The sequence below is a fragment of the Diabrotica undecimpunctata genome, chromosome 6 (genome assembly GCF_040954645.1).
Source record: "Diabrotica undecimpunctata isolate CICGRU chromosome 6, icDiaUnde3, whole genome shotgun sequence".
NCBI lineage: Eukaryota > Metazoa > Arthropoda > Insecta > Coleoptera > Chrysomelidae > Diabrotica > Diabrotica undecimpunctata.
The window spans coordinates 157,358,102-157,502,280 of NC_092808.1; the positions used below are offsets into that span (position 1 = coordinate 157,358,102).

General features: G+C 33.0%; 6 protein-coding genes across 8 annotated transcripts; 2 read left to right on the forward strand and 4 right to left on the reverse strand.

Moving 5' to 3' along the window:
- The first annotated feature begins 5,977 nt into the window (after positions 1-5,977).
- Positions 5,978-34,115, forward strand: LOC140444193 (uncharacterized). 3 transcript variants are annotated; one of them, XM_072535920.1, is made up of 6 exons: positions 5,987-6,052; positions 7,063-7,255; positions 8,819-8,938; positions 12,486-12,700; positions 21,655-21,768; positions 27,365-32,443. In XM_072535920.1, the coding sequence occupies exons 3-6, from the start codon at positions 8,819-8,821 to the stop codon at positions 27,531-27,533; spliced, it is 618 nt and encodes a 205-aa protein (XP_072392021.1). In that variant the 5' UTR covers positions 5,987-6,052; positions 7,063-7,255; the 3' UTR covers positions 27,534-32,443. The 3 variants fall into 3 exon arrangements, with proteins under 3 accessions (XP_072392022.1, XP_072392020.1, XP_072392021.1); XM_072535921.1 differs by lacking the exons at positions 7,063-7,255; positions 27,365-32,443 and adding an exon at positions 33,982-34,115 and having other exon boundaries at positions 5,978-6,052; XM_072535919.1 differs by lacking the exon at positions 7,063-7,255 and having other exon boundaries at positions 5,978-6,052.
- A 2,872-nt stretch (positions 34,116-36,987) lies between these two features.
- LOC140444194 (chymotrypsin-1-like) lies at positions 36,988-45,035 on the reverse strand. Its single transcript, XM_072535922.1, has 5 exons — positions 44,950-45,035; positions 44,594-44,772; positions 39,207-39,298; positions 37,670-37,884; positions 36,988-37,334 (listed from the first exon to the last, which is right to left on the reverse strand). Exons 1-5 carry the CDS (start codon positions 44,990-44,992, stop codon positions 37,066-37,068), a joined length of 798 nt encoding a protein of 265 aa, XP_072392023.1. The 5' UTR covers positions 44,993-45,035; the 3' UTR covers positions 36,988-37,065.
- Positions 45,036-52,090: 7,055 nt separating this feature from the next.
- On the reverse strand, positions 52,091-59,454 carry LOC140442930 (glandular kallikrein, prostatic-like). The gene is made up of 5 exons (XM_072533891.1): positions 59,333-59,454; positions 59,026-59,201; positions 57,064-57,155; positions 52,870-53,084; positions 52,091-52,401 (listed from the first exon to the last, which is right to left on the reverse strand). Exons 1-5 carry the CDS (start codon positions 59,373-59,375, stop codon positions 52,136-52,138), a joined length of 792 nt encoding a protein of 263 aa, XP_072389992.1. The 5' UTR covers positions 59,376-59,454; the 3' UTR covers positions 52,091-52,135.
- Positions 59,455-60,901: 1,447 nt separating this feature from the next.
- On the forward strand, positions 60,902-62,524 carry LOC140444686 (ATP-dependent DNA helicase pif1-like). The gene has a single exon (XM_072536449.1). It carries the CDS (start codon positions 60,902-60,904, stop codon positions 62,522-62,524), a length of 1,623 nt encoding a protein of 540 aa, XP_072392550.1.
- Positions 62,525-64,032: 1,508 nt separating this feature from the next.
- On the reverse strand, positions 64,033-74,593 carry LOC140444195 (kallikrein 1-related peptidase b5-like). The gene is made up of 5 exons (XM_072535923.1): positions 74,470-74,593; positions 74,122-74,297; positions 70,311-70,402; positions 65,918-66,132; positions 64,033-64,342 (listed from the first exon to the last, which is right to left on the reverse strand). The coding sequence occupies exons 1-5, from the start codon at positions 74,510-74,512 to the stop codon at positions 64,074-64,076; spliced, it is 795 nt and encodes a 264-aa protein (XP_072392024.1). The 5' UTR covers positions 74,513-74,593; the 3' UTR covers positions 64,033-64,073.
- Positions 74,594-78,146: 3,553 nt separating this feature from the next.
- On the reverse strand, positions 78,147-89,664 carry LOC140444196 (glandular kallikrein, prostatic-like). The gene is made up of 5 exons (XM_072535924.1): positions 89,572-89,664; positions 86,519-86,694; positions 81,992-82,083; positions 78,828-79,042; positions 78,147-78,455 (listed from the first exon to the last, which is right to left on the reverse strand). The coding sequence occupies exons 1-5, from the start codon at positions 89,612-89,614 to the stop codon at positions 78,187-78,189; spliced, it is 795 nt and encodes a 264-aa protein (XP_072392025.1). The 5' UTR covers positions 89,615-89,664; the 3' UTR covers positions 78,147-78,186.
- Positions 89,665-144,179: the final 54,515 nt, after the last annotated feature.

The following is a 144,179-nucleotide window of genomic DNA, read 5'->3' on the forward strand; positions in this document are numbered from 1 at the left end:
AAAAAAACATGTGCAAGACATATGGTACACGTAGATACACTGTCTTATATATGCAGAAGATCAGAAGTTCACTTTTTATTAACCTTTCAAGCTTCGGGTAAGGTGAACTCTCAACCCAGGCTAAAGTTTTTCCCTGTATTTTTTGTTATAGTCGATAGTTCCTATTTGTACCAAGTTACTTTAGTTTTGTACTTGTTCTTTGTACTTTTTGGTACTTCAAAAAATACATAAAATACTTCATAAAACATTACTAATGTTTGTATTTTGAGATCGATTTCCGAAGTGAAAATTGAAACGTCAATAAACGTACTTTAACCTTTAATTAACGCTTATTCCCATTTAAATAGTAATTAATATTTTAGAAATCAAAATAGCTGATGGTTTTTATACTTTTTTATTGATAATTGGGTCCACTTACCGGCTCAGAGTGACTGTTGTAAAAATAACCTCTTTATAATATTGTAATCGTAGTATAGTTATTTTATCAAACTGTACGCTCAAATCGTCAGCTATCGTGTTAACGTGTGTGCGACTGACTCCCTACATCAGAAACTCACTCCTCACCGCGTTATATAACTTAGGACAGTCTCAGTACTAACTTACCTCTCGGCAAGTAAGGACCGGGTGTGTTGTCGAAAAGTGCGTGGTCCGTAAGTGATAAATGCGCTTGTAAACCCGGTGTTTTGTGTTAAACCGTATACCTGTTTGTATCTCTCAATTTTATGTATCTCTGTTACTGCCTCCTAGCACTTAAAGCTAATGATATTTTTATAACTATCAGAATTGCGATAATTGTCAATGTTGAATCAGCCCTTAAGTTCACTATAAGTAAATCAAAGGAAAAATACATATTAAGTGTTTTATTGCTTCAGTGGTCCTTAATAAATATTTTGAAGCAATCAGGTGTTCAACTACGCTTCTCTTAAAGGTGGAAAGTTTGGTAATAAAGTTACCCTCTCCAGTGACTATAAACCAAACGGAAAACTCAAAAACACACAAACCAAAACTTTCTTCAACTTCTCTTCTTCCCAAAAAAATTTAATATTCTTAAAACAAATTCTAGCGCATCTCTGACCGCGTACTAAGTTAAACCAAACTTTTCTTCCCCGAAGTCAAAACAAGAGTGACCACTCGTTGCTAGTCGGTTAAGCATGTCTGCCAAAACTGCCGCTTGGAGTCGCTGCTTAAAACCAAATTAGAAATTACAAATTACTAAGAGATATCGACTGAATATTGATTTATAGGTTTTATTTAAAGTAATGCCAGGATTATTGAAGTGACAAGACCCAAGTAGATAATTGTTAACTACTTCTATCCAGACTTTTATGCTAAACCTACGCTGATGCTTAAATTATTAAACAACGTGCGGATTGTCACCAACGTACGAATAGTATTGTGCATTATGCACATTAAAAATTCCATTTTTTAGCTTTGTCGCAAAACAAATTGTATCTGAAAAAACCTTTATTATGATTTTTCTGATTTTGTAACCATCTAGCGAATTTTTCAAGAACAGGAAATCTCCTTGTAGTAGTGCTTGTACCTTTGTAAAATGAAAACTATTATATATTTTCGTTGTGTAAAATATTTCCTACGGAAGATTTTAAAATTGTGGTATACATGGCAGATAGTCTTAGAAACGCTAATTTCTTGATTTTTCTTAACTTCCATTAATCATGTCGCCCTCTTTTCTTACTTTTGGGACCACTGAACCTGTTTCTCTTAATCGTTGATGAAGAACTAATAAATGAACAAATGATCAGTGCGCGGGATCACAATTGGGAAATTTTTCGGGGTATCAACGTTATGCTGCTCGAGCATTATACCTCATTTCATCATAAACTAAAGCATATCAGCGTATTCCTCATTAGTAAAAACCCATTTCTGTTGAAATTGAAATTGTTATATTTTAATGCTATAAAGTAAAAAACTAAAAGATGAACTTCGCGAACTGACCAGAATTTGTCAATAAAAAAACGTAGGTTATATTTTTGTTGACAAGTTTACAGCCAATTAGTTAAAGAAATATTCATTTAGCTTTCATCACAAAAACAAGCAAAATAAAAAGTACCTTTTAGTACTAGATTACTTAAAAATTTAATAATCTAGTTTCACGAATGCTCAAAAGGTAAATACAAAAGAGATATGCGTTAAAATAACAGTTGGCCTACCCAAAAGAGACGCCTATGATCGGTACTAGAAATTACCAGTTGATAAAATTAATTCAATTTTAGAGGATAAATAAATATACCAGTTTTCGTTTTCCTAAATAAAAGTTTTCTAAAGGTATTTCCGTCAGGCGCCATCTTCAAAGAGCTCTAACTCCATTAGGAAGTATTTTTGGACTAGCTGGTGAATTGGGTTAAATTGTCTAAAAACTATCTGAGGAATCTCCAGTCTTCGTTTGTCAGGAGAGTTTATGGACACCCCCTTTTTTTTTTATTAGTTCGATGGCCTTGGCCGAGCCAATTAGCCAGACAAATTTAAAGACAAACAATTTTTACAATCAGAGGAATTTTTTACAATTAGAGGAATAAACATACAATCATCCGTACAATCTAACATGCAATTAGTAATAAATTACAACTTATTTTTTAATTCTTTTTTTTTTCTTTTTTTTTCCTGTGCTAAGACATAACCCGATTCAACATCTCGGAGGTTTACATCTTCCTTTTTATTTTTTAATTATTTATAATTTTTTTTTTTATTTTATATATTTTTTTTAAATATATAATTTTTTTTCTAATTTTTTTTATTTTTAATTTTTAAAAATTTTTTTTTTATTAATTTATTTTTTTTTCTGCTATAATACAATATTCACTTAAATATAAGGGTTAGTTTTAAGCTACAATTTATATTTACAGTTTTTGATATGTTCGTAAATCGTTTTTAATATATTGATATCTCTAGAGAAAATCAAATTGTTCAGGTAGACGGGAAGTGGAATTTTTAATATAATAAGATTATCATAAAATTTGTTTATGTTTACTGATTCGTGGGAACATTCAAGAAAAATATGTAATAGGTTACCTTCTTTTCCACACTTGCAATTAGGTGACTCCGCGAGACCCAACTTGTACATATGAAGGAGGGTAATAGCATGATTAGATCTTAATCTGTTTATAATTCTTATAAAATGGCGATTTGATAGAGTATGAAACCATCTTTTTATGAGTATTTCAGGCTGCATTTGTTTGTAATTATTTCCAGTTCTCGTGTTTCGATAATATGTTTGCCATTTTTCTTTTTGATGCTGTTTACTAATTATATCAATGTCTGAAAAGGGGAGTAAGTTCAAGGGAGCTTCTTGGGCTATATCTAGGGCAGATTTGGCTAGGCTATCTGCTATTTCATTGCCCTTAATGCCCGCGTGTCCCTTTATCCATGATATAATAATGCTTTTCCCTAAATTTGTAATTTTATTGTAAATAGTCATAATTTCTAGTTCTATATGATTTAGTTGTTTGGACCTATGTACGTTTGTTAGTCTATCGACGACACTCTTACTGTCTGTAAATATTATGCAATTGTAGGGTTCTTTACTATGTATATGCCTTAATGCAAGAAGAATCGCTGTCATTTCAGCAGTGTATATCGATGATTCAGCTGGCAATTTAAATAATTTTTTAAATCCACTTTGAATATTAAATAATGCACATCCTACTTTGTTTTGTACTTTAGATCCGTCTGTAAAGTAAAACTGATAATTTGGCCATTTATGCCTTGTAAATGATTGAAAAGCGACTATTTCTAAATTACTGTCCATAAAAAGGTATTAATATGTTTTGAGAAAAGCTCTTCTAATATATGGGAATACATAGGTGAAACTTGATTTTCGTACGTATAGAAAGTATGTCGGTATTGAGATATCCTCAGGTAACTATTTACCAGAAGAGAACATTTTTTTTTCTGGACACCCTGTAGATGAAAATAAGTAGTGATGCGCTGATGGGATGAGAACTCACCAGACTTGCTATTAGACGATAATATATTCCTATCGGATATTGTTTAGTCAAGATTTTCAAATATTCCTTTTTGCGATTTCCTTATATGAAAACCAAATAGCAGTTTAACTTATTGTGATATTTTCTGTGTACGGTTATTAGCAGTTAGCAGATGTTAGCAAAAGGTTACTAATTACATATCCGAAGTGCAATTTTTTAGGCAACAATTCCTCCACACAAATTTATGAAAATTTTCAGTTATATGCGATTGGAAAATACAAACACAAAAACACAAGATTAGAGAAAATAACAACAGGTCAAATGGTACCTGTACGAGATATATCTAAAATTTTTATAAAAAAAAACTGTCAACTGTCCTAAAACTGGAAATCACACATGATAATAGACAAGCAGCTAATAATGTTCTGCGGTAGATGTCCTTGTAGGGTCTACCTTAAAAGTAAGCCTACCAAGTAGGAAAAAATTTGGATTCTTGCTGACTTAGAGACTTGCTATTTGGTTTCATGTTTTATGTTCTGGATAGGGGATCATATCAAACAATCTTTTTACTTTTTTTGATTTTTCTGAAGACATTCTTGTCCGAGAGTTTATCGTGTGTCAAATATTAAAGAAAAATAAAGCATTAAATCCTAAAGAACTCTTGTCTTGTTAGCAATGCCTTGTGCATTCATCTATTTTTGTATATCAGCCAGAAGTTAACAAGGTATTATATGTTCCAAAGACAAAAACTAAGGCGTTATTCTGAACATCTATTTCCCACTATAATGCCATAAAGGGCAGTTGATATCCTAGAGATAACAACAGGCAATTCATTAGATGGCCAGATGTTCCCTTTATGAGTTTTATGGACGTTTCTGAAGTAAATGTCTTTGCTTTATGGAAATATCTACATTCAAATTGGAAATTATAAAGCCGTCACAAAAGACGATTGTTACTGTTAGAATTAAGGAAGAAATTGGTAGAAACTGGTAAGGACAAATTTTGTTCGGAGTCGCGACCTAAAAATTGTCCGTTCAGCAGACGTTTCCATTGTGGAGTGGTGTCCGTTAACAGAAGTTTTACTGTACTAGAAATCAGTTCGCGATAGGTTTTGCCTAGATGAGTTATTGAATGCAATTTTTAGATTCTTTATGTTAGGATTTCTATTGGTTTTTACAAACAATAATATAATATGAAAAAACAACCAAATAATTAACAAAATCAAATTAGTCATTTAACGAATCTATTATTATATACGAATTATATACTAAAACGCGAAGCCTTTTTCTTGTCCACCACTTTACTCAAAAACCATATTAGATAATTAAAATATTTTTTCGGAATATTATTAGTATTACGTATGAGATTATCAAGATATACTTTTTGTACAAAAATTCACTTCCGGTTTTGAGATGACCGGAAGTTAAAATTTACTTTAAGTTTTAGACCCCACAATGTATATATGGATCGAAAGGTCTCGTAGAGACGAATCTAAATATGTACTTCCGGTTGCGATCCGACACCGGAAGTGACCCGAAACGCGTATAAAACGTCAAGATAGAGCAAATCTGACACCGGATTCGTGATCAACATGCAAAATTAACTGCTAAATGATATCCATGTCGACATTTGATGAACTAAAAATTGCATTCCGGTTTTGAGGTCGACTTCCGGTTTCGTTTTTATTAGTCAAATCAATAGAGAATTCAACGTAGAGTTCAAAAATGTAAGTTCACGAAATTATCATTTATTATAGTTTTTGAGTTATTGATAAAAATATGTTTACTTCCGGTCATTGTATATATTGTATATTTTTCTCGCAAAATAAAAATTTCATTTAAAAAACTCGATGTCGAGTTGGTCCGCTAGTTGAATTTATATTTTTTAACTTCCAAGTGTACTAGCTCCCTACCTATTTTAATCTACCTGGTTACAAATTTTTGTTTAGACAACGTAGTGTACATAACCGTTTAACTGTATATTGTTGTATTCATTGATTTACCGAAATATCTATACGAAATTAACATTACATTATCTAAGTAGTTCATAAGAGTTCTTAAGATTTTATGAGATCTTTGACATAAAATAAATAATAAAAAAATAACATGGTGAGTTTTTGTTTTATAAATTCTTTTATATTTAAACACTAATCATTGCCTATACTTTACTCTTTTTAGAGGGCATATTTAACAAATTATTGTAAATTTTAGCCTCAACTCCAATCAATAAACCTTGTAGGTTCTGTCTACAAGATAACAATTATTCTTCTGTTACAGTTCGTTTTTTTTACTTCTTCGCATCATTCAGAAAGATGCACATGTTTATACAGTTATTAAACAGTCAGAGTCGAATCGTTTAAAATGCTTGTACCAAATCAATTGGTGTCTTTTTATATCCTTACTATGCGAGATATCTCTCCCTAACATTCTTTTTATTTTTTTATTTCTTATTATATTTCTACATGACATTTCTGCCGGACTCCATTAGTCCAAAACTCTAGATCCTTTCTCATTACAAATGATCTAAATCCCTTCAATAGAGTCATCTAGATTTTTATTAACTGTAACTGAATTTGAGATGCGCAAAAGTGCATAATAGTAACTCAAAAATTTTCCCAACTAAGGAAATTTGATAGTTCACTGAACAAATTGTCATTAGTATTTAAAACTATTTAGGTTGTCACAGATTTAGTATGTGTTATCACCTAGGTATATTTCCTTTTACAAACCCTTTGTGGTTGGTGGAATATTTGATGATGTAGATAATTTTGATTTCTTTTAAGGCTATAAAGATTAAACTGACAGGTATTATTCTATGAAGCGGTACAGATATAGTGATATATATTCCTTTGTTAGAAATTGATTTCAGAAGTTTGCTTTATAATACACTTATACTCTAACGCTTAGAAAATTATAAAATAGCGACTTTATGGCATATTTTACTTCATATAGCCAGCGGCGGCCAGGCAGGTTAAGTAGGTGAAGGTGAGGTTCGCTAAAAAATATAACTAAATTGAGACAAATAGATAAAAAATGAAAACAACATTATTATAACCAAAATTCTGAAATCAATTATTTATTCTCCTTTAATTAATCTAAAAATTAAAAAAGACAACTAGCTTTATTAGCGGTACGTACTTGACGGTCAAGTCCTGACCTGTGTCACTAGCCATGTATAAGGAAGATGATAAGAGGAGTGATTCAGGAAAAGATGAATATCATTTTGGAAATGCGAAATCCATCTGCATAAGTGTTCACGGTTGCCATGGCAACGTGACGTCAGCATATCCTTAGTGATAGCTGAGAAAACTGGTGAGTGCAGTTCCGCCTAAAAATATATTATTTGTCTTCACCCACTGTTGGATGTGTATTTGGTGATTCTATTTTTCGGAAATTGCTCTCAGCGACAATATTTTGAAATTTAGTCTATTATATAGATATTTTTTATATAGTATAGTATTTATTAGTTTAGTTTAGTCACAGTATTAATTTTATTTGTTTAGTGCACTTTATTAATACATTTCTCTGTAGTTTGTTTCGGATTTCGGATATAAAGTGTTCTCGTGGATTTCGTTTGGACAAAAATAATTTTAGATAGACATGAATCCAATTAATGACTTCTTCTTCCTAGGCCGTCTCCATTAACGGAGGTTAGCGACCACATTTCTAAAAGTTTCTCTGTCTTTTGAAACGTGGAATAATTCGTCTACAGTCATCTTTGTTTAGTCTCGAATATTTCGCAGCCATGATTACTTCTTTTTACCTATTCCCTTTTTGCCATCGACTCTACCCTGCATGATGACCTGCAGAAGACTATAATAAATAGTGGTTAAATTAATGACTTGGTGTGTCATATATTAGAGACTCCGTTTAGGCATTGGAAAAATGAAGATAAAAGGGATTTTCTTTTACATGGTCGACCAACCAGTATTTTAAACATCTGCGTCTGAACCAGAGTGGGCGGCTGAATCGAAACACAGCAACCCGTTTTAGCAGACGTGGTGTTTTAATCAGCAAAAAACCCTCAATGAAATGTCAAGGTTCAGAACCAAAATACTCCAGGCAAGCAGAACGAATCGTATCTAGTATAAGTGCCCTAAAAAACTGTTTTCAAGTTTTTAAGGCCCTAAACTCTATACATTTTTTTAACGAATTTTTAGTGAGATATTGGCGCGAAGTAGGTACCAAAACTCCTTTTGACTCCGGCAAACTTTCCTCATTTTCACCACTTTTTTAGGCCACGAGCCGCCGCTGCATATAGCAGTAGAGTGAGCTTTTGGTTATACAGGTACTCAAACGATCACAACCCTTTTGTTTTTATAAGGATCTTCACAATAGTTTGCCATGTTTCTTGTATTTTATAAATCTCTTTCTGTAGATTCCTTAATTTATCTGCCACGGCCCATGTTTTTTATGTTTGTGGGCAAAATATTATTCTTTAATTTCCGCCAATATTTGGGACATAAAATCTATATATCTTTTTTTTTCTTTACGAAACAGATGTTCTATTCTTTTCAAAATTGTGTTGTTTTCACCGTCCTACCTAGATCTAACTAATAATTGTGTTCTTTTTTGCGTTGATTTATACTCTAAGTACCGACAGTGAACAATTGTTGACCTTTTGTGGTAGTCATGTGTTTTTCCTGCAGAACACAAGTCAAACCTTGATATTCAGTATTAAAGGTTGCTGATGATTTCCTTTGTGATATAATTATATAAACATAAACTTGACAAAATTAACGTATATAATCTCTACCATATACCGAATTTATTGTACTCTATCATATTTGTATTGCATTTTGAAAATTTATTTTATCTAACATAAATATTAACTTTTGTTTTACATTTAAAAAACATTAATTTTTTTATTTTTAGATGCGTGTCTTCTACATTATTATTTTAATGTTTTTGATACAATTTTACGATATAAATAGTCTCAAACACAAACACCGCAGTAAAAGGTATTTAGTTTATCCATTTGGAGGTAGTTTTAAGGTAAGATTTTCAACTTATACTTTCTAGCTCGTTTTAGGTGGAAAGTTTTAATTTGTAAGATTGTGTAAGGAAGGTTATTTTAAATGTTTAGTAGCTAAAAGACAATAAGAACACATCTTTTCTGGACGATTTGTAGATCAATGTTAAGAAGATTATCCAAAGCAGATCTTCAGCAGAAAGGGTGCCGTTTAAATAACCATATTACTTCAGTTTTCAAAATATAAACAATTATCTACATACCCACTCTCATCATTATCATACCTTCCCTCTGACAGTTTCATATTTAGAATTTTTTTTTTATTATTGATTTTAGAACATGAAAAAAACCTGCAAATAAATATTTTTTTACTGCCAACCGTCATTAAAGTCATTTATTATTGTCCTTATTTGCGGCATTAAAAAAGCCATTTATTTTAACAACAGAAGAAGAAATTTATCTGCCGTAAACATAATTAATCCAGTCGTGAAAGACTAAACAATTTACCAAGAATCTAGCTTCTTCTAATCTAATCTAGCTAAGATAATTTTAAACAAAATGTTGTGTAAGCATTTTTTATGTAGAATGAACCATTCTCTTAGTGTTCGCGACTAGTACGCACTCCGCGCATAGCCCCGCCTCGAATTTTCCCTTTCGTTCTTGACCTGTAAATCCCTATTTATCGCTAAAAAATAACTCTGTGGCTGAGAGTTATTTTTCTGACATCCAATTTCGCCAGTCACTTCAAGCTTTGTTTCCGAGAGAACGTTGATTATATGCAAAAAGTGCTAATAAAACTTTTTGTTCAAAATGATCTTAGCTACATTTTTTTTTCTACATTTCTTAGTAAATCAATTTTTTTTCGTTTTTACACGAACAGCCCCTGGGATTAACTTGGTAAACTTTTATGCTTTTTTTGGTCCAAAAATTGATATTCTCGGCAAAATTCAGTTTGTTTGAATAATTTTTAGGCATCAAATCTCCAGTGACGTACCAGTATCTTGTCCGTATAAATACAAGAACCGTCAAACGGCACTGGGGTCTCAATCTGCCTACCCCTTAGTATCGAGTGACACTCACATTGTACATTGTACAGTGTTTAAGATTCATGGTTTTTGGCAGCGAAGCAAAGGTTAATAGTAGCTATTCTGTAGGTATCTCACCAGATTTATATATGTTGTTAAAGAGGATAGTTACTGCGATAGAATTGTCTTGATCTAAAAGTTTATCCAGCTTAATGTAAATTTCATCTGTCCTAGGGGACTGCTAGATTTTAAGCTATTTATATCATGTTGAACTTTAGATTTTACTTATTGGGGCTTCAGATTTTATTTATTATTGGAGCTTCCTCGCTATCAATTTGTGTTCTTCTCTTCTTATGTTCATAAAAAGATCTTCAACATATACAGGGTGAGTCATAACTATTGGGACATAGATTAAGGACAGGTTATTTGGACCAAAATATGGCTATTGGGCCAAATATGCCTTAATAAAAGGTTGCTGAGAAAAAAAGATACAGGGTGTTAAAGTTAATTTTTGTTTTTCGTTTTTTGCTAATAGTTTCCCTGTATATTTAAAAATTCCTATCAAAATTGGCACAGAGGCATAATCTTAGACAAGAAATAGTATTTTATTTACAATTCCACTATCAAATACCAAACTAATAAACAAAGTTGCAACTAACGTAAGGTTTCCGTTTTGACGATAAATCAAAACTAAACACACTTTAACTTAAAAGAACTCACAAAAACTCAAACCAAATGTTCTACGTGGTCTCCTCCGATTTCTATGCCTTTTCTAATTCTTTTTATAAAGGATTTTCGGACGTTAAAAAAATATTATTCTGTCCCCTTATAAGATTAGCTGCATTTTGAATGTATTTCCAAAGTTCGTCTCGTGTATTAATTTCATTGGCATAAACTAAGGACTTCATATGTCCCCAAAAATAAAAATCTAGCAGGTTGTACTCAGGACTTCTTGGTGGCCATTGAAAATCACTGCCTCTGCCAATCCATTGTTGAGGAAATACGTCGTTAACATGATTTCTAACAGCTAATGAAAAATGAGGTGGCGCTCCATCCTGCATAAACCACATTTTTCTTCTTACATCCAGTGACAGATCATTTAAAATATCACTAAGAGTATTTTCCAAAAAGAATAAATAAGAATCTCCATTCAAATTCTGAGGAAGAACATAAGGCCCTAGTAGTTGGTCGCCTATAATGCCACACCAAATATTCAATTTAAAGTCATGCTGAAAATGTCTAGCTTTAATAGCGGGTTGTCTTCTTCACAATAATGACTATTTCGCCAATTAAAAACTCCTCGTCTGGTAAAAGTTGCTTCGTCGGTGAACATAATATTCTTAATTAAGTGTCTGTCATTGCGATGTTTATTCATAATACGTTGGCAAAACTGTAACCGTCGTGGAAGATCTGTTGGAAATAAATTTTGAACAGGAGTGAAGTGATAAGGATGAAGGTTCACTTTTTTTAGAATTCTAACAATAGACTACTGACTTAATCCTGTTGCTGCTTATAGATGTCGTGAACTTATTTCATGATTTTCATCTACTCGAACCAAAAGTTCATCTTCTTGATTAGGTGTGACTTGTTTCGGTCGACCACCCCGATTTTTAGTGTGAAATGACCCAGTTTCACCTAAACTACGATATAATCTTGCAAAAGTTTTGTGATTTGGTTGCCTTCTGTTTGCGAATAACATTCCATACCTTCTGGCTGCCGAGCGAACGCAAAAATTTTCTTGTGCGTATACGCAAATCATACCTCGCATTTCTTCATTAGTAAAATGATTGCGACGAGGCATTTCAATCAAAAAAAGTAATGATTACTTTTAAAAAATGCAACATTACACTACACTGTCACATCAAAAATAATTTACTCTAAACAAATGACATTTCCCAACAACAATTATCTGACAGTCCAAAGCATACTTTTCATAAATGAAATAATATTTGAAATCGTTTTTTAAGACTCTAAGCAGTTCGACTGCGTTTTTATCGAAAACGGTTGAAATTATCATGTTTAAACAAGAGTACTAATTTTACGTAAAAATGATGTTTACGTTATATTTTTTAATAAAAATTACTAAAAAGTTTCATCAGAAAAAGTTTAGACTCAATTTGATCATTGGGAATGATCCACGTGGCGCCCTCTATGACAAAACGGAAAATTGTAAATAAAATACTATTTCTTGTCTAAGATTATGCCTCTGTGCCAATTTTGATAGCAATTTATAAATATACAGGGAAACTATTAGCAAAAAACGAAAAACAAAAATTAACTTTAACACCCTGTATCTTTTTTCTCGGCAACATTTTATTAAGGCATATTTGGCCCAATAGCCATATTTTGGTCCAAATAACCTGTCCTTAGTCTATGTCCCAATAGTTACGACTCACCCTGTATATTTACTTTACATTTAGCTTAACATTAATTTATTTTATATTTAAAATAGCAATGTAGGTAGAAAAAAGTTTAAGGATATTTTTTTGTGGACAATCTTCGAGCAAATTTAGATATTTAAGTAAGTTTTTTTTGTCTCTTCTAGATTGTCATCGGTATTGGTATCCCAGTAAAACTTGGATCTAAACAATCGATGGCAATTGGTTGGAACCTCCAAATGCAGTATGCAGTTGCTCAAAATGTATCGCAATTACTGACTTATCCTCAAATTTACACGAGAAAGAGATCTGTTGACTTTCCACCAGCTCCCAAAAGCGATAGAGCCATCTTGTATTCAGCTTTTGAAGAACTCTTCGACAGGTATGTAAATACTTATATCTTTTTGAGTGTTGCTGGTTACTGTTTTTTCATTTTACTTACACTTTTAAGGTTTGTAGCTTTTATATCCGACTGTGTAGGTCTCAATAATTTTCCTGGTAATAATTTCTCAATTTTATATCCATGTTTTTTGTTTTCTGTGTTTTTGCTCTATTTCTTGTAGATTTAGCATTTTTTCTTTAATCTTTCAGGTGTAACTTTCTTCTAATATAGACAATAACTTATAAATAATTGTTGTTCTTGTAATTAACGTTTGATTATGCTTCTTTTTATTATAACAATTTTATTAAAACTTCCTCGAAATTTTCCAGAAAACAAGCAATACTCTAAAAAGTTACCCCGTCCTTATTGTAATAAAATAATAAATTAACCTATCCCCATATCGCATCTGTTGATCTCATTTTTACTAATTTCGTACCATCTGCTCTAAGAGTTCGGTCTTTAGTGATCTGTTCATTTTCAAAATTCGCTCGTTGGCTTAATTGCTGACCCTTTTCAGCAACATTACACCTGCAGCAGACAGCAGACACTGAAAATTAATTCAACCTCCGGTATTGATAGCTCCAATAAAGGGATTTCTGAAATAAAAATGTTGTTTAACGCTTCCGGGTATTAACTAAGACAATGCAAGCGTTTTATGGGACTGACATACAAGTCATGGGTGGCACGTCACATAAAAGTAAATTTTCTTACTTAATTTTATCACTATTTTAATATAAATTCTAAGACGAAAACGTTAATGTAACAAATAATACATTTAACAAACCAGTTTATTATGTCGGATATGCTTATACTCCCCGTATCAACAATTTCAAATAATTAGTAAGTAACTATCGACAAATTACTGGTACATTAACTCTCTCATGCATTGAGTCCACTCCAGTGGACAGATTTTTTAAATTCCAAAAAATATATTTTTTGGAGTTAAAAAGAGTTAAAAGTTTTGGAGACACGTACGAGCACGTCAAACACAGCATAAAAAAGGCGACATTAGAAGCTTTGGGGAAACTTGAGAAAATAAATACCCAACACAAAGTAAAAATAAACAGAGAAACCAAAAAATGTATTGAGGAGAAGAAAATTCTATATATGAAAAGTATGAGCGCCCAATCCCCAGAAGACACACAGAAGTACAAAGAGAAAAACAGAGAAGTAAAACGAAGAAGAGCAAAAAAAAAGAATGAATAATGGAAAGAAACGTGTGCATAAATTGACCAATGCATGGGAGGAACAAGGAATTCGGAATCCTGGAAAATACTGAAATCTGTAAGGAAGAATAACAACGAAAAGATCCAAATACAATACATATCAAAAAAGAGTGGGAAGACTACTATAAAGAACTACTCACAGAAAACCGCTCAGATTTCATAGAGACAGACACAGAACAGGAACAACAACAAAATCAGAATGAAGAACAGATTGAGATAACATTAATCGAAGTAAAGAATGCCATAAAGACTTTAAAGAATAAAAAATCAGGGGGACCAGGATGAATCGTTAATGAACTAATTAAGTACGGAACGGACAAACTACACAGAATTATACACGAAATGTTCAGTAACACAATAAACCTGAACGAAATTCCAGATGAATGGTCCAAAGCATATATAACCTCGATACATAAAAAGAAAGATAAGAAGAAATGATGAATGAAAAGAACTACAGAGGCATCAGTGTGATAGCATGTATGGGCAGGTTATATGGAAAAATACTGAAAGAAAAACTGGAAAAATCTATTTCAAATAAAATCGGAGAAGATCAAGCGGGTTTCACGGCAGGAAGATCTTGCATAGACCACATATATACACTCCAACAATTAATTGAAAAAAAAATGGCAAAAAATAGACCAGTACACATGGCATTCATAGATTTAAAAAAGGCGTATGACACGGTCCCCAGAAAACAACTATGGAACACGATGAAGGAAATTGGAATAAATCTGAGGTTAAAAGAAGCCGCAAAAAAACCTTTATAAGAACAAGGTAAGAATTAAAACCGGAAATAAATACTCCAACGAATTTAAGACCACAAAAGGCTTATTGCAGGGATGCTCTACATCTCCGACACTGTTCAAGATATTCCTCGAACAAATATTAGTACCATGGAAAAGGAAATGTGAAGGGATGGGAATACCAATCCAGGACAACTTCTTTTACTCATTAAGCTTTGCAGATGATCAACTGGTAACGGCTAAGATGAAAACGATCTGTGCTATATGCTCCGAAAATTAGAAAAGGTATACACAAAAAATGGACTGGAAATAAATCTAGAAAAGACCGAATATTTAACAACAGAGCAAGAACTATTGAGAAACTTGGAAATGGACGATAATAGGGAAATTAACGGCACTGACAAATTCAAATATTTAGAATTCATACTTTTAAAAAATGGAACCACCGAGCAAGAGATAACCAGCAGATTAGCACAGACAAGAACATGTATTAAACAAATGAACGGGGTACTGTGGGATAGACAGATTACCAGAAATACAAAAAAGAGAATTTATAACACCTTGGTACGCAGTATAATGACCTATGGAGCAGAGAATTAGGTAATAAATAAACGAAACAGGTCCAAAATCTACTAAAATAAAGTTCATGATAAGAAGCTGCAAAGTGACAAAAATGGATCGCATCAGAAATGAGGAGATAAAACGAAGAATGGTAGTAGAACAAGACATACTGAGCTACATCGAAGAAAAACGTTTAATTTGGTATGGACATGTGATAAGAACAGATAATACAAGGTGGATAGCAAAGATTTCGGATTGGAGTCCAATAGGAAGGAGAAAAAGAGGTAGACCCCGAAGATCATGGAGGGATAAGGGGGACGAAGCCAAGAAAAGACGAAACCTTAGAGATGGAGAATGGCAGAACAGAAAGGACTGGAGACGTTGGCTGAAATATATTTTACTTCTGTGAAACTTGTGCAAAATGCATGAAATCCCTTTCAGTGGAATATAATCAAGTATTTACTACCGCCATCTACAATATTTATTTTGAAAGTCATAGTTTGTTTATGTTAAAGATAGAGCAAACACTCCTGACCATGGAGCTGCGAAGGCGGAGTCAAAGTTCAAGTAAAGGAAGTGGGGACTAAACCTAATTTTGTCTACAGCGCCGTGGTCAGGAGTGTTTGCATTATCTCTATTATCTATAAATCACCTAACCGCGATGGCCACCTGTGAATTGCCTGAAATAAGTGTCCGTAGTTTTTATGGAAAAGTAAAAAAAAAGGCAAGAAATTTTTTTTCTTATAGAATTATGTATTTGATACAATTACCCTTTGTTATAATTTCAAAGTAAAGTCATGAATGGCAAATGACAAGTAAAGTAAACAAACTTACTGATTATGGAGCACAGAATCCAAGATCTGGCAGGGGAGGAATAACTGTTGATCACAGGGCCTCCCAGGTCGTAAACCAAAGAAATCCCTGTGCACTTAAGACATTGATAATAGCAACCTGGAATGTCAGAAGTCTATAAGCAAGTCGTAAATTAGCGAACGTACTGCTTGAAATGGAAAACCTTAAAATTGATGTTTTAGATATAAGTGACGTACAGTGGCCAGTTTCAGGCAAACAAATTACAAATAATGGAACCATGTATTATTCAGGTAACAACGAGGTCAATCATCGCTATGGTGTTGCTATCTTAGTTACAAAAAAAAGTCAATTACTCTGTGAGAAGTTTTACTCCTTATTCTGATAGGATCTTATCAATACAACTTCAGTCTAAAAAAGGTATAGTGAATTTTATTTAAGTTTATGCTCCTACGGCAGATAAAGATGACGACGATATCGAACTATTTTACCATGATTTGAAACAAGTTTTAAAATCAATAAAGAAACATCACACTACAATAGTAATGGGCGACTTCAATGCCAAAGTTGGCCAGGGAAGAGTGGATGGATATGTGGGGGAATATGGTCTAGGAAATAGAAATGAACGTGGTGACCGTTTGATACAATTTTGCCAGACGAAAGACTTTGTAATAGCTAATACACTTTTTAAGCTACCAAAAAGAAGATTGAGAAGATTGTATACATGTAAATCTCCCGGTGACACAACGAATAGAATAATCCGAAATCAAATTGACTTTGTCCTCATTAGACAAAGATTTCGTAATTCTATACTGTCTGCCAAAACTTACCCTGGAGCAGACATTGGTTCAGACCATAACCCTATAGTAGTCACATTACGAACCAAATTGAAACTGGTTAAAAAACTCACACAAAGTAGAATTGATATTAAGAGATAAGAAGGGAATCACAAACAAAGGAACAAACTGTAAAAACTCTTACTGAAAATCTACGTAATGCCCAAGAACTGAATAAGAGTTGGTATAACATTGAAAATGGGAAATTGAAATGGGAAAATATAAAAGTAGCAATAATTAAAACAGCAAATGAAAACTTAAAACCAAATAAAAGAAAACATAAAGACTGGATGACTGAAGAAATACTACTATTAACGAATGAAAGAAAATTATTCAAAACAAAAAATCCAATTAAATATAATGAAACTGATCGATTAATTAAAAAGAGAATAAAAGAAGCTAAAGAGAGAATGTTACATGAGCAGTGCCAAGAACTAGAAGAAATTGAGAAAAAATATGATTTTTTTAACATGCATAAAAGAATTATTAGAGAATTAACAGGAATGAGAAAAACACTTCAAACTAGGCAACTAAGAGATTCCACTAGCTTAGCGTATTTTGGCATTTTCATACTGACAGCATGTTTAAACTAGCAACATTGCTACAGTTAAAAAGAACAGAAAATATTCATGTTCAAAGAAACATACATTGATTATTTTTTATCACTCTTCACCGCAGACATAATGGATTATATCGTCTTTTAGACCAATTTATATGCTGGCCAAAATAAGAATTAAATTTTGGTTTTACAAAACATGAGTTATACGCTTTCTTGGGCGCAAATTTAGTATGGCGTACATCAGATTTCTCAGAATAGGGCTTTACTGGTTAAGTAATAATGGCGTGAGGATGCATCTTATTGGAGATGATATGCCAGTTATAAGATTTAAATTTATTTTGAGGTTTGTACATTTCGTAAATAATGATAATGCAAATCAAAATAACACGGACAAATTGCGAAAAATCCAACGATTTTTGGATAAAATTTAGAAAAACTTCTTAGGTGCCACAGATCCAGAGGTATACCAATCAGTTGATGAGCAAATTATTTCCACTAAAAGGAAAATTGGATATAAAGCAATACTTACCAAAAAAACCTTAAAAGTGGGAAGTAAAAGTTTGGTTAAAAGCTGGAATTAGTGGATATATGTATCGTTTTCAGATTTACCAAGGAGCTTCAAAAGACAGAAGTCAAATTAGCAAACTTGGAGCGTGCGTTTATGTAGTTTTCCATCTAACTGATGACTTAAAGAGAATAAGTCTTTTTTGATAATTTATTTCGCTTACTTCCCCTTATCAAAGAATTGCATAAAAGAGGTATATGGGTGACAGGAACTCTCCGATTGAATTGACTACAAAATTGTAATTCTGTTATGAAAACAGATAGACAAATTAAACAAAAGGGTAGGGAACTTTATCCGTTGCAAGTACTGAAGGTGGCAATATAATTGTATCTAAATGTCCAGACAACTAGACCCTTTACATTGTTTCTAATTGTGCTGTAATAGAACCTCAGAATAAAATAAAACGCTAGTGTAAATCTGCTAAGACTATTTTAGAAGTAAACAGACCTTTTTCTGTTCAGTTTTATAGCAAAAACATGGGAGGAGTAGACCTGGTGAACCAGTTTTTGGCCCCGTATCCTCTTAGGAAAAGAAACAAACTAGTTTATTTATTTGTTTGTAATAAATAATCTGTTAGTATCTGCAATCAATGTATTTCTGCAGCCTTATTTGTTCTTCTTGGCGATTATTTATTCAAGTCTATGCTGAAAACCGTTTACCTATTTATCATTGGTATTTGTTATATAGTATATCTGCATAATTTTTCTTCATCATCATCATCATCATCACTGGCTCGACAACCCTTTTTGGGTCTTGGCCTGTTCCAGGATTCTTCTCCATTCTGATCTATTTCGTGCTTTTTTTCTTCAGTTTTTTATTTTTAAGGTTGTTATATCATTTTCTATTTGTTCTAAGTATCTCAGTTTTGGTCTTCCTCTTGTTCTTTTTCCTACTGGCATCTGTTTGAATATTTTGTTTGGTATTTTGCATTCTTCCATTCTTTCTACATGTCCTATCCAACGCAGCCGTCCTATTTTAATGAATGTTATAATATCCAGATCCTGGTATATTTTGTATAGTTCAGAGTTGTATCGTCTTCGCCATATTCCGTATTGTTTTGTACCCTTATATTATGTGTCGCAAGATTTTTCTTTCGAAGGTGGCTAACAACGTTTCCTCTCTTTTAGTGAGTGTCCAGGTTTCTAAGCCATATGTGAGTACCGGTCTTATTAGGGTTTTATATATTTGGCATTTTGTCTTTCTTGCGACGTTATCTGATCTTAGGTGTCTAATTAAGCCATGGTAACATTTATTTGCAATAAATATTCGCCTCTTCACTTCCTCCGTAACGTTATTATCAGACGTGACTAGGGATCCCAAGTATATAAAGTTTTTTACCCCCTCTATGTTGTATTCTCCTATTGTTATATTTTGTGGCTGCCTTATATCTGCGTTTTTACTTACCTGCATATATTTTGTTTTGGTCTGATTGATTTTAAGACCACTATTTTGTGCAGCTCGTTCTATTTGGTTGTATGCCTCTATCATTTCTCTTCTTGATCTTGCGATTATGTCAACATCATCTGCAAATGCTTGTATTTGCACGCTTTTATTAATGATTGTTCCTCGTGTATTGACTGTTGTGTCCCTCAGTATTTTCTCGAGTACGATGTTGAACAAGATGCATGATAGAGCGTCTCCCTGGCGTAGTCCCTTTTTCACATCTATTGTTTCCGTTAATTCATTTTGTATCCGGATTCTACTTTCTACTTTTAGAGATTCTTTTATCAGTTCTATTAGTTGTGTTGATATATTAAATTCTTTCATTGCTTTTATTAAGAATTCTCGGTTTATATTGTCATATGCGCTTTCAAAGTCTATGAAGAGATGATGTGTGTCGATGTTATATTCACTTGTGTTTTCGAGGATCTGTCGCAGAACAAATATCTGGTCTATTGTTGATTTCTGTCTACAGAAGCCACTTTGGTATTTGCCAACTATTTTTTCAGCGTGTGGTCTAAGTCTTTAATAAATGACATTGGACATTATTTTGTATGCTGCATTCAGCAGCGTGATTCCACGGTAGTTTACACATTCTAACTGATTTCCTTTTTTATGTAATGGTACAATAATACCGCTATTCCACTCCGTTGGTAGCTGTTTATTCGACCATATCTTTGTTATCAATTCATGTTTTTTTTTTGTAGTGCGTCGCCTCCTTCCTTTAGTAACTCCGATGCTATTTGGTCCGATCCCGGTGCTTTATTTTTCTTTAATTTTTCTGCTGCTGCTCTAATCTCGGCTATTGTTGGTGGAGTCTTTTCTCTGTTATCTGCTTGGTCTAATGGTATATCAGGGGTCGTCTCTCTCCGATCTCCTTCAAACTTTTCCGTAAAATGTTTTGTCCATCTACTTAGTATCTCTTGCTGTTCTGTCAATATATTACCTTCCTTATCTCTACACATCGTTGTTCTCGGTTTGAAGTCTTTTCTGCTTTTGTTTAGTCTCTGATAAAATTTTCTTGTCTTTGTTGATTTACTTAGTTCTTGTAGTTCTTGAAGTTCTTTGTTCATATATTCTCTCTTTTTTCTTCGGTGAGTTTTCTTTTCTTCCTTGCGTAGTCGTTTATATTCTTCCTCTGCTTGTCAGGTTCTGTGCCCCTGTTGCATCAGTAAATATGCTCTGTTTTTTCTGTCTGTGATGATCTGACATTCTTCGTCAAACCAGTCATTCGTTCTTGTTTTTCTTTCTCTACCTTTTATGCCTAGTACTTCTTTAGCTTCCTCTTTTATGATGTCTCTGCATTCTTCCCACTCTTTATTTAGGTTTTCATGTTATTCTGTTTTCTAGTTTGTTGTTTATCCTTTTCTTTATACTTTTTATTTTTGTTTGTTTCTTTGAGACTTTCTACCTTGTATCGTTCATTTTTAGAGCTTTTTTTCTTTTTGATGTTTGAAATTCTAGCCCTTACCCTACTTTCGACCAGGTAGTGATCAGAATCCGCATTTGCCCCTCTTCTGGTGCGGACGTTTGTTATGTTCGATTGGTGTCTCGAGTCTACAATAACATGATCTATCATATTTACTGTAAGTCCATCCGGGGATTTCCAGGTACCTTTGTGTATATCTTTGCGAGCGAAGTACGTGCTGGCAATCACCATGTTAAGTGATCTTGCCAGGTTTATTAACCTATTTGATTGCTCATGGAGACTGTGCCTACCTATTGTGGTTTGGAATTGCTGTTCTTTTCCAACTTTGGCGTTTAGGTCTCTATAGATTATTTTTATATCATTTTTTGGGCATAACTGATATGCGGACGACGCATAATTTTTCTTAACCAATATATAATTATAATTTCTGTTTGAAATTTAAACAGCTAAATAGGCACGCCATTGCCTCAATTCTCTATGGAATTTATGGTATACATTGTGTCTAATCTATAAAATCTGGGTTTTACTACGCCAACTTTGTAGATGCATTGAGCTCATTTAAGCGAGTTCATTTCAACAATTTTGTAACTTTTAACTAATTTTGACTTTTAGATGAGAGCAAAGTTGTTGTTTTCTAATTTAGCCTAAAAAATAAGATGAAAACAACATAATATTAAATAAGAGATTGTTATCGTTGTCATTATATAAAAAACTATGTCAAATTATGACAAAATTCTTCTTATAGATCTTCATTGAATTATAATTTAGCATGACTTTTATTTTAGTGAAGGCCTAAACGGGCGACAGTGTCTGTTACGAAGCATCTGTGAAAATGCCATGGATTCACTGGCCCACGAGGCCAACGGCCTGTACGGAAAACTGTTCAACATCGTTTTAACGTAAGAATCATGTATTTACTTTTCTTATTAGAGTCGTTACCACACATTTCTTAACATAAAAACAATTTCGTTTAAATTGCTAAATATCGTAAATCAATATGTATTTAAAGATTTATTCTGTTCGTTAAATATTATGTTAAGATAAATTTGTGTGTCAGTATAGTTATATAGTTGGAAAGATGGATTTTCGCACCAATGATATTTCTCATAAAGCTGAAAGATATTACAAGACTTTAGAAACAGATAAATAAAGACGGATGACAAAAAGTAAATATCTGGAATATTAAAAAAAAACAAGTAATAAAAAACTTTTAATAAGCGAATATTAAATTACAAGCTAAAATGAAAAGCAAGTACAGGGACGTCCTTTAAAATATAAATCCAAGTTAATTCCAGAACAGAAAACTACTTCTTTATTTTTGAAATTAAGCAAAAAAAGGAAATATTGTCTCCTGGGTTCTGTGATTTTTATTTTACTCTTAATATATTGATTCGGTTCTTATAGGTCTCTGGTAAGTCCTCTGATCCTTGTTTTACGATTTTTTTGACAAGGATTTTTATAGGTCAGTATTTAGTTTTAAGAAATATGCTTCATCGTAAATCTCCTCAACGATCCACAAGATTTTTCTTCTACCCATTTTTTTTTCTTTCTTAATTTTGTTAATATCGATGTATCACCAGTGTAACTACTACCCTTAGTAAATTTTACACAAAAGTTTTAAAATCATGACTTGAAGAAGAATACGAACTTCTAAAAAAGAAAACAAGCAAGTTTTCTTTCCTAATGTTTTTATACAAATCATATCATTACACCAACACATATCAATGAGAAAGAATTAGCTAGATACATACAAACTCATCTGCTTTTCGTAGATTTAACAAAGGCATATGACACTATACCATTATACAAACAGTGGCAAGTTCTACAAAATACCGCAATGAATATAAAAGTTCTCTCTATACAACGATTGTACCATAATCTGCAGTCAAAGATAAAAATGAATAAACAAGTGGTTTCATAGGGTTTGTGGTAAATATAGGTTGAAGACAGGTCTAAAATATGTTCACAACACTCTAATACTAGAACAATCCAGCACAAGATATTTCTAAGAAAAGATTTTTTCGTGCGATGGAAAGGCCAATCGCCTCCACCTCCAATCCTACTGAATATAGAAGATTTCTGTAGAGGCTTTCAATCCTAAGCCGAGTGACTCCAGTTTTTGTTATTTTGTGTTGGACATTATTTACTAGACATTCCTATCCTAGGTATCTGCAAGACGAAAAGGATAGGGGGCAAACATATTCGACAGCAATGGATACATTGTCTACCACTGGGGAAAGGCAGAAGGACCCAGACGTAACGTCGTAATTATTGTCAAAGAAGAAATTCGTAACTGTATTAGAAACTTCGTTCCTTTCAATCATCGCATCATGATGATACAGCTGCAAAACAAATTATTGAATATTAATATAATACAAGTCTACGCACCAACAGCTGACAAACCAGATGAAGAAATTGAAAATTCTATAACCAAATTAAACAAATTCTCCAGAGCACAAAAAAACATGAAGCTACGATTATTACGGGAGACTTCAACTCAAAAGTTGGTGCCGAAATAACACAAGATATAACCAGCAAGTATAGACTTAGAGAAAGGAACGAAAGAGTCCAAAGACTAATACAGTTCTGCCAAGAAGAAAATTTCCTTATAACAAATACTTTGATACAGCAACCTAAAAGACCACTATATACCTGGAAAACTCCAGCTGATCAAGAAGGAAAGGTAGTCAGAAATCAAATCGACTACATTATCATTAACAGAAGGTTTAGAAACATTATTACATCTGCAGATGTAAGCAGGTGAAGTTTTGAAATCAGAAAAAGAGCCAGTAAAGAAAAAGAATTGGATGATCGATAACATACTAGACCTTATTTAGCAAAGAAGAAATTGTAAAAATAAAAATGAGAAATATATATCGACAAATAAGATACGAGGTTAAGCGAACAAAAGAGGCCTGGATTGAATAGAGATATTGTGAGATGGAAGAACTACAAAGATACATTTAATATATATACAAAAAACTTAAAGAAATTACCTACATTCAGAAAAAAAGAACTCCTCACTTTATGAGAAACTTCAAAGGTAAAATTATTCTCGACTTGAAAGACTCGATTAAAAACGAAAAAAAGGAAGAATAAACCAACTACATAAAGCTCTTCCTGGATACAAGGGCACCACTTAACACCACAAAGTATACGAATACTGGTCCTAGTATTTTAAAATCAGAAGTAGAGAAAGTCATCAAACAAAGCAAAAATAGGAAATCTCCAGGCCCTGACCAAATATCATCAGACTGGCTCAAACTTCTAGACGACGACAATGTCTCAGAACTAACAAACATTTATAACCACATATACGAAACTGGAAACTGCCACGAATATGGTTGGAGTCTACATTTATCCCACTTCCAAAAAAAACCTAATACATCATCATGTGAAGACTATAGACTAATTAGTCTCATAAGACACTCTCTCAAGCTACTTCTTAAGATAATTCTTAATAGAATCAAGCAGAAATGTGAACACACAATGGGAAATAAATAATTCTTTGTTCTTAATGCTTACATTATTTCAACGATCATGGGAAGTACAGAAACCAATTTACGTCTGTTTTATAGATTTTGAGAAAGCGTTTGATAGGGTTCAACATGGTAGGCTGTTCGAATATTTAGAAATAACTGAAATAGATGATAAAGATCTGATACTTTTACAACTATATTGGAATCAAGAAGCTTCTATTCTGGTAGACGGCAAAAAATAGACAAAATTTGTATTCAAAGAGGTGTTAGACAGGGTTGTGTGTTGTCCCTAACTTTGTTTAACATTTACTCAGAAATAATTTTTAACGATGCCTTGGAAGGGCAATGTGAAGTTCGAATCGGGGGAGAAACTATTAATAACATCAGATATGCAGATGACAATGCGATCATGGCTGACATTATCGAAGATCTTTAATTCCTTATAGATCGAGTCACTGGATAATGCTCTAATAACGAACTAAGCATAAATACAACAAAGGCAAAGTTATATGTGGTTAGTAAACAAGACCTGTGGACATGTGGACCATGTCACCAACGTTGAGGTCCTACAGCGCATGACAAAAGAAAAAGAAGTGCTTAATTTAATTAAACAACGTAAGCTTGAGTACCTCGGCCACGTGATGCGGAACGAAGAAAAATATCGAATTCTTCAACTCGTTATGCAGGGTAAAGTATTTGGCAGAAGACGACCGGGACGCCGTTGTATCTCGTGGTTGAAAAATCTCCGATAATGGTTTGTTTGCAGCGGAGCTGTTTCGCAGAGCAGTGAACAAAACCATGATAGCCTTGATGATCGCCAACATCCGGACCGGATAAGGCACTGAAGAAGAAGAAACAAGACCTTGGCGCTATACAACTAATTATCAATAATGAACCGATAACAAAAGTTAACCATTTTAAATACCTATGTTGTTGGATAAACGAGACACTAAATCCGGATGAAGAAATTAAAACTCGTATAAAAATTGCAAGAGGAGCATTTATGAAACTTAGATCTATTCTGAGCAATTCTCTTCTAAACTTACAGCTGAGAATTAAGTTGCTTATAATATTATGTGTATCCTGTATTACTATATGGATGTGAAATCTGCATTATGAAGACATGATGAACAAATTAGAAGCCTTCGAGATGTGGTTATATCGTAGAATGCTCAGAAGATCATGGGCTCAACACATTTCAAACAGAGAAGTCTTAAACAGAGTAGCTCAAGGTGAAGACGACTTAACAAAGTAAATAAAAAAGAAAAAACTTTAATATCTGAGGCATGTAATGAAAGGACGCAGATACATGATAATGCAGTTGATACTCAACGGAAAGAGAGAACGATATCGGCAAATCGTCATGGAAGTTATCCACGACTAAAACTTGGGCACGGTACTCAAAGAAGAAGAAGATTATTTACTCGTCTTTGGGAATCTTAAATTTCAGCTTTCCAAGTTTCTTACAATATATGGTGCCTAATGGAAGACTTCCTATGTACAAAGGGGGAGACAAACGACTCTGCAAAAATTATAGGGGCATAACAGTTTTAAATGTCATCTACAAGATATTATCAGGAATTATATATAGCCGCCTGGAATCGTTTTCGGAGGAGATTATTGGTGAATACCAATGTGGCTTCAGACCAAAGAGGTCAACTATTGACCAAATACATATGTTAAGAGGTATATATGAAAAATGTGTTGAATATAACATACCTATTTACAACTTGTATATCGATTTCAAACAGGCGTTTGATGGAGTAGATCGACAAAAGATGTTAAAGCAACTATCTATGTTAGGGATACCCAATAAGTTGGTTAAACTTATACGAATGACTCTGGAGGGTTCCAAAGCTATGGTGAAAATAGATGGAGATATGACGCAGGCCTTTGATATTGAAAATGGAGTTAGACAAGGGGATGCCTTATCAACAACACTTTTTAATCTAACTTTAGAAGCTGTTGTTAGAAAACTGGATATAAACGGCTGTATTAATACAAGATCTATGCAAATATGCGCATATGCGGATGATGTTGCCATAATAAGCCGCAACAAAAGTGTATTAAGCGAAAAAGTTATAGAACTGAAACGAGAAGCTGCTACGTTTGGTCTATATAAAAATGAAAGCAAAACAAAATATATGGAGTGCACAAAATCGAATGAACATGAGAATCTGAAGGTAGACAACCATACCTACAAATATGCCTCCACTTTTCCCTACCTAGGCTCAATAATAAATGACAACAACAACATCAGTCAAGAAATACAAGCACGGATTCTTAGCGGTAATAAGTGCTTTTATGCATACAAAGACTTAATGAAAAGTAAGTTACTGAATCGTGAGTCTAAGCTGAGAATCTACAAAACAGTAATTAGACCAGTGGTCACATATGGATGTGAAACGTGGACCCTTTCAACCACTGATGAAAATCAACTGAGAATATTTGAGCGCAAAATACTAAGGAAGATATTTGGACCAACCCAATGCAGCGATGGTTCGTAGAGAATTAAAATGAATCACGAGCTGGATGAACTAATGCAGAGCGCAGATACTGTCAGATTTGTAAAGTCACAAAGACTAAACTGGCTTGGTCACCTAGAAAGAATGCCAGATAATCGAGCTGTAAAAGTAGTCCAGAGATGGAAGCCCCAAGGAAACAGAACAAGAGGAAGGCCCCGTAAAAGATGGATAGACGACGTAGAGAGGGATCTTAAAACCATGAACATCAGGCAGTGGCGAAGGAAAGTATCCGACAGGGCAGAATGGAAGAACATTGTTAAGCAGGCCAAGACTCACAAAGGGTTGTAGCGCCATTAGAAGAAGAAGAAGAAGAATGGAAGACTTTTTAGCGGAATAAGCTGCAATAGTAAGTCCATTAAGGCAATAGGGTCTGCTATAAAATGAAACATTTTAAATCTTTTGCTATTGAGTAGAATGTAAATTGATAGTGATAATAAGTAAAAACGAATAGTGTTGGTTTTTGTTGTCTAATATTAATTATTAATTTTTAGTCCTAATTATGGAGATGGAGAAGTTAGTCCTGATTTGGACCCTTCCTACTTGGATGCGCAAAAGGCAGGAGAATATGGTGTGGAATGTAAAACATTATATACCAATTGTGCGCTTAAGGATGGACTGTTAAATTTGTTTTCAATTTTAGATAATACATTAGCATACTAAAGAGTTTATTATTTACGAATTTATTAGACTGATTATAAAATTTATTAGCAGCAATTGAAGACACAAGTGGATAAAGGTGTCATGTAACAATTTTTGAAAAAATTGTTTTTTGTCAAAAATGTTCCCTAAATATACTGTATTTTCATTCCGTAAGGGTTTTGTGCATGTATTTTAAACAATTAATGAGATTTCTAAAAGATAAAGGTGTCATGTGTCATACTAGGGTGCCTTCTGTAGTGAATAAAGGTGACAAGGTAACATGACACCTTCATCCACGAGAAAAAATTTACTTTTGATTTAGGTGCCACCCAACTTGACACCTTAATTTGAGGTTGTTATATTTTTATTTCACGAAAGTGATAGGAGTTTATCTTGCTTTGTATAGTTTTTATAGTTTAAAATGATGTCAAAATGGCCCAGAGGATTATTTCTATGTTCCTTAGTAAAACTGCAAACAGAAACGTGTTTGCAACAAAAAGGTAGGTAAAATTATTAGTTTTTTAATTAAATGCAGAATGTTGAGGTTATGCAACAAAACTAAAAAAGAAATAATATTAAATCAAATCAATAAAACTAGTAACAAGTGTACATTTAAGTGTTAAGTTTTAAAACAAGTTAAATTTCTCTATTAATAGTCTAGTAATTAGTTAACTTGTGTTTAATATTGCAGATTCTAATTAAGCAAAACATTGTGACGTTGTTGCTAAAACGAACATTTTCTTTAATAGCTTTTAAAATGAATGCAGTTAGGCTTCTATTGCGTTGCTCGATACTGTTGCTATATTTTATTAATATTAAAAATAGATTTGTAGATACTGCTGATCAGCCTGTAAGCGGTAAGTAAACTATACTAATATTGCAAACTAGTTCATAAGGAATAGGGTTTCTTCTCATAGATAAAACGTTTGTATTTTGTTTTAGATGACGTGTATGCAGTATTTGACGACTCTCTATATGATAGAGACATAAACTCTGGTAGTGAGTATAACCCTGAAAGCAGTGGAAACTCATCATCAAACGAATCAGATAACGAAACTTTCACTCACATTACTGCAGATAGTTCGTTTCAACAAAGGACTGTAGCCCACATTTTTGAATAAACAAGAGAAATCGTTAAAAGGAAAGTATTTGAATTAAAAGAAAAAACGTCAAAAATTCGTCCGAGAAATTCTAAGATGGAAAAAAAGAAAAGCGGCAATTGCTAGAGAGAGGGGAGAAGAATATAGCTCTCAAACGGCAAAGATTGTGGCAAAGAAGGAAGCTAATACAGGACTATTATGTACAGAGAAATGTCGACTCAACTGTCATGTTAAATTTGACACAGAAGCTAGGAAGGCTATTTTACAAAAATATTATTCACTGGATTGCAATGCAAAAAATGCTTTGTTATTTAAAAGCCTAGTTATAAAACCAGTTGCGCGACATAGGACAAAAGCAAAGACGTACTCTTTTACTTACTCAGTAACTTTCAATAAGAAAACTAAAGTAATTTGTCGAGATGCATTGTGTTCCCTTTACCAAATTGGCAAAAAAAGATTGAACAAACAACAAACAACGATTCAACAAACGTTAAAAAAGGGACTAAATGCTCCATCGCCTGATAGCAGGGGTCGCCATACAAATCGGCCTCATAAGTTAAAGGAAGAAGTAGTGACGTTTATTGTAGAACACATTAAAAAATTTCCAGCAGAACAGTCCCATTACTCGCGTAACAAAAATGGACACAAAAAATATCTCTCGCCTCTCTTGAATGTTACACAGATGTACACGATGTACTTAAAAGAGTATGAGCAAAATTAACTGGATAAGGCATATAGAGTAACCCTTTCGTCTTACGTAAAAATATTTTTAACTAAATTTAACTTGTTCTTTGGGCAACCCAGAAGTGACACTTGTAGTGTCTGTGACTCGGGACAAAATACAGTAATTCACAGAGAGAAGTACAAATCGGCATTTGATTCTCAAAAACTGGATCGAAAAAAACCAGCTATCCAACCTAACACCTGCTATGTTACTATGGATCTTCAGCAAACAATGCCTCTTCCAAAACTGACAACAAATAAGGCGTTTTGTTTGCGTCAAATGTGGTATTATAATTTTGGGATTCACTGCATAACTTCTGAGCAAGCACAACCATTTTTCTTTAATTGGACGGAAAATATGGCCAATCGAGGCAGTCTTGAAGCTTGCTTAGGTTTTGTCAATTGCTCAAAGAAAGCCAAAAAAATATTGATCACCTTATTATCTGGTCAGACTCGTGCGCAGGACAAAACAAAAACTTTACGCTTATCAGTCTCTATCAGTTTTTGGTATTAAAGGGTATGTTTAGGGTTATCGACCATAAATTCCCTGAGGTGGGTCATTCATACCTCGATTTAGACCGAAATTTCGGGCGAATAGAAAAAAAAATACGGAAAGTTGAAAACACCTATGTGCCTGAAAAATATAGTGATCTTATCAAGTCATCGAGCACTAAAAATAGTGTTGTTGTCAATATGGAAAATTACTTTTATGATTTTGAAGAGTTACCAGCAAAGATATACATATCTGTTTAACATCAAAACAAACCTGACAGGAGATAAAGTCAATTTTAGGAACGACATTAAGTGGATAAGACTAGACGAAATTGGTAGCTACCTGTACAAAACTTCTGTAGATAAATTTTCACCTTTTCAAAAGGTAGACCTATTAATAACAAATGAAGATAACGTCACACTGAGAAGAATTAAAGAAAAAAGGGGCAGTATTAGTTCCGAAAAAAGAAACAACTTGCGCGAGCAGCTTGCATTTGTTAAGGATGAATATAAGTGGTTTCACGAAAATATTATAGGAGATAGTTAAGAAAACACAAAGAAAATGAGAAAACATAAATATTAATTATTAGTAAATGTAGCATAGAATTTTCTTTTACAATGTACTGTTTTTGAAAATACAATATTTTTTGGTACATAGCCTCTTTTTTCATTTCCCACCTATACTACCACCGTTTGATTTTTGCTGGATAAAGGTGTTATGTACATTCAAAGTCTATTTTTATCAAAATTATAATGCCTTTTTCAAATTTTATAGTTACTTCAGAAAACTACAACCATACATACAAAAACACCTTGATATAATTTTAAATCAGAAACAGAGCAAGAAAGTTCCAGTTAATAAACTTTAAACTCATTTTTCTGGAAATAATGATTTTAGTACATGACACCTTTATCCACTTGTGTCTTCAATTATGTAATAAATGAGAAGACAATTTAGGTTATGAAGTAAACTAATGTAATGTGTTCTAATTACCACCCCTACTAACTAATGTAATGTGTAAGAAATTATGTGACATTTTTAGCTGAGTTTGTATTATTTTTCTATTACGCCTGGTATATTCATCTCCGGCCAGCTATGCCCTGCTCACCGATTTGTCTAGTCACCTCCACCACTAAGTTGAATTGAAATTAACGAATACTATTTGCTCAATGCGCTATGAAGCTCGTCCGTGTCGAGATGTTAGAATTTGAAATAGTATTATATCTAAAATACTGTTTATGAACTGGACCAAATCCGAACATTGTTGTTGTTTGTGATGGCATATAGCATATGATGAAAGAGGAAATAGTAACGTTTACCATCCCTCCTTTGTAAGAGTGTAGAAGATGAGCTGCAATAAGATAAAATCGATCAGTCGGACACATAATTTTCAGAAAGTAGAAGAGCATCATGTACAAAGCCTAGCCTCTACGCAAACAAATGTGGGAAATGTTTTTCAAAATTTAAAAATATCTGATATAAGTGGGAAAATCAGACCTCAGAAGATTATTACACAGTTACCAGGTGTAAAATGTGTTGTCAAGGAAGCCAAAATAGTATTGGATTGTTGGAAACTTTTTTTCTTCAATCAAATCATTTAGTTTTTTAAAGACGTAGAGGGCACAACCTTTAAATACTTCAGAACTTTGAAGTACCTTCGAAACTGCCCTAGAATACTTTGCTACCATACCAAAACCAATGAAAAATGTGTGGATGCTATCTAAAATAATAACCTAGCAAATAATCTAGCAAAAGGAGCTGTTGATGTGGTGGAGAGGATGAAGGCAGAATATTCGACTACAAGTGTAAACATCCGTTAGCATTTAACTATTTTTTGCTCTTTACTTAATATTGCTAAAATAAATTCACAAATTATTTAATACAGCAATAAAAAACCAAGCTTAAATGAAGAACATATCTAACAAAAATCTTGTAAAGCAACTTACGAAGCCCCATAATATTCACCGTCAATTCCGCTAAGGCAAAAAATTGGAAATGTTTTGAGAATTGAAGCCCTTTCAGTTGAAGCTTTCGAACGAAATGCTTTAAATGCAAAACCTCGTTGTTTCGTTCACGTGATCACGTGATGTAGGATTGTCGAGCAAAAATCGTACAATAAACTAATGTAAAAGCATGCACAAAATCAACGTAACTGAATTTGTTATGCAAAACTTTTTTTATATAGATCAACGATATTTTTTGCCATAACAAGTAATTTTAAACAATATTTACGAACTTTGTTTTAACCCTTTCACTCCTATAGGGATATATTATATTGTCATACTTCTCTTTCTTAGGCAAATAGAAAAATAAAAATTAATAAATAGACCATTTAAATAAATTTTCAAGACATCCTTGTAAACAAAATTTATGTATTAGATTAAGATAAGATTAGATTAACAGAAAGTTTTGCCTTTCAACAACTGATTTTTAAACACTCGCAGGTAAAATCCTTTTATATAGAATTAGAAAGCCCATACTCATTATAATCTTTTCATTGTTTGTATATGACCTAGGATTAAGATATTGTAATTAACCTTTTGTTATAGGAATGAATTATGTATTTGTAACCACAGGGAAAGCCAGTTTTAAAGCAAAAATTTTAGGTTCTCTGGAAACAGTAATAGTGTTTTTTCTTAATGATTGTAAACAAAATAAAGCTTTTTGATTGGACAGTTTTTTTTAATGGGAGAATTAATAGTCGATGTATGAGAGAAAGTGGCAGTTGTCATTTTTGATCATCGGAAAGGAAAGCTCGCGTCTCGATAGAGGGTGTGTTCATGAGTTTGGATACCGGCATTGTGAAAGGAAGTTAGCAGAATTATGGAAGGAGATTACAAGTCGATAAAAAGATATCCTTGGATATAAAGTGGGCAGTTTCTGGAACATGTAGGAAATAGTTTGGCGGTACCAAGTTGACAGAAAGAGGTTCTTGTGTCATTGAGAAGCAGCTGAGTGTTTTGAATAATTAAATTTCAAGTGTTCATTGTTGGAAAATTGAGTCTGGTGTTTCGAACAGTCGCTGCAGTAGGATTGCAGATACGAGAAGAAAAAAGCTGAGGCGAATAGTGACAGATCACATTGCTGTGGAGCGTGGACGATTCTGGGTATGGTCTGCTGCTCAGTACAAAATTTATCGTAATGGGCAATAAATTTTTAATGGGATTATATATCCCAACAGGTGTTTTTACTGGGAAATATTATCCCGACAGGTATAAACAACTTTCTTTTTTTAGCATGGATTGAAAGAAACAAAAACTTACCGAAGATAAACTTGATTATTTGTAAAGTTTCAATCAACCAATTAAACGTGATACCAAGCACCGCTTGCTACTTGTCCCCCGTACTATATTATTTCAAAGCGACCTTACTAAATTATAAATATTTTTAGTAGCCGTTTTATCCTATATAAGCCGATACAAATTTTTATTCGCGCTCTTTTCAATCATATTACTACAACCATTCTACAATAAAACTTTAGTCACACAAATTGGTTAGTGTCTTAGCCATTACCGTGGGGAGCAAGCAATAGCCAACCACACTACAGTAGGAAGCAAACAACAGCCAACCACACTACCTTGAGGAAACAATCAGCAACCACCCATACTAACTTAAATTCACTGATGCATCAGAATATAATTTGAAACCAATTTACCAACATGGGGAAAAATGATTGCTCTAATCTAGACCCACAACCCCCTTAGCCCAACCAGCAACCACCGGCAGCGACTAACTTCCACAAAGTGTCGTCTCCGGTATAATTAATAAACGTATGAAAAACTGATTGCAACTTGGTGCAAAATTTCATGTTTATTAATCTGTCCAACTATTGCGCAATATGGTGTTATATTGCGTAGTTAACCGGTACGCTCTTATTGTGGCATTATCTTGAAGGGACAATGCCATTGTGGTTTTATTAGGTGGTTGAAATAAAACACATTCTTTCTAAGAAGAAAAAAACTCAGCTTCAGAGTCTTAGAAAGAAACAGAGCCCTTCGAGCAAAGTGCTCTAGGGAGCTACCCTACACGGGTAAAACCATGAGTTAGATACTACTGACCTGAGATCCGAAAATGTCCCATATTTAAAGATAAATTAACTTTTATATGAAACTTTTTCATTTCTCAACCAATTAAATTTAATTATATGTTCCAGAAGGAAGGGCGATGAACATCGAAATGCGTGATTAGTGGCACTTGATGACAAAAGATCGAAACCCTTCCTGGAGAACTGAACGACTCCTTCAGAACTAACTAAAGCTGAGTACTTTTTAATACTTTAATTATTTTATACCGGCAACCGACAGAATCTTTTAGTCTCAGTTTAAAAATTTATTTTTGTTTCACATTCATAATAATATGAATTATGTTTATTATTATTTAATAAATATAAAATATATACCTTTACTATGACTTCGTAAGTTTTTTTTTTATTTCCTGTACCTTTTAGGGATTGGTGTGTGGAGAGAATGAACAGGGAACGAACCAAGGGCTGAGCAGTCGGGCAGAGCACCATTCTGATGGATGGAGCGGTGGGAATTTTTCTCTTGAATCTCCTTAGGGATATTCGAAGAATTTCTTCCCTCGTTTCTTCCAGCAGTGTGATGCTACTTAACGCTCTGGTCTTAATAGGAATAGATATTACATACTATGCTAATAACGTTGATGAAATTGAAATTATAGACTAAAGTAGTGATGATAGTATGGTGGATAAGGACTTCGTTTTGTCATCAGATGAACTAAGTGAGAGAAGTTCACTTAAAAGTGAAGTGAATATAGGTAATGAAACTGAGAACGCAGCTCAAATTTCAGATCAGGAATCCTCTGACGATGAAGATATCCAAGATGCCGACGAGGTTATGCAACCTTTGCCGCCAACTAGTACAGAATACATTCTTAGTTCTTTTAAATGCTCTAAAATCAACAAAATCCAGACAAATATATCAAATTAAAAAAAAACAAATTTGGACTGAAAGGGTTAAAGAAATAAACAACTTGAAGATTGAGTGAAAAAACTAAACTGTCTGTATAGCTTTAACAACTTTTTAAGTTACTAATTATTGTCTGTATTATCTATATTATTTATTAGTATCTGTATTAGTAAACTCTAAAAAAAATTCGAAAGATCCCAAAAAATAACGAAATCATAACATCAAATTAATTATATATATTTACGGTGACAAAGGGAAATTTACACTAGCCTAGGGCTCTTAAAACAGCCATGGCAGTAATCTGATATATGGTAAAACGTGCCGTTATCCCTACAAAGGGTTATAATTAAAATTAATTGGAAAGACTGCTACATTCCTTATCGATTTATAGCCGAAATCGAAATTGAAAATAGAGAGATGTGAGAGAAAAATAAAAAAAATTGTTTTTTTTTTGTTACACCAATCAATTGTTGAGTGTTTACGTGATGTATGGAAGCTTAACTGGATTTTAATACCAGTACATTTTGTTACGTTTTTGTGTATTTATATATCTATTTATTTATTGTGTATTTTGTATATAGGGTAAGTCCAAGAGAGATGGACCAGTCCATTATTTCCGAACTGTGACGCTCCAGCGCTACTATCGTTTGTTGTGAATATTCTTCAGTTACAGTGAAGACATGCTGTTAGTTGTATGGTGTTGTTGTTAATATTTGTCGAGAAAAACATCATTGTCTGTTTTGGTAAGTCCAAAAATTTTTTAACGTAGTAACATAGTTTTAGTTTTCAGTTTAAATTTACGTGATATCGACGTAGGATTCTTATAGCGATGTCAATAAACATGTAGGTAGTAACCTAACCTAAAAAAGCCGCCATGTGTACGTTAAAAATGCGAATTATGAGGTGGTCCATCCCACCCGGACTTTTGGGAGAGATGGACCAGTACGTTTTGGTAGAGATGGGCCACGTATTTCAATACGGGAGAGATGGACCAGTACCAACGTTTTTAAATGTTACTTTTAATAAAACGACTTATAGTGTAATTAATAACTAAGTAGCTGATATTTTTCTGTTTTAGTAAAATGCCAACTAACTACGTAAGAAAGGATTCCAGTAGAGGGGCGTGGACGGAAGATGGATTAATACAAGAGGTTAATGTGATGGAAAATAAAGAAATGGGTGTCAATGCTGCTGCTAAAGCTTATCAAATTCCTAAGAGCACTCCTAAAAGAAGGATTAAAAAACAAAAGTTTACGAAGAACAGCTTAGGGTATTCCTCCATTTTAGGAAGACTAAATGAACAGAAGATTGTAGGCCACATAAAAAAGTTACAAGCTCATGGTTTGACTCTTTGCAGGGATTCACTGAAAAGCATAGCGTTTGAACTTGCTAAAGAGCTAAAACTACCTCACAAATTCAACAAGGAAGCTAGAAAAGCTGGTTATGATTGGCTAAACTCTTTTCTCTTAACAAATCGTACTCTTACTATTAGTAAATCAGAAGGTGTATCTGTATCCCGAGCTAAGGGAATAAACACGAGGTGTGTGGAGGAGTACTTTAAGTTACTCGAACGTGTTAATATGGAAAACAATTTGGTTGAAAAGCCTGGGCACATTTTTAACATCGACGAAACCGGGCTTCAACTGAACAAGAAGCCAGGAAATGTTGCAATTAAAGGTTCCAAAAATGTAACTTCAATTACGTCAGGGAAAATGGGTGAAACCGTTTCTGTTCTAGCTTGTGCAAGCGCTGAAGGTACTTGTGCTGCTCACAAATTTTAAAGATACAGGAATGTTAAGATCAAATTTTAAAGCTTAATATTTTTTAAACAACATTTTACTGGTTCTTATAACCGTCCATTCTGTTTTCTTGGTACTTAATTTATAACAGACTTTTTTAAAGAGTTTTATGTCATAGTAATCTTTCTGGTCTCTTTGTGCAGCATTGGTAAAACTGTCGAGTTTTTAGTTATTCTGTAAAGAAGAGATGAATTTTTTTCTTATTCTACTCTAAAGTAAGACAAGTCAGGGACTAGGTTTTGGCTTTTTCGCTGTCCTGACACTAAATTTTAAGGTTTTGGATTTTAATCAAATTTTGTGTAAAGTAGTTGACTGGTTTGCTCTTCTACTCTTCTCATATTTGTGACTTATCATGGAGCAGGAACTTTTTTCGTACCGGTTGTTTGATGTATTTGTTAAGATGTTCAAAAATAAAAAAAAACTGACGCCTGGTCTAATAATAGGGATGTTTATTGAAAGCAGGAAAATGATATTATTTATTACATTTTATATAAAATAAAGTATACATTTTTAGGCTAGTCTTATATTGTCGTCAATATTTTCCTGAATCCACGATACATAAGGTCCAGTTTTGAGACTTAATATAGCTGATCCCATTACTCCACAACCCAAGGTTGTAAAATAATGAAAACCTACTACGACTCCATCTTGAATGGTTGGGGAACCGGCATTAATAAAACATAAATCTTCGCGTCCAGTAAAATCTCCAGTACAAAACAATGTTTGTGCAAAGTCAGGAAATTTGTATTCCATCGATGGTTCTACTATGGCCATACACACTAAAAGAAAAAAAAACTATAATTAATTTAAAAGTTATTTCGGTGATTATTACAGAATAGATATTTTTAAAAATGAGTAAAGTTCACGTGGTCTAAGGAATGAGTACATATTCGTCTTAATAAACGATTTTAAGAAGCTGCAAACAACTGCAACTGCAGCTCTTCAATCAGTCTGTACAACGATACTGGTTAGCAAGATTGGTCTCACAGCAAGGACAAGTACTTTATCTTCAACTGATAGCTGAAGATCATACCGTTACCGAAGATCATGCCACAAACAAATAATTTATTATTTCCAAAATATTTTGGACGGACGTCTTTGAAAGCACACTTACCATCATAGTCAATCATACCCGTTTCTGCAGTCTCCAAGTTTTCTACACTGACTGGTCTATCGTGACTATCTTTATTAACAAACCATCCTAGTTGCGTTACTTTGCCGAGTGGTACATCTGATCCTTGCTTTGGCAGTACTCCTGGTTGAACCGAGTCTCCCAAATCTAGAGGTGTTTTTAGTTTCAGTAGACCAATGTTGTTTGGGGAAAAGGGTCTAAAAAGAAATACTCCTTTAGAATTTAAATAATAAATTTAAAATCAGATAAATGAAAAAAGAGCGACAATGCCAAAAGTACAGACAAAATATGATGTTTTTCTTTTATTAAGTAAGCTACATTATCCCTCATTGCAAAAAAATAATATAAGAAAAGGATACCAAGAAGAATATTACTAACAAATGAGTGATATATTGGGTTTAGTGTAAAGGTACGTTTTTACTGAGCGTCGGTTGTGATTATCGTTGGGCGATCGTCGCTGAGCAATGATCGCTAAGCGATAATTACAAGCGGAGTGTTTTTACGGAAGCAATGATTTTATTAGTGAGTTGTCCGTTGTCTAATGAACAAGTGGTTTTGTTGCATCGATGGGCCTATCTAAAAGAAAAAAATTATTGTTAAAATAACTGCTGGCAGAAGAAATAGAGGATAAAGAAATGTTAAGTGTTCCAAGATTTGAAAAAAATGCAATATTTAAAAGAAGACAAGAAGAAGGATACTTCAAAACTATTTATTAAGAGATAGTGTTAAGTTTTCACAGTTCTTGTGTCGTCTACAAACTGTATTCCCTATGCAGTGTCTCCAGAAGAGAATCTGTCAAATAAAAACTCTCAAAATCACATACATAAGCCACTATAGTCACTCAGCGATTGCGACTGTGTCTGACAGACACAGACACAGAGTCTGTGACTCAAGCGACAGACGCTTTGGTCTAAACGGCGCCGTAATAGACCATACAAACTGAACACCGCGATCATCGCTCAGTGACGATGCGATGGCTTAGCGATAATCGCAACAGACACTCCAGTAAAAACGTACCTTAAAGCTAAATCACAAACGCCAAAAACCCAACACTTCATGAGATATTTTTTAAATAGATCATCTTTGAACAAAAAAACTGAATTAGAAAACTTGACACAACTGTAAAAACGATATCTGCAAAAGCCAATATTTATTTTTCCTACTAGGCCGTCCAGCTCGTATATCGAGCCACCCTAAATGCTTAATTATGTTTTGTATTTTATTTCCATCTTTCTTTGTCATCTGTAACTTAAAAGCAATGGATTAGTGAGACTTCAACTTCATTTGTAATGCGGTTGAAACGGATGTGATTTAAAAAATTGATAGAAATACACCAACATTGCTGTGAAGTGTTGGTGATATCATATAATAAAATCAAAAAGGTATGGTTCTGGTTAAACTACGGTGGTAGTTATGATGGCCACGATTATAATAAATCAGATAATATAAAAAGGATTTTAGGAAGAAAATCCAAACTCAATTAAACATTTTTTGTATATTAGTCTATAATTTAACTTACTGAAAATAGTCGAATTCTGGATGTAGTACAGCTGTTTCGATCTCTCTAAGTTGTGCGGCTGGACTGGTGACATTGACAACTCCTGCGTTTATCTGTAAACAGGAAACATACATTTGAAAAAGTACTTATCTATTGGTATTTCAGTGGTACTGGACAATAAATTTAACATATATGCTGCCATGAATACATACAATACAGTATCTGGGCTAAAAAGGTAGAACTACGATCGGTTCACACTAGAGCCAAAAATATAATTTCTCAATTGCCTCGAGTGAAACGACGCGATAAAGAAGCTAAAACTGCAATTGATTGTTGGAAGCTTTTCATGGGCGACATACTAATTGCTGATATTGTAAAACATACTAATGAGAAAATCAATTCAGTAAGTGAATTTTTGCAACGATGATCACCAATACGTAGTAAAAGTGACCTCCGAGCAAGAAAAAGAAATCAAGGCTTTATTTGGATTACTTTATTTAGCAGGAATTCATAGTCCCTTCTTATCATTAGTCATTACATGAAGTAGTCAATAATAAGAAATAATAAGTACCAATATGCCCAACTTATAGTGAAAGGAAAAATCGAGGGAAAGAGAGGCCTAGGAAGGAAAAGACTATCGTGGCTCAGAAACATCCGACAATGGACAGGGCTAAATTTTGAACAGCTAATAAGAACAGCTGAAGATAGAGAAGATTTTAAAATTGTAGTAGCCAACCTCCATTGAGGAGAGGGCACTTTAAGAAGAAGAAGTCAATAATAACATTTTATTCATTTGAAACAAAATTAAAAATTGTGTGTGTTTATTTTTACAGCCTTTTTTTCTATTGACAACCCCTTTAAAAAAATAATAAACCTTATATTAGTCATAATAAAACTAAACCCTTATCATGGTATAGAACGTAATCATTAATGAAAAAAGGGATAATATAAAACACTATGACACAGATTATAGAAACCTATGGTTAGAAAATTCTAAAATTAACAATAAAATACAAGTTGAATAAAAAATTAAATGATTGTATGGTCATGATAGAGCCTCTGTATAAACACTGAATAGAAAAAATGTAGATCAAGAAACGTATAGAACCGAAGCAGCAAAAAAAGCGAAGAAAGTCGTGAAACAAGACTATTTCAAGGTGGAGATTGACAGTACAGAAAGAGATGAAAACTTCGCTTAATAATTTATGTTAAAAGTCGTAAAGAATAACTAAAAATGGAAAATATTACCAGAATACTGGTAGATACCACGACCATATGATAAATCGAACATAAAACAGTTGATAAAAACACAATTTATTAGAGAAATTTCACAAAGGAACAAAAAATTTGATAGAGAAACAGGTAAATAAAAATTTAACATATACCTATATTCTCTTACGGTGCCCTCTACATTACTGAAGATTGGCCATAACTACAGCAAATTGCTTTCTATCTTGAGCTGTTCTTATTATCAAATGCGTGTCCATGCCTGTCCAGTCTCTTTTATTTTTCAGCCAGGAGCATTTTCTTCTTCCTGGATCTCTTCTTCCTTTCACTTTCCCTTATATTATCAGTCGTAGAAAGTTTTATTTTTCTACTCTGTAAATATGTCTTAGATAACTCGTTTTTCTGATTTTTACAATATTTAGGAGTTCCCTCTCAGTCCCCATTCTTCTCAGTACCTCGTCGTTGGTCACGTGCTCTGTCCAAGAGATCTTCAGCATCCTTCGAAAAACCCACATCTCAAAGGCTTCTACACGTCTCATACTTGTGATTCCGAGAGTCCATGTTTCCACTTCGTATAGAAATATGGAATAAATGAATGTTTTTACAAATTGGTATCGGATATCTAACGATAAGGTAGGGTTTATTAGGCATTTTTTTATTTTTTTAAAAGCGGACCTAGCATACTCTATACAAGCACGTATTTCAACTTCGTAGTCAAGATCGTTTATTGTTCAGCAACCAAGATACTGGAATTTTTGTACAAATTCTATCTGTTTTTTGTAGATACGAATATTAACGTCGGCATTTGGTGCACGTGTAACGGCTATTAGTTTTGTTTTATTTATGTTTATGTTCAGTTCCAAGCTATCTCCCTCTCTGGTTATGGCATTTAACCCTGCGTTGGTGTGGTGTGGTGTGATACACCCCACGCATGCAAAAAATGGAATTTCTCTTAAAAACAGCATCTTATCGCCCTCTACTGTTCAGTAGCTGTTACTATAACATCACTCTATCAAGTAGCATTGCTACTTTCATAATTTCTTCAATACCCACTTACATAGATGTCAGAATATGCCGCAGGGGTATGTCACACCCCACCACACCTCTGGCGTCAGTCAGTTAATCATTGTTGATGCCTGGACATTTTTTCCGAACTTCACGTGATTTTTTTGTTTTTACTCTGGTTGTTGTGCTCAAAATTTGTTATGAATATATGTAGTTATGAACAAGAGCAAGCAAGGTTGCTAAGATTCTGGGAAGAGGTACAAAGTGATGAAGATGAGGCTATTCCTGATTCCGAAGACGAAGTGCAGCTCGACCATGTTACTGAAAGTTCTCATGACACAGACACAGAACAAGATGGCGAGGAAGATGAAAGTGAACAAGAGAATGGAGATGATGCGAGTACATTTGCTAGATATTATTGGGGTAGAGATAAAGTGACGAAATGGGCTAAAAAGGTAGAACTACGATCGGTTCACACTAGAGCCAAAAATATAATTTCTCAATTGCCTCGAGTGAAACGACGCGATAAAGAAGCTAAAACTGCAATTGATTGTTGGAAGCTTTTCATGGGCGACATACTAATTGCTGATATTGTAAAACATACTAATGAGAAAATCAATTCAGTAAGTGAATTTTTGCAACGATGATCACCAATACGTAGTAAAAGTGACCTCCGAGCAAGAAAAAGAAATCAAGGCTTTATTTGGATTACTTTATTTAGCAGGAATTCATAGTCCCGGCGGAAGCTTTAAAGATTTCTGGACAAATGAAGGCACAGAAATGCCAATATTCAAGAAAACTATGTCTCTAAAACGCTTTCAATTGCTGCTAATGTGCTTGCAGTTTGACAATGGAGCTGCACGCGTAGATAGAATCAAAGAGTAGTTGACAATTTTCAGTCTGCCTATACACCTGGCATGTATCTCACTGTTAATGAAAAATTGGAGGCATTTCGTGGCAGGTGCCCTTTTTGGCAATATATTCCAAATAAACCGGCTCGTTATGGAATCAAAATCTTTGCTTTAGTCGATTCAATATGTTATTATACTACAAACTTGGAAATTTATTGTGGTTCTCAACCGGATGGTCCTTTCAAACTGAGTATGAAGCCTACAGATGTAGTTTTACGATTGATTTCACCAGTGTCTGGCAGCAAACGAAATATCACATTTAATAATTGGTTCACAAATTGTCCATTAATGCAACAACTTCTTGAAGAACACCAATTAACATCTGTGGGTACTGTCCGAAAGAACAAGAAGCAAATTTCTTCCACAATGGTCAACACAAAAAATCAAGAACAGTATTCTACACTTTTTGGGTTTCCAAAAAAATACAACCTTAGTATCCTATATCCCACAGAAAAACAAAAATGTTCTGTTGTTATAAACACTACACCATGATGACAGAATAGACTCATCTACAGGAAACGCTAGGAAGCCAGAAATAGTCACATTCTACAATGTTACTAAAGGACGGGTTGACACCGTTGACCAGTTATCAGGTACATACGACGTTTCCCGAAACAGCAGAAGGTGGCCGTTGACGGTATTCTATGCGCTCTTGAATATGTATGGAATTAACTCCCAAGTAATCTACAAGATCAACAATAATGACTATATTCTGAAGCGCCAAAAATATAATAAGTATGAAATATCTTAGTTTGTCACTGATAGCAGATTATTTGGAAGAAAGACAACACAATCCTCGGTTGCCGAGAAAACTGCGTGAGACACCGGGCTATAAGACTGCAGATTGTGATGAACCGTTGCCTAAACGTCAGAAAGTACAAGGTAGATGTGTAGTGTGTCCCAGAACAAGAGACAGAAAAAGTCGCTACGTGTGGTATGATTGCAGACATTTTGTTTGTTTAGAACACGCATGTTTCAAATGCGATACGTGCATCAACGAGGAAAGTCAGTAAATGATGTAACTTTTGTTGATGTATGTATTATTCTTTATAATGTTTATTTGTTTATAAGTCAATAAAGAAAATTGTGTTGTGTTTTGTGTTCAGAAGTCTTTAGTTCTTTTATTTCATTTCAGAAAAATGTAATGATTTTAAGTTGCTATTTCTGCTATTTTTGAACTGTGCAATAAATTGTTTGAGCTGATAATACTTTTTTAATTTTTTTAATAATACGCACTATTTCAAACGAAAAGTATATACTTTTGATGCAGATACTCAAGTATTGAGTTTTCCAAGACGTATTTTGCTATGGGGTATGTCACACCCCACCACACCAGACACGTAAGTTTTAGACACCACACAAATGCAGGGTTAAAAGTCGTTGCAAACCCCTTAGCACTATTCGCGATAATGACGGTGTCGTCTGCGTATCTTAAGTTATTTACATATTCTCCGTTGATTTTTATTCCTTTTTCAATAATTTTGAGGGCATTTTGAAGATATTTTCGGAATATATATTAAACAATAGTGGATAAAGTACACAGACCTGGCGAACTCCTCTTTTGATTGACTTTTCTGCTGTCATACGATTGTCTATTTTAATCGACGCCATTTGATCCCAATATACGTTTTAATAAGGGCCACCGTGTTATGGTCTATACCATGTTGTGTTAGGATTGCTATAAGTTCTATGTGTTTTACTCGATCAATATTTCTATAACGCTTGTCAATTAACATATACTCAATCTGGTTTCTTATTATGTGGTTTTGATTATCTCCAGGTGCTTTCCATGTCCATAACCTTCTTTCTGGTAGTTTAAACCAGGTGTTTGCAAAATTGGACCAATATTTCTCTTCTGTCATTTCTTTGGCCCAAACTAAAGTTTCCGGCTACGTCTTCGATCCGCCGTTCACCTACTTTGCAATAAAATCTCTTATATTAATGTTTACAGCATTTTTCTTTGCGATCTTCATTAGCTGTTTGACCTCTTAGAATTCTCGTATTTATTTTTCTGGTTTTTCTCCTGTAGAAGCATATACTTGAATAAAGTTCAAATTTCGACGAGTGGTATCAATTTGTAGCATAGCTACTCTATCAGATACAGGTATAAAGTTCTTGTATGTGTGACGGTAAAGTAATAATTACTGAAAAACTTGCATTAAGAAAACTAGATTGGGTCTAAAAGTTATTTGTTATCTCTATTTCTACTACGCTATAACGCTAACCTTATTGCTTTGCTATATCTCCGCCATTTTTATAACTTACCCTGAAATTATTGTAGGTACTCGCACCATACGCACAGCCACCAAGTGTGAGGATCCAATTTTTGGAAAGAACCACTCCAGCACATTGTGGATAACAAACCGGAAAATCGCATGATTCCACTCCTACGATAAATGGATACTCATTTTGATCAGCGTCTCGACCCAAGATTGGAGAAGATGCTAAATATTTAACAATATTAGAAAAAAAGTAGCAATTAATAACTTATATAACGCAGACCGAAACAAATAAGAAAATAGAGTTTTTTGTTTTACAATTCTATTAAAGTTGTGATAAACTATTTAAAAATATCAAAGTCAGCATTTCATTTTTATTAGTAATTTTATTTATTTACTCACCTAAAGTTTGTAGAACTAAACTAAAAAGTATGAAGGCAATCATATTGTATGACGGCAAGATACAAAATAATACGTTTGATTTTAAGATATTTATACATAGATGAAATCTTAAGTGTCGAACATTTTTTTATTGATAAAATTTTGTAAGTACCGTACCAAAAGTACAATTTTAAATATCTGGAGTATTCCATATTTTTAAACTAAGATTAAAATTGTATTCAACGGAAATGAAAAATACAAAAAATCTTTGATAATCCAAAACTATCTCGTTATGATCATTAATAGTGAAGGAGCTTTTAAACTTAAAGAACTTCCTTAGAGATTTTAAAACACGGACCAAACTTGATACTAAACCATTTAGTCTTGGTTGCTGGCTGAAAGGCGAAGAGAAACTATTTTATATTTTGGTTATAGAGACATGGTTACTGGTTACAAACCCGCAATTGATGTGGTTAGTAGACTCGTTTAGCCAATTAGTAGATCTAATCGAAATATAACCACCTGATAACTGATTAACCGGTATTGAACTATGCGAAAGACTATCCAATGAGCATAAATTAACATTGTTAGGCACAATACGAACAAAAAAGAAACAGCTACCTACCTAGTTCACTGAATATCAAGGTAGATTAATTCTATTACGTATGTTCTTTAGAATCACACGTTCCAAAAACCCAAGAAAAACGTTCTTTTGGTATCTTCTATGCATGAAGATGACGGCATCGATGGAACTACATAAAAGGATGATTATTGACTATAAAAAAACGGATTTAACATGGTAGATTAGTTATCATCAAAATACATGAAAGGTCGCAATACTAGAAGATAGCCGGTGGTGGTCTTTTACGTCCTACTAAATGTGACAGTCTGGACCTTCTGACTGACTATCTTGAACTTACTGAACAACTGACTTCACTAACTGTAACTAACTGTGTCTGTCTTCTTACTAATTGTCTGACTGCTTACTGACTGACTGACTGGCAACTGACTGACTTCATAGTAATTGTCCTACTAACTTTCTGACTAACTCACTGCTCCTTTGAATCCAAATCACCTAGTATTTATATCTTTTCAATGTTCCAGAACCATCTGGCAAGAAATCATATTCGAATTGTTCTATATATGAATGTTCTCGAAAAAGTATATCTTCGATCCACAGACATAACCATATTCGCGAAGGTTCTACCGTAAACAAAGGTTAAATTCTGTATTCTAGAGAATTCTTTACTTTTCTATCGAGAATTTTATTGAGGCTTTTTATATATTTATATTTTATTTATAGGCTTTTCAGATCAGAATATAAACTTATATGTAAATTAAACATTTTAAATTAACAAATAGCCCCATTTTTACATTCGCAACTATTTTTATCTGTCACTTATTCAGAGTAGGTATTTTTGGTTGCCTATGCACATGGCTCACTTAAATATATTTACAATATTATAATTATTAAAAAACAACTTTTTACACTTATTATATGCTAATTTCTCAAGAATACCCTCATATAAATAATTTTTATATTATATAACTTATTAAAATAACCAAATACTTTTTATATCTAACATTATCTAGTGTGTAACCATCTCAATATATATATATATATATATATATATATATATATATATATATATATATATATATATATATATATATATATACAGATTGAACGAATTTAAAACGGAACATACGAAATCAATGTATTTCGGCTCAACTCCGCTCTAGGTGGTTGGCCAACAAAAGGTTGTCAAATAATTATATTATAAAAATCCAATACTTCAGCGGGCTGCTGGATTCGGAACTCATTCAAGAACAAGTCAAAACTCCACCCAAAAAAACTAGACTAAACAAGCAGTTATTATGCTGTCAAACCACTTATCGCTTCCTTATAGTCCAAGAGATAGAGCCGAAATTTTGAACTGATCAGTAATATGACATTTCTCTATTGGAATATATTCATTGTAACTGGGTTAAGACTTTGCCTTACAGGCGGAAGCCCCTCTTGGTACAGGGGGTGGCTATACAGGGATAAAGTTGTCATTTTTTTCGGAAAAATTAACGATCGATAATATGGCTGAAAATTTGCCCAGAATAAGATCTTGGTATAACTAGACGAAATCCCAAAGGGCGGACGCGAGAGTAGATACATAAGGTGTGGCGGACAGGGGTGAAATTGCAATTTTTTGGGGAAAAATTAACGATAAGTAATATGTCCGCCATTTTCGTGGATCATTATTTAGCCCCTAAAAACTTTAAATCCAAAAGGACGGACAGCTGGGTTGGTACAGAGAGCCACAAGACGGGGTCAAATGTACCACTTGCCTGCGCATTTTAGGTCTCGGTAACAATTTTCAAACTGATTTTATTATGATATTTTTATACCGATTGATTTGAAAATTTGTATGCTTACTTCTGTTACTATTCTGAGAAGCGTCAAGTAAAGTTTTCCTCAAAATTTTCCAAAAAAATTTCCGTAAATGAAAATTTTCGTAATTTTTTGAGGTAAAATCTAATTTGTAGAATCCTTTCGATTTTCTGTAAGTTATACCATGATTTTTTTCCAAAAATTTTCAAACGATTTTTCTGATAAGAAAAAAAAAATTTAGAAAAACTTTTCTAAAACATTTGATAAAACTCGTCTGAATCTTTTATAGAATATTTTGTAGTATTAAAATGATATTATGATAATGTTTTTTTTCCAAACTAAAGTCATATTTACTTTACAAATTACATTTTTTTCTTAAATATAAATATTTTAAGAATTAATTTTTAATTAAATAAATGTTTGATATTTGATATTTTATTAAATTAAAGTAATTTTATAATGTTAATTATTAAATATTTTTGGTATAACAAATAGTAATTTTACTTATTTTTTATTACAATAAAAAGGTTTTTAAATTTATATTGCATAAATAATGATTGTTCAGATATAAGAAAAATTTGATTTATTATTACATTAATAATCAAATACAAAATATATTATTTCTATTTATCAATAGATAAAATTCAATTTGTAGAATTCCTTTAACATTTTACAAATAATTATTAATAAAAATCAATTTAATTGTGGAATTATCAATTTTTTAAAATTTGAAATTTACTTTGTAGATATTTTCAATATTTTTTTTTAACTTTCAAATTGATTGAATTTTTTTTCATTAGTTAATTATAATTTTACAAATTCTGTTTGGACATTAATTTTGCATCATTATTATTTTAAAATATTAAAATAATAATGATGCGCGTTCATTTAGATTAGTAATTCTAGACGCATGCGCTAAATGTAATAAGTATCAAGATGCTTTTATTCAACTTGGTGAAACTGACTTCGATTGTAATGAAGTTTTTGAAACCTTAGAAACTTTCGTATGTCACTTATATGGAACAGGACTGACGAGAACAATTCCAAAAAGAAAAGTAAACGATGTCAGATTTTCACTATTTAACCGGCAGTATAAGTTGCATGATGTGAACGAACCTTAAAAAAAAACTAAAAAATTTCGATGCTTCAAGCTTACCACCATGTCAAGATAAATTACACCAACATCTACTGCGAGCTCATTATATTTCAAATATTTGGACAAATGCTCATAAAAAAGTACCAACAGAATTGATCGTTGAAGAACATGGTTGGGAGTTTGAAGATGAAACATATAAATTCAGTTTAGTGGACCTCAGATGCCAGAATCAGTTCATGAAGTAGTGATTGAAAATGAAGCAGATAATGAATGTGATATTATTGAAAGTGAAAGTGACGAAGATGATGAATGTAATTACATCAATGAGAGTGAGAAAAATGACGAAATTTTTAAAGTTTTTCTAAATTTTTTTTTCTTATCGGAAAAATCGTTTGAAAATTTTTGAAAAAAAATCATGGTATAACTGACAGAAAATCGAAAGAATTCTACAAATTAGATTTTACCTCAAAAAATTACGAAAATTTTCATTCTACTTGGCGCTCTTCAGTATAGTAACAGAAGTAAGCATACAAATTTTCAAATCAATCGGTATAAAAATATCATAATAAAATCAGTTTGAAAATTGTTGCCGAGACCTAAAATGCGCAGGCAAGTGGTACATTTGACCCCGTTTTATGGCTCTCTGTACCAACCCAGCTGTCCGCCCTTTTGGATTTATAGTTTTTAGGGGCTAACTAATGAGCCATGAAAATGGCGGACATATTACTTATTGTTAATTTTTCCCCAAAAAATTGCAACTTCACCCCTGTCCGCCACCCCTTATGTATCCACTCTCGCGTCAGCCCTTTGGGATTTCGTCTAGTTATACCAAGATCTTACTCTGGGCAAATTTTTAGCCATATTATCGATCGTTAATTTTTCCGAAAAAAATTACAACTTCATCCCTGTATAGCCACCCCCTGTACCACGAGGGGCGTCCGCCTGTAAGGCAAAGTCTTAACCCAGTTACAATGAATATATTCCAATAGAGAAATGTCAAATTACTGATCAGTTCAAAATTTCGGCTCTATCTCTCCGACTATTAGGTAAGCTCCTCTTTCCTTTAAAGGAGACTGATAGTTGAACGATATTTTATACAATGTCTATCACCGGGTATGGATTTATTTTTGTCCAAGTTTTATATTGGTCCACTATTTCAAACAGATATATATTAAATTGTATGTTTCGTTTTAAATTGGTTCAATCTGTATATATATAAATATATATATATATATATATATATATATATATATATATATATATATATATATATTATATGTAATATTATATATATATATATATATATATATACTATAATATCTAATAATATTATTATTTATGTGATATGTTTTGTATTATTTATTCTTCTTCTTCAAGTGCCATCTCCGCGGCGGAGGTCGGTAATCATCATAGCTATTCGGACTTTTGAGACGGCTGCTCTGAAAAGTTCATTTGATGTACATCCGTACCACTCTCTCAGGTTGCGCAGCCATGACATTCTACGCCTCCCTATGCTTCTCTTTCCTTGGATCTTTCCCTGCATAATCAGTTGGAGCAAGTTGTATTTCTCTTTACGTGTAATATGTCCGAAATATTCTAATATTCTTGTTTTTATTGAATTTAAAATTTCCATTTTATTATTTCCATTTTATTTCCATGATATTTTCAGAATTCTTCTGTACACCCACAGCTATTTATTAAATGTGCATAATTATTTTAGCCTTTTTTATTTCAAAATAATAATCTCAATAAATCACTGTATGACCGAGAACTGTCAATTTTGAAATACACTTATAGATAATAACGGATTTATTACGGCTGTCGCCGCTTCTCCGCCCCCAATTTCCATCTTTTTCTGTCATATGCAGTTGCCTCTTGCCGCCATTGCTTCATCAATATCGTTGCTTTCTTGTCATCATTGATATTTCTCTCCATTTTCATTTCGTTTCTTATTTGTTCGTTTCTAACTCTCTCCAGTTTTCGATCTACCGTAGCTTCGTCTCAGATAATCCATTTCTGTCGTCATAAGTTTGTTTCTATTAGCTTTGGTGACGTCCTATATTTCCGAACCGTAAAGTGTAATACTTTGGACTATACTAATGTAAATGTGTTTTTTGGTTTCTCGTCGAATTGTTTTTTGCCAGAGAAGAGAGTTTAAGGCACGGGTCGCTGCTCATTATCAAAATACATTTATGCCATGTCTAATTGGCAAATATTATACGTATTTGGTTCATACGCTGGTGTATGTGAGTTCGAATCCCAATATGAATTTCCTTTTTTTCTAGACTTCTAGACTTGTAGACTTCTAGACGCGCGTTCGACTTTACACGGAAATTTGCACGGGAGTAACAAGCATCTTTAGGCATGTTAAATTATAAATTAAAACTTGTAAATATCTCAAGAAAGTTCAAATGTGTACTTATATACACAACAAACAACAATTAAATATGGTATTTTTCAATGTCAGATAAATTGACAGTTATATCACCAAACAATATTGTTTTTGATAAAATGAAAGGCAGATATTGAGCACACTTGTCTTAATTTAATCTTGCCCAAGTAGTTTTGCTATCTAAAGCATCGTGAGGGGCATTTTGTCAATACGAAATTGACGAAATGCTTGGTGATGCATACATTTTAAATCATCTTCACTCTAAGAAAGTAGTATTGCGTCGTCTGCATAGAAGATTATTTTAGGTTGTTTATGTCCTATTTGGTATTATTTTTTAGTTCTTACTTTTCACCATAATAAGGTTGAAAAATAAAGAAAATCTCTTTGTCTTATTTTATTGCCAGCTTCAATAAGGTCTGTTAGTTGTTCTTCTACTTTTACTTTTATTGTATTGTTTTGGTAAATATTTTCGATCGTTTTGATTATTTTTAGAGGTATCTCTTTTGTGTACAATAAGTGGATGGCGTGCTTTTATTTGTTTTAATCAAATGCATTCTTAATGTTCACGAAACATAGATATGCCAGTTTATTGTATCCTTGTAATTACGATTCACCACACTCCATATTCTGTTTTGTCTTCCGAATAAGTCTTGTTCCATATTTGTACATTATTTCGCTCACAACTGTATTTTAATTTTCTAGATTTCTGTGTTTCCTCTATTTCTCATACTTTTATAATTATCACAGGTTATTGTTTGACTTTTTAGTTAAAGGTAAATTTTTCCTTTATTTTCTCTGCTGCAATCGAACCAAACTAATCTCACTGTCGACTGCTATATCGCAAGAAAAGTAGATGTGATTGTAAGAATTACAAGGTGACGTAAGACCTTGGTTTGACAGCATAAATGATTGTTGTGCTGGATATTGGTCACCAATCGGCAGCAACTCAAACTCTTTTAAAATAATAAACATCTTGGCCAATCGGGATAATTTTTTAAATCTTATAATTTTGATAGACATTTTAATACGCTATTCTGCTCCTCTGGTAGTAAATTATAATTTATTTATTCTTAATTACTAACCTAACCTAACCTAACCTCTTTGCTTCTCTGTGCTCCTAAAAATTCATCAAAAATATTTTAGAATCACTTTCGAGACCTAATTTTTTAATTAACAAACTTCTTTATTTTTCTTCATGCTGATGAGAAGTCTTAGTTCGGAAAGCTAGAATAGTCATGTCCTAGATCTTTTGCTTTTCTTTCTTTTCTGTGGTTTACTTAGAACAACAACATAATATTTTTTACATTTTATTTAAAATTACGCAAATACAATATTTTTAAGCTAGTGTTATATCTTCGTCAATATTTTCCTGAATCCACGATATATAAGATCCAGTCTTGAGAGTTAATATAGTTGATCCCATCACTCTACATCCTAAAGTTGTATAATAGTAAAGGCCTACTACGACTCCATCTTGCAGAACTGGGGTTCCTTCATTTATAAAACATAAATCGTCACGTCCAGTAAAATCTCCAGTGCAAAACGTCTGGGCAATGTCAGGAAATTTGTAATCCAACGATGGTTCTACTACGGCCATACACACTAAAAGAAAAAAAGTATTAATATAAGTTTATTTAAATTATAAAGATATTTGGATGATTATTCATCATCATTAGTTGGCACTACAGCCCTTCGTGAGACCTGGCCTGCCCCAAATGGACCCTTCCCTATGGAGTGTCTGTCTTGTTCATTCCCTTACTCTAATCTCCCTTTGATGATTCTTACAAAGAAGATATTTTTAAAAATAAGAATGATTCCATTTTGGTGGTCAAAAAGCAGTTTATTTAAATCTTACTGAATAGGAACGCATTTAAGTTTCTGCATATAACTGCAAATGCAGTTTTTCAAGGTAGTTTGTATTACACGAATAATTGGCAGAGTTGCTAAGAGTTTTATACATTGATGCTTGGACACCGTTATGTTTGCTTTAATAGTGTAAAATTAGATATTGTTCTAAGTGTATTTACATACAACATTTAGTTTCTTAACTAGTTTCGTAAGCATACTTACAATCATAATCGATAATATCGGTTTCTGCAGTCTCCAAATTTTCAATACTCATGGGATAGCCGCGTCCATCGTTAATAATAAACCATCCCAGATGTGTTACATGGCCGAGTGATACATCTGAACCTTGCTTTGGCAGTACTCCTGGTTGAACCGAGTCTCCTAAATGTAGAGGTGTTTTAAGTTTCAGTAGAGCGATGTTGTTTGGGGAAAAGGGTCTAAAACAAAATATTATATTGGGATATAATTTTTTTTTAAATCTATTCACAAAATTTGTTATTATGTAAATACATTACCTATTACTTTCTGAGATATTTTTAGTTATCTTCAAATTTCGGGAATACCTTTAATTTTTGTAAGTAGAAATAATTTAGTCTTGTGAAAGTAGAAAGAATATGGTATTATTATTATTCAATAAATAACTAATACAAGACAAGTCAAAATCTTCTTCTTAGAGTGCCATATCCCTACGGAACGTCGACTACCATGCTTATAATATTTTTATACTGATCTCGGTCTTGCGCTACGTGTAGCGATTGGTCCGCTGTCAAACCTGTCCACTGCCGCAAATTCCTCAACCAAGAGAGTTTCTTCCGTCCTATCCATTTCTTTCCTTCGATTTTACCGTTGAGAATTAGCCGAAGGAACTCATCTCTTGGTCCTCTGATTATATGTCCAAGATATTCTAGTTTACAACTCTTAATAATATTTAATAGAGTTCGTTGATGTCCCATTCTTCAAAGAACTTCTTTGTTTCTGGTTCTGCTAGTTAGTATCCTTCGATACAACCACATCTCAAACGCCTCGATTTTATTCATGATATTGGAAATGTCAAAAGTCAAAATAATATACAATTAATGTCACAATTTTTAGATGGTATATCAACAGCATTGTAATCCAAGAAAGCCAAACGTTAGACCTTTTGAAAAATTAATGAATGGGTCAGTTGCATATGAAAAGAATAAAAAAACCAAAACTATTATACGTGAAGAAAAGAAATATGATATACTGTTAGATACTACTGAGGATCCTCACAACAGCACTCGTGAAATTTTACGTCAACATATATATATATATATATATATATATATATATATATATATATATATATATATATATATTGTACATATATATATACATATATATATATATATATATATATATATATATATATATATATATATATATATATATATATATATATATATATATTGTACATATATATATATAATTGTACTAACCGCGGAAATCTTTCCGAACATATATATATTTAGGGATTCTACAGTATTCACTGCCTTCCTTCGCTCAACCGTTTCCATTTCTCTCTGTTGTTCCATTCTCCATTGTTTAGGCGTCTCTTACTCATGGCGCCGTCTACTTCGTTCCTCCAGGATTTTCGGGATTGTCCTCTTTTCTTCCTACCTATGGGGCTCCATTCGGTTATTCTCTTTATTCATCTGCTGTCGCTAGTTCTTCTTACATGTCCATACCACTTTAGTCTTTTTTGTTCTATATATGTTAGTATGTCTGTTTTTATTGATGTTCTTTGCTTTATTTCGTCATTACTTCTCCTATCCATTCTTGTTACTCTGCAGCATCTTCGCAGGCATTCCATCTCTGTTGCTACTATCTTACTGCTACTATACTGTCAACATAACATTAGTCAAACTTAGTCGAAAAAAATGCACAAACATACAGATAATTCAAGAATTGACAGTCGCTGATTATCATCGCAGATTAGCTTTTTTCAATGGTTGTAGGATCAAGTGCGTAATGACTGATTTTTTTTATTATGTGATTTTTGAAGACCAGGATACATTTCACAAAACTGAAAAGTAATTCGGTATAATTTTTGTTACTATGCAACAAGCAATCCTCACTTTATTAACAGTCATATTCAAACTAGGTGGTCTATAAATGTTGGGGATGGTATTATTAGGGACTATGTGATTAGCCTAGATTTTTTTGGAAAAAACGAAATAAAGCATTCTATAGAAAAGTAAGAGCATACTCAAGAGGCTTACATCTAAAAGTACACAACTTAATACAGATAAAAATAAAGAACTGCTAATGGTGAAAACAAACGGTTTGAACGACGAGCTAAGTATTTTAAGCAAACATAAAAGGGCTGAATATACAGTGTGTAAAATCCAAATGGAATCAATTCATTATTTAGGTTACTGTACATATTTATAAAAAATCTCGAAACACGTCAAATTTAAATTATAACTTGACATTCTTTAACGTGAAAATGCAACCCCTACCTTTAACCCCCTTAAAATGACAGGTACAACCCCCAATTTTTAAAATAGGAAGTATAGGCTTGTGATATATCGTTTGAAAGGTCTTTTCATTATTCATTCAAAAATGTGGTCGCTTTTAAGTTTATTAAGATTATTTAACATAAAATAAATTAAAATCATGTTGTTACCGAAATTCGCTAGAATATACTCAAAACTTATTTCCCGTTTAGGTCTTGATAATGAAAAAGTGAACAAAAACCATAGCAATGTGGTTTTTAAATGGTAACTATTAAAAAACTTTAAAGAATTTCCTTGGCAACGTTATTTTAACACGCATTAGTAAATTTTATTTAAGTTGTCAGTATTTTAATTTAAGTAAAAAGTTCGTTCAATTAAATTCTGAAAAATGGTTAGATTAACGGAAATGCATAAAATAACAGTTTTACAAATGATTGGTTACGGAGATAACACCCGAAGACAACAGAAAGTAACTCGCCTATTTCATGAGAAATTTCCTAATTTACCGCCTATATCCCAAGGAACAATAAGTAAAATAGAGAAGCAGTTTCGCGAGTTTGGTCATATATGGCAGATTAAAAAAGCAGCTGCCAATGCACTGAGTGATGAACTCAAATTAGATGTGTTGCTTGAGTTTCAGGAAAATCCACATACATCGAGTAGACAGGCATCCACTACATTCAATTCTAGCCATACATCGATAGTAAACATATTAAAAAAAAAATAAATTGCATCCCTATAAGATGATACCTACTCAGGAGCTCATGGAAGACGATTTTGATAGGAGAACTTTTTTTTATGAGCAAATGATGGACATGTTGGATAATATTATCCAATTAGAAGACGTTAGGTTTTCTGATGAGTGTACTTTTTCACTTAACGGTCATGCTAATCGGCAAACTTGCCGCTACTTGGTCACGGAAAATCCTCACTGGATGAGAGAAGAACACACTCAATATCCTCAAAAGGTTAATGTTTGGGCAGGAATTGTAGGAAACAATATCATTGGTCCCTTTTCCATTGAGGGCAACTTGAATGGCAACAATTATTTGGCACTACTTCAAAATGATGTCATTCCAACGTTGGCAAATTTATATCCTAATCCAGGAAACCCTCAAGTTCCAGTGAATACGATATGGTTTCAGCAGGATGGAGCACCACCACATTACCAACTTAATGCCCGGCAGTACATCGATACAATATTTCCCAATCGGTGGATAGGGAGGCGAGGATCGATTGAATGGCCAGCGCGATCACCTGATCTTACATTATTAGATTTCTTTTTATGGGGATATGTGAAGAGCCATGTGTACAAAACTAAACCTTCTAATTTAAATGACTTAAAAAAACGAATAACGCTTGCGATTCGGTCGATCACGCCTGTTATGTTAAATAATGTTAGAAGACAGTTTTATTTGAGATTAGGATGTTGCCAAGACGTTCGCGGTAAACATTTTGATCATCTACTTCATTAACATTCATAGTTCTTTTTTATGTTCTACATTTTATTACGTTTTGCATTACATTTTAGTTTTTGATTGTATTGTAGCGAATTTCGGTAGCCACATGATTTTAATTTATTTTATCTTAATTAATCTTAATAAACTTAAAAGCGACAACATTTTTGAATGGAGAATAAAAAGACCTTTCAAACGATATATCACAAGCCTATACTTCCTATTTTAAAAATTGAGAGTTGTACCTGTCATTCTAAGGGAGTTGAAGGTAGGGCTTGCATTTTCACAGTAAAGAATGTCAAGTTATAATTTAAATTTGACGTGTTTCGGGATTTTTAATAAATATGTACAGTAACCTAAATAATGAACTTATTCCATTTGGCTTTTACACACTGTATTTACTGAATGGTCAGGGAATCGCTGACTAAAACGTCGAAATAAGCAACTTCGTTTGTATATAGTTCTATAATTAAACTTACTGAAAATTGTCGGAATCTGGATGTAGTACTGCTTTTTCGATCTCTCGCAGTTGTGCGTCTGGACTGCTCAGATTGACTGCTCCTGCATTTACCTGTAAACATATGAACATTTAATTTTAAAAAAATGCTTATCTATTGAATTTTCAGTAGTACTAGACAATATCTTTAATTCACATACGTACTGCCATTAAAACATACGATAAAGTATCTGTCGACCATCGGTGATTAAAGGAAAAAATGAGCGAATGAAAAATTATTGATAAACGATGAAGCCCTCCAAAAAACGCTACATATAAAAGTTATTTTAATTTTTTTTTAAATATAGTCGATTTATAACAATTCAAACCAAAATGTTAATATAAATATAAAACTATAACACCAAGTACAAATACCTATGGTCATAAACCTGAACCAATAGGTAATAATAAAATATAAGTTGTATACAAAATAGTTGTATGCTCATAAGAGAGCAACTTTGTAAAGACTGGGCAGAATAAATATATTTTACAAAATGTATAACAATGAGTAACGTTCTAGCTTTTCTAGGTTTTCATTAAGCCTTTGTAACGGTAGAATTTGACAAAATCCTGAAAGCACTAGACTACATAAAAACACGAATCATATCCCAATCGGCAGAGGAGACCGACAGGGACTGTTTACAGCACTACTACAATTTGCTTGTAAAAAACTTTACTGGGAAGAGAAAGCCTAAAGATTAACGGTAGGATTAACAAATTTTAAATTCGCAGACGACATAGTTTTGCCTTAAAGAGATATGTACAATGCTACGTGGACTTCAGTTAGTGTGTGCCAGTGTGGGTCTTAAAATAAATATCTAACTATCTATGAAAATAAAATTCATGATAAATCCAGTACTTATCAAAAAAGTTAATATTGGAGACAACGAAGTAGAGCTAGTGGAAAAATAGATATACCTTGGGAATGAAATAAAGATCAGAGACAACCAAACATTTAACCAATGTGTGTTGCCAAAACTTTGAATTTGACATCGACAACTTCTAAAACGCTGCAATTAGCTAAGAGAAAAATGGAAATGCTGAGTATATTGCTTCGTGAATGAGTTAGAAATGAAGACTTAAGAACCGGAATTACCAATGTAATTTCCCAAATTTCCAAACTAAAATGGAACTGAGCAGGACACGTCACCCCAATCAGTGATAAAAGGTTAACGAAAAGATTGCTTAAGTGGAGCCCGAGGTTAGAAAAAAGAAGGAGAGAAAGATCCCCTTCTCGTTAAACTGACGGTCTTAAAAAAATGTCAAGCAATTGACCGAAAAGTGCTCAGGATAGAGCACAATGGACAAAAATGAGGGAGACCTATGTTCAGCAGTGGGCGCAAGGGGCTGTGTAATGATGACGACGATAGCAATGAAAAATTGATTCATTTGACTCAATAGTCGTGGAAAGGAGATGATTCCAAGATGGAGACATCTTGGAATCATATACGAAAGTATAGAAAGAGATCAAAAGGCTGGAGAGAAAGAATTAAGTTAAAATTGTGAAAGTGCCTAGTACGTAGTACTATAAAAATAAAAAAAAAATAACAAAATTAAACTCGATTACGGCACAAGAAAAAATATGTCAAATATAAAATGAGAACAAAGTTCTGGTAACAAAGCAGCAAAGTTCTATTATGAGTTGAGATAAATAAGAATATTCCAATAGATATTCCAATTTATTTAAAATGTAAGACTTTTCACACTTGTAAGTTGTCGATTTAACGTACGTAGCCAATGCTCTTAGACTTACATCTTAAACATCACAAAAAGTGGTAATTTTATAGTAACAAGCACAATTTTATGTTTTGCATATCATTAAATCGATTTAAAAATAGTCGGAATAGGTGGGAAAAAATAAATTGAAGATCACAAATTTAATTATAACATTTTAATTTCCATCACTCTATTTCTTTGACATATTTACGCTATTCGTGTAACTTACCCTAAGATTGTAGTAAACAGCATCGTAAGCGCAGGTACCAAGTGTGAGGATCCAACTTTTGGAAAGAACCACCCCACCACAGACTGGGAAACAAACTGGTGTATCGCATGATTCCAGTGCTACGATAAACGGATATTCATTTTGATCAGCGTCTCGATCCAAGATTAGAGAAGGTGCTAAACAATTAAGAATATTAAATGTTAAAGTATCAATTACATATTTTTTTGTTTTCCAATTCTGTTAAAATTTTGTTGCAAGTCAAAATTTAGTAGATTATTTTTTGTTAATAATTTTATTTGTAACTCACCTGCAGTGTGTAGAACCAAACACAAAAATAGAAAGGCAATCATATTGTATGCTGTCAAGGTACAAAACCAATATGTGTTAGTTTAATATATTTATAGGTACTAAGATTATATCTAAAGTAAGGTATATTTTTAATAATGATAAGATTTAAAGATAAGTATTGCAATATTAGTGCAATTTTAAACATCTGGAGGATATGATATTTTTAAATTAGGTTTGAATATTTAATATTATTATTATTTAATAATTTTAAACGGAAACTGGCTACAAGCGGCCCAGTGTAGAGAACACTGGAAAAAACTGAGGGAGGCCTATGTTTAGCAGTACACGCGATTGGCTGAATGATGATGATATCTTTAGGAATATCAAGATTATCTTCTCCCAAATTCTCTTTTACTTCACCTATTGTCTCCATCTAAAAAAAAATGTATAAGTTGCTACACGAATTATCTTTTGCAGATACCGATAACATCCGAGAAATGGTTGGTCGTGGCTAAACTGTATAATCATACTTGGAATTTTCATCACTGCCGAGGGCCCTAGATGGTAAACGTGTGCTATTGCAATCACCAATGAATACGGGCAGCGAATAATCTATATATATATATATATAAAAGAAAGTCGTGTTAGTTACACCACTTATAACTCAAGAACGGCAGAACAGATTTTGCTGAAAATTGGTAGGGAGGTAGCTTAGAGCCAGGAGACGGACATAGGATACTTTTTATCCCGTTCGACAGCGTTCCCGTGTGACTTGACATGAAACGTCAGTCACTATAAAACGTGGTATAACAAAAAAGAATCAGACTTGGAATAACAAAACGCAAATGACAGCTATGTAATTGACGTAAAATGACAGGTATGTAATGACGTATGGATGACAATTTGATATTTGTAAGAAATCAATATTAAAACTATTTCTATTAAATAAATAACTAACAAGTGGATTGAAGTGAAGTGAAGTTTAATTAATAATGCCGCGACCAAGACGATCGAATCTTTCCCGACAAAGCCGTAATGCAAGAAGAATACAAAATACTGCAAATGAAAGGACTGAAGAAGAACAAGAAATTGCACGTGAACAGCGCCGCGATAGTATGGCTCGACTTCGTGCTTCTCAATCACGAGAGCAAAGTGAAGCAGCCCGTGAAACAGCTCGGTTGGCAAGGCTTTACTCGGAGATGCCACGTTATTATACTTGGAATGCTTCATCCAAGAATTTTCAAAGACGGAAGCAAGGTGATGCGGTTCCTGGGTATCCAGATGTGCATTCTACTGATGCTCTTGGTCGTATGTATACAGTTCATCCAAAGAATGATAAATGTTTCTATTTGCGGTTGTTGCTGGTAAATGTGCGTGGACCAACTTCATTTGAGACACTACAAACTGTTAATGGTGTAATATTCCCAACATATCGTGCTGCATGTAAAGAATTGAACTTATTAGAAAACGATACCCATTGGGATACGACATTGCATCTCCAAGTCAGATACGCACATTATTCGCTATCATAATTTCGACATGTTTTCCATCAAACCCATATAACCTGTGGCACAAATACAAGGATAGTATGTCAGAAGATATTTTAGATCAAAGTCGTGTCAGTTCCAGAAATCACGATATTGAGATGAATGAGGAGATACATAATCGTGCTTTACTCTTGATCGAAGATATGTGTTACCTCATGTGCAGTAATTTATTAATCAGGTTAGGAATGCCAGCACCAAATCGTGAAATGAATGACGCATTTAATCGAGAATTGGAACGGGAACGTGAATATGATCACCAGGAATTAGATTTAGTAGTTCAAAGGAATGTACCCCTGTTGAATTACCAACAAAAGGAAGTTTATGATACTTTAATGAAGGCAATCGCTGATAAAAATGGTGGTTTATATTTCCTAGATGCCCCTGGTGGAACTGGCAAGACATTCCTTATGTCATTAGTTTTAGCAACTGTTCGGGCGAGATCCAACATAGCGGTTGCAGTTGCTTCTTCTGGAATAGCAGCCACATTGTTAGAAGGATGCCGTACGGCTCATTCAGCATTCAAATTACTGTTAAATCTTCAAACTATTGAAGAACCAACGTTTAATATTGCAAAACACTCAGCAATGGCCAAAGTTTTAGCGGCATCGAAAATCATCATCTGGGACGAATGCACAATGGCGCATAAACGTGCATTAGAAGCACTTAACCGAACATTAAAAGATTTACGCAATGACTCGAGATGTTTTGGAGGAGCAATGATTTTACTGTGTGGCGATTTCCGCCAAATACTGCCAGTAATTCCAAGATCTACGGCTGCCGATGAAATAAACGCTTGCCTCAAATCGTCAAATCTATGGCGCTATGTGAAGAAACTGCAGCTGACAACAAACATGAGAGTTACATTGCTTAATGATACATCTGCTGAAGATTTCTCGGAGCAATTGCTGACTATCGGTAATGGTCAAGTACCTGTCGATGAATCGAGCGGATTAATATCATTTCCAAATAATTTCTGTAATTTTGTCTCATCAAAAGACGAACTTATCAACAATGTATTTCCAAATATTATTTCTAACTACAAGAATAATGAATGGTTGAGTGAGCGAGCAATTTTAGCGGCTAAGAATAAAGATGTAGATGACCTGAACTACATAATTCAAAATAAGATCATTGTAACAATGCATTCATTCAAATCTATTGACTGCGTCACAAATGAAGATGAAGCCACCAACTATCCAATTGAATTTTTAAACTCTTTGGACGTGCCTGGCTTACCACCGCACAATTTACGCCTAAAGGTTGGCTCCGTAGTAATCATGCTTCGAAACATAAACCAACCAAAACTGTGCAAAGGTACGCGTTTGGTGGTTCGTAAATTGATGAACAATGTAATTTACGCTACGATAACGATAGGAAAATTCAAAGGTGAGGAAGTTCTCATTCCGAGGATCCCGATGATCCCAACCGATATGCCGTTTGAATTTAAAAGACTTCAATTTCCGATACGTCTTGCATTTGCCATGACCATCAACAAATCACAAGGCCAATCCTTAAAAGTTTGTGGTTTAAATCTAGAACATTCATGTTTTTCCCATGGTCAATTATACGTGGCATGTTCACGGGTCGGAAGACCATCTGCGTTGTTTGTTTTTGCGCCTGATAATAAAACAAAAAATGTCGTGTATCACAAGGTACTTAAGTGAAGAGCAACCTATGTACTAAAATACAGAAATAATAATGAATGATTAATGTATTTATTTAACTTTTTTTTGTATTTTTTTCAATAAAAAAAAACACAATCTGCTTATTTATTGCCATTAAGGCGGAACAAAGTTCGCCGGGTCAGCTAGTTTAATTATAAATCAACATTTAGTATAGTCTTGCTTGCATTGGTTGATGCTTATTATAATTTTCTCTATGTTGACGCTGGTGGTCAAGAACGAATTTCTGATGGTAGAATATTCAAGAGTTTTTCTTTGTACATCAACTTGCAGAATAATTGTTTGTTTCCCTGAAGCAGAACCCTTGAATAAAAGACAACGTTAAAAATTCGTATTTTTTCGTTGCTGATAAGGCATTTACTTTAAGCGAAAGCGAAAATTTAATTATAGGTAAGCGCGAGCACGTAGGGTTGTGGAAAATGTATTTGGCATTGCTTCAGCAATATTCAGAGTACTTTAAAAGCCTATGTCATTAAGTTCCGAAAAAGCTGCGCTCATAGTAATGAGAATAGCTCATTTACATAATTTTCTATGTAAAAGCTCAACCTCCTGACAGTTGTATACACCGAAAGAAACATTTGATACCGAAAAAGATGGAAAAGTTATGGAAGGAAAATATACAACGGTAACTAATGATCCTATATCATACCTTTTACTTTTGAGAAACATACCACGAGTTACGGTACGCGGCTGCATGACTCCGTCTACACTTAAGAACGCGACGGAGTCGAGACGATATTCGGAGCATTATGTGGACGCACCTTAATGTTGTATCATAATTTACAGAGTAACAACCTGATTTGCGCGCATTTTTCTGATGAGCATATTCGCTAATTCGTAAAGTTAAAGTTTCGTAGCAATCTCCATATTCTGTTTTGATTTTCAGATAAGTCATGTTCCATATTTGTATAGGATTTCTCCCAGAAATGTCTTTTGATTTTTTGGATTTCAGTGTTTACCCTATTTTTCATAGTTTTAAAATTAGGTATCATAGCTTATTGTTTAATTTTGTATCTAGCTGAAGATAAGCCTTTTTTTTTACCACTGCTTTTTACTATATCACATGAAATATAGATGTGAATGCGAGGATTACAAGGTGATAATTATTAGGACTATATATTGACAGCATATATAATTTTGTGATGGATATTGAACACAAAATGGCAGCAACACAAACTCTTTTAAAATCTTAAAAATCTTGGCTAATTGGAATAACTTTTTAAATCTTTAATTTTTGATAGTTTACTTAATTATTTTGATAGACAAAATTTTTGATTTTGTTAATATGCTTTTCTGCTCCTCTGGTAGTCAATTACAATTTATATATTTTTAAATAATTCTATTACAAAATAATTTTTGTACCAACTAATATCTCTGTTTTTCGGTGCTCTTGATAATAAAACAAAAATATTTAAGACTCACTTTCAACACCTAATTTTTCAATTAACTAACTTCAGCTTTCCATACATTTACATAGAATAACAACTCAATAGTTTTTACATTTTATTTAAAATTTTCAAATACAATATTTTTAAGCTAGTCTTATATTTTCATCAATATTTTCCTGAATCCACGATATATAAGGTCCAGTCTTGAGAGTTAATATAGCTGATCCCATCACTCCACAACCTAAACTTGTATAATAATAAAGGCCTACTACGACTCCATCTTGAAGGACTGGGGCTCCGCCATTCATAAAACATAAGTCTTCACGTCCAGTAAAATCTCCAGCGCAAAACAATGTTTGGGCAAAGTCAGGAAATTTGTATTCCATCGATTGTTCTACTACGGCCATACACACTAAAAGAAAAAAAAAATTAATACAAGTTTATTTAAATTGTAAAATTATTTTGATGATTCCTAATCATCATCAGTTAGCACTACAACCGTTCGTGAGCCCTGGCCTGCCTTAAACGGATCCTTTCCTGTGGAGTGTCTGTCTTCTTTATCATCATCATCATCATCATCATTGGCTTTTACAACTCTTCGTGAGTTTTTGCCGCGTTTACTATTGCCTTCCATTGATTCCGATCCTGTGCTATTATTTCCCATGGCCTTACTTCCATCTTCTTCAGGTCTTCCCTGACTGCGTCTTTCCACCTTTTTCTAGGCCTTCCTGTCGATCTTCTACCATCTGGTCTTTCCCAAAACACATTGCTAATCAGTCTGTCGTCATCACTCCGTACCACATGGCCTGCTCATCTTAATCTATTGGCTTTTATGTATCTTACGATGTTTCCTTTCCCGAAGAGAGTCTCTATTTCATTGTTGTATCTGCTCCTCCATTCATTTGTCACGCTGTCCCTACAAGGACCATATATAATTCGCAGGATTTTGCGTTCCCATACTAATAGCTTATTGATTTCTGTCTTTCTCAATGTCCATGTTTCACTTCCATATGTCACTGCTGGTCGTATTATGGTTTTGTACATTTGGATTTTGGCACGCTTTGAGAGAAGCTTTGACCTCATTAGATGTTGAATGGCAAAGAATGATTTATTCCCTGCCAGTATTCGTATTTTAACCTCCCGTTCTCCTGTGTTTTCACTGGTAATTGTTCTCCTAGGTATTTGAATTCTTTGACCACCTCAAAATTATGATCGTTTATGGTAATGTTTTTTCTTATTCGCTGTCGTTCCTTTTTTGATACGACCATGTATTTAGTTTTTTCTTCGTTTATTTTCAGGCCTACGCTTAGTGTTGCTTCTTTAAAGTTCGATATTATATCCTTAACTTCCAGTGTTGTCTGTGCTACTGCATCTACATCATCTGCAAATGCGAGAATAATCTTTGCTCCTCTGGCAGTTATGTCTGGTTTGACTCTGGTATAGATTTTTCGCATTGCATATTCCAATGCTAGGTTAAATAGTAATGGGGACAGCGGGTCTCCCTGTCTGAGTCCGGTACTTATGCCGAAAGCCTTTGAAGTTTTGCCTTCTATTCTAATTTGTGCAAAGGATTTGTTGACACACATTCGAGCAATCATGGTCAGCTTCTTTGGTACGCCTAACTCCATCATTGCACTCCACAGTTTTATCCTCTTACTTCAATCTCCCTTGGATGATTATTACAAAGAAGATATTTTTAAAAATGAGAATAATTTAATTTTGGTGGTCTAAAAGCAGTTTATTTAAATCTTACTAAATATGAACGCATGTAAGTTTTTGCAGGTGCACATGTAGCTGTTCAAGGTAGTTTGTATAACACGCATAATAAGCACAGTTGTTGAGAGTTTTATAACAAGGAATTCCTTAGGAATTTAGTCTATCTCATTGATGCCTAACCGTCATTATGTTTGCTTCAATGATGTAAAATCAGATAATGTTATAAATGTATAACATTTAGTTTCCTAAATATCTTTTCAAGTTTACTTACCATCATAATCAATAATATCCATGTCTGCAGTCTCCAAATTTTCCACACTTACTGGAGTTCCGCGTCCATTTTTATTAACAAACCATCCCAGTTGTGTTACGTGGCCGAGTGATACATCTGATCCTTGCTTTGGCAATACTCCTGGTTGAACCAAGTCTCCCAAATCTAGAGGTGTTTTTAGTTTCAGTAGGCCAATATTGTTTGGGGAAAAGGGTCTAAAACGAAATATTACATTAGAATATAATTTTTTTTTTACAAAATTTGTCTACATTGATAATAACTGTTCCTGGTAGACCTTTGTTCACTTAAATTTTAAATAAGGTAAACCTTTCCAAAGATAGTTTTCCTGTGAGTATTTCATAGAAAAGGGGATGTTAAATTTTGTTTTATTTTGTAAAGTAAGGCTTTATGCTTAACTTTATTAAATGCCTTACTTATATGTGAAAAGGCTTAAATAGAGTATTTTTTGCCTTATAGGTCATTGCTGAATTTTTCAAACACACAATGAATCTGTTCAACGGGGCCAAGTTTATTTAAAAAACCAAATTGATGGTCAAGTTTTACTTTTCTCCATCAATTGCTTCAGTATAACTTTCTCTAGTAGTTTTGACAGAATTGGCAACAGACCTATTGGCCTATTTGAGTTTAGTTCTTCTGAGTTTTTCCAGGTTTCATTAACAATATTATTTAACAAATTTTCCAGGTATGGAGAAAGTAGTTTAATTTTACTTCAGCGTTGATTATTTGCTGGAGTTTTTTTTTTATGAATTGTATTTATTTACCGGTTATTAGATCACAACCAGGGCTTGAATCAATATTTATATAGTCTGAATACTCTCAAAGTAAGTGTATTTAAATGTAATGCAACATTTTTTCATAACATAGTGACGGTACTAGATTTTTGTTTTGATACAGGGCAGCGACAACCGCTGATACGTATTTCGACCTCTTTAGGTCTCGTCAGAACGGTATAGTCACTGCTCTTCGCTAGGCAGAAATCATTTGATTTCTCTTTTTGAAACATTTTTTGTTTAGAATGTAAATATTCAGATAAATAATGAAATAGAGAATTTATGTCAAGACAGTGACAAAAATATAAAACCTAAACCCTATAAATAGAACTGCTAAAAGAAAACGACTTAAAGACATTCTAGTTTTCGAAACAAAATATAGATAGTAGCAGGCAGACCAAAAAAGGTTATATTTAATAGACAAAAATAGTTTCATTGTAAACGAAAATGAATATAACATATTTTATCCTGATTAAGTCTTCTTCTTCCTATGCCATCCCCATTAACGAAGGTTGGCGACCACATTTTTAAAAGCTTCTCTGTCTTTTGCAACGTGGAATAATTCGTCTACAGTCATGTTTGTCCAGTCTCGAATATTTCGCAGCCATGACTTCCTCTTTCTACCTATTCCCTTTTTGCCATCGACTCTACCCTGCATGATGACCTGCAGAAGACTATATTTATTATTTCTTAGTATGTGTCCAAGGTATGCAGTCTTGCGTACTTTTATCGTTCTCAACAATTTTTTGTCTCGACCCATTCTTCTCAGCACTTCCTCATTGGTGACCCTGGCAGTCCATGGGATTCTCAACATTCTCCGGTACATCCAAAGTTCAAAGGCTTCAATCTTTTTAACTATTTGCGCTTTTAGTGTCCATGTTTCTACCCCGTACAATAGTTGCGACTAGACGTTACATTCAACAAACCTCAGTCTCAGCGCAATATTCAGATTTTTGTCACAGAACAATTGTTTGAATTTTAAGAACGCTGCCCTTGCCATTTCTATTCGCACCCGGATCTCTTGGTCTGGATCTAATTCTGTGTTGATGTAAGCTCCCAGATATTTATATTTTGTCACTCTCTCTATTTGCTGTCCACCAAGAGTTAGTTGTTCATTATTTATTGGACTCCTTGATACTATCATAAATTTGGTCTTATCTGTGTTGATGTCAAGTCCCATTTGAATGCATTCACTATTTATTGCATCTAGTAAAGTTTGTAGATCTTCTCATTAAGTAAAGATATAATTTATTAAATGAGATTTCCTTAATATTTTCTCATTTTTAGATTTACTGTAAGTTCTTACAATCTGGAGTTTAACACTAATATATGGGTTATTTATTGCATTATCACCATTTTTATTTCGATATCACAATAAAATAAACACCCTGTATATAAAGAAGAAATAAATATTTATTTTACATATTAAGGTAAACGAAAATTCATATACAGGGTGAACTACAACAGAAAATAACAATTTTCTCATATTTTTTAACCCTTTTATAGGCAGTGGGAAGTATAATTCCCACCATATACTATTACGTCTACAGGCAGTGTAGAAGTAGTAGTTTTACATCGATTTTACCACCGTTTGAGACTGCTGCCACCTAGTAGTGATATCAGTAAACCTGTAAAAAATTACTTTGATGCTAAGGTACAGATATTTACATTACCCTTTATACTTATGTTTGAATATACGCTCTTTTGACGGTTTTTTTTTACGGTTATGTTCTAGTTGTAAATAAATAGTTGTTTACACGAAAATTAAGGTGAGTGCTTAGGATTTAAATATACTCTTGACTTTTATGCATACATTCATATAAAAAATAATAATAATAGAATGTATTTGACGGATGCTAAATCTATATTTGTAAGTGGGTCATATGCTTCCCACCGTCCGTCATAATTTTTATAATTGTATTTTAGGAATGTATCTAGATAACCTCAAAGAAGCTGAGGCTGCATTAGCTTGTTTATATTCTTTACCTAACAATAAGGAATATTCAGAAGAAGAATCAGATAAAAGTGATTTCGAAGAACTTAAAAATTGGGAAAACAACTGTTCAGATCCTTCTGGTGTAAATACAGCCTGTTTGAAATCTGTATATGCTCAATATATAGGTTATTTTTCTCTCCCTATATCTCAGTTACATTTTCAATCATCCTGAAAGCCTTTTAATGAAGCCTGACAAACGAGTCTGTAGAGTATGGTGTTAGGAGGAACATTACAGGCGATGTAGGATGTACAGTGCTAAGCACTGAGAGGACTCGGTATATCTGCACCTACTGCAATCTTCATTACGCATAACATCCTGTGTTAAGAAACTCCATGGTCAATGAGATGTATTAACTCGTTTATGCATACATATTGTGTATTTTTTTAGTTCCAAATAAAATAAAATTAGTTTGAAATGTTCCTTTTTTTGAATTTACATTTTGGCGTATGAGCATTGGGAAGTATTGTTCATACCATCCTAACATAACAGAAAATTGCAATTTATTTTTGGCACTATGAATCATTAAGGGTAATTATATAATTGGTAACCAGTCAAAGAAAATTTTTTAAAACTATTTAATTTGATCACGATCATGAAAGGGAGTAAATGTATTTTATTTTTTTAAAAGATTACATTTATGATACCATTTTATTTTTATAAAATATTTCCTATACCCAAACTATACTATACCTATTACTTTCTGAGATATTTTTAGTTATCTTCAAATTTCGGGATGGTATATCAACATCATTGTAATCCAAGAAGTTTTTAGTAAAACATTCATAGCTGTTGATATTGCGTACATATATCCAGAATATATCAACAGCTGTATCCTAAATGGAGGAAGCCAAACGTAAGAGCTTTTAAAAAATTAATGAATCGTTTTGTTCGCGCTCGGTCAGTTGCATATGAAAACATTAAAAAACCAAAACTGTTATAAGTGAAAAAAAGAAATATGACATACTGTTAGCTATTACTAAGGATCCCTACATAAGCATTCGTGAAATTTTACGTCAAAATGACATTAGTCAAACTTCGGTGGCAAAAATCCTTCGTAAACATTAACTGCATCCTTACCGCATACAGTTACTTCAAGAATGGGCAGTCGGTGATTATCATCGCAGATTAGCTTTAATCAATGGTTTTAGCAGCAAGCAATTAGCGACTGATTTGTGTTATTATGTGCTTTTTGAAGACCAGGATACATTTCACAAAAATAAAAACTGATTCGGCATCATTTTTGTAACTATGCATCAAGAAATCCTTATTTTATTAAGTCATAATCAAACTAGGTGATGTGATGATAATTGTTTGAGATGGTATTCTTGGGGACTATGTAATTGGCCTAGATTTTTTTCGCAAAAACAAAATAAAGCACTCTATAGGAAAATAAGAGCACGAGCAAGACACTCGTATCTAAAAACACACAACTTTAAGATAAAAATAATGAATTGCTCATGGTAAAAACAAATGTTTGAACGAGAAGCTGAGTATTTTATGCAAACATAAAGGGGCTGAATACATTTACTAATTGATCAGGGAATCACTGACTAAAACGTCAAAATAAGCAACTTTATTTGTATATAGTTCTATAATTTAACTTACTGAGAATAGTTGAATTCTGGATGTAGTACGGCTTTTTCGATCTCTCGGATTTGTGCATCTGGACTGCTCAAATTGACTACTCCTGCATTTACCTATGAAACATATGAACATTTAAATTTGAAAAAATACTTATCTTATACTATAATTAACCCTTAATAAGACATGGGATATAAGGAGAATTAATTTGTTTGTTTATATACTTTTGGTATCTAAAGGAGGTAAATAAAACATATTTTTGTTGAAATATAAAATAATTTGAAAAAGTAATAAAAAAATAGTAGTGGGAACTATTTTCTCGTTGTTCTTTAAAAAAATTTTGTAGGTGGGAAATTAATTACCCTTATACAGTTTGTGAAACAATTTATTAATTCAAAAATACCAAATGCATATATGGGTGACAAAACTAATTTAGGTCTCAACTACAGCAGTGTGGAATGATTTAAAACATTGTTTTGAGCATAAAGCTACTTGACAATAACTACATATAATGTTCGTTCGTTTTTCTTCTTTTTTTGTTGGGCAAAATCTGCATCTTGTATAATTTTTTTGAACATCTGGTAAATGTGGTCCTACATTTCTCAGCCGAATTTCGTCTGGAATACCAAAGTTGCCCGTTTTTTTATTTTTAAATATCACAGGTCGAGACGCCTTTACTGTAAAGTCACCTATGAGAGCTCTTCCAAGGCGAAGCCTAAAATCCTTGTGGGAAGTATTTTTTTGATTATGAATTCTTGTGTACATAATATATGCATTAATTACACTTGCATCTAAAAGAAAGAAGAACAATCTCATCCACGATTTTCTAGACTTCCTGCTTATGGGATATGATGCCCTAAAGTGGTCAAAGTGATCAACTCCTCCCATGTTTAGTGTATAATCTGCAATAACTTTTGGGCACATTATATTTTACTTTGTGCCATCTCTTTGTGTACGTTTTATCATGGTTACTTCATGTGGTTGATTAGCAGTTGTAATAACCGTGACTTCTTTGGTACAACCACTTTATTGCTGTTATAGGGCCACTGCTCAAACAATAGAATTCATTCTTTCGAAGTTTTTCATTTTTGGTTTGCTTTTTCCTCATGAAATCGGGCAAACCTTTGCGATTAGGTCTAACTGTACCTATAGCATACAGCTGTTTAGCATATAAATCTTCCAACAGTTTGCAACTCGTAAAAAAGTTGTCAAAAACAACCAAAGATTTGTGTGGTATATCTTGGCATAATTCAGTTACAACCTTGTATCCCAAGCCATTATTTTCAATGCCTTCATTTTTTCCAGTATAGATAATAAACTGGTACAGATACCCAGTAATAGCATCACACTTTGCCCAAATTTTATAACCACGCTTAATCGGCTTCTTGGGCATATACTGTTTGATAGAACTACGTCCTTTAAATTTCACCATACATTCATCAATAGAAAATCGACTTCCAGGTTTGGCTTGTTCTTTGAAAACTTCATTTAGTCTATCTATAAATGGTCTTATCTTATACAGTATATCAAAGTTAGGTGAACCTCTCTCTACAGCTGCTGAATTGTCATTTAGATGGATATTTTCTATTAATTTTTTGAACCTGGTTATTGTAAAAGCTTTGGAGATAACAGGATTATTATAAAAAGGATCACTTGACCAATATAAATCTTTGTCTGGTACAGGGTGCAGTCCCATTAAAATAAAAACACCTAGCAATGCCCTTATTTCTTCTTGGCTAGTGTTTTTGTAATTTTTGCTGTCTTTTTGTACAGCATATAAATTCGTTTGAGCAACAATTTGTTCTATTAGATCACAAGGGAAGAAATTCTCAAAATAAAATATTGGTTGATTTTTATGTGTGAATTGAACATTTGACTGTAACACAGGCTCAAATTTTGGTATTTCTGGAACATCTGTTTCAGAGGTCCATTGTCCAGTAAAATTAGTTAGCGTAACCACTGGACTCTGTTCTACTAAAACACTTTGATTTTCTTGTGGGTCATTCTCAGAAGTTCTTTCAGTTATGGAATTTACATCAACGGTTGTAGAAGGAACAATTTCATCAGATTCACCAAGCAATTGCCCAATTCTGCTATCAATAACATCTCCATCGGACTTACCGCAAACAAAAGTAGATGGGGATGGTATAAAAATGTCATCATCATCATCAGTGTCGAGATCAACATCAGACCAATCTTCTTCTAAGGCAGCAAGGAGTTTACGTTCTGATAATCCCCTTCTTGAATTCATAATCCTAAAATATAACAGAAATTTTAATGTTTCTGGTGCATGACTTTTGCGTTTTTTTTATGGAATTGGATAAGGGGAATAATTTTCCCACCAACTTCAAAGACAAAAATAACTATCTTTTCATAAATTTGTATAACAAATTACAATGTATTTAGCTTGACCAAACAATATATAATATATCAATAATACAATAACTTTGTACTTACCAGAATTTTTGGAGCCGATTCACCAAATAATTTGCAAAATTGTAACAAAAATCAACTTTTAGCGGCAAGAAATATGACCTATGAACATCTAGTTGTGGATTGTCAACTAAAAATCAGATCCATGGAATAACTGTCAGAATAGTTGGTGTATTTATCCATGAAATGAATACGTAATATCACAAAATTCAACATTCTGTGTATTGACAGCGACAATCGAAATTTGGCGGCAAAGTAAAGTGGGAAATATGTTCCCGTTATCTTATTAAGGGTTAAAGGAAAAAATGAGCAAATGAAAAATAATTTTTAATTTTTCACTAAAATGATAAACGATGAAGACCTCCAAAAACCGCTACATATTAAAGTTATTATCAAAAGCCTTTGTTACGGTAAAATTTGAGGCCTGGAAATCCTGGAAGCACTACAAGCATGCCGCATTGACTACCGACATACAAGGTTAATTTACAATACATACAAGAATGCAACTATATCGATGAAACTACATAAAGACACGGATCATAACCCAATCGGCAGAGGAGTCCGACAGGGTGATACCTAATCGCCTAAACTGTTCACAGCAGTACTACAATATGTTTGGGTAACATATTGGGTAACAAAGGTAAACGAACAGATTGCTTGGGTGGAGGCCGAGGTTAGACAAAAGAAGTAGAGAAAAATCCCCTACTCGTTGGACTGACCATCTTAAGAAATTGGATGAAAAGTGCTCAGAATAGAAAACAATGGACAAAAATGAGGGAGACCTATGTTTAGCAGTGGACGCAAAAGGCTGTGTAATGATGACGATGATAGCAATGAAAAATTGATTTATTCGACTCAAAAGTCGTGAAAAGAAGACGATTGCAAGATGAAGACATTGACAGTATAGAAAGACATCAAAAGGCTTGAGGGAAGGAAATAAGTTAAAATTATGGAAATCCTTAGTACGTAGGACTATAACAATAAAAAAGTACAAAATAAAGTTAAACTCGATTGCGGTACAAGAAAAAATATATCAAATATAAAATAAAACAAAGAATGAAAAAAATGTGTTGGTAAAAAAAAACAGCAGACAAGTTATACTATGCCGTGAGATAAATAAGATTATCCCAATAGATATCCCAATTTATTTAAAACGCAAAACTTTTCACACGTGTAAGTTGTCGATTCAACATACGTAGCCAATGCTCTTAGACATACATCTAAACATCACAAAAACGTGGTAATTTTATAGTAACAAGCACAATTTTTGTTTTGCATATCATTAAATTAATCTGAAAGTAGTCGGAACAGATAGAAAAAAATAAATCTAAAATTCAAATATAATATTTTAATTTCCATTATCCTATTTCTTTGACACCTTTACGCTATTTGTGTAACTTACCCTAACATGGAAGTTAGCAGCAACGTAAGCGCAGCTACCAAGTGTGAGGATCCAACTTTTGGAAAGAACCACCGCACCACATTCTGGGAAACAAACTGGTAAATCGCATGATTCCAGTGCTACGATAAACGGATATTCATTTTGATCAGCGTCTCGATCCAAGATTGGAGAAGGTGCTAATGAATTGAGAATATTAAACATTAAAATATCAATTACATATAAAATAGACAGAAAAAAAATAAGAAAATAGAAAAAATATAGTTTTTTGTTTTCCAATTCTGGTAAAATTTGGTTGCAAAACAAAATGTAGTAGATTATTTTTTGTTAATAATTTTATTTGTAACTCACCTACAGTTTGTAGAGCTAAACACAGAAATAGAAAGGCAATCATATTGTATGCTTTCAAGGTACAATACCAATATGTTTCAGTTTAATATATATTTATAGATACTAAGATTATATCTAAAGTGAGGTACTTTTTTAATATTGATAAGATTTTATAAGTGTTGTAACAATAGCACAATTTTAACCACCTGGAGGATATCATATTTCAAAATTCAAGTTCAAAATTTATACAATGAAAATAAAAAAATTATTTGGTAACCCAAAACTATCTCCTAACGATAACATGCAATGGAAGAGCTTTAGAACCTGAAGGACTTCCATAAAACTTTTAAATCACGGACAAGACTTTTTTACTAAGACTTATGTTTGTAGTTGCTTCTTGAGAGGTGAAAAACTGCCACCTGAATGGGAAAAGAGACTACTTATCAAACATTCATGGAAAACTCCCTTCTCTTCCAAACCCTAAAAATCTAAATGAATATTTCGTTAATGTTAGTAAAAATATGACATCAACTATTTTGTCACAACAAGATCCTATTTCCTATATCCCCAATTCAAAAAGGTCTCGAATTCATTCTTTATAAGACCAGTTGATAAATCTGAATTGATTCAAACAATCAGTAGTATCAAAAGCAAATCTTCATGTAGCACTGATGAATTAACCATAAAAATCTTTTTAAATCTCTCAAAAAATGTGTTGGAAGTCCTAATCTCACTAATTAACGAATCCTTTGAAAAGGGTATATTTCCAGAGTTAGGCACTCTGATAATATATCCAAAAGTCCTATCCAAAATTATAATAGACTTATACTTATATATTATTCGAGACTTACAAAAGCCGACTTATGTCCTTTCTCGTTGAAAACAATATTTTATCACAAAGTCTGTTCGGCTTTTTATCTAATAAATGTACCAATATTGCTATGTTTTTTGTGCTACATAAGGTTGATCAAGCACTAAACAATAATCTTTACAGTGCCCCTATTTTTTTGTAAATATCTCATAGCTTTTGATTGTGTAAATCACTACATTTTGATAAAAAACTAAAGTTCTACGGAATTTAAGGTATTTTTTTGAATTGGTTCCAATCTTACTTGAGGAATAGGAAACGACTAGTTAGAGCAAATAATGTGACTATAGTCACAAAAGAATTGTATGTGGAGTACCACAAGGTTTTGTATTGGAAAATTGATTAAAAATCGATGGAAAAATTTTTCTTTTTGCTGATGATACCAGTATCACCTGGAGAAATTTTAATATTGCAACTTCTCATGCAACTATAACTTCTGACCTACTTAAAATAAAAACCTGGTCCGACTCTAATTTACTCTTTTTTAACGTGGATAAGACAGTAGCATTATCCTATAACAAAGCTCTTCAACACTTGCTTCTTAATAATAGCCAGATCAGTATTGTTAATTCTGTAAAATTTTTTGAGATAGTATCCTTAAATATTGTCCCTTAATATCGATGTGTTAGGTAAACAACAACTGCAATTAAATAAGATCTGTTCCGAAGGAAATTAATTGGGCATCTTCCAAAATAACATACTTTTCTTTGTTCGAGTCTCATCTTCGATATGGCTTTCCTTTTTGGGGTTTTAATACAACTGCCCAATCTAATGTTATTTTTAAATTACAAAAAAGAGTAATACGGTATCTTTTTGGCCTCAGTAATATAACACATTGGAGAAGCTACTTAAAAAATCTCGAGATTTTAACTCTTTCCTCTTCGTAACACCTACATGTTTTTCCAACAAGACCTAATCATGACTACTCCACTAGAAATTCATCCTTTAATGTTATAATGGCTAATATTTACCGATATCGTCCACTGAGTTTGTAAATAAATCTATATTATACAGTAAAAAAATTGTACAACCATATCTCTTTGCATCTTAATTCTACAACTTCTTTCCTTAAGTTCCGTAAATGAACAAAAGCCTATCTATCTGAAAAACTATATTATTCAGTGGAAAAGATTCCAATTGGCAAGGTTAGCAACCTATCAATCGTAAAAACGAATACTGCTCAAAGCAACAATGTACATACAGATTAATAGGATGGAACCAGATTGATAGGATGAACACGACTACGGCAAAAAAATAAGGATAAGCGAAAAATATTCAAAACCCAGATTAGAATTACTACTGAAAATATCAAATCGCTTAATTAAAGTGACCAAGAAATAACCAAAGTAGTGAAAAATGAAGAAATATGCTTTACAGGAAACAAAAAAAAGGAAAAGGGTATTCAAAATTAGATGAATACATGTTAATCTACAGTAGAATAGCAAAAGAAAACAGGGCCGAAGAAGGTGTAGTCTTAATAATACACCAACGACACCAAAGGTTAAGACAGGAAGATCTAAGACCTAAGTCTTTTATTGTTTAACCTGATAATGTATGAAATAAAAAAAAAATTAGAAACTAAAAAAGGATACCAAATGGGAGAAAAACAACTTAAAATAATCTGCTATGCAGGCGACGCAATACGACTCTCTCAAGTGAAGACGATTTACAACGTCTGCTGCACCAATTTAATATAACCGCCAGAAAATTTAACATGTTAATTTCCCCAAATAAGACAAAATGCATGGTTATAATAGCAAATTTACTAAGATGTAAATTGAAGCTAGAAGGTCAGATAATAGAACAAGTGATGGAGTTTAAATATCTAGGCATCACATTATCTAGCTACGGAAAGCTCAAAACTAAAGTGGAAAATCGAGTGAATGGAGCAAACAGAGCCGCAGATTGCCTGAATGCAAGAATATGGAGAAATAACAATATCGGGAAATAAATGAAAGGCAGAATTTGCAAATAATTGAGGAGAACATGAGAGAATAAAAAGGATGTTAGAAACAGCAGAGATGAAAACACTTAATGAAAAAATTGATGGTTAGGCAAGAAGCAGAGCTAGAAGTACAGATATACTACGTAGATGTAAGGTGAAGAACATCAAGACATATCTAGACTTTTGGTGGTTAATTATTGCATTTAAATAAAAAGTGTCGCATCGGAAAACACTTTATTAGCTTCAAAATATTGGTAATCATTACAAATGTCCACTGGTTATATATCTATATAACTCTGAGAAGAACTATTTATTTGTATTTATTCAAGCTTTCGATCACTCTCGTGTCTATTAATTTAGTGATCTCTTTTTATATTCTTTGAACAAAAGATTGACTCGTCGAAGATGTGATTGTGGAATATCGCTCAGCACTGGTAGTGAATGAGTTGATGCGCATTTGATTACTCCAGTGATATGTTTCATGGTGTCAAGCTAAGCCTGAAGGCATAAGTGTGAATTTTAAACTTATGTTATAGTCTCTGCAATTGTGTAGTCATATAGAGTCAATAGTCAATTGTTTATCTTAATTTATTATCACTGTATCATCGGTTTAGTGAATTATTTTAAATTCTGTATTGCTTATTCTCTAACTTTTTTCCGCAGTTGTTTTTTCTTTCTTTTTAACTAATCTCTCTGCTTCTCTGCCGTCCTTATAATTAAACCTAAACATATTTTAGCAGCTTTTTCAAGACATACTTTTACAGTTGACTAACTGCTTTATCTTTATGCTTGCTGATCAGAAACCCTAACTCAGAAAACTGGCTTAGTCAGGAAACAGGTCTTCTTCCTTTCTACTTTTCATACGTTTATTAAAAAAATACATAATAATTGTTACAATTTATTTAAAATTTACAAATATAATATTTTAGGCTAATCTTATATCTTCGTCAATATTTTCCTGAATCCAAGATACATAAGGTCCAGTCTTGATAGTTAATATAGCTGATCCCATCACTCCACAACCCAAGGTTTGAAAATAGTGAATACCTACTACCACTCCATCTTGAAGGACTGGGGCTCCGATATTCATAAAACATACATCTTCACGTCGAGTAAAATTCCCACTGCAGAACAATGTTTGCTCAAAATCAGGAAACTGTTGTTCTATCGATTGTTCTACTACGGCCATACACTCTAACAGAAAGAAAAACTATCATTAATTAAAGTTAATATAAAAAATTATAATATTACTTGGATGATTGGTATAAAGTAGATATTTTTATTTTTAAGTGAGAAAGGTCAAATTTTTAAGGAAAAAAAGCTGTCAATTTTATTTTTACTGAATATAAACGTCTTTAAGTATCAGCCAGTAACTGCAACTGCAGGTCGTACAACGTTAATAATTAGCAAGGGTGGTTCAGAGTTTTAAGACAAAGAGTTCCTAAGGAATTTGATAATCCAATTATATATGTCCTTTTGATGCTCTAGACATCGTCATTTTCTCATAAATATATAAAATTTAGTTTCCTAAATAGTCTAAATGTACGGTTTTGTAAGCATATTTACCATCATAATCAATCATATCGACATCTGCAGTCTCCAAGTTTTCTACACTTACTGGAGTGCCAGATCCATCTTGATTTACAAACCATCCCAGTTGTGTTACTTTGCCGAGTGGTACGTCTGATCCTTGCTTTGGTAAAACTGCTGGTTGGACGGAGTCTCCCAAATCTAGAGGTGTTTTTAGTTTCAGTAGACCGACGTTGTTGGGGGAAAAAGGGCTGAAAAAAATATTATTTTAGAATGTAAGTATTAAACAAAAAATCAAATGAATAAAAAAATAAAAAATTTATATCAAGATAGTACCAACATTAATAATATCCTAAATAAGACAAGAAAAGAATTTAAACCACGGCTGACGATGTGTAGAGACAAAAATGGACATATAGTCAGTACCGCTGACGCAGTACAAAGCAGATGGGTTGAGCACTTCAAAGAACTACTTGGTACCGAAGTGGAAAATGATGCGTCACTCCAAAAACCAAGAAATAACACTCACGTAGAACCTCCTTCAATATTTGAAGTGAAAGACGCAATCACACGACTCAAAAATAGCAAGTCCCCAGGAGTGGATTGTATCCCCGCAGAGCTCATCAAACATGGAGGTAACAGCATTATGCACCAAATTCACAACATAATAGTCAAAGTCTGGGAAGAAGAACAAATGCCAGAGGAATGGTGCACTGGAATCATATGTCCACTGCACAAAAAGGGAGATTTGTTGGAATGTAAAAATTATAGGGGTATAACTCTTCTGAATACAATGTACAAAATATTCTCCAACACCCTGTACAGCCGTTTAAGTACGTACGTGGAAGAAATCCTTGGTGAGTATCAAAGCGGTTTTAGGCCAGGTAGGTCAACAATTGACCAGATTTTTGTGCTACGTCAAATCTTAGAAAAAACCAATGAATTTAATATTGACACGTTCCATCTCTTTGTGGACTTTAAGTCAGCGTATGATAGCGTCCTAAGAGGTAAATTATACGAAGCCATGAATGAACTTAACATCCCCCATAAATTAATAAGGCTCGTAAAAACAACTATGAGTAAAGTGATCTGCAGAGTGCAAATACAAGGCTATATATCACAAGCGTTTGAAACATATGCAGGGTTACGGCAGGGAGACGCGCTGGCGTGCCTTCTTTTTAATATAGCGTTAGAAAAGACTATAAGAGATGCTGAGTTACACAATAGGGGAACAATCTTTAATAAATCAACGCAGATTATGGCTTACGCTGACGATCTGGATTTGATCGCATGTACTACACGAGGACTTAAAGAGATGACTTCCACCTTCTTGACAGCCGCACAAAATATGGGCCTTAAAATAAACGAGGAAAAAACCAAAATGTTAGCATCTATTCCAAATAACAGAGATAGAGCTAGAAACGCCGAAGAAAACTTCAGTATAGACCAATATAATTTTGAGGTAGTAAATAAGTTTACGTATTTGGGTTGTCTCATAACAAACGATAATGACACATCTGAAGAAGTAAAACGGAGGGTACTGCTAGCAAACAAATGTTATTTTGGACTAAGCAAGCAGCTAAAAAACAGAAATTTAAGCCAGAAAACCAAACTAATAATATATAGAACACTCATCCTACCAGTGCTGACATATGGGTCAGAAACATGGACCATCTCCAAAACAGACGCAAATCTTCTGCTCGTCTTCGAAAGGAAGATACTAAGAAGAATAATGGGGCATTCTGTGAGAATGGTATTTGGAGAAGGCGATATAATTTCGAATTGTACGAGAAGTATAAAAAAATAGTAAATGGTAGAGATGTAATATCCTTCATAAAAATAGGTAGGCTTAGATGGACATGTGTCAAGAGCAAATGAAAATTACCCACCCAGACGAACTCTATTATCGGTCCCAGTGGGAAATAGGAGTAGAGGCAGACCACGACTGAGATGGAGGGACGGTGTGGACGAGGACGCAAGGAAAATCGGCGCGGCAAATTGGCAACGGTTGGCGATGAACAGAAACGACTGGCGAAATAGACTGGGCTCAACTAGAGCTGTAGCACCACTGATGATGATGAGTACCAACATTGCAAAACGTAAATCTCATAAAAACGTAATGGGACCAAGTCCTGCCGACACTCTGGAACCATTTCCAGTAACAACATCAGAAAATAAGTTTTTGATGGATGGTATGGACTACTTCTCCAAATGACGAGAAGTAGTAGCACTACTCAACTATGATGTAATTAAAGATAGTGAAACCCTGTTTGAAAATGTCGTTTCCCAACATGCGGTTTTTTCTTTTAGCTTAATAAGATCCAAAGCTCAACTTCGAGTAGGAAATTTGGAAGACAATCATGGCTTTCCAGGAAATTAAAAACACCAAAACGACATCGATTTATCCTTGGTCTAACGACATGGTAGAAATACATAACCAGACTATCAACTATCTCTTCCGATCTGGAACAAACTGCTGCCTCTGTTTCTGTTGGTCTACCAAAGCTTTCAACATAAAGCACTTGGTTACAGCTTCCAGACAAAGATATGGACCAAGAAGCACTTTATGAGTATGTCAGTGACATGACGGAAAATGATAAGATTTTCCGTTAGATCGGGAGCCATTCTGTCTCCGGCTTCTACAAGTAATGTAGCCTTTCTTAAATAATTTTAAAGTGTTTGTTTGTCCTTTTGTAGTTTATTGTGATGTACATTTATATGTTTATGACATTTTGTTCTTGTCGGATAGGCCGCAATTGACGAAATGCCCCTGAAGATGATCTAGGGATCGAAAGTACCTGGGCAAGATTAAATTAAACTGTGCTCGATATAAATACGCCTTTTATCTGATCAAAGTTCATTTATTCGAGCATTCAACCTTATATTTATTTAAACAAAGGTTGTGCTTCACGTAATCCCTACGTAACAATATGTATTTATAAAGAGGTTAATCACAAAATCATAATAAAGCTTTCTACAGAGTAGTAAGACCTCACAAGAGAGGTTTGTATCTAAGAACATATAACTTTTTTATATAATAAAATGACGAAACGCTCGTAGTAAAATAGATTAATAGGTTTGTCTGTGCTAAAAAAAAGGTGAACGAGGGCTAAATATTTTCCCTGATTGATCAGGAAGTCATTGATAAACAGCAAAATAAAGAAAACTTTCACTATATATTGGTTTATAATTTAACTTACCGAAACGAGTCAAAATCTGGATGTAGTAGAATTGTTTCGGTCTGTCGCAGTTGTGCGTCTGGATTGGTTAAGTTGACTACTCCCGCATTTACCTATAAAAATATAAAACTGTTGGAAAAAGGTATTAATCTATTGATTTTCTAGTAGTTTCTCTCCAATGGGAGAGAAATTACTAAATGCTTCGTTTCCTCCAAACAATGCCTACAACCTTTCTGCTGCCACTACATCCGTTCAACTTTTACGTAGCCTTCTTATTGGTTTTGGGACCTCAATTTTACCATCTAGTGCTCTTTTTGGCAATCTTTTGGACTCTGTTCTTACTACATGACCAAGTTTAACGAATGCAGAGATCGGTGCCTCTTTGAACAGCTGGTAGGTAGTACCTGGATCTCCATACTCCATTTTCGTTATTAAGTCTAAATATCTTCCTTGGAACTTCTTTCGACAACTTCCAGCTTACGTTTTTTGTCTTCCGTCATTACCCATGTCTCTCATCCATAAGATACTTTTGGTCTGATAATATTTTTGTAGACCCTCATTTTTAATCTCCATTGCGTGTTTTTGGAGCGGAACACATGATCGAGTGACAAATAAAGCTTTGTTACCCTTTACTACTCTTCCTTGAACTTCTGATTTTTTGGTTCCATCCCTGTTTAATGCATCTTCCAGATATGTGAAACTTTCTAAAGTTTCAATATTGTCTTTTAATATAACTGTGCATCTATTTCCCCTAGTTCTTGCCTGGGTTACCTTTTGTTTTCTTTTGAATATTTATTTTTAGTCTGTTCTTCTTTGCCCCTGTTTTTAATTGTGAATATATTTCTGCCGCCTTTTCTGTTCTGTGAGACATAATGCTAATATCGTCGGAAATCTGTATTGATTTATTTGTTAGGATATTATCTCTTTCTATATTAAGCTGTCTTATCACATATTGAAGAGTTAGGTTGAATAGTGTTGGTGCCAGCCCGTCTTTTTGCTTTAATTCATTGACTATTGAAAAGTTCTCATTGAACTTATTTTGTACTCTGGCAGTTGCTGTAGGTAAGTCCATTGTTGCTTTTATTAGTCAAATGCATTTTTGGGGGATGTTGGGGGAAGTTTGGGAACTTATGATTGATGATTTTTTAGTAGTACTGGACAATATATTTATTTTAATACACATACTGCTATTTATATAAACATGTTTTCCATTCCAAGTGTGAATAGTTTTCACACTTTTTTTAGGGAGGCGTGTTCAAACACATTAACAGGACAAAAAATGGAAGGACTACTACAAGGAACTATTAACAGAACAAAGACCACAATTCATTGGAAAAGAAAACAGGCGAAGACGAAGCAGATTCCCACAACAAGAAATAGAAATAACAGATAGGGAAATGAGAACGGCCATAAAAGCAATCAAAAATAAGAAAGCACCGGGACCTGGAGGCATCTCACCTGAGCTTATAAAATACGGATCAAAAAAATTACACCGGATGATACAATGGATATTTCAGAAAGCCATAAATGAAGAACAGCTCCCAAAGGAATGGACGGAGGCATATATGACATCTATATTTAAGAAAGGAGATAGAAAACGATGCGAAAACTACAGAGGAATAAGCGTAATATCATCAATAGGAAGATTATATGGGAAGATACTGCGAGAAAAGATAGAGCAAGCGATAAAAGGCAAAATCGGGGAGGATCAGGCAGGCTTCACGGCAGGAAGATCATACATAGACCACATATACACACTGGAACAACTGTTGGAAAAGAAAAAAGCAAAAAATAGAGATATACACTTGGCATTTGTGGATCTGAGAAAGGCGTATGACTCTGTACCAAGGTCAGAACTATGGGAGGCAATGTACAAATTAGAAATACAGACGGAACTCATAGAAGCTACAAAAGCTCTGTATAAAGAAAATAAAGTGTCCATTAAAATGGGAACAAGAATCATAGGAGACTTCACCACAACAAAAGGGCTCCTGCAGGGTTGTTCCACATCTCCAAGCCTATTCAAAATATACTTAGAGAAAGCCTTGACTACATGGAAAAGAAAATGCGAAGGCATGGGAGTACCGGTACGGAACGAATACCTATATACGTTAAGTTTTGCAGACGATCAAGTAGTGATTGCACAAGACCAAGACGACCTCAGCTACATGATAAAGAAACTACAAGAAGAATATACCAAGGCTGGCCTAGATATTAACCTCGCGAAAACAGAGTACCTATCTACAAGTGAAGAAGACATAGAAGATCTACAGATTGATGACAACGTAACAATCAAAGGAAACGATAAATTCAAATACCTGGGGTTTATAATCACGAAAAAGGCAACAACAGAGGAAGAAATTACACAAAGATTAGGACAAACAAGAACAGCAATCCGACAACTTAACTCAGTATGGTGGGATAGACACCTAAATATGAAGACAAAAACGCAGATTTATAAAACATTAGTGCGAAGTATTATGACATATGGGGCCGAAAATTGGATCATAAACAAGAAAAACAGCAGTAAGATAATAGCAACAGAGATGGAATGCCTGCGAAGATGCTGCAGACTAACAAGAATGGATAGGAGAAGTAATGACGAAATAAAGCAAAGAACATCAATAGAAACAGACATACTAACATATATAGAACAAAAAAGACTAAAGTGGTATGGACATGTAAGAAGAGCTAGCGACAGCAGATGGATAAAGAGAATAACCGAATGGAGCCCCATAGGAAGGAGGAAAAGAGGACGACCCCGAAAATCCTGGAGGAACAAAGTAGACGACGCCATGAGTAAGAGAGGGCTAAACGATGGAGAATGGAACAACAGAGAGAGATGGAAACGGTTGAGCGAGGGAAGGCAGTGAATACTGTAGAATCCCTAAATATATATATATATATATATATATATATATATATATATATATATATATATATATATATATATAAAGGAATAAATGGATAAAAACTGAGTCATTTTAGGTACGCTGGTGACATTGTAATATTCGCTTTAAATTTCGAAGAACTACAGACCATAATGACGCAACTATTTCAAGCTTCGAAAAAGGTAAGTCTTAAAAATAACTTGGAAAAAACAAAAATAAGGACAAGTACATGGAACACTAGAAAAATAAGGTTAAACGACATAAATTTAGAAACAGTAAGCGAATGCATCTATCTGGGACCGATAATGAAAGTTAACAAAGAAAATCAAACTGCCGAAATTACCAGAAGAATAAGGTTAGCGTGGGAAGGATTTGTAAAACTGAGTTGGTTTTTGAAAAGTACTAAAACAACAATAATTGAAAACCAGAATTTACGATCAGTGTATCCTCCCTATACTCACGTATGGTTCACAGAAGTGGACACTCGCTAAATCTAATATGGATTAAATAGTAAAGGCACAAATAGCGATGGAAAGATCAATGCTCAAGGTGAGACTTATATCAAATGGAACAATGGACACCATGGTTAGGAAAGAGAAGCAGAGGAAGACCATAAATGAGATAGGTTGATGACATTAAGAAGATCGGAGGACACAACTGGAAGCAAGTGGCGCAAAATAGAAGACACTGAATTGATTTGGGGGAGGCCTATGTCCAAAGTTGGGTTACTTAAGGCTAAAGAAGAAGGAGAAGAAGTTATGTAAATAGATATTAAAAAAAGATTTAACAGGTCTTCTTTAATTTTGGTTAGCCTGTACTGATATAGCTTCAAATAGATTATGCATATGTTTGAGAATCTGAAATATTTGGGGAAAACGACACTAGCGGGGCATTTGAAAGGTACTTAGAAATTGTAACAAAAACGACAGATGAAAAGTTAACAAAGCTGACCAGATTAACAATATCAAACACATTGTCCGACTAGTTAAAAAAGAGCAGTATTTAATGGTGTAATTTACTATATTATACTTTGCAGAAGTCCGGTGTGGATATTAGTAGTTACGGAAGAAAAATATACGTAGATGATTAAGAGGGCATAACGAAAAGGGAGGATGATCTTGGCTTACCATATGGTTAACTGCCTGTTAACTGCTGTAGTAGTTATAAAATGTAGTTGTAATTATTAAAATACTTAGTGAGTGGTAGTGGACAAATGCAGAATATAAAATATCACTCGAATACAGAGCACGAATATTATATCAACTATAAAATAAAACAACAAATGGAAACACAGTACGAGTAAAAAAGAGCAGACGATAAAGAAACAGAGATTATATCAATGAATATTCCAATTTTTTTAAAATGCAAGACTTTTCACGATTGTTGTTGAATACTATGAATCTAAGACAAACATTTAAATCATCACACAAAAATGGTCACTTAAAGAGAAATGAAAAGAACAATTTTATGTTTTATAGTATAAGAAACAGATGGGCTTATAGTAATTAGGGAAAAAGGGATAGATACTATTGTAGGTGCAGGTAACTACAACATCTAAATAGAGAAATATCGAAAATATTTAATTCTTTTTAATTAAATTACTTATATTTCTCTTATTCCGTTTCTTTGACATATTCTATCTATTTGTATAACTTACCCTAGCACTGTATTTAACTGCAGCATAGGCGCAGGTTCCAAGTGTGAGGATCCAACTCTTGGAGACAACCACTCCAGCACATCCTGGAAAACATACTGGCAAATCACATGATTCCAGTGCTACAATAAATGGATATTCATTTTGATCAGCGTCTCGGTCCAAGGTTGGAGAAGATGCTAAATATTTAAAAATATTAAATATTAAAATACAAATTACTTATAAATAAAACTTATATTAATAATACTAATAATAATAATAATTACTTATAAAAAAAAAGTGGTAGAGTAGGCTGTATTGTAGAGTAGACTAGCTCGAATCTTCATACTATGCACTCTTAATTCTAAATAATATTTTTAAAACTGAATAAAGAAATTTTAATATTTATTTAATAATTTTATTTAAATTGTTTAGTAAAAATGTAAAAAAGTTTACATGTATAACGGACTTTTATCGTGGCGTTAATGGACTCTTCCAACGGTTCACTGTGTTTTACTATGTTTCAACTGTAGTGGCGGAAATTTATAGGAAGAGTAAAGCCTCACCAAACAAAGCAGTGGCGTTCCAAAAATTACTTATGATTTAAATCAAATTGTTAAAGATATGTACATACAATTTATTAAAGAATGATATTAGTTTATATTTTTGGCAATATTGTACTACATTTTAATACATATTATTAGAATATATCACATACATATATTGTCTGTATGTGAAACCATAGATACGTATTACAGATTACAGTATTAATAAATCTAAATTACAAAGATTGTTTTAACTTTAAAACCTTTATTATTTATATAATTACTTAGTTAAATATCACAAAGTTAAATGGGAAAATATATGAAATGATTGTAATAAAGTAAAAAAATAATACATACATACAGGACAGTTTGGAAAATTTATATTCACATAGGTACATCGTAATGTTAAATTATATTATTCACTTTCTAAATCAGATGCACTGTCATCGTCACTAGAATCATTTAAATCAATCCTTAATTCTTCAGAAATTACATCTACGCGACGTTCACTTTCCAAATACTTATCTTCAACCTTGACAACATGTTCACACACTTTCTTCTAGTTATATACAGTTACTCTAGCAAATTCCTGTTCCACCAACACGTTTACCTCTTCTAACGTTTGTTCTGCAACTTTATTTTTTATTTGCGCTCAAACCACTTCTATAGGGTTCAAGTCTGGATGATATGGTGAAAGTTTAAAAAAAACACGTCCACACTCTTGCTGCACTTTGTCAAGTTTATATTAAATATGATCTTGTTTGTGTCGTTTGATGATTTCATACAATTGCGGTTTTAACATTGACGTTACAAATGGTAAATTTTTTTCTGTCAACCAAGATATCATATCCATTTTTTCTGAATTAGTGGTGGAAGCTTTAATAATTTGTACATTATGATATGACGCATTATCAGTAACAACAACAGATCCAACTGGCAAATTGGGGATTAACTGTTCTTTCATTCATTTTTCATAATGTTCTGAATTCGGATCATCACGATAATCTCCTGTCTTAGTTTGTGACTTAAAAATCAAAACGGTATTCTATAAGAAATCCATCTCCCAACCACTATGTACGATAACCAACCTACTTCTTTTTTATATGTTTTTGATCAATCCTTTGCCACTGTCATCTGTCCAGTTCTTTAGTATGGTGTGACCTGCATGTATATAGGTTTCATCAACATATACAATAGACTTACCTTTGCTTCTGTGATATTTAATTTTGTCCAAATATTTAATGCGTAGAGCACGAATATCATTCAATTCAATTAATTAACGTCGATTATAGTTCGTTTTCTTCTATTTAAATCCCAAATCTTTGGCAATTCTGTAGAGGGAACTCACACTTTCAGTCCACTCGTACACCTCTTTAAGACTTTTCTGCAGAAGCTTCAATGATACACGACAACGTTCAGTCTCATGATAACGATAAATGGTATTTTTGATGAACTGTTTGTCATACTCCCTCAAGTCTGTCACGGTTGCTTTTCTTTTAGTAAGTGTTGTAGCTGGAAATTTATGTGTATTATTTGACTCTGCGTTTGTTAACATACTCTTTTGTTACATTATCCTTTCTATTATACGTAAAGATACTCCAGTAGCTTCACTCACACATTAATTAATGCGGTTTCGATTATCTTCAGGAAATACTATTTGCATATATTTAAATACATTATAAGCCATTTCTTTGGATTTTGGTGTTCAATCTGATCTGTTTACTCGCACTACACTTAACCATCTCCATTCTACAAAATAGTTCTAATACGCGTGGCAGCACCTTTCTTGTTGAGACTCGACAACATAATGAGAGTAAATTACGAACTCTTTGAAACTCGTTTGAAATCCAGTGTATAAAAATTCTCAGAAATAATTCTTAATAGTTCTTTGTATGTCCTTAACGAGTCGTTAAGGAGTTATTAATAATGAGTTTATAATTACGGTTTTAAGGTAACTGATACTAAATTAGAGATTACCTTTTACCAAACTTTATACAGTATAAATTATTAAAGATGATATTATAACAAACAAAAAGTTTGGTATCTATAAAACAATCTGTGTACAATCAAACTCCATTTATTATTTAAGTGAGAGATAATTTTGTAATTACGGCGATTTTAAATAATTTAATTTGTTTAATATTGCAACGCCACTGCATGGGCCTGATCATAGATATTCTATTGTCTGCGCCATTAACTATTTCGTGGAAGGGCTTGCCACACGATTTGAAATAAGCTTTATGTTTCGTAAAAAATTATATTTATCATCTGCTCCTTTAAAAATCTCAACTTAAAATGTTTAATTTAATTTATTTAGAAACGAGAAGTGTCTAGAATCCAAATTTAAACATACATAGGTATAATTTAATAATGTTAGTAAAGTACATAATACAAAATCAGTATAAAACCTTCGTTTAAAATAGGAAAACAGAGAAAGTAGTGGTTTTTGTTTTCAAATCCTATTAAAATGTTAATCTACCACACTATCTAAAACAATCAAAATTATATATGTTAATGTTATCCACAACTCACCTAAAGTTTGTAAAACTAAACACAAAATTATGAAAGCAATCATATTGTATGGTGGAAAAGTACAAAACCAATACGTTGTTGTTTAAGATATTTATATAAAAAAAAATCTGAAGTGGTTCATTATTCTAAAAATTAGATAATATCTTATAAATACTATACCAAAAATACAATCTTAAACAACTGAAGGATACGTCATTTTTAAGCTAGAATTAGAAAGTTATACAATGGCAAAGAATAATATAAAAAAAAATCTTGTTAACAGAGAATTATCTCCCTATGGCCACGGAAAGTGGACACGGTTCCATAGAACTTTTAAAACATGGACACTTGCTAATAGAACGTATCGCTTTTATTTTTAATTTGATCTTCAGAGGCCAAAATAGCCTACTTATTAAAAAGTCATAAAAAAAATCGGTTGCCTGTAAAGTCGGTTTTACGGGCGAAGATTTTACGTGACAACGTCTTTTTTTAATATTTTTAATTTTAAAGAATCAATTTGAAAATCAAAACACTTATTCAGATCGAAGGTTCAAATTTTTGCTAAATAAATTTGAAATTAATTAAAATTTGTAATTGTAAATGGTAAAGTTGAAAATTAAAACATTTACTAAAATTGGAATTTGAAATTCTTGCTAAACACAGTTAAATTCTAACTCCGCGCGTGGTGATTGGTCGGTTTAGTTCGTTTGTTTGGTCGCCCTGTTTTGACAGGTTAGAGGTTATAATTTGTTATTTTAAATGTTTGACTAGCAATACGCGCTGTTTCTTCTCAATCGACTGAATTACGATTGATTGCAGAGTGATTTAAACTAATAATTTACTTAACACTATCAACATTTGTCAATAGTATGACATAACCTATAAACTCAGTTTCTCAACTTTTGTGTCAATCTAACAATTAATCAATCAATCATAGTTTACGATAATGAAATATTAGTGTACAATTATTTACCTTTATTGTTGTAGTTGTTGTAAATGACGAATCTAAGCACTCCACATTTTTACTACAGACACAGCTGACGATACTTTAACCACACGTGTGAACTTGTATTATGACGCTTTCTCGGTTTTCCAACGCCAAGAACGCTCGAGAAAGACAGAGACACAAGCACGCACCGATTCAACGCGCCTAATTCTCTAGTGCTGCGCGCGCAGCGGACCGATCATGTTTGAGTGGGAGAGAGACGCAAGTCATTCGCCGGTCCGGCAGGCCTCTCTCTCGTTCGGTGACTCATCGTAACAGACGTGAGCGGGCGTTACACTTTTTCATGAGTGACTCCGAGCCACAACCTAATTTAAGACGTTGTCACGTCAAAAACGTGGTACTTGGGAAGTGCCGACAGAGATGAATACTTCTAATAGCGCGAGTTATTACTATGTGTGGGTTAATGAAATTTTATGTCACTAAATTGTTAATATTTTTTATAGTAATATTATCTATTCTATTAAATTACGTTCTATAATAGATAAAATAGGTTTATGATAACTAAATGATGACACAATAGACCGAGATTCAATTTTTTACTAAATATTCTAAAACAAAGCATGACACTGCGTTTATGATTTGATTTTCTTTTCTTCTTTATGTGCCTTGTCCCTTCTGAACGTTGGCAATCAACGATTTGATTTTATTCGAATAAATTCTATTAGATTAGATTAAATTAGATTTAATTAGATGCGATTCGATTTGATTTGAATCGATCTGTTTCGAATCGATTTAGATTTATTTATTTGTATTTAATTTTATTTAATTTTATTTAATTCTATTTAATTCTATTTAATTTCATATAAATTTATATAATTTTTTATAATTTTTTATAATTTGTTTTGATTTAATTTAATTTTGTTTTATTTTATTTATTTTATTCTATTTCATACAAGTATTTTAAAATTTAAATTGTCCAAATCAATTCAGTCGTTCTAGAGTTGTTATAAAAAATATATTATATAAAATTATACGTAAATACGTATGCATATTACGGTATACCGCAAGGTTGCTACATCCGTCTCTTAGGCCAATATCGTTGGCGAACATTTTTTCGTCTCTTTATATGGTGAAAATAAAGATAGTGACCAAAATTATATTATCATTGTTTCCGCCAACACAAGATGCAGCTCGATTCCATAGTGTTTCCACAGTAGGCTTCAAATGTTCTGTAGTATGTATCAATTGTTCTGATGAAACCTGCAGTGACATCATGGAAACATTATAATTAATTGAAAGATTCGAAGAACTCAAAGATGAATTACTCAATTCTTCCTTACCCAAGAACTTCCGTTCTTTCGCAAAGATTCATCTTCAATACTAAATTAGATCTTAGACCGCAGTCTGGACCATCCAAGAAATGAAAAAACAGTAGCTGGAAAATAACTTTCTAAGTATATCAGTATGTTCAATTTTATAGTCTGAAAAATGTCAGTGAATTATGTCTAATGGGTATACTTAAATACGCGCCTCCAGACTCTACCTTAAGACGGTCGGAAAAAAGGTCGATAATAAAATAATAATACCATAGGAATGTTAACAAAATAAAAAAAATTATATGAATAAAGAAATATATAATAAAACGATAAGCCTACACGTACACCGCCTACTGTAAAATCTTTTTTTTTTTTTTTTCTTCAAATATTGCTAAAAATATTATAAATAAAGAAGAGTATGCAGGAGATACGCGCGACCGTTCTAGTTACTTTAGCGGCACAGTTTATACAGGTCTTATTTAACCATTTTGAAGTCTCAAAATGGTGCTGAAAGGCAAACATTTTATACTGCTTTATCGTTTGTGAAAGTTGCTTACTGTATTACTCAGAAAGGTAGGTGATAAATAAAAGTATGAAAAATACAATGAGTGCAATAAAAATATTGTTTTGAAAAAAAAAAACTACAGATCAAATTTAGTGAACAAAGTAAGAAGTGAAAGAATTAAAGAACTAATTAAAATGCAAATTAATAAGAAATTAAATATGCAAAGGATGGATGAGACAAGAATACTGCTGAGAACTTGAAAAATAAATAAAATAGAAGAAAGATGTCCTAGGAACAGACAAATAAAACTAGCGCAGTGGAAAGAAGATATAATACGAAAATAATCAATAGCGAATAGGATGTGGTAAATCAAGTAGAATATGCTATGTCAAGTCACGGATAAGTAAGGAAGTGAGTATTTTATTAATTTTTTCACCAAACTTCACATACATAACAACTTTTTATGTATTAATATAAAGTTTTAATAGTTTTTACATAAATCTTCCGGATTATCCCACTTGAGTCAAGCACCAAATAATTTAAACAATTGTTACACATATGTTTGAATAACTTTGTATATTGTACATATCCTGTAATCAACTCATAATCTGTTTGTAGTAAATAGTTCTATGAATTGATTTAAGTGATCCATAGTTATCTTATCAATTAATGTGTGGTGTTTTAGTTAAACAACTTGAACGTCTGCCGTATCTATTGTAATTTATTATAAGTTTAATTCTCTTCATTTATCTACTTAGTAATACTTGTTGTTTGAGCTGCTTTTAACAAATAAAAATTAAAGTCAATATATCGTTTAATATTAGCTTTATAGAAGAAAATGACTTGGTAAATGCTAATAGAGCTTAAATAACGCATGTTGTAACTCATGAAGACGATCATTTATTTAGCAAAAGAGGTAAAATATATTTTTATCTTAATGTATTGTAACGAAATAGCCCATCTCCGATACTCCGATACCGTAATATAACGCGGTTAATATATTATCTATAGGCTAACAATATATTTTTATCTAACCGTACATATACATATTCTAGGTATAATTTAAGATATTTTAAAAGTACTATCAATTATCTAACATAAACTTTTATCAATAATTGGAACACTCACAAGTATGTGTTTTTTAAAGTAAAGTGTACTTTTAAAGAATATCCGATAAAGGTATATTCCATGAATAAAATTTTACGAATGTTCCGAGATTACTACGCACACTAATGTGCTCAGTATACTCGGTGCGAGAACATTCTTTGTATATAAAGTATATAAAGAATATAAATTTTCGAATGTTTTTTGTGGTACTTGTGCTACACTTGCACTTAAAAAATATACTCCGACGATTGTTCTTCTTCTTCCTTTGCCCTATCCGTTTCGGACGTTGGCTATTAACAAGGCTATTTTGACTTTGTTTACGGCACCTCTGAACAGTTCGGTCGATGTTAGTTCGAACCATTGTCGCAGGTTATGCATCCATGAGTGTTGTCTTCTTCCCGGTCCCCTCCTACTGTCGATTTTTCCTTGGACTATTAACTGTAGCAGCCGGTACTTAGTATGCCTCATGACATGTCCGAAGTACTCAAGCTTCCGTTTCTTTACGGTGAAGATTATTTCTTTGCTTTTGCCTATTCTCTGCATTACTTCCACGTTAGTGATGTGGTCTGTCCAGGATATCCGAAGAATACGGCGATATATTTACAGCTCAAAGGATTCTAGTTTCTTCAGGGTGGCTTCCGTTGTGGTCCATGCCTCTTCTCCATAGAACAAGACCGGGAAGACATAACACTTGACCAGTCTTAATTTTAGTTCCATTGAGATTTTGCTTGTGAACCACTTTCTCATATTGTTGAACGCGTTTCGCGCTTTTTCAATTCGTGATCTTATTTCTGTTGACTGGTCCCATTTTGTGTTGACTGTTGTTAGTTTCGAAAATATTGCAAATATCATTGTCATAGAACAAATAACAATTGAGGACAATACTGCAAAAAGGGGGAGCTCCATTTATAGTACCTTTTGGAAAAATAGAAAAAATGTTTTATAAAAATTTTTCTTGTAATAATTACAATAAAGCAGTTTAGTTTAAAGATAATTATATTGGTATACCTGCCAACTTTTTCTTTTATTTATATAAGCTTCTTTTTGCAGAAAAATTTGGAACTTCCCATCTCTTGCACCAAAATTACAAAAAAAAATAGTATCTATTGTAGTTATTATTGGAAAATAAAAAAAAAGTTACTGCAAAATATGTTTATTATTATTAAAAATTAGCAAAAAAACGTTTTTTCTTTTATATTCAAACAGAAAATCAGTCTATTCGTCTGCTTGGTCGTCGTCATCCATGCCTGAAATCTAAGAATCATGTTTATCATTACCAACGTCATCACTCATCACATTTAAGGGATTGGTAAAACTCTATTTCGTTGGCTGGAACGTAGTTGGTAGCTAACTGCATTACGTCTTTGTACTTGACCTTTTTTAGGGGTATTGATGACTCGTACACCATCAAGTTAGTTTCAACTGAAAAAATATCTTTATTACACTCAAAATGATTTATGATTCAAAAATAGGAATACCAGTTGTAACAGACACAATAACTGTATCCATGCGGTCCTTGCTGTATTCAAAAATCCGGTGTTGAGAAATCTTAAGCCTCTGTTTCTAAGAATTCATTATAACTTTTTTAAAATGGTTCTAAAATGAATGATAATGGGTATGAAATATTTGGATGTCTGTTGAGTAAACTGACAGTATTCTGTAGAAGAGAAAATATAATCTTTTTTTGTAAAAACTTTTCTATAACACCGTTGGTAACACCAAAACAACGGTCACATGGTAGAAAACTGTGTCCTGGTTTAGGTAAACGATGATGAATATATTCTCCAAAGACGTGGTTGTAACAAGAAAATGAAGAAACTGTAGTATCATTGAATTTTTATTTTAAGCGGCAGCATTATCGGAAAAGTGGTACAGTTGTCTGACATTTTTAGCAGAATATTGTTTATGTAGTGATAAAGAAAAGAAACAACTTCATTCGGTGATTTTCTAGGGGTTGTTTCATGGTTAATGTAAAAATAAGCTTTGTTGGTTATGTCCGAATGTATGAAAAAATTGTAGAGCCATAGTTGACGTTTGTAAAAGGCTTCGCCGGCCGGAATTTTCGGCAAAGGAAGATTGTGCTTAAAATCAAACGTTAAAATTTGTATGTCGTTATTTTGTTGGCTCAGTTTTGTCTTTTCTTTTAATTCTGTAAAAAACGACTTGCTTTAACCTCATGTACTTTCTTTTCAAGTCGTTAATTTTCCTTTTTAATAACATCAAGAGCTGGATCTTGTAAAATAAAAATCGTAGGTTACTTTAGGTTTAAAGTTTTTATCAACAATACTTTCCGGTTTATTCACGTGCAAATAAAGTTCATGCATCTTTTAACATTGAGATCAGGAGACTAATAAAAACGGGACGTTTTCACTCGGCTATAGTGTGACTCACGTCGTGGAAAACTTTTTATGTGATTATCTACCTTCTACAGTAAATCTTTTGAAATGCGGTTTTTTCTATTTTTATGTTTACCTTGTTTGCTTTTCGAGGGTGTAATGTTGTTACTGCGCAAACCTTTAGCAATATTATCCACTCGTTTTTTGGATACCCCGTGTATTGCTCCGAATGCACTCCTACAAACTCGTATTTTTTCCATACCCAGCTTAATATAGTACGTGTGAGTACAACTACGCCTCTCTAGCTCACCAGTTTTAGCTCGAGTTCTGGCAACATTGCTTGTTCTTATCAAACATCTCAAGTAGATAGTTTGAATCTATTTGTCTCCTATTTCTTTTAAGTTTACTAAAACTACTTGCCGCTCTTCTTCGTTCTCCTTTTAAAAACTTATATTCACAATTAGGTCCACTTTGCCTTGGCCCCACACTACTACCTTTCCAGTTAACATAACTTTTTTCTTCTCTAATACACTTTTTCTTAATGTTCAGTTTCCACTTAGCTGAATCAACACTTTTTCTTTTCTTCGCAAACGAAACACTCTGAAGCTTGTTTTGAACTGTATTGACTTTGTGTTTTTTTCACACGCCTTCTTTTCATTAAAGGCCCTGCTTCATCAGGATCAGAGCTTTTTTCCTATTCTGATACAGATCATACGAGCCTCTATTAAACAGAATAACATTATCAAAATCAGATTCTGTAACACTCATGATACAAATAAATATTATAAAACAATTAAAAAATAAATATACAGTTGTATAGAAACACACGTGGTTGACACTTTCTTTGACGTCTTCATTGTGACTATTAAGACTAATTTATTACTAGTTTTCCCCTGAGACCGCTATATATTTCATGAAATTTTTTTTTTTTGGAAATTTTTCAATTACTCGTGAAATTTTTAGCTATACAAACAGTCGTTTAGTTACCTAAATTGTAGAATGAAACTTTTACGTTATTTAATAAAATATCTTAACGTCTGCAAATAACTTTCTTAACGAATTAAAGCCAAAATGTTGGAAATAACTTTTCAATAAGTTTGTCGTAACAAAAATGTACGTCGAGAAAGGTATTGAAATACTCAAAAAGTTGGTTCAAGGAATGGCAGTGCACGTAATGATGATATACGTTATTGGAAACATAAATCTGGGGAGTTTGATTTGTGCCTGCGGTAGTTTTGGGTACATAATAAATCACGACGGGCAGACCTCCATTGGACCTGGAAAGCAAAACCGTGCTAGACTTATCAAGAAGGCAGATCGTGGATCGTGGCGATACAGAAGCAGGACCGGCTCTTGTCGCTTTTTTATAAGATTTTCGAAACACAAATGAGAGCAGAAGTAAAAGGAAAGGAAGAAACAAAAGCAGAAAGTAATGAGTTTCATTTGTCTCTAGGCCTCTAATGCCTTAAGCTATCTTTATTAAAATCTATGGAAATAAACAAATTAAAAAATAGAGACAGACTTCTGAATGACCAAATTGAGACAAACAGTTCCTCCCTCCTCAACTTATTCAGTTAAAGAAACAAAAGTATAAACATTTACCAAAAATAGATCACTTGAGAAAGGCACTCTGGCCGAAACAGCAGAAATGTTGGAAACAACAGTTCTCAGTGTTTTATTTTTATAGTTCTTATGGTTACATTGTTGGTTATATGTTTATATAGGTTATTATGGTTATATGGCGTACGGTTAATAAAAAATAGGTAAGATGGTAAAACATAATAATTGTGATAAAATTAAACTTGCTGATAAAATTATTACAAATAAATATGAGACGGCAAACGCTTTTGTAGAGCATTTCACTACTTGTCCTAAAAATAAAATCATAAATATTTTTAAAAATAACAATTTTGATCATTATACCACACAACATGTAGATAAATCCTTTTATTTTTTCCTGTAGATGAGTATGATGTTAGAGAGGTTATTGGCTCCTTGAAAAATGTTACCTCAGTAGGTATTGATGGCATATCAACTAAATTAATAAAGTGTATTAGTGAATATATAGCGCAAACCCTTGCAAACTTAATAAATGTAGTAGATAAATGCAGTAGAACAGGGTGTTTTTCCACATAGTTTGAAGAATAGAAGTCGTAACTCCAATATTCAAGAGTGGAGATAATTCAGTTTTAGATAATTACAGGCCAGTTACAGTCCCTACTATTTTGGGCAAAATTTATGAGAAATGTGTTTACAAAAGAATGTATAGTTTCCTCAGTAAATACAATGTATTATGTTTCAACCGACACGGATTTCTACCTGGAAGATCAACAGAGAGTGCTACCACTGAATTGCTTAGTTTCATTTACATCGCACTGGATCGGGGAGATTTTGTGAAGGCACTTTTCTTTGATCTCTCAAAAGCATTTGATCCAATAGACGTAAGTGTTGCTATGGAGAAGTTAAAAAGTCTTGGTTGTAGGGGTCAGTTCTCATTATGACTGTCATCTTATTTACTGAGGTTCCTCAGGTTTTAATATTGGGGCCATTAATATTCCTATGCTATATTAATGATATGCCCAGATATGTCAATTCAAATAACATATTTATGTGTGCAGATGACACAACTATTGCTACATCTGCTTCAAGTGCCGAGGAATTAACTGTTCAACTGAATGCTTTATCAGAAGATTTCACAGAGTGGTGTAAAAAAAATGCTTTGATTGTTAATGCTAAAAAACCACAAGCATGCACTTCTACTATAGACCAAATTCAAGTTACCAGTTTTCTATAAAAGTAAATGATAGCCTGGTTTCTTCTACAACTTCCACCAAACTTTTAGGTTTGTATCTTGATAGTAACATGAGCTGGGAATCTCAAATTAATCATGTTTGCAAAAGAATAAATAGTAGTTATCACGCAATATTGCAATTAAAAAGTTTCCTCAAAAACGAACAGTTATTGAATGTTTATTATGCAATTGTTTATTCTCACTTGGCCTTCAATATAACTCTCTGGGGTAGTGCTGTGAATGCTGTAAGAGTGCTTGTCGCTCAGAAAAGGATAATTCAGTTAATTTTTAATATACTATATAGGCATTCATGTCGACAATACTTAAAAAAATACATTTTAACAGTACCTTCTAAATATATTTTTAAATGTATATTACATATAAAAGCCAATATAACTTCTTTTCATTTAAACTCTGATTATCACCAGTACTCAACTAAGCAAAATGACTTCATCAGAGTACCAAAACATAATACAGCACGGTTTGAAAAAACCCAGTATTATATGGGTATAAGACTTTTTAATCATCTTTCGAACAGTATAAAATCTGAAACAAATTTAAAAAAATTTCGAGGTAAATTAAAATCTTTTCTATTGCAAAATTGTTTTTACAGTGTACGTGAATATCTGGGTGATGTAAATAATTAATCCTATAATTATTATTATTATTATAATTTATTTATTCTATAAACTAATTAATATGTTTAAAAATATTATTTATATTTGTATGAAATTATTTTAAAACAAGAGTTAGTTTAAAACAAGTTTTGACAATCGTTAGGAATGGAATCTGTTAGTTAATGCATCTTCACTGAGAAGATGCATTATTTATTTCAAAATATGTATAGGTACCTACCTAACAATAATATTGCATTCCAACAATTTTTTTTTTTTTTTTTATAGCTTCGGCAGTTTGCCATACAGCCAGTTACATGATCTTTTAATCTCATTAGGCGCAGTAAAATGTTTTTGAGTTATTTGCAATCAAATAGACTAAAATAGATAAATTTAAAGTTGGGGAATCAGTACAACATTTAACAAAAAGAACAGAAAAAATATAAATAATACATACACATATATATCCATAAACACATACAATTAACATGGGTCACTCGCTTCACGTCCAGGGGCCCATCAGGACATTATAATATATAACATACACAGAACTAGGCCACGGTAAATAGGATTAAACATATAAAGGAGAGAAAACAAAGGTAAAAAGTAAAAACAAATTTTTTTTTAACTAAAGAAAAATATTACATTTGGTCAAAAAATCGATTATGCAATCGTAAATTAATCTATTTTAAGTCGCTAGGGCAGATAAAACGTTAAACGGAGATTTACCGGTAATATGAACTATATTATTGTATAATAAGGTGGATTCCAAATTATATTTGGCACAACCAAAAATTACATGATCTAGGTCACCTTTTACTCCACATTACACACAGTTTTTACTGTCGATCACATGAATCCTTGCAAGATGAGCAGGAAAACAAGCATGTCCAAATTTAAGCCTAGATATGGTTGTTATATAACGCCTAGGGACATTATAAGTTCTGTACCAATGTGCAACAGGGACAGTTGTGTGTAAAGAAGTGTATCTATTTGGGTTGGTAAAACAAAACTCAGACCATAGATCACTCCATTTATATTTTAAAACTGCCTTGCGTGAAGCAACCAAATCAGAAATACTGGGTAGATATTCTGTGGTATCCACTGAATAAATACTTAATTTGGCTAGTTGGTCCACGTGTTCATTATGTTTAATTCCACTGTGTGCTTTGGCCCATATAAATATCACATTTTTTTTATTTTCCTTAAAGTGTTTAACTAATTTTTTAATTAATATTATGTAGGGATTGGAGTATGTGGTTGGAAAAAAAGGTTGGTTAATGGCTGTGAGAACTGACATGGAATCTGAAACAATAATAACGGAGGATTCTCTGTTAGAAACAAAAAGTAAGGCTTGATATATGGCAATTGCTTCCGCACTAAATATGGAAATATTTGCTTTTAATTTGAACATTTTTTCTACCTTCTCCATGGGGATGTAAAAGGCACATACTGTACCGTCTTCTGATTTGGAGGCATCCGTGTAGATAGTACTGTAGTAATCCCAATTGGATAAGATGCTTGTTATAATGTTGTTATTTGCTCTTCCAGTGTTAACATAATTTGGTTTAATAAATTTAACGCTATTAAAAAGAGCTTCAAAATCATTTATATCTGTGTGTGATTTTAAATTAATAGATTCATTAGCACAAACTGTGTTTTCTCTAAGAGCTTCACATAGGGTTGGAGAATTTTTCTTTATCCAATATTTATTCGTTAAATCATAATTGTTTAAATTTGTTAATTCGGTATAAAGGAAAGTGTTCTGGTGTTTAATTTTCAGTAAAAATTTTTCGGCCAAGAAATGTCTTCTAAGAGAAATTGGAAGCTCACGTGCTTCAACATAAAGGGGCTCAATAGGAGTTGTCTTCATAGCACCAATACAGATACGCAAACACTGGTTTATAACTATGTTTACGTTGTTTAGTAAGTTCTTGCTGGCAGATCCATATAACCAACATCCATAATCTATGATAGAGCGAATGTACGTTCTATAAAAAAGTAAGGAAGTCTGAACATCTGTTCCCCACCAAGTTTTAGTTGTCATTTTCAGAAAGTTTAGGCCTTTTTCGCATCTATTTAACATATATTCTATGTGAAATTTCCATGTGAGCTTGTGATCCAGTATAATGCCCAAATATTTAATTACCTTTTTGAAAGGAATTTCTCGCTGTTTTACTATAAATGTTTCGATATTGGGAATATTATGTCTACTGAAAATGGTCATTGCTGATTTTGTGGCCGACAGCTGAAGGTGATTTTCTTCCAACCATATTTCTACAACGTTGTAGGTATCCATTAAAAATCCAAAAGCTTTATCTCTCTTCTTTGTTTCACAGTAAATGCTGAAGTCATCTGCATATTGGATGATCTTAAAAGGATATTTTTCCAACTTTAATTTATGTAGGTCAGCTGTGTATAAATTGAAAAGAAAAGGACTTAAGACAGCTCCTTGTGGAATTCCTGTAAAAACATATCTTGGGCCTAATAAATGGTTGTGAAAATCCCTGACATAAACATGTCTTTCTGAATATAATCCAATAATAGCATACACTATTGCCTTAGGAATGTTAAAATCAATAATCATTTTTTTACTCAAAATATTTAAGCTTCAGGTGTCATATGCTTTCTCAATATCAATAAAAATTGTTGGAAGAAAGTTGTTTCTAGAGAAATTATTTTGAATATTTGTTACTAAGGTTGTAAGTGCATCTAGCGTACCCACTCCTCTTTTGTATGCAAATTGACAGGGCGTAAGCAGGTCTTTTTTATGTAGCCACCATTCCAGCCTATGTTTTATCATACGTTCGAAAGTTTTTTGCACACATGATAGCAGAGAAATTGGTCTATAAGAATGGGCCAAGTTAGGGTCTTTACCTTGTTTAGGAATCGTAGGAATCGGTGTGATTACAATTTTCCTAAAATCTTCAATGCACTCACCTGCAATCATCTCATCAAAACTTTGTAGAAGAAACCTTTTTGCTATAATTGGTAGGTTCTCTAACATCGGATACTTTATTTGATCAAAACCCGGGGCAGTACTTTTTTTATTTCTTAAAGCATAATTTAGTTCATTAATGTGAAAATTATTTGCCAAAAAATGGTTTTTATCTAAGATCGTATGTTCGATATTTACAGTGGAAGGAACAGTCTGGGGAGCTACATGATTTAAAAACTCATCTAATAAATCATCATTATGTGGCTTACCAATGTTTATTGTTTTACGATTCATTTTTTTTGCTTGTTTCCATATCATGCTAGCTGGAGTATTTTTGTTGAGATTGGAACACCATTCAATCCAACTTTTTTTAGCTTTTTCTTTTAATGTTCGTTTAGTAAGTGCCATGTATTTTTGGTATGCAAGAAAATTATCTTTTGTGGGGTTTTCTTTGTATACTTGTAGTACATGTTTCCTTTCAGAAATTATGTTGTCACATTCTGCATCCCACCAAGGTGAAGGTGTTCGATTTTTGCACTTAAACGGTCTGTATTCTTTTAAAGTTCTTTGTGCCGCATTATTTATACAATTGATTAAGAATGAATATTTTTCTTTGGTGGTTGGATATTCTGCATCAGTAAAGTTATAAAAGTAGTCTTCCACAAACTCTTTATAGTGTTCCCAATTAGCTCCTTTTAGGGTCCATCTATATCGCGGAATTGTGATGTCCTGCGGAATTTGCTGCATTACAAGAGTTATTTTTATCATAAAATGATTCGATCCAAGTGTGTCAGAGTAAACTGCCCAATCTATATCACTAGCTACGTCCGAGGAGCAAAAGGTAACATCTATCATAGAATCATTGCATCCTGGCCGGGTAATACACGTGGGTTCGCCAGTATTCATAACTACAAAATCACAATTATTGCTTGCTTCAATGAGTTGTTTACCAATAGAATCATTTTTATGGGATCCCCAAGTAGCATGATGCGCGTTAAAATCCCCACCAATAATACATGGAGTTGAAAACTGCGAAAAAATATTTACCCAATCAGTTGTGTTGGTTTTAATATCCGGTGACCTATAAACGGAAATTATACTTAAAGTTTTATTGTTGAATTTAATATTAATACCACAAACAAGAAGATCGACATTAAAATTGGAAACTATGCTTAATTCTAGGTGTGAAATCGACTTTTTGACCAAAATGCAAATTCCTGAAAAACCATCTTGTCTATCTTTACGAATTACATTATAACCTAAGAAACTATATACTTTTTTGGGTTTAAACCATGTTTCACTTATTATTGCTACATCAATATTATTATTTACAAGATAATGCATTAGACTATTTTTATTCGAAACAGCAGAACGTGCATTCCACTGACAAATATTTAATGTCTTTGGTAATGGAGTGAAGGTTACTTTTTACATTTGTCCTCCAACACTTTATTTATTCCTGTTTGAATTAAATCATTATTCAAATTTTTGATATCTTCAATAGTATGAACACTTTTTAAAAGTTCAACTATAAAATCTGCAATTGACTTTACAATGTTTTTATTATTTAAATTTTGATAATTTGGTGGATTATTATTTCGAGGCAGTGGTTGATTAGGGCCAAACTGAAACGGAAACATCGGTTGTGGAGGAGGAGTGTCATTAGAAATTCGACGTTTTTTATTGCTATTGCCGGTCTACGGTAGTCTATAGGACTACGTGTAGGATGGGTGGGCAAAACATAATTGCTATTATTCTTAAAATTTGAGTGTAAAAGGGAGTTAGAATTTCCAGACTTAGATTCAACCGCTGGTAAAGGCGGAAAATTGGAGTTGGATAAAATAGAAAAACTATTGTTTACAGATATACCAGAATAAGACATTTCACAATATTCTTTTGCCTCCATAAAGGAAATATTTTGTTCAACCATAACATTCTTAACTTTACGTTGTTTTTCATAATAAGGACATTTTCTTGAAATAGAAACGTGATCATTTGTTTTACAATATAAACAGCGAATTTCTGAATCGTGACAAACATGATTTTCAGCTTTTACATTACTACACTTAATACATAACTCTTCAATATTTTTACATTGCCTAGAAATGTGACCATAGCGTAGACATCTGAAGCACTGTGTAACTCTGCTAAAAAACCGCTCTACTGAAAAATATACACTATTTATTGAAATATAATTAGGTAAGGTGTTCCCTTCAAAAGTTACAATAATGGTTTTTTTGGGGACATACTGTATATAACCATCCTTTTCTATTCTACGATGTGTACGTTTAACATCAACTACTGTTGAAGGAGATGTTATGTTATCCAAAATATATTTCGTATCGAATTGAGTATCGATATCTTTTATCAAACCCTTAATTTCTAATAAATGATTTGGTATAAACGCTACAAGATCATTTTCTGATAAAAGAGGATTGTTTACTAAAGCATTGGCATCAGAACATGTTTTTAGACTAACTTTTATTCTATTTTTTCCAAAAGATCTAATTTGATTAATATTCTTAACATTTAGTTTTTTGTGTAAGACATCTCCCACAAATGAGGGATGTAGACGGCCGGCATTTTCAATATTTTTTCGTTCGATAAAAACACAAATATTACTCAAATTATACTTATCTCCATTCCTTAGATTAAAAACTTTAGGTGTTTTGTTTTGTTTATAAATATTCTTTTCGTTATCACTAATGACCTGACGACTGGTTTTAGCTGTTGCCTCAGAACTTAAAGTGGTATCCATGTCTTGTACGGGGACCGATAAATAATTTTCTGACTCCGCATCACTTTTAGAGTTATCTGCACTCATTGTCTGGTTAATAGTTACACCCAACGGCGTCTTTCTTTTAACAGCTTCCCCCATTTAGGGGGGAGCTATTTACACCCCGTACACTATATTACAAAAAAAAATTAAACTAGTTTACAAAGTAATTTCTACTAAATAATTAATAACCGACACCGGTAATTATCAAAGGTTTTGTTGATAGAAATACGTCTGGTAGCTAGCAAGTCTATCACTGCATTCCAACAATGATTATTAGTTTTTAAAATTCATTTAGAATATTTATATTTACCTGATGTAAGCATTTCTTTCTTTCATATTTAGATCAAAGAAATGTTTACATTGTTTTTTACACGTTCAGATTTTATTATTGGATTTCCGGAATATAACTACAAATAGGGTCGACGGACCCGTGTTGCCCCTTTACGAGACAAAATTCTTTCGACGCAATAATTTTAAAAATAATAATGAATATTTTAAATAGCTCATGACTATGTTGAAGAAAACATACTTCTAAACAAATTCACTAATGCATAAAATTCAATAAATTTTTTTTTATCAGTTTATGATAAAAGAATTGGCGTTTCAAGCCCATTGGACCCGCCTTGCCCGGATAAGGGTTAATTATAATATATTACAGATTGTCTTATCATATAAATGATCTATTTAAATGATGTCGACGTATATCGAATGATTATTGCATTGGTACGCCTGTTACGCCTCATAATCCAGTCTTTATATAGACTATTAATAATAATTTTGTTACTTACTTTACAATAAAAACTGTTGCGAAAAACAAAGTTGTCCACTTTGATTACATCTTAGTATTACAAGACAAGACAACAACCAAAGGATAATAAATAATAACCAAAGAGTTTTATTTTAAATTTTAGTTGTCTTAATTTATAGGAATCCACTCTTCTCTTACAATATACGATGCACACTCGTAAACTACCACTGCAAATGGCAGTTTATTGTTCGAAACCAACCCTGCAGAGGCTCATCGATGCGCTCGTGATAAGTAAATCATTCTCCTTCGACAATATTGAGCCAGAAATGGAGAAAAATCGGAGAGATAAGCGGTTCATTCTGCGAGTTTATCAAATTTATAATGCCATAATCGCAGCATTTAATGCACGCGATGGACGTAGTCTAGGTGTGGAATTACTGTCATAAGCAATTTGAAGCGCTTTATGGGTCTCTATGTCGAAACGGAGGAAAATTGGAAAGTACAATAATTTGTTGCATATTATACAATACCATACATGGCTTGTTCTTGCATTGGTAAACTTAGACGTATTTATAACTTACTATATAATATATATAAATTACATTAAGTAAATAGTTTGCACATCTACAAGGAACTTGCAGGAAAGTGCCATATGACAATTTCCTTTGTTTCACAATTTTAACAAAAACTATTCGTGAGCTTATCCAATAGATGGAATAAATACTTATTTTAAGTAAATTATTCTTCTTCGTTTTCTTTTTATGTAGACATGACATGACATGAAGAAGAAGAAGAAAAAGAAGAAAAAGTAAATTGCAATTTCTTCATTAATAGTGTTCATTTGAAGATCAGGATTGAAAAAAAAAATTAAAAAAAAATATACGGTAAAAAAATCGGTTGCCTGTAAAGTCGGTTTTACGGGCGAACATTTTACGTGACAACGTCTTTTTCTCGGTAGAATATTTATTGATATGAATATTATTAAATTGCACAATAGGAACAAGGAATTGAATGAAAATAAGACTTGCACAAATTTTAACAATAGAAATATATTTTGTTTACTAAAACATTGTACATGTAAACTTAAACTTAACTAATTTCTATTTGAGTGATTTTGTTGAGGATAGGACGATGATAGGAGAAATAGCATCGCACCAGCGGACCGATCATGTCTGAGTGGGAGAGAGACGCAAGGCATTCGCCGGTCTGGCGGGCCTCTCTCTCGTTCGGTGACTCATCGTAACAGACGTGAGCGGGCGTTACACTTTTTCATGAGTGACTCCGAGCCACAACCTAATTTAAGACGTTGTCACGTCAAAATTAAATATAGAAGAGGTCCAACTACGTTAAAATGAAGGAAACCATAAATAAAAATAAATAAAAAATGAAACATTTCAAACTATTTCACACTAAAATATTTTAACCCACCTTCTCTTAATTGGAGAAAAATGACAACATTCTGCTATGAATACGACCCAATACTAACTACTCTCTCAAAGTGAAGACGATTTACAACGTATTTACGAAGGATATTGGCCTGTAGTTTTCTAATGCTTCTTCGTCCATTCTTAGGTTTAGTAAAATTATGATTTTAGCATGTTTCGATTTGGTCGGTAAAGGTGTTTTTCTTTTAGGCAAAATCTGAAGATGCAGTATAGTTGCATTATAATTTTCTTCGGTAATTCTTTAAGTGCAATGTTGTGAATACCTTTTATTCCTAAGACTTTGCTTCCTTTTAATCTTTTTATGATGTTAGCAACTTCTGTTGGGTTAATGTAGCCTTTTTGGACTTCATCCACTTTTTCTTGAATCTCGAAGTGAGTTCCTTCTTTGCCGATTATTTGTTGTTATATTGTTGTTTCACTTGTTCTTGGTGTAACTTCTGAGTTGTATTCTTGTTTCTTCAAATAATTCATCTCCGTAGATCTTGAATTTCTCTCTTTCTGTCCTTTGATTCGCTCTTCCTGTCCTGTTCTTTTATTCCTATGTTGTTTTTCTTTTCTCTTGGGATGTTGTCTTTCATTGAGCTTTGGATTCGTTTTGTGATTTCTCCTATTTTAATCTCTATTTTTTGAACATATTCGAATGTTTTCTTTATTTCTATTTGGTTAACCCTTTAAACGCCGAATCATTAAAAACTGTAAACAAATTTCAACTATCCATAAAAAAGATGTTATTGGGATATCTTTTATAATTTTGTTTTGTGAAAAAAAAAATAAAATGCTGTTTTTGAGAAAAAAACCATGTTCCCAAAATGGGAACGTTGGCATCTATAAGTCACAACATATAACAAAGTAATATCATTGCAGTAAAAACATATTTTATTCCATATATTATAACAAAACTAACAAAATTTAAAATAAAACTATAAATCTAATGTTACAAATAATATGTTAGCAAGGTGAGTGATATTTATCAAAACAAAAATTTTTATGTAGACGCTTTTCACATTTAGTACACTCTAAGCGTGTGTTTCTTTGGCATACAGTACATCTACCTTGTGATGTACTTTTAGAAATATGATTTATTCCATCAAATCGTATATCTCTAAGAACTGGACAAGTTGGACCACCTTTTCTTTTTCTTGAGCTTGCTCCAACTTTGATTAGCGCCATAGCAACATTTCTCCGAAAATCCAAATGAGTTATAGTACTTTCAGGATTTACGTGTTGGTAGAAACGGAATGCTGCTACCACCGCTAAATTTAAGGAGTGAGAAAATAAATTCCACCACCATTTTTTTGATCTTAATCTTGGACGATAACTAGCACACATTCTATCGCAAAGGTTGACACCACCCATTCCAAAATTGTACTTCTTGATCAAATTTGGTTGTGGAACTTCTTTTCTATTTTCAGATTTTACTCTTCTTGTCGCATTTTGGAGCGGACTGATGGAGAAATGATTGCTTGCTATTGTAACTGCAGCGTTGTCATTCCACTTGACGCAAATAACTGTACCATCGGATTTGTAATCAAATGTTCCCCGATCTTGCTTCTTTATTGTTTTTGATGATACCAATGGACATTTATTTATTCTGTTCTCACGCACAGTTCCACATGCCCGAATACCACTATCACACAAGCTTGACAATAGTGAATAACTGGTGAAGAAATTGTCAAAAAATACATTATGGTTGTTGGGGTTCTCAATTACTTCTAACATTTTATTTACAACGTGGGAACCTAAAGGCATCTTTCTATCTATTGTTTTACCGCAGTATATCTCTAAATTATAGGGGAATCCATCTTGTCCGCATAACATCCATATTTTGAAACCGAATCGTATTGGTTTATTTTTTATGAACATCTTAGCCGAGTGATGCCCATGATACGGAATCATCGATTCATCTATGCTGAGATTTTCATGGAAAACTCCAAATTTTTTGAAGTTTTGTTTCAGCATATCATATAATTCTGCAACTTTTGCAACTTTATTACCAACTGGAAGGTTGGCATTATCACAAATATGAAGATAACGTTTTATAAGTCGGAACCTTTGCCGACTCATTATTTTCGAAAAAATTGGAGCCTGCATGTCATCTGCAGTAGACCAGTAATCATCCTCAGAAGGAACATGGTGATATCCGCTTATCAAAAGTAACCCCAAAAACTGACGAAGTTCTTCCTCAGAACCAGTAAAGTTGTGAATATTTTTATCTCTATGAGCGTAGAGTTCGGTATTATGACGAATAAATTGAACTATTTCAGATGTAAAAAATAATGAAAAAATTTCGAACTCAGATTTGCCCAAGTGTTCATCGCCTACTCTTGGTGGTGTGGAAGCTTGAGCTTGAATTCCAACCTTCTCACTCTTTTTCCATTTACGTTGAACCGATACATTTTCTTCCTTATCTTCGTCGGAAGATTCATAAGCGTGAATTTCTACTTCACCGGGTACTTCGTCTGGTATATCAGGAATATCTAACACCTGATCGTCAATAGTATCCTCGTCGCTTTCAGTACCTTGATCAGCTGAATCAGGTGGAAGAATAACAATATCCACTGGTTCTGCGGACGTTGAAGCTTCCACATCGTCGAGTGCATGTATTAGAAATCTATGCCTTCGTATAGATGATCTAAGTGTATAAAAATATATCTAAGTATTATGCTTTTTTTTGTTGCCACCAACTTACCCATAAAAACTTTTTGGATCCAAAGATATATCCATTTTTTCACTGAAATAAAACTAAAACTCAAAATTATTATAAACACCACGTGTTTTCTTCGTCGTAACGTCGTGACGACTAATCCAAGCCGTTACAATTACGCGCGGTCATTCTCTAGGGAACCTTGAATAACAGTGTTTCGCTGTTGCCAACGTTCCCATTTTGGGAACAATGAAATGCTGAACGTGATATCTTTAGAAATAAGTTACGTAAATGTGTTTTTTGTAAATATTTCCTTTATATAATTCATTTACTGTATTTCTATTCAAAAATAAATCACAGTTTGGTACATATCGACTCCCAGTAACAACTTTAGCACAAAAAAGCAAGTGATATGAATTCGGACGTCATTTTGCGCGGTTTCTAGATGAATCCCGTAAGTAAAAAAAACATTTCAGCTAACAGAAAGTAAGAATGGGACATACAGAAAGCATATTTGTTACAATATTTGAAAATATTTCAATATTTTCTGAATCCAACTTATTTTTTACTGTGTTCCCAAAATGGGAACGTTGGCGTTTAAAAGGTTAAGCTGTCGTGTATAGTTCGGCCAATTTGCATCTTTTCACTTTCATCTTTCTACAGGTTCGATTATTAGGAGGTCAATTCTTGATGTCCTAATTCCTATCACTAATTTGTAGTCAAAACTGCATTTGTAGGTGATGAACATACAGTCGTTGTATCTTGGATTTGGGCTAATTTTTATTGGTCCATCTGGTGCGAAAAACATCTAGTGTCTGTCATTGCAGTATCTTAGTAGCAGTTTTCCTGCACGTGTTAATTCGACACAGCCCCATGCTCTGTGCTGAGCTTGCAATCTTCTGCCTGTGTTATGGTCTTTATGATATTTATCACTGTTTCTATAACTTCCAGATCTAGATTGTCTTGGTCTCCCCTAAAAACAAGAAAAATATTAGTATTGCCTATTTTAATACCTAAATTTTTAAAACTTTGCTTATTAGATACCTCCTGACTCAATTTTAGGCTATTTTGATGTAGATTGCTACTCCTCTGTGATCCGGAGTATCTCTTCAAACTGAAACAAAATGCTGTTTATCTATATGACCGTTAAAGTAACATAACATGCCTAAGTATGCTGGTAGCGACCTCTGTATGAAGCAAAAAGTAGTCGTGAGACTTCGATGGTTAATTACATACACTGCCAACGCAAGCTTGCTGTAAGGTATTAAACGATGTTATAAATAACCATTTATTCCGACAATACATCTAGAGTTTATCCTTGCAAAACACCATGCTATGCACACTTTATTTAAAACAAAACTGTTAAAATGAAAGTAGAGGATTGCATTTCTGTTCAATTCAAGATAGATATACGGAGACCGTAACGGTATTCATGTTGGGAGACAGGCAGAACCCATTCAATTTTTCTTCTTTTTCTTAACGTGCCATCTCCGAGACGGAGGTTGGCAATCATCATTGCTATTCTGATCTTAGATGCTGCCGCTCTGAATATTTCGACTGATGTGCATCCGTACCATTCCCTCGAGTTACGCAATCATGAGATTCTTCTCCTTTTCCACTTTTCTTGCCCTGGATTTTCCCTTTTATAATTAATTAAAGTATGTTGTATCTTTTATTATGCCCCAGATATTGCAGCATTCATGTCTTGATGGTTTCCAATATTTCTATTCTTTTGTTTACTCTTCTCATAACTTCTTTGTTTGTTACATGCTTGATCCCTAATATCTTCAGGATTGTTCTACACACCCACAGTTCAAATCGACGCGTTAAGTGTCCATGTTTTATCCCGTAAAGCAGAGTCGAGAAAATTTAACACCTTGTTAGCCTAACTCTCTAATCTAATTTCTAAGTCTAATTTCAGTTATCTTGCACAAAGTACCTTTTTAATTTTATTGAAGTTTGTTCGTACTTTCTCTATTCGAACTTTGATTTTTTGGAGTAATCGTTTGTGTGATTAATTATTGTGCCAAATTAATTGTAATTTTCAACTTTTTTCATCATTATTATTTCTTCCTTTGTAATTTTTATACTTGTTTCTCTATCCTCGAAAGATATGTCTTGTAGGTTTCCTCTTTTGTCGCCGAAGAGTTCTTCCATATATTATTTTCATCGTTTTAGCTTTTCGTCAGTGGTTATTATAGTAGTTCCATTTTTATCTAAAAGAGTTATGTTGTGATTTATTTTTTGTAGCCCTGTCATTTCTTTAACGTTTTTATGTAGGTTGAATAGGTCGTATTTGTTCTGAAGATCTTCTATCTCTTTACATTTTTCTTTATAGTAACATTGTTTGATTCTCTTATCATTTTTCAGATTTCATTTTTAATGATTTTGTAATTATGACTGTCTTTATTCTTGGCTTGTCTTCTTTGGTCCATCCTGCCGAGTATTTCGTCGGCCATCCAGTTGTCCCCCTTTCTTATCGATTCTTTTAATACCTCTTTGCATGGAACGAGGAGGCAGTTTTTTAATGTTTCCCATTGTGGGTTTATCTCGTAGGTGGTATTATCTAATTTTTTAAAGTTTTTGTATATTTTCTGTTGGAGTTTGTTTTTTATATCAGCTTTTTTTGGTTTCCTAACATCTCATTTTGGAGTTCTTGGGGGTTTTAAGCTTAAGCGTAACATTAGCGATTAGTAGGTTATAGTCTAATGTGACGTCTGCTCCTGGATATGTTTTAACTGATTTCATGGTGTTACGATATATCCCTTTAATCATTATTTAATCGATTTGGTTTCTTACCAGTTTTTCCTTTTTATCTGCTAGTGAGCGCCATGTATATAACCGTCTAAGAGGTAATTTAAAGAACGTGTTTATGATCATTCAATTATAAAAGCATAAATCCAGTGTTTGACATTAAATCGTTTTTTTTTGTATAGAGAATTTATTCATAGATGAATAACCTATAAGAAATCAACAACTAGGTTATTTTCTATATACACCCTATATAGGAACTATGTGTAACCAATGTGCAGCCAATTTAAGGCATGACAGTGGCTTTAACAACCAGTTTAATACTTTGTATTTACTTCGTTGAACGTATGTTAAACACCATGCACAAATATTTAATACCTTTATATACTTTTCCAATCTGCGAATGCCTCAACAATTTCAAATTCTATCGCCAGTATAATACATTCCGACATTGTCACCTTCTCGGCTTCCACTTCAACTCCCTGATTGAATTGCTAGAAGCCTCGTGCGGGTGCGGTTTCGGAACTCCGGAAGTACATCGCAATGTTGAAGTTGGAGCAACTCTAGACACGTAACACCGGCTGCAGAAAGAAGTATTACAACGTGCCGTAAGTTTCTTGGGCTGTACACAATTTCAGGAAGGGATGGAAAACATCGTAATCATCACATCCGTGTGTTGGTAAAGGTGTGGTATGGAAAGCTGAACATGTTGGATGAAGGACACAAAAATGTTATAATTAATTTTTTGGATGAATTTGACTAACGATACACTATCACCTCGGAACATGCTGAAATATAGAATAATTAAAATACTATTATTATTTTTAGAATAATTTAAAAATTACTTCACGAACGGAAGAAGCTGGCAATTAAGTTGTTTCAGCCCCTTTGTCTCATTGAAAATATTGTTATAATTATAAGTACATAAAAGTATATAAGGTAATTCATTCTCTTTTATATACAGGGTGTTTCAAAAAAAGGTAACCCCGTCCCTAGGGTAGGTAAAAACTGAAAAATAATTAATAATTTTTGTAACGCCATCCGTTTTCAAGATACAGGGCGTTGATGAAAAAAAAATTTACGCATTTTTTACGATTTTTCCGAAACTACTGGCAACATTGTAATGAAATTTTATACGAATATGTTTTGGAAGCTGATACATCCCATGAATTTGTTTTTATATCTGATTCGCATAGAGGGCGCTAGTTACACGGATCGTACTAAGTATTAGTCAATATAACTTTTTTAAGAGTATAATTATTAATCAAAATTTCAAGTAAACTTAAACAACATTAAATTTTACACGAAAAAGGTACTTTTGGTAAAACTCGATACTGTGTACCGTTTTCGGAATATTTTGATTTGAAAATTATGAAGTAATAATTGATGCTGGTAGTAATGATAAAGTTCTAATAGGTATACCTCTATTTTCTCCAAGTGTGCAATGGAAATCTGACATTTATTGATTGTTATGACGATAAATCAACAATAATTAGAGTTTCGAAACCTTGTTATTTGTAAAATCAAATCAAAATTTACTCAAATGTTGAATACACTGACATGTTATTAACCTTAGGCGAATGTTTAGAATGTTCTAGTGCAGCTGTGACACGTTATGCAGAAAAGTTTCCTAGAAGAAACTTACCAAGTAAAAAAACATTTAGAGCCGTTGAACGACGTTGTCGAGAAACTGGGAATGTGAGACCAAATAAAATAAATTCTGGTAGACCAAGAACAACAAGAACAATTAATACAGAAAATAATATTTTAAATTTACTTGATCAAGATCCAACAGTTAACGTAAGGAATATAGCAAGACAAACAAATACTTCTTCTTCAAGTACTTGGCGGATACTGAAAGAACAGCAGTTACATCCTTATCATTACAGACAAGTCCAAGAGCTCTTACCAGATAATCTACCGGTTATAGTGGATTTTTGTGAAACATTGCAACAAAGGGCAGCCCACAATCCAAATTTTTTAAAATGCATTCTTTTACGGACGAGGCCACCTTTACGCGACAAGGTATGTTTAACTCCCATAATGCACACTACTGGTGTGATGAGAATCCACGAGTCAAAAGGGTATCACATTACCAACACTCATTTAAAGTTAATGTTTGGGCAGCAACTTTAGGTAACAAATTAATATGTTATCATATTCTACCTGGAAATTTAAATGGTGATATGTATCTTGATTTTTTAATAATTCCTTATTCGAGATATTAGAAGATTTAACGCTAAACGAGCGAAGATCTTTATTTTTTATGCACGATGGAGCTCCACCACACTTTGATAGAAGGTGTCATAATTGGTTGAGTAATCATTTTCCGAATCGATGGATTGGTAGAGGTGCAGAAGCTCCGATTCATTGGCCTCCTCGGTCATGCGATTTTAACCGTATTTGGTCGTATATTAAGGAAAAAGTCTATGCTACAGAGATAAATTCACGCCAAGAATTGGAAGAAAGAATTTAGAAGGTTAATGGAATCTTTAGAAAAAAGAATAGAATAGACTTGCGAAAACGGAGGGCATTTTGAACACTTACTGTAATTGAATTTTATTTTATGTTCTTAGTCATTAATTTAATTTTCTTCTTGTGAGTTTTGGCTAATTACTAAATATTTTATACCAGCATCAATTATTACTTCATAATTTTCAAATCAAAATATTCCAAAAACGGTACACAGTATCAAGTTTTACCAAGAGTAGCTTTTTCGTGTAAAATTGAATGATGTTTAAGTTTACTTGAAATTTTGATTAATAATTATACTCCTAAAAAAAATCGGTTGCCTGTAAAGTCGGTTTTACGGGCGAAGATTTTACGTGACAACGTCTTTTTCTCGGTAGAATATTTATTGATATGAATATTATTAAATTGCACAATAGGAACAAGGAATTGCCGCTATAAACTCAGTTTCTCAACTTTTGTGTCAATCTAACAATTAATCAATCAATCATAGTTTACGATAATGAAATATTAGTGTACAATTATTTACCTTTATTGTTGTAGTTGTTGTAAATGACGAATCTACTCACGAATTGAAGACAAATCTCACGATCTCACGATTAAGGTCTTACATCTTACGATTTTTAAATTTTTTTTAAATTTCAAGTGTTTCTAATAAAATGCATGGGAGGAAATCAGCTTTTTTTAGATTGTCACCTTGAAATATCCAAGGTATTGGATTCAAGGATACTGTATTTTTGTATCAAAGTGGGCTACTCCAATTAACTCAATTAATATACACAAAATAATATAAACAAAGCTTAAAAGGTTCTTTATGCTTTGAAAGTGGTTTATAAACAACTGAATTGTAATGTATATTTTACCGCCTTTAATAAATATGAAGTATAGACTAAATTTTGTGTAAAGAACAAACATTCAACAGACCTAATAGTAAAAACATATTGATTTAAGTGTGAATTTGAGATAATGTGCTGACAAAATGTTAAATCCTAAGAAAACAAAATTATGTTTTTATGTATATTCATTATACTTAATACTCTTGGGTAAAATACCTCATATCATATATGTCTTTAGACACAGTTAATAATTTTCATTGAAGTTTAAACTATAAAGAATGTTTACAATCATTGCTCAATATTAAATGGATAAATCCATAGCAATATTATAAAAGAATATAGGTCCCTAGGTAATTTCCTAAAATTATATCTGATACTGGTGGTTCCCCCTAAAATAGGACACTGTAAGCACTACACAGTTTCACTACAGACACAGCTGACGATACTTTCAACGATTTTCAACTTTAGCGATTCAACGCGCCTAATTCTCTAGTGCCGCGCGCAGCGGACCGATCATGTTTGAGTGGGAGAGAGACGCAAGGCATTCGCCGGTCCGGCGGGCCTCTCTCTCGTTCGGTGACTCACTGTAACAGACGTGAGCGGGCGTTACACTTTTTCTTAAATGACTCCGAGCCATAACCTAATTTAAGACGTTGTCACGTCAAAAGTTATATTGACTAATACTTAGTACGATCCGTGTAACTAGCGCCCTCTATGAGAATCAGATATAAAGATAAATTCATGGGATGTATTAGCTTCCAAAACATATTCGTATAAAATTTCATTACAATGTTGCCAGTAGTTTCGGCAGAATCGTAAAAAATGCGTAAAATTTTTTTTTCTTCAACGCCCTTTATCTTGAAAACGGATGGCGTTACAAAAATTTTTTACAAAGCAAACCCAATTATTTTTTAGTTTTTTACCTACATTAGAGACGGGGTTACCTTTTTTTGAAACACCCTGTATGTAGCAAAGTAAAACAAATTTCACTACAATAAGGAAAAATGAAACGTTTTTCTGTTAAACATTATGCCTCTGTATCATGTGCCTAAAATTCTCTAATTGAGCGTTACCTGCAAAACAATATAATTTTAGGTGCAATTTTTTTTATATCTTTACTAAAAAATATAACAGATATTTTTTCAATCTTTTATCCCTTTTCCACACCACCAAACACACTTTATTTGTTAACCAATATTAAAAATCAATAACTTTTCCGTCAATATTCTAAACGCGGGTAGACATATAGGTGCTATGGGATTTCAAAAAAAAAACGGCCCGAAAAGGAAAAAGCAGTCGAGGGTTTTTGAATGTAATTCAGTTAGAGAACGTCTGTCGTTAACTTTGTGGGTATTGAGTTTTTATATATGTGTCTCACGTAAAGTCTCTCATACGGTTGGTCCGCATACAGAGTAGATGAAGTTGTTTTCTGTCATCTGTAAGTAAGGAGGCTGTTTTTGAATGACAAGAGACTAGGCTTTAAAAATATGGTTAAATGATTTACTATTTTTAGTGGAAATGAGCCACGATTGTACTTTAAAATAAGTTTATTTGACGTTTTGATTTCCACTTCGGAAATGGTTCCCAAAATACAAATGAATAATATTTTTAATGAAAAACTTTTACAGAAAAAAAATTAAATACAAAAATATATATTTTTGATTTTTATCGGTAATTTTTAGGGGTGTAGAAAACCCCTACGAAAAAAAAATGGAATAATCGCTTTTTTCGGTTATTTTTTTTTGTCCTAACCGAATTTTCCTTTTTAGGAAAGTAATAGCCGGTGAAAAACCGGACAGCAGATCCTCAAGAAAATAACATTTTAAGACAATGATGTTGAGTGTTCGACGCCTTCGGGAAAATCCCTAATTTGGGGATTATATCTGTCAAACCATAAAGGAACTCTTTAAAGAATTCGGCATCATCTTGACTAGAGTTGTTGGTACCTGCACGAATGGTAAAACGAACAAGGTGGTTGGAGTAAGTTGCTCATAGAGACCAAAAACCTGTATTTTTTAGCACACATATTAAATTTAGTTGTTACAGATGGCCTAGAAGATGTAAACAATGTAGTATAAAAAAATTTATTTACCGAAGGTAAAACCATAGTCACTTTTGTTAGACATAGCAAAGTCTTTATGGAAAAATCTTACGGAAAACCATTTAATACTTATTTAGCTGCAATATTGGCAGATGCCTTAATTAAAAAAGCACTGCTAATGATTTCTGGTGCAAATATAAGATTAATCAATGAAATTTAAAACATTGCCTTTCGATGAGACCACAAAGGAGATCTCAGGTTCCCAAAATATTACTGCTAACATTGTTATCGTCCTTGTATCCATCATCGAAAGGTCGTTAAACAGCCTATCCACAAAACATAATGTAGCTTAAAGGTTACACCAAAAACTTAAAATCAGCATTTAAAAGAGAGGCACCAATCTTTTACTAAACCCTTTTACCTTGGTTTTCTGTGTATGCAACTTGAAGTTTCGTCTTCTATCGAGGTGGACTCGAGAAGTACTTGACTGATTCTCCTGATTGGATCCTGTTTCCTCCTACTGTGATTTCTTGCACTGGTGGTCTCGTCTTTTGAGTGAACATGATGAATTGTGTCTTCTCTGCGTTGATTTTGATCTTCCATTTTTCGGTGTGTTCCGTGATTTTCCCGAGGTGATTTTCTGTGTTTCGGACTATTCTTCTGTCGTCTTTTCCTGTTGCATACACCGCCGTATCATCTGCGTAGAGGGCTGTAGATTTTCTTTGACCTGTTGGTAAATCTGAAACAAATATGTTATATAAAATAAGCGAGAGAGTACTGCCCTTAGGCATCCCTTCTTAAATTTCTTGGATCATGGACATCTTTTGGTCAGCTAAAACTTGAAAAGTTTTATTAGTTAAATATATGTCACAAATATTAACTATATAATGTGGTAATCTAGCTTTGTCCATCTTGTAGTTTATTGCCTTCTTCCAAACCGTCTCATATGCCTTTTATATGTCTAGGATGGCCAATCCTGTTCTCTGTCTTCTGTTGAATCTTACCTTTGTGTCGCTGATGACTCTTTCTAGCTGTAGTTCGCAGTTTCTTCCTCTTCTAAATCCGAATTGTTTTTCGTGAATGATTCTTCTTCTTTACGCATGTTTCATTAGTCTTCTGTAAATGACTTTTTCCAGGACTTTTTCAATTGTTTCTAGTAGTAATATTGGCCTGTAGCTTTCCTGTCTTCTTCCATCTTTTCTTGGTTTTAGTAGAGGAATGATTTTAGCGTGTTTCCAGTTACTTGGAAAATGTTTTTTTTTTTTCCAAGCAGACCTTAAAGATATAGTACAGTTATACTACATATAATCTTCTTCAATAGTTCCTTTAGGGCGATGTTGTGTACTCCTTCTGATACCAGTGCTCTGCTTCCTTTTAATGTTCTAATGATTTTGGCGACTTCTGTTGGGTTGGTGTAGTCTTTTTCCTCTACTAAAAACTCATTTCTTCTTTTGATCCTTGCGTATCCTGTGTTGACTTCTTTTATGGTTCCTGCATCCGACATGTCTTGGTTTTGCCTATGTGTTGCTGCCATTCTTCTAGCAATTGCGTCCACTTTTCCTTGTGTTTCGAAGTGTGTTTCCTCGTCGTCTATAATTTGGGGCATCTTTTGTTTACCTCTTTCTTTGGCTTTCAGTATTTTCCATACGTTTTCATGATTTTCTTCAGCTTTCCTGATGCTGTTGTGCCATTTGTTTTCAGTGAGACTTCTAAGTCTTACTTTTATTTCTTCAGAAAGTTCGTCTACGTAGTCCTTGAATTCTTGTCTTCTTGTCCTCTGAAAGGCTCTTATGTAGTTCGGTTGGGATGACTAGACCTCTCTTATTCGTCAATTCTTTTTGTATGTTGTCCTCTATAGCTTGTTGGATTTTTCTTGTTATTTCTTCTATTTTTTTTTCACTCCTTCTGTTAATTAAAATTCTCCTTCATTTCTATTTGGTTGAGTTGTCTTCTGTAGTGTGGCCAATTTTCTTCTTTCTATCTCCATCTTTTCACTGGTTCAATTGATGAAAGGTCCACTGTTGATGTCATTTTTCTTTTTACCGGTTTGTGATCCGAACTGCATTCGAAGTTCGCCCTTACATCTTCTATTATGACGTCTTTTGTAATGAATAGGTCCAACGTAGAATTGTTTTGTCATTTGATGGGTTTTATTTTTGTTGGTTCGTCTGATGCGAATAAGATCTTAAAATCTGTCCTCACAGTATCTTAGAAGTCTCTTGTGTCGTTGTTGCATCCCCATAATGTATGTTGCGCGTTGAAATCTTCGGCAACGGCTACGGTTTCTGCAGAGTTTTGCATGGCATCTAATTCTTCCAGAGCTGGATAGTTTCCTCCTTTCCTATACATAGAAAAAATTTAGTAGGTCCTATTTTAATACCTAGTTTCATTCGATGTTATTATAACATATATGGCTACTCCTCGTTTATTTGGATTCTCTTCTCTTCCATATCCGTCAAAGTTTGTTATTCTTGGAAGCTGTGTTGTCGTCATGTAGAGGGTCTCGGAGAGGCAGATAACGTCTAAATTATAACTTATGACTGTCTCCGGTAGTTGTTGAACGTGAGTCCCGTATGTTGAATTGTAGAATTTTTAGGTGCTTAATTGGCATTGCAGATCTCCTCGTATTTTATAAAAATCATTGCGTGTTCCATAAATAATTTCGCTGATTGTAATTTCCTTTTCATATCTGGAAGAAGAGCGATCATTTTTTCAACATTGGCGATTTTGTTTATTTTAGCCCATGTATTATTGATGTTTTCGGTATCATTGTTACTTGATTGTTTGTTGTTGTTGTTGAACTACTCTAGTTGTTTGTGCATAAGATAGTCCGCTAGCTGTTGTCCTGAATGTTGATAGATGCGGTAAAGCTATAACCTTCTGTTGTGATCATTTCTAGCTATTTTTTGTGCTTGACCATCCAAGTATTCAATGTGTTTTTTTACACATGGAATAGTTCGCTGTCTGTTTTTCTCCACAGTTGCAGCATTTCACTTTGTTTACAACTCCTTTAGGTAGTGGACAATTAATGTGTCTAGGCGACCTGTAGCAATTCCGTATATTATTAAAAAAAACCTAGTATTAAAGAAAGATAAGAGTTCAAAAATGTAAAACTTGGGATGGTTTTTTTTTATTAAAAAGATGATAAGTTTGTTTCATCCTGTTATTACAGGTGGCCCTGTATATTGGAAAATATTTTTAGAGTATGGTTCTATCTCCGCTGCAACTGTTACCCAATTTTTTCTCGCATCTCCTAATGCCGCTCCCTGAATATAAAATATATAAACAAACTATATTGACATTGTCAATCCCGTTGCATCATTCAGAGCGATGACTGAAATAACAACAAACCGTTTAAATTAGTGACTCCATGGCCTATTTAAGTTACGATATTTTCATGGATCTATATTATAATGTTACAAAAAGTTGTTAAAATAATTTACCAAATGGAGAATCCAATTTTACCGTGGTTTGAACTAACGAATCCTATTACTATATCTACTCACTTTAATAGGATATTCGCATGAGAAATATTGTTAATTTAAAGCAGTAATTAAAATATAATGCAATATACAAATGAATCTGGTGAAATTATATTTAAACGAACTTCCATATTTAATTCTATACACGCTTTTGCGTCACAAGGCTAATGTTCATTTGGAATCACTGTTGCATTTCCACTTTAACCAATAACTGCTGATTGCGCACTGCCATTATCGGCACACATTACATTCTTGGAGCTATTATCCTTTGATGTTGCTGGCGGAAGATAGGTCGAACTAGAATCGTTAAAGTTCTAATGCATTAATAGACCAGGCATGGTTAAGAATGTGTAGGTAGTTGCTGGGATTAGTGCATAATAGCGTACGTAACTCTCTGTAAACTTGAGTAAATTCTCTTGTAAGGCTATTTAAGTTTTAGAAGGAAATGATATTAAACAACACTAGAAATTGAAAACGGGGTGTCTGCTCACAATAAACATACGATAATCATGTGCGAAAATACGACTAAGTGGGTTTAACAGTTAATACATATTGTATATATTGGTACAAAAACTAAAGACGATTAATTACTTTTATTTAGACTTTGCATTTGTTTTTCAACAAAACAAGAACCAAATATTGCCAAAAATATTTCGCACCTTTATTCAGAAAAAGAAATAACTCAAAATTTCAATTTGGTGGGAAAACGCATTTAAAGTTTGATAATATTTTATAGACAACTTAATTTGCAAAAAAATATAAAAATGGTTTTATAGTAATTCTAAAAGTAGGAGTGGGTAGTTTAACTAATGCATTATTATATTGTGGTTCCATATTATTATATTTTTAAACTGTAATACGTATAAATTAATTTTATAAAAAAAGTTCATATTTATTTTACTCTTTGATGAAAAATATAATATCATAATTTAGACAAAGTCGAAACAATTATAAATAATGCAGTTTTATATTAAAGTCACGTATCACGTAGGTGAACTATTTAGACTTATTGCGGTATTGGCTTATACTAACAAAATAAACCACTGAAATATTAATCTTTGTTCACAAATATAATACGATTGTTGTAAATAAAAAGTCGTGTTTTTTTGTTTTATCTATAATTATTAGGGAAAACATTTTACATTGGAATATACAAAATTAAATAACACATTCTTATTAAACAATTAATACCTAAGTTTGATTATACTCATAATAGTCATAATCAATATATTTAAAAAAAAAACTTAAAATATAGAATTATAAAACCCAGCATAAAATGAAGGAACTAATCCTTTTGAAATTAGTTCTTGTAAGTCTTTTTTCTTATTGTCACTTATTTTTTGTTTATCACAATACGCTGCTTGAACTTCTAATTCTGTAATTGGTTTCATTTTCTTCCGTTTATTTCTAACATTTACTTCCCGGTAATTTTCATCTTTGTATGATGTTTTATAATAAATAGAAAAAGGATTTTCTTTAGCGATTTTCAAAATTTTAATTTCGTTCCAATTAACATTATGTCCCTCTGTATTAGTTGAATAATTATATCCCTATTCTTCTTGCAATAATTTTAAATCGTGAAATGATTCAAAATTTAGTTCATGAACAATTATCGAAGGTGGAGACTTTTTGGCATTTTTAATTAAAGCAATATATTGGTCTGGTGTGTATATCGGACCAGATTTTAAATTTTTTTTAATTTCCTTTTCAATTAGGCTATGGACACTATCAGCCTCATTCTGCGTGTGGCCCCTTATTAAATATTTATGTGTTATGCTTTTTATTGTCAATTTTTGCCCAGTATGAAGATAAAGAGATGTTAAATATTTATTTTTATTCTGGCCACAACAATTGTCCGAATAGAAAATTACTTCCTTTTCATCATCGTCTTCATCAGTTATAGCTTTTAGATATGCCCATACACATGATCCGATTTCTATAGCCCCACGTTTAGCCTCACTCTCCGACCAAAAATAGCAATGTACATTTTTGTAGGCTACCTTAAAATCCTGTGGTGTTAATTCGGTTAAAGTTAAGTTGTAGCAATTAAGCTTAGACTTATAGTAAAAGGAAGAAGAGTTACCTCTTGGGCATTGCAACACCGCTTCTAAATCAAACACAACTACTTTGATGTTTTTATTTATTTCTCTGCGATCATTAAACTTTTCAATCCTACTATAGTTTTTCTCTTTTATATGCGTTTGGTATTTTTCTTCCAGGTTCTTCTTTTGGTCAGCATTAGAATTATTATACGAGGTGCATAGATCACATCGATCCTTTTTTGGTTGTAAAAAGGAGAGATTAAATTCCGTTGTAAATATTTTATAATATTTACTATAAGTACCTGCGTCTCTATTGTCATTTTCTTGTTTTAGCTTAAAATCATTGAACAAATCTTTGATATTTTTGCTGCCATCAATATATTCCTTTGTTGTAGAAGCTCGAAGGTAGTGTGATTCAATTTTAGGGATAGATTGAATGTGCTCAATGATTGCAGCTCGTAATTCTGGACTAATTTTTCTATGACTGTCATGTCTGCCTCTAAAATTAGTTTGCGAAAAATCGTTGTTGTTCATTTTATTCTGTACCGTAAATATCGTCCTATCGGAGATGTCCAATGTAGCCTTGTAAAAAGTTTTACAAACTCTAATCGTCGTATTATTCACAATGAAATGAAATGCTTTATTGTTGTGTCTGGGTCTCTGAGCATTGCTATATTTGTATTTAGGCTGAATGTCAATCTTACTGGCACTTATGTATGCTCTTTGTTTACTTAAATCACCTAAATCCCAAAACTTCTTAAAAAGGTCGTACCTACACTCTATATTAATATTTGTAGTGCATTTAAGTCTACATTTTTCTGTACATGGTTCTTTAAGACACCTGGCTGGAATAGTCTTTTTTGTTTGCGACGTTAATACATGTGATTTTCCTGTATTACGCCTGCGCTTAAGTTTATTCTGTTTCCATTGAAAAGGATTTTTAGTCCGTTTGCGTCCCTTTTTTGGAATATAATTACCAGAAGAACGATAGAAATCTGCCGAACTGGTGGAAGAAGATCTCAAATTTTCAAAAAAGTAGTTTCTCTTTCTTTTAGATTCAATGTTAATGAATGTTGGATCTGTATCTAAGTCAACATCACTTTCATCAGTACATAAAGGAGAAATATAATAATCTTGAACCTTTTGTAACTCCCTGGGACGACGATTTACTACCTAAAAGATATAATAAAGATATAATTTAATAGTATAAATTATCTATAATAACTATCAACAGCCATAAATAATAACTTACAACGCCATCACTGTCCAGTTGATCAACAGTCACGTTTTGAGTAATATGGGTTAGTAAGTTTACTTTTGCTGGTAATGAAGAACAATTGGACGAGCCCGAAGATGAACTATCGGATGAATCCAAAGATGAAGCTGACGATGATGAACTATTTGATGAAGACTAAATAAGACGATGTCCTTCCTCCGTAGTTAAGCATCCAGTAACAATATCTTCATTGTCAGATAAACTACCGTCAGTGTCATTATAAGGTACTAAGGGTTGTATGTTTGCAAACTGAGATTTCTGTAATTAAACAGCATAATTATTATAATTTATGGTTATGGTATTAAAATACTAATTAAACAGTAAATTTGTGATTCAGTTTACAAGGTTTAAGTACTTACTATTACAGCTACTTCAACTGAGTTATCGTTACTATCCACTGGTTCCGGTACCATTAACCTCCATGTTAACATTCTTGTAGATCTCAACAGCGAAACTATTTTCACTCAATAACTAAAATCATAAGAGAAATTAGAGGCAATGCTCAGTTAAATATTATGTAAAAATTTTAAATACTCACCTCATGATTAGATTTCTCAGTTGAATTATAATCCGATGACATATTTTCAGAATTCAGCATAGTATTTTCAACAACTAATCCGAGAATTTTTCGTGCTCTCGAAGACATCTTAAAGTCTAAAAATAAAGATACCGCTTAAAATTATGTTTTATATAATAAAAAATATTAAATAACCACTTACTAACAATAATTTGTTTTCAAGTTTAAATTAAATTTTGTGTAATTTTCAAAATCTTGAAGTTGTAAATAATGTTACATTTACTTCTAATAGGATTGCATGATTTAATGTTATCGTACAGGAGGGCCAACGGGATCCTGTATTATACCTGCAGACTATAAACGTGCCTAGCGGCCTAAGCGGCAACGTCGCTTCTCATAAGCACTGTACTGAAATCCTCTATTGAATTTGTCTATAGATAATGTTTAAAAATCTCTTTCTAAACCCAATATGTCAAAAAACTGTTACCAGCTTTGTCTCTTTCTTGTACCAACGCCCCATTATCTAATTCCATGTAGGACGAGGTTTCCATTGTTGTTCTTTTGTTGATACAATAACTGACTGTACAATTGATAACGGTTTATTAAACAAGGGAAATGGTATGGATTTTCTAATAGTTAAGCCTCATGTCTCAGGTGCATTTTCCTAAAGATATATTATAAACAAACCATTGATATTATATTATTGGCCGAAAATTTTGAAATGGAAAAATGAATATTATCGTATATAATTGCATACAATTTAAAAAAAAATTGTAGAAATCTCTATTTACACTAGCTCACTTAGATATCGAACAATTTTTGTATCAAAGACTATTTTTTTTATACAGGGTAACACTGCAACGATTTTTATTTGTATTCAAGATTTTCTATCTACAAAATATCATAATAAGTGAAAATAAGTGATCCTAAAAACCGTTCTATCACATTTCCGATTGATTCAAGATCAACCATCACTACCTTGAAGCAATAACACCTTTGTAATTAGTAGTTAGATTTGAATAGTCTTTGCGAAACAATTAAAGTACGATCTCCTAATGGAATTTCCCCAATTATCCTTAGGTGTAATATATCTCACGCTCGGAGACCTATTTGTGCAAATTAAGATTGCTCGATGTGCAATTATAGTTTCAAGTTTCTGGGTCGAATGTGCTAGGGGTGAAATGTAAAATTTTATTATAAAACTACATACTAACAAACAAACTATAATATACAAGGTGGTCCAGAATTATGTACATTAATTTCTAGAGCTCATAGTACGTCCAAAAATAAGGCTACTTCTTTATGTACACTTTTTTATAAAACTGAATAATAAGGGAGATACAACCCTTTAAAGGGGTGAATTGAAATTCTTATTGTTTCAAATATCTTCCAAACGGTTTTGAATACGGAGTTCATATTTTAGGAGTGATTATAAGACATTAGGATAATTAATTTCATGTCACCACCTACCACATCACTTATTAATACAGGGTAGTTTTGGAGGGTAAGTGGGGGTTATTGCGTCACATGTTTTGTAATGTTTACATATTTTAAAAAAATATTTAAAAAAATGTTTCCTTAGACTTTTCTACGCAAGAAAGGTGCTCTTGTAATATTTCGATAGATATCACCGTTTTCAATTTATTTCAACTCGAAGGTATACATGTATTTTATTGTAATCGTTACATTTCTTAATATTCATCAAGTATGCTTTGGAATTGACACTTGTGTTGGCAATAATATTACAAATTAATGGAAAACTTAATAAATACTTAACATTTAATTAATGGCGAAAATAATATTTCACAACAGCTGTTCAAAATGTCCTCCATTTTGTTGAATACATAATCTAATTCTTTTATTTAGCGAACGCATTAATCCATTTATTGTTACTGGATCGTTTTGTAAATCGGTAAATACTTGTTCAATTTTGTCTCTTAACTCATTTACTGTATTAATTGAAGTGTTATACACCTTTGATTTCAAATAACTTCATACTGTAAAGTCCATTGGATTAAGGATCACAACTACGAGCAGGCCAATGAATCGGTGCATCCGCACCCCGGCCTATCCACCTATCAGGGAAATGTTCATGTAACCACCTTCTACAAATTCTTGTGTAATGTGATGTAGCACCATCATGCATGAAAAACATGTTTCTTCGTAGTTGTAATGGAATATCTTCCAAAATATCATGTTAAATATTGTATAGAAAATTGTTACCATTTAAATTTCCGGGAAAGATGTCGTATCCTATGAAACTATTTCCTAAAGTAGCTGCCGAAACGTTTATCTTGAACGTGTGTTGGAAGTGAGTTTCCATTGTAGCCCTTGGATTTTCTTCAGCCCAGAAGTGCATATTTCTAGAATTGAACATACCTTGTCTTGTTAATGTGGCCTCGTCTGTAAACAGAATGTTGCTTAAAAAATTTGGTGCAGTTTGAACTTTATTTTGCAATACTTCACAAAAATCAACTCTAAGTGGCATATCGTCAGGTAACAATTCCTGCACTTGTCGATAGTGGTAAGGATGTAATTGCTCTTCATGCAGAACTCTTAAAACACTTTGATGGGAAATATTCGTTCTTAATCCTAACCTGCGTGTACTTATTGTGGGGTCATTTATTCCAGCATCCAATATTTGCTGTTCAACGCGAACATTTCTTGCTTCTCTACGGCGATCAGCATCTGTCTTCCTTCTTTAAAGACAACCGGTTTCTCTCAGTCGTCGTTCAGTACTTACAAAAGTTCTGGCATTGGGAATATTTCTGTTCGGATACTTTTCTCTGTAGCGTCTTACAGCGGCAGCAGCATTTCCTGAACATTCCCCTAATATTAAAAGTATGTCTGTCATCTCAGAATTTGAATAGTGTGCCATATTGCGGATAAACAAATTTAAAAATATGTCAAAAGAGACATGTTAAACAAATTTCACTGTCGAGTACAATAAAAGTGTAGATAAAATAATTTAATTGTTATTAAACGTCACTGACAATTCATAGACTACTTGAGATTAAAGTGTTGTTGCTAACACAAGTATCAATTCCAAAGCATACTTGATGAATATTAAGAAATGTAACGATTACAATAAAATACATGTATAGTTTGTCCCAAAGCCTTCTTTCAGTGCGTCATAGTTGATCGAATTCTCTCTAACACATTAAGCTAGAAGTGACAGAAAAAAACGTGAGTCTGTGATTATTATACATAGAACTTAGAAAAGTATTTATCGTAAAGCTAATTCTACTTACGGATGTATAATTAGTTGGAGTTTAGAATACGCTAAATAGATAACCAATCAATAATGCGCATGTGACAGTACAATGTCAACTGAAAAAATTATAATTGTCATTCCAGGTTAGTATTATCTGACATTTTACAGTGAAAATTTAATTTTGTATTTATTGTCATAAAAATATTGTAATTATGCCGAAGTATATCGAGAAAGAACAAAGACTAAAATTAAAATGATTAAATAATTTTCAATTAGAAAAAGAGAGGTTACAATCCTGCAACTGTCAAATTTAACTAAAATGTCATGCAATAATTCTCGACATTCTTAAAATCCTATATGAAGTCAAAATTAGTGACGCACTGAAAGAAAGGTTTGGGACAGACTGTATACCTTCGAGTTTAAATAAATTGAAAACGGTGATATCTATCGAAATATTACAAGAGCATCTTTTTTGCATAGAAAAGTCTAAGGAAACAATTTTTAAAATATTTTTTAAAATATGTAAAAATTAAAAAACATGTGACGCAATAACCCCCACTTACCCTCCAAAACTACCCTGTATTAATATAGGATGTGGTAGGTGGTGACATGAAATTAATTATCCTAATGTCTTATAATCACTTCCAAAATATGAACTCCGTATTCAAAACCGTTTGGAAGATATTTGAAAAAATAAGAATTTCAATTCACCCCTTTAAAGGGTTGTATCTCCCTTATTATTCAGTTTTATAAAAAAGTGTACATAAAGAAGTACCCTTATTTTTGGACGTACTATGAGCTCTAGAAATTAATGTACATAATTCTGGACCACCTTGTATATTTATTCAGGAAAGGGTCCGAATCGGAAAAAAATAAATATTTCAAAATAAAAATTTTATTAGTTTTTGTAGCAAATGTTTAAACTTTAATGATCTTAAAGAATGTATGGGCTTTTTAAAACATATTAAATTCACTGGCTAAATATAACTTTTCTACAAATTTCTATGATTTCTTTAAAAAAAAATTCTTATAATATTTTAATTTTTATGCTGTCAGTCAAAGGAAACCTGCGCAAAAGCACACGAATATATAAGGATTGAGTTTAAGATCATAAAAATATAGTACAAAAGAATTTCTAATTATTGTCAAATTTCGAGATCATAGTTGTTGAAAATGGTTGATTACAAATTCTGTAAGGTAATGGTAATGTGAAGTTGTAACAAATGATTGATCTCCTTACAAAAGAAAGACAGTAGTTAAAATTTTATAAAATTAAATACCAAAGTAAATGTCTAATCAATCTAAAATATTACCCTTTCTTATAAGTAGTTACTAAATGAGTACCGTAAAACGGGGTAAATAGAAACAATTTTCAACTTTGGTTTAAAATTTTTTATATTTGTAGTTGTTCTAAATACACAATTTTTTGCCCAAACGCAGGTCTCTGTTAGACCTATTTGTTTATAGTATTTAAATTTTTTAATTTTATTTTATTTTAAAGAAAAAAAATTAAAACATGGTGTTTCAATTCACCCCTCAAAGGGGGCTGAATAGAAACAGTACTTTAATTTTATGTTTGTTTCTATTGAAAGGAATCGGGGGTGAATAGAAGCAGTTAAATATGGTATTTTTAATTTATAAATGGATAAATACAAATTTATTTCTCAACATAATGATTTATTTAAGTAGGTAGCTATATAAACAAAAGAAATTACGAGTACATAACTCTAAGTAAACAAATCGTATTTAATAAGATTAAATAATGATTAATAAATTGTGAAATTAGACAGGTCATCTTCGAAAAATATCATGTCTTTAAATCAAGTACTTGAGGAAAATACTGGGGAGTATAGTTTTAGGATGACGTCGTCTCTGGAGACAAGTGATTCTTCTTCAGTTATGGTAAACTTATTAGTTTGTTGCATTTTTTTCATAAATATTCCAACGAAACCGTCATCTTCAAGGAAAGCAACCTTGCATATATAACATCTAAAAGATGTTTTTTTTTTACCATAAACTTTGACTAACATGTAGTCATCTTCATTGATGACGAGGTTTTTGCCTGAGGCCTTGTCAGTACTTTCATCTAGATCAGGGGCATCTGAAGAGTCAGTATCCTGCACTGAAAAGTCATCTTCATCTTCTGATGATAACTCCACACGCTTTTGGCTTTTATTTGGCTGAACCTGTTTGGAGGAACATGGGTTTTGGTCACTAGCAAGTGAAGTTTGGGGATTTAAGTTCTCATCGTCATCGACAAAGTCCTCAACACTGATACTTTTGCCGGGTTTCACATTAACTTTGGTTCTCTTTTTCCTTATCTTAGGAGTCTGATCTTCTCTAAGACTATGAAGGAGCTCTTTGAAACTATTGTCAACAGCTTCGTGGTTCTTCTGAATGTTTTCGGGATTTTGGTTTTCCTCTTCATCAATAATTTGTGGAAGCATAGACAGCACTTTGTTCCTATTTAAAGGCGCACTTCTTAAAACCGGCGATCACATTTTCTTTCTTTAATGAATCACACAACTTTTTCAATAACATTGGAAATTTATCCTTAGGAACAGTTGCTTCTGCTCTTCCTGGGCCCTTTTTCCACTCTTCGAGAATCTGTCGCCATGTTGCTTTCAATGGCCGAAAAAATGCCACGTCCAGAGGTTGTGTCAGATGGGTGGAGTTAGCTGGGAGAAAAATAAAATTGATAGCATTGTCTTTACACAACTTCACAGATTCAACTGATAGATGGGAAGATAAATTGTCTCCAATCAGAAATTTTCGACCCGTTTGTTTTTTCAGGTATGGAAGAGCAACTGTCAGTACCCAATCTTCGAAGCAGAAGGAATCAAACCAGCCAGATTTTGTTCGGTTGTACCTGGCGTTTTATGGCGCAGCTTCTATCCAGCTTTGGTACAAGTGCAATGCCTTATAGACTACGTAAGGGGGTAAAATAGTGCCATCAGCAGCAGCTGTAAACATTACAGACGTAGATGCCTTTGATGAGTTTATGATCCTTTCTGGATATTTTGTCCCTCTACGTGTAATGACCTTTCGTTTACCAGGGTCATCACTTAGGTTCGTCTCATTATGGTTAACAATATTAGATAAGGGCACATCCTTTAATTCATTTGTCAGTTCATCAAAATAATTGTTAATTGTTTCTGGTGTCACACCAGCTCTCGATCGTTTAATATTCTGACACATTCTCACGGCCAGTTGATCCTTATGACGTTTTAAAAATGATTCAACAAAGTCACGACTAGGAAGGTTATCTTTAAACCTCTTAACTTCTTTCCCTCTTCGGTCTAAGAAATCTTTTATAAGGAGTCGTAGAGTTGAAGTGTCAATAGGATAGCCCCATTACATATCTTCAGCCTTTCAACAAACACTTGTTCTTCTTCGAGAGATAAAGCTGTCTAACCACCATGTTTCTTCTCATTGAGGCCTCTTTTCAAGTGCCGATATATAATACTATAATGCAAACCATGTTTCTCAGCAGACTTCCGAAGGTTTAGTCCCTTCTGTATGTCAGAAAGTGCATTTTCGATTATTTTTGGATCGTGCTTTTTGTAGCCACCTCCAACCACCGGTTTGTACTTTCTTGGCATTTTACAGAGCCCTGAAACAAAACAGCTATGCCATTTAAGTGTCTAACATAAATATATAACACACAATATGTATTTTATCTAGTATAAATGTGATTTAGTATTACAATTTTCTTGTGGGGTAAATAGAAACAGTAAAAATTAGGTGTTTCTATTCACCCCATAAATTCTGAAAACATAACCTAAAAAATATGAATAGTTTTTGAAATAGTATCGTTAAAGTTAAAGCTTAAAGTAAGCCGTAATCTTTTGTATAAATAATTAACTATGTTTTGTGCAGCTATTTACTTTTAAGAACACTACGTATTCTGACTTACCTGGAAAGTTCTAAGTGGATAAAAAAACACAAGAATCGCGTGGTAAATGTCAACAAGACAAACAAACGGGAACCAGTGCTGCCAACCAAACAAAACATTATTTTCCTTTTAGCCTAAAGTGTAGCAACATAAAAAAATAATGGTTGCCACTATGTATCCATAGTTATGTACGAAATAAATTACATAATATAAATAAAGTTTTGTTTCTATGCACCCCACTGTTTCTATTCACCCCGTTTTACGGTAGTTTTTGTACCAAAATTAAGTTGTCTTTACTCTCTAAAAAATTTCTTATTTTTTTAATCCCTTAAATGCCTTTAAAAACTTCTAACTGACAATCAGTTGTTCTAAATTTTCAAAATGTTCTGCTATAATTAAAATTCACGTAACTTTTCCAGTTACCTTTTATCTGTTTTTATATCATCCAGGAAGTGTTCTTGATTTCCAACTGCTTATCTATAATATGATCTAATTTAATGGTATATTCTAACTTATTTGCTTTAAAATATATTGTTTCGTATTATTCAGTAAAATTACATTGTTAAACTTGCTATCACATTTAATCTGTTTTAAATTCAGAGAATTTGACTTTCTCTTTTGTTATTTTTGAAAAGTATCATATTACTTAGACCTTTAAGTTAGGCTATTGTCATTCAAAATCGCAACACAATAGAGTAATTAATCGGTATACCCTCGTCCTACGGACCACCTGGAAGCGTGGCCAAAGGGTTTCTGACCATATCAAAAAATAAACACTTCCGACCGAGACAGCGTACAGTAAGCATATCGAGTGTATCGGTTAAGTCCGCTTTTGAGCCTCGGCGCCTTGCGTCTTTTAACGTCGTGACGCAGTGACGAATTCAACCGCCTGCTACGATTAACACAGCAATATTTGAAAAGGTAAGCCTATTCTTTTTACAGATAACAGTAATGAGTAAAAGCCTGTTAATTATCGTAATTTATTCAAAATTAATATTTGCTAATTTCGTTAATTAATTGGGCGGGCATGTTTTCAACGCTGAAGTACCTGAGGGTCTTAAAAGTACCCTTGTTTTGGACGCTGCCGGAAGGATTATCGCAGGTACCAGATATTAGATATAATTAGGGCTTAATAATGGTCATTGAAATTTACTTAGTTACTAGTTATTAGTTTGTCAGAGAATAGTGAAAAGTGAACATTTAAATGTCAACGTTAGTAAGTAATCGTGGTAAAATTTTGCTTAAAGTGAACAGTTTTACTTTTTCTCAAGATAAAGTACTAACAGCAGGAGAAACGTATTGGAGGTGCGTAAAACGGTCGTGTAAAACGAAGATATTCACGAAAGGGCCAGAAAAGTTAGTGATTCGAAATAATCTAGAACATAATCACGAGTGTGATATCAAGACGCTTAATAGACAGATTGTGCGTAGCAGTGCCAAAAGGAAGGCTAAGGATAATTTGACCGAAAGGCCGTCCAAAATCATACATAGTGCGTTGAAAGAAAATGTAGATTGCTTGAGCCACATGTCTGTTAAAGACGTTAATTTAATACGAAATCAAATATACAGTGAACGGCGAATGGCTCAACCGAAACTGCCCAAAAGTAAAGAAGAAACTATTGCTGCGGTAAATATTATGAATATCAAAACACTTAAAGACGAGAATTTTATATTTGCGGTTGAACTTAGTTCTAACATTATCATCTTCTCGTGTAACACTAACATGCGTTTTCTGTGCGGCAGTGAAACGATTTATATGGACGGTACATTTAGTTACTGTGCTCAATATTTCAAGCAATTTTTTACCATACATGTATTTATCAATGGACATTATATACCATTGTGTTATTGTTTACTTCCCGACAAATCGGAACAAACCTATATAAAACTATTTAATGTTTTGAAACGCAAATGTAAAGTAATTGGTCTAAAATTCAATCCAAAAATCATTTTCTCCGATTTTGAAATTGCTATCCACAATGCTGCGCGTTTTGAATTTCCAAATGTGCACATTAAAGGGTGCCGTTTTCATCTTATGCAAGCTTGGTATCGTAATATCGGTGCTTGTGGCTTAATTCGGGAATATAAATTGGCAGACAGTGAAATATCTAAATGGCTGAAATATATTTTTGGGCTGCCATTTTTACCTCCCTCAGAAGTCGAAGAATCTTTCATATATGATTTTATGGCTATTCAACCAAAGGATTCAAAAATTGAAAAGTTTTCCGACTACTTATTGGACAACTACATTGGCGACCACGCAACATTTCCGTCGGAGATGTGGGCTGCGATGAGTGAGAGTTTACAATTAACAACTAATGCTTGTGAATCGTTCCACTCGCGTTTTAATGATAATTTTTAACATGCTCATCCAAATATTTTCCATTTTATTGATGTTTTAAAAAATTTTCAAACTGAAACTTACATTAAAATTAATAGTGTCTGTAATAGTGAAAGTAATAGACTTAAAGATCCAAAGAGTAGAAAAAAAATTATGTTCGTTAGAAATAGGATACATGAGTATTAAACTAACTGTATCGATCGATTCTATTTCGTAAAATGTATGTCGTATTTATTTTAAAGTGACAAATAAACAAAAGTTTAATCTCTAGAATTTTATTACCTGACCTTTCCATTTACATTTCAATTACACCCAGCGTCCAAATCATGTATGCAGAAACAGGTAATTTTATTTTTCAGTGTCGAATTTTAAATTTAGCGTCCAAATCATGCACGCCCAATTTATTTACAGCAAGATATTATATTTTTTCTTCGAATATTATCCTAATTTCATTTAACCAGCGAGCTCTAAGTTTAACACAAAACAGATATATATGGCTCCAAATATTTTTCTTCAAAATTCCGTAGTAAATTCTCATCTTGAGTCTACATATCCACGTCACTGACGTCCATATCTAATCAAATTTGATGGGTTTAATGATTAATCTAAAGCATCTATATCTTGATCTAAATTTTCACGTCATTTATCTCATCTTCGTCTCATATCTACGAAGACACCATAATATACAAGTTCTTGAATAGTTTTTATTCCAAAACTATTTTGACGGTTTGTTTATTTATAATTTTAGTTCTGAATACCGTATTGGTTGTCTCTATAAACGAGTCTAACTGATTTAAGCTACTTAATAATAAGATAGTGCTTAGAACGGAGAGCTGAGAAGAGTTTTTTAAACGCTTTCATTTATATTTAAAAACATTACTATAAAATTCACTAGATAGATACTTATTTTTTATATGACACTTAATTTGCGCAATTCTTTATTTATTCTCTTTAATGTGGTATTTTTCCTGCATTATTATTATTATTATGCAGATCCATCTTTTTATTGTTCGATTAAACTGAAACTTAAATTAAATCAGTAATTATTACGGTACAATAACGCACCAACATCAGAGCCGTCCTTTGACAGAATAAGTGAATTACCGATGTGATTAGGGAGGATGCATTAGTGGCAATTTAGACCAATTAGATTGGGAGTTAACTGCTTTAGGTTAGATTAGAGTTAGCGATCAAGGCAATATCTTAGACAGCATATAAAAATGCTACGATAAATTTTTGGTATATTGTTTAACGAACAGCTAGCCTTATACGAGGCGTGTTTTTTAAGTAAGTACCGTTTTGGAATTAAAAAAAGACATGCAAAGATATGGCAATAATTTTATTTTTTCATGAAAGCCTGTACCTTAATCTACTTAATCTACTATTCTAGATAATTTCCGTGAATATTGAGGCACTTGTCATAACGTGGCACCAGTTTTTGAATACCCTCCTGATAAAATTCTGCCGCTTGACTTGTTAACCACTGCATCACAAATGTTTTGACTTCGTTATCGTCTTGAAGGCGCTGACCGCCCAGGTGTTTCTTCAAGTGCTGGAACAAATGCTGGAGGATGATCTAGACTTTCCCATTTAAATGATTTGATGAGATCTTTGGTCTGATTAGCCACATGTGGACGAGCATTGTCATGTAGCAAAACGATATCCTTACTCAACTTGCCACGTCTTTTGTTCTGGATTGCACGACGCAGATTTTTCAATGTCTCACAATAAGACGCTGCATTGATTATCTCATTACGAGGCAGAAACTCCACTAGCAATACTCCTTTTCTGTCCCAAAAAACTGTGCACATGATTTTCCGGGCAGAAATTGTTTGCTTAAACTTCTCTCTTTTGGGTGATGATGAATGTCGCCATTCCATGGATTGTTGTTTCGATTCTGGTGTGACGTAGGTGATAGTTCAAGAAAGTGGACATTCAACGTTATAGGTCTACTAATAAGACAAATAAAACTAGGCGTGTTATACCCCCAAAATTTGTAGTTTCAAAGATAAACAAGCAGAATAAGAGCTCATCTGCAAAACAAAATGCAGTTATTATTATTGCCATATATATGTACCGCTAGAACACAGATGTTATTACAAAGCAATTTTTACTTTCTTACCTTCATCTTCCAAACCCTTCAATTATTGTAATAAAGCAATCCTCGATATTTTAAAGACATCAATATTTTATTAAGTGATCGTTGAATACTTTTTGCAATTTAAAATAATACTTTAACTTTCCGAACCCTTTTTTAATATATTTTTTATTTAAAATATACCACGTATCACTATGAGAGCCCTTTATATTTTTATACTTATTGTTATGTCTAATAACATAATCGATTGTGAACCAGTAAAACACCCAAAAGCGTTTTTATTGCTCTTAAATCAGTTCGAGAGGGAGAATTTCTTGTGCCCCAGCCATTCCAATAAATATTTTGCTGGGAAATGTTATGGAAAAGCATAAAGAATACTCCAGTAATATGTAGCTAGGAAGAGGGTGTAAACAATATTCTGAAAAGTTTCAAGTTGTCTTTTGGGACTCACTGACGAAATTGGTTCCGACGATGTCTCTAACTTTTGATGAAAAAATCGGTACAAATAGGAGCGGTGCGTGAAAATGGTCAGCGGGCCATATAAATGTGTTTTTAAAAGTATGTTCAATGTAGTGTAGAGGTCCAATTTTCGATAATGTTTTGCAATATTTGTAGCCGTATATCGACAACATCGTAGCAAATTTTGTCCTACAAATATCCAATATTTTCTGGTTTATCGATATAGTCCATAGACTTGACATATCCTTAAACAATATAGTTTATTGGTATTAAATAGTATGACCTTAGAAACCAATTCACAATTCCGAAAACCAAAATTATGCGGTCGCCTCAGGTGTCATAAAATAACTAATTGTAGCAACTCTGTGCAACTCCGGTTCAAATCATATCTTCTCTACATCAAGGTTACTTAATTCAGGAACTTAAAAGTCAATGAGTTCATCATTGAACATAGCGTACTGGCCAGCATCGGTTTCCGATGCTGGCCAGTACGCCAGTTTTCCAAGAAGTACGGCCCTGTGATTTCACCAGCCCATAAAACACACCAAACAGTCAGCTTATTTGGACGTAACTTTATCTTAATATACATTGGAGGATGATATTTAATTTAAATCTGGTATTTTTGTGTATTGATATAGTCATTTAACCTAAAGTGAGCTTTATTGCTAAACAAAATTCCCTGTTAAAAATGGGAATCAACAACAATCTCATTTTGGGCTCGTTCATTGAATTTATACATTGCCCGTTGATAATGTGGCTTCCATTATTTCAGTACTTGGATTTTGTAAGCATGCAAACCAAAAGATCTTTCCGCTACAACTTTCATAAAGTGAATGGACATAGCTACAATTTTTGTACACGATGGCAAATGGACTCAGTCGTGATTGAATCTATGTAACTTTTAAAGCAGCAATACTTTCTACTGTAGGTGCGTGGTCAATCCAGAGCAAGTTTTCAACTAGCATACTAGCTGAGCTGGAACGTTGCTGAAACAGTAGTTGACAACTCATAACAATAACCGTGCCTATCTTCTTCTTCGCGTGCCATATCAGAATTATTCGACGTTGGCGATTACCATTGCGAAGGCTTCTCGATCTTCTGCAATATGGAATAATTGTCCTGCATTTGTTATTTGTGTCCATTCACGAATGTATTTTAGCCAAGAAACTTGTTTTCTTTCTACACCTCTACGGCCCTCTATTTTACCTTTAAGGATCAGTTGTAATATTTTTTATTGACTTTCCCTTACTATATGCCTAGATAAGACATTTTTCGATATTTTACGGTCTTTAGCAGTTCTTTAGCTTTGTTGACGCTCCATAGTACTTCTTCATTTTCCTTGCTGTCCAAGGTATCTTCAGAATTCGTCTATGAACCCACATTTCCAATGCTTTAATTTTGTTCATGATCGATACTTTTAGCGTCCACACTTCTACACTATACAAAAGTACGGACCAAACATAACACTTAACCATTCTTTGTCTTAGTTAACCGTGTTTATAGTCAGCGAAAATTTCATCTTTATTGAGTCAAGATTAAAAAGAATTAACTCTGAGACCTAATACCCTTGGTTCAACCAATTTATTAGTAGTTTGGGGATAGGTGCAGTTCACCATGAGTTTTATACATCAAGTAATCTACTTTCCTGGGAGCAGACCTACCACACGCTTCCCGCGGTGACACAAAATTTTGGCGCATGATAGAATTAAAAGTTTACTGTAACCCAAGAACTCAACAAACCCCATACCCACTCAAGGACCGTGTCAACATTATTACATTCTAATGAAATCCTCCCCTATGTCTTGAACTCATTGGCAACCCAGGTGCTAGGAGCATTACGACCGCCATTAAGATGGGGGAGGCTTCTTCTTCTTCTTCAGTGCCTTATCCGGTCCGGATGTTGGCGATTGGGAGGCTAAATAAGGCAATTATGGTACATTAGCTGATCAATTGCTCAATAAAGCACCTTTTTCAATATTCACTAGACTCTAGAGAATTCAAGTATAACGGAGCTTATGGACTTATTAGCTTGTTATCTTACATTTCACATGGTTAACCAAAGTGAAATGCTCCATATGCTAATGCAATATACAATGTATGAGCATGGTATAGTTTGTGTAAGCCTTATTAGAAAAAGCCATAAAAAGAGTGACTATAAAATTTGGATTCAGATGGAGCAAAATCAGACTAAATGAAGAAGCATGCGAGAGGCTTATATTCTGCAGTGGACGTTGAATGCTAGATAATAATAAGTATGACTTTTGAAAGTAAAAGAAAATTGGTTGAACACTTGTGGTATATCGATACTTTAATTTCAGCATCACTTTAACAATTGTTCGTAACTATCTAAAAAGTCGGTTAACTAGAAAGTTGTTTTTTAGATGGAAATATTTAGGACAGGGAAGGATTTTATGAGTATATTGATGGGATAAACTCCACGGTCGGCTCTAAGTTCGTCCTGAGCAGGTACTAGAGGATAGCCCTACCCTTCTGGGAAGTCAACTTGAGTTTAAGAAAGTTTAAATTTATTTTTACTTTCATTTTCTAATTATTTCTTGCAATTTGTACTTTTTAGCATTTTATGTACCTTCTCCGGAGACTTGAGGATGAACAGCAAAGTTAATTATCGAAAATGATCGTCCAAGATTTACTAAGTTGATTGTACTTAAGTCTAACATTTATTTCTTTATCTTGTTGAAATCGACCTCACACGTGATACTGATTCATCAAGTGTTTCCTTCTTTGAAGCTTTCTTGAACTTCCTTGAAGTTCACTTTTAGGTCTACTATTTAGCTTTACTACTTCAAATCAACTCATCGCAGTATATATCAGAATATGAACAACTTTTCTGCCTTTATAGTAAGTGTTTTATGATGTAAAAATTAAAAATTAAGTTTCTTATACATAAGAATTTGTTTAATTTTTTTTGGGCCGTTTATAAAATGTTATATTTCTTGATACTCCCTCTTAAAAAAGTTTGCTCAAGTCTACTCTAGAAAGCAAGCTTCCTAGAGAAGACTAATTAGTAAAATAATTTTAGTAGGCTTTTTGGGGAAGCAGCTAATTATTTTTCGCAAACCAAGCGAATAAACATCTATCAAAAATATCTAAATAACAAACAACTACCTCTTTATACATCTAATGGACCTTTTTTTTAAACTCCGTCACTGTTTTTCCTATAAAACTAAGTCTTGTAAATAAATTGTGGAGTTTGGGTGAAAGCGGAGATTAGAAGAAAGAAGAAAAAATTAAAAGTTTCAAAATACGTGTCAAGAAGTTTCATAATTTACGATCTGATTTGAGTTATTTATTGTCTTGTACAAAATGTTATAAATATACGTATAGAATATTTTTATCTGACGTATAAATAAAGACAAACATTGGAACAAGCTGTGAAACTTTAAAGATGCGTTGGGTTTACATTTTTGATGAAATATAATACACTAAGGGCCGGTTTCGCCAATAAAAACTAAATCGCTGAATAACTGAATAGTGGCCGAGCTAAGTGATCTAAGTACCAAAATTAACAATTGCCAGAAATAAAAAAAAAACTTTATTAACCCAAAAAATAAAACAAATATATAATTTTTTATGGAAATTCCGCTTCATTAACAAGTACCTATATAACGTATAACAAATTTTCGGTGTTAATATACTAAACAAACTTAGTAATACTCAATAAATGAAGAAAAAATGGAAATGATCTAAGTCAACAGGAATAATATTTGACTAAATATCTAAAATAGAGGTAAAAAATGCTCTATTTTCGTGGTTAATGAATTCTAGCATGGCGTGAAGGTCTTTTTTCTTACTTTCGTTTATTTGCTGAACACCAGAAAAACCCAAGAGCTCTGTCGACTTTAACTTTTGGACAGTCACACCTTTTTTCAATACACGACACTTCTCCCATCCAATTAAGTCACTAAAATTTTTCTTGTACCACACTGTTCCCGGCTCTTCTTTCGTCACACGTAACCACGATGCTTGAGTAATACCAAGTTTAGATGTATCTATACATTCTGATGATATTTTATCGAAATCAAAGAAAGTACATTCTCCCATATCCAAAAGTCTGTAAGGTCTGGAAGGTCTACCAGCAGATACAATTTTTTAAATCGTTTAAAGCTTGGAACATTTTGCTCGTTTCTCTATAAGAGCAAAATCTCTATCTGAAGATGAAAAGCTATGACCGGAAACTAAAAATTTATGATCAATGGTATCAAAATGTCCATTAGCTACTAAGAAAATGTATAAGAAGATCCAAAATTGTAGCATGACAATTGGCGGCTGTAATACATACTACTATGCGTCAATTTGGGAAGCGAAAATACTTTTTGTAGATCCATGGTAATGGTACAGGTATCGCTACCTGGAAGAGTACTGCTCGTACTATCTTGTTGAAAAACATTAAGAGCTTTATCTGTTTTTCTATGATGTAATTCCAACTCATTTTTAGCTTTTCTGGATATACTAAGGTCTTTGTCCTTGCCTCTTAAAAAAAGTAAATCACAGGTGTCAACTCTAGGTTTTCTAAACGAAAGATTCGGAAAATCCTTCATAAAAACTTTCCTATAGAATTTGTATGTTGTGGTGGTGTCAGGATGTTTTATTTTAAAAGAGTTGTATAGCTTATTAACATTGAGGTCTAGACTGAGATATTCCTTTTCACTTTTTGAACGACTGTAGTGGCTCTCGTCCCTCGGGAAGCTATTGATGTGATTATTTACCATCTGTCTGTCATGAAGAGTATACTTAAATTTTCTAACACCTCCTCGTTTATCCTTAAAGGTTGTATGTCCCTTCTTTTTACGCCTAACAAGCGTAGTAATCTTTTGCGGACTTATAGCAAATATTTCCAAAAACGTTTTTTTACAAACTCTTTTCACATTACCTTCCCCATCTGAAACAAAAAAAGCTACGGTACACTGTCGTCTACTTTCTGATGAATCACCAGAACTACCATTGCGGCGACGTTGGATTGGTAAAACTTGCAATAATCCCATGAGATAGCTGCCTTGCTCGTTGAGTTCAAGGCCATGATACAAGTCGAAAAGCTTAATTTTCATATCAACCACGTCTCTACAGCTGAATTTACATTTGCACGTGATCTAAAATAGAAAAATCTCATGATAATATATCATATCGACAAAGCCAAAGTAGCAATAAAAAAAGTTTTAGGTAGCTATTCACAAATTTCAAGCGAAATATCTGTTAAAAATCTCGTACTAACCTTATTTTTTGGAATGGCCTTTCCAAGTTTTTGCAGCTTACATTTTTGTGTAATGTAGGGTTTTCCACTCGATCTAGCTTCACTCTGTTTTTTTTTTGACGATATTGTTTTCTTTTTATCATCAAACGCACTAGAATCCATTGTATTTACTTTAAAACACAAATTCATCAATCGATTCTAACGACAATACGTCAACCTGCAAATGGCATTTAGATCAATTAGCACAGCACATGATCTCGGACTTACAGGCGGCTCCATCTTTGGGCTTCGTTTGCAATCACTAGAGTGAAGTTAGCACGTAGATCTCATAGGGGGACATTGCCATAGGAACATAGATCATATTGATTGAATAAAAACAAAATTTTATGTTTTGGCACTTAGATCACTTAGCTTGGACACTCTTCAATTATTAGTCGACAATATTTTATTGCGATACAATAACTATTTCTATACCACGGTTAGTTGTTCGTCGAATAAGTTCTAGTGTAAAGGTGGGTACACATATGCGAGCAGAACTGTTCGCGAACCGTTTGTGAACGCTATATTCGTATAATTTGTACGACGGGACGAACCGCTTGCGAGCTGTTTGTTCGTTGCTCTTCAGAAACCACGGCCTGTCGGTTGGTTTTTGGGACTAACACAAAGAATGTTCGCAGTTAAATTTTTACGGTGTTCGTCGAATCGAGATTATATGACTTATTCCTAGTTTGAATTTAGTGCGTATTTTTCGGCATGAACCCAAGTTTTACATGATTGCACAGTGGTCCGAGAATAATGTATTTAATTGACTTATATCAGAATAAAAATCCGCTTATTCTGGGATCTGAAAGACCGTGATCATTTTTGAAAAAACTTAAAAGATGATGCATGGCGCGAAATAGGTGAGAATGGACATGCCACTATAAGATTGTAACCCGAGAATGATAACCCTATTGGCATCGTTTAGGCGCAAAAAGAAAAAAATTAAGGAGCATTAAACTGTGTACTTAGCATATAAAACATACTAATGAACATTTGAATTGTTTATTATTAATATTAGATACTTTTTTTCGAAACCTAAATTAGCCAAAACCATAGTAAGCCATAGTAATCAGGTGCTACATTGTTATATATCCAGTATATAAAACACATATACATATTAAATATATGTGCGAATGGAGACCCCGAATACAAGCTAACAGAAATAGAGGTCAACCCCAAACGAGATGGACAGATGACATAAAAAGAGTGACTACAAATTGGATTTGGATGGCGCAAAATCAGGCTAAGTGGAAAAGCATGCGAGAGGCCTATGTTCAGCAGTGCACGTTAGGGGCTAGTTGATCACAGATCTAGTATATACAACATTAATTTTTTTCTGCATACTCTGTGTAAACCTGCATAATTTGTTTACACATTTATAACTTTATGTTGTTGTTGAGTAAAATTAATTTTTTGTCAGTGTTTATTCTCATAAATAACTTGTCAATATGTTTTTTTCATCCCTTACATGGTCCCAATTTTATCGCTTACAACATTGTTGCGGCCCACCATTTTGTGAAAAAATGTAAGTACATAACATAAAAACTATTATTGATAATAGATTTAGATTTTTAGATTTCCTAGTAATTTATTGTAAGAGGAGTTTTGTTAACTCAACTTTACACGTCTTTATATTCGATAATTTAGACAGTACCATAAACTAATCCGCCCACTGTGCTATACAATAACTGTTTTAATTAGTCACCTACAAAAAAGGAGGTTTTCTTTGACTAATATACTTTCTAGCACTACCTACAAAATCTACTGATTTGTTACTGTTATCATTAA

What these genes read in the sequence shown, in the direction of transcription:
- LOC140444193 (XM_072535919.1), top strand. An exon ending in CATTTGGAGGTAGTTTTAAG is followed by an intron (nt 8,939 to 12,485) that starts GTAAGATTTTCA and finishes TGTCTCTTCTAG; the next exon opens with ATTGTCATCGGTATTGGTAT. An exon ending in CTGTTCAACATCGTTTTAAC is followed by an intron (nt 21,769 to 27,364) that starts GTAAGAATCATG and finishes ATTAATTTTTAG; the next exon opens with TCCTAATTATGGAGATGGAG.
- LOC140444194 (XM_072535922.1), bottom strand. Translation starts at nt 44,992, where the DNA reads ATGATTGCCTTCATACTTTTTAGTTTAGTTCTACAAACTTTAG. An exon ending in GTACCTACAATAATTTCAGG is followed by an intron (nt 39,299 to 44,593) that starts GTAAGTTATAAA and finishes TCCTGTTTACAG; the next exon opens with ATAAACGCAGGAGTTGTCAA. An exon ending in CCAGAATTCGACTATTTTCA is followed by an intron (nt 37,885 to 39,206) that starts GTAAGTTAAATT and finishes ATTTCTTTTTAG; the next exon opens with ACCCTTTTCCCCAAACAACA.
- LOC140442930 (XM_072533891.1), bottom strand. Translation starts at nt 59,375, where the DNA reads ATGATTGCCTTTCTATTTTTGTGTTTGGTTCTACACACTGCAG. An exon ending in TTTGGTTCTACACACTGCAG is followed by an intron (nt 59,202 to 59,332) that starts GTGAGTTACAAA and finishes TTAATTGTTTAG; the next exon opens with CACCTTCTCTAATCTTGGAT. An exon ending in CCAGATTCCGACAATTTTCA is followed by an intron (nt 53,085 to 57,063) that starts GTAAGTTTAATT and finishes ATTTTGTTTTAG; the next exon opens with ACCCTTTTCCCCAAACAACA.
- LOC140444686 (XM_072536449.1), top strand. Translation starts at nt 60,902, where the DNA reads ATGTCAGAAGATATTTTAGATCAAAGTCGTGTCAGTTCCAGAAATCAC.
- LOC140444195 (XM_072535923.1), bottom strand. Translation starts at nt 74,512, where the DNA reads ATGATTGCCTTTCTATTTCTGTGTTTAGCTCTACAAACTGTAG. An exon ending in TTTAGCTCTACAAACTGTAG is followed by an intron (nt 74,298 to 74,469) that starts GTGAGTTACAAA and finishes TCAATTCATTAG; the next exon opens with CACCTTCTCCAATCTTGGAT. An exon ending in GGATATTATTGATTATGATG is followed by an intron (nt 64,343 to 65,917) that starts GTAAGTAAACTT and finishes TTTTTCTTTTAG; the next exon opens with TGTGTATGGCCGTAGTAGAA.
- LOC140444196 (XM_072535924.1), bottom strand. Translation starts at nt 89,614, where the DNA reads ATGATTGCTTTCATAATTTTGTGTTTAGTTTTACAAACTTTAG. An exon ending in CAGTTAAATACAGTGCTAGG is followed by an intron (nt 82,084 to 86,518) that starts GTAAGTTATACA and finishes ATATTTTTATAG; the next exon opens with GTAAATGCGGGAGTAGTCAA. An exon ending in CGATATGATTGATTATGATG is followed by an intron (nt 78,456 to 78,827) that starts GTAAATATGCTT and finishes TCTTTCTGTTAG; the next exon opens with AGTGTATGGCCGTAGTAGAA.